The 144,179-nt window shown below is 35.3% G+C and overlaps 7 protein-coding genes, 2 non-coding genes and 4 pseudogenes across 11 annotated transcripts; 11 read left to right on the top strand and 2 right to left on the bottom strand.

Moving 5' to 3' along the window:
* The first annotated feature begins 12,658 nt into the window (after positions 1–12,658).
* Positions 12,659–20,827, top strand: LOC110642583 (ferric reduction oxidase 8, mitochondrial-like; annotated as a pseudogene).
* Positions 20,828–22,268: 1,441 nt separating this feature from the next.
* LOC110642590 (L-type lectin-domain containing receptor kinase S.1) lies at positions 22,269–24,635 on the bottom strand. Its single transcript, XM_021794690.2, has one exon. It carries the CDS (start codon positions 24,378–24,380, stop codon positions 22,413–22,415), a length of 1,968 nt encoding a protein of 655 aa, XP_021650382.2. The 5' UTR covers positions 24,381–24,635; the 3' UTR covers positions 22,269–22,412.
* A 19,519-nt stretch (positions 24,636–44,154) lies between these two features.
* On the top strand, positions 44,155–45,299 carry LOC110659683 (uncharacterized). The gene is made up of 2 exons (XM_058139483.1): positions 44,155–44,464; positions 44,569–45,299. The coding sequence occupies exons 1-2, from the start codon at positions 44,308–44,310 to the stop codon at positions 45,030–45,032; spliced, it is 621 nt and encodes a 206-aa protein (XP_057995466.1). The 5' UTR covers positions 44,155–44,307; the 3' UTR covers positions 45,033–45,299.
* An 11,306-nt stretch (positions 45,300–56,605) lies between these two features.
* LOC131175382 (uncharacterized) lies at positions 56,606–57,549 on the top strand. Its single transcript, XM_058139485.1, has 2 exons — positions 56,606–56,898; positions 57,004–57,549. Exons 1-2 carry the CDS (start codon positions 56,742–56,744, stop codon positions 57,453–57,455), a joined length of 609 nt encoding a protein of 202 aa, XP_057995468.1. The 5' UTR covers positions 56,606–56,741; the 3' UTR covers positions 57,456–57,549.
* A 15,848-nt stretch (positions 57,550–73,397) lies between these two features.
* Positions 73,398–74,413, top strand: LOC110659684 (protein PAL OF QUIRKY-like). The gene is made up of 2 exons (XM_058139484.1): positions 73,398–73,700; positions 73,806–74,413. The coding sequence occupies exons 1-2, from the start codon at positions 73,544–73,546 to the stop codon at positions 74,255–74,257; spliced, it is 609 nt and encodes a 202-aa protein (XP_057995467.1). The 5' UTR covers positions 73,398–73,543; the 3' UTR covers positions 74,258–74,413.
* A 518-nt stretch (positions 74,414–74,931) lies between these two features.
* Positions 74,932–80,144, bottom strand: LOC110659685 (uncharacterized). The gene is made up of 2 exons (XM_021817686.2): positions 79,914–80,144; positions 74,932–75,496 (listed from the first exon to the last, which is right to left on the bottom strand). Exons 1-2 carry the CDS (start codon positions 80,055–80,057, stop codon positions 75,341–75,343), a joined length of 300 nt encoding a protein of 99 aa, XP_021673378.2. The 5' UTR covers positions 80,058–80,144; the 3' UTR covers positions 74,932–75,340.
* LOC110659669 (ABC transporter I family member 20-like) lies at positions 77,738–78,382 on the top strand (annotated as a pseudogene).
* A 952-nt stretch (positions 80,145–81,096) lies between the features above and the next one.
* LOC110659680 (plant intracellular Ras-group-related LRR protein 9) lies at positions 81,097–84,528 on the top strand. Its single transcript, XM_058139482.1, has 3 exons — positions 81,097–82,059; positions 83,444–83,610; positions 83,685–84,528. Exons 1-3 carry the CDS (start codon positions 81,313–81,315, stop codon positions 84,325–84,327), a joined length of 1,557 nt encoding a protein of 518 aa, XP_057995465.1. The 5' UTR covers positions 81,097–81,312; the 3' UTR covers positions 84,328–84,528.
* A 756-nt stretch (positions 84,529–85,284) lies between these two features.
* LOC110659670 (protein DETOXIFICATION 16-like) lies at positions 85,285–87,786 on the top strand (annotated as a pseudogene).
* Positions 87,787–115,999: 28,213 nt separating this feature from the next.
* Positions 116,000–116,106, top strand: LOC131175715 (small nucleolar RNA R71). The gene has a single exon (XR_009145904.1). It is a non-coding gene; the product is annotated as a small nucleolar RNA R71 (small nucleolar RNA).
* Positions 116,107–131,632: 15,526 nt separating this feature from the next.
* LOC131175735 (small nucleolar RNA R71) lies at positions 131,633–131,739 on the top strand. The gene has a single exon (XR_009145924.1). It is a non-coding gene; the product is annotated as a small nucleolar RNA R71 (small nucleolar RNA).
* Positions 131,740–137,579: 5,840 nt separating this feature from the next.
* Positions 137,580–140,471, top strand: LOC110646368 (protein DETOXIFICATION 16). Of its 3 annotated transcripts, none has more exons than XR_002493134.2 (8): positions 137,580–137,956; positions 138,380–138,924; positions 139,028–139,114; positions 139,279–139,335; positions 139,435–139,673; positions 139,768–139,886; positions 139,958–140,057; positions 140,147–140,471. XR_002493134.2 is itself a non-coding variant. In XM_021799793.2 (8 exons), exons 1-8 carry the CDS (start codon positions 137,681–137,683, stop codon positions 140,213–140,215), a joined length of 1,479 nt encoding a protein of 492 aa, XP_021655485.2. In that variant the 5' UTR covers positions 137,580–137,680; the 3' UTR covers positions 140,216–140,471. The 3 variants fall into 3 exon arrangements, 2 of the variants coding, with proteins under 2 accessions (XP_021655485.2, XP_057996044.1); XM_021799793.2 differs by having other exon boundaries at positions 139,971–140,057; XM_058140061.1 differs by having other exon boundaries at positions 139,958–140,471.
* A 2,717-nt stretch (positions 140,472–143,188) lies between these two features.
* The window catches only part of LOC110646385 (protein DETOXIFICATION 16-like), a 2,955-nt pseudogene continuing 1,964 nt past the window's right edge, over positions 143,189–144,179 (top strand).

Here is a 144,179-nt window from a genome sequence, read left to right as displayed (position 1 = left end):
TACTCTTTCTATAATCTTCATCAATTGTTGGTCTCGTCTTTGGGAAACTCTAACTCTGTCCCTCAAGTCGGCCTCACCGAAAAGTGAGCCAACAATACCCCTCATCTGAAAGATCTAGGATTAAACCTTGATCCATCAACTCATGTACCTCTGAATCAATGGTCTCTTCTCTCTTGAAATGTGCCAAGCGCGAGAAGATTTTTACGCTCAAGGCATCTGCCACAACATTGGCCTTTCCAGGGTGGTACTGGATGGTGCAATCATAGTCTTTCAGAAGCTCCATCCATTTCCTCTGTCTCAAGTTTAAATCCCTCTGTTGGAAGATGTACTTCAAGCTCTTGTGGTAGGTGTATATATTGCAAACTTCACCATAAAGATAGTGTCTCCAGATCCTTAGAGCAAAGATTACAGCAGCAAATTCCAAATAAAGCGTGGGTAAGTTATGCTCATGCCTCTACACCTTCCTTGAAGCATAAGCCACTACCTTTCCATTCTGCATCAATACACACCCTAGGCCAACTCTGGAGGCGTCACAATACACGGTGTATCCTTCACCACTCACAGGTAGTGTCAACACAGGGGCAGTGGTTAGACACTCCTTAAGCTTCTGGAAACTCACCTCACAGTCATCTGTCCAAATGAATGGAACATTCTTCCTAGTCAACTTAGTTAGGGGAGCCGCTATCCTGGAGAAATCTTGCACAAAACACCTATAGTAGCCAGCTAAACCCAGAAAACTTCGCACCTCAGTGACTGTTGTAGGCCTAAGCCAATCAGTTACAGCTTCAATTTTCTTGGGATCCACTTGAATACCTTCTCTTGAAACCACGTGTCCCAAGAATGAGATGCTTTCTAGCCAAAATTCACATTTCGAAAATTTGGCATATAGCTGGTGCTCCCTCAAAGTCTGCAACACCATCCTCAAGTGCCACACGTGTTCTTCCTCGGATGCGAGTATACCAAAATGTCATCTATGAATACGATGACAAAGCGGTCCAAAATGGCTTGAACACCTGTTCATCAAGTCCATGAAAGGTCTTTGGTGTATTAGTGAGTCCAAAAGACATCACCAAGAACTCATAATGACCATATCTTGTCCTGAAAGCCGTTTTGGACACGTCCTCATTCCTGATTCTCAACTGATGGTAGCCTGATCGCAGGTCTATTTTGGAAAAGAATCTAGCCCCTTGGAGCTGATCAAACAGATCATCGATCCGAGGAAGTGGATACTTGTTCTTCACAGTCACCTTGTTCAGCTGTCTATAGTCAATGCACAACCTCAATGACCCATCCTTCTTTCTAACAAATAGAACAGGAGCGCCCCAGGGTGAAGTGCTCGGACGTATGAAACCCTTGTCCAAAAGCTCCTGTAGTTGCTCCTTCAGCTCTTTCAATTCTGCTGGTGCCATCCTGTAAGGTGGCATGGATATGGGGTTTGTACCCGGCACAACATCAATACAAAACTCTATTTCCCTTCCTGGTGGCAACCCTGGAAGCTCCTCTGGGAAGACATCCATAAATTCTCTAACAACAGGAACATTTTCCATGCTGACACCTTCTACAGATGTATCTCTCACCAATGCCAAATACCCTTGGCATCCACGCCTCAACATTTTTCTAGCACTAATTGCTGACACCAAATTATATGGAGCCACGCTCCTGTCACCATCAAAGCTAAACTCTTCCACACCAGGTATGTGGAAATACACCTTTTTGTTCCTGCAGTCTAAAGTGGCATAGTGAGTTGACAACCAATCCATCCCCAGGATTACATCAAAGTCCATTACTGGTAGAGGAACCAAGTCTGCTGGGAGGATCTTTCCATCTACTACCACTGGGCTACCCGGAAAAACCATATCTACATCTATGTTGTCACTAAGTGGGGTAGTTACCGACAAAGGGCATTCTAAAGTTGTAGGGTTTCTACCCAACCTCATGGCAAATACAGGGGAGACAAATGAGTGCGTAGCACCCGGATCTATCAAAACACGAGCCTCATAGGAACAGACCAGAAGAATACACCACAAGCGCATTTGAAGCTCGAGCATCTTGGTGGGTCGAGTAAAAACCAGAGCTTGACCCTACCTGAGTGGCGGAACCACGATCGACTTCTACCTCTGATCCGCCTCCAAATCCATGTCCCCCTTGTCCTCGGCCTGTTGTACTTGGTATTGCTGCCATGTTGGAAGTACCCGGATACAACTGGCGAGGAACATTTGCAACAGAACCCTGTGACCCCATCTGTGGCTCGCTGAACACGGGGCATTCCCTAGCAAAGTGACCTGGTTGGCCACACCTGAAGCATACTCCTGAACCCATCAAACAGGGTCCTGAATGTCCTCTTCCACACTGTGCACAAGGTGCCAAAGAGGATCCTGAACCAGAGCCAGAACTGTTGTACCCTGAACTGTTACCACTGCTGAATCCGTACCCTGATATGAACCCTCGGGATTTGTGTCTAAAACCACTCCTCTTATTCCTGCTTCTTCCTCTGTAAGTAGTTTGGCCACCACTATTCGTAGTACCCATGTGGGGAACACCTGAAGAACCCTCTGCTCTGTTTTTCTTTGCTCTTTCGCTGTCATCCACAGCATAGCTAATCTCAATCTGTCTGGCTCGATCAACCACCACATCAAAAGACTGATCAGACATCATGGCCAGGTTTGCATACCCCCTGTCAAGCCCCTTTAGGAATCTCTTCACCTTCATAGTTTCTGTAGCTACTGCTGTAGGGGCATATCTGCTCAATTCGAGTGCAGAGCATATTCATCTACAGACCTGCCATTCTGTCTTAAGGCCTCAAAGGCCCACTGTTTCTGATCTCTGAAGCTTTCTGGCACAAACCGATTGATGAACAGTTTCACAAACTGAGCCCATGTCAAACCCTCCATCCGGGGTAACACGTAGTCATTCATCCATTGTCTAGGCATAGGCCCCATGACATGCTGCATACACTCTATCAGTCTTCTATCAGTCAACTATAATTACATTCTGCACACTGCGAGAATCCAAAACCGATATGCATCGTCGACACATCATAAGTACCGTGCACCAACTTCTTGAAATTGATTATCTGTTTGTAAGGTTCTCCTCTTGGTGCGGTGGACTGCTGCTGCTGTGGAGGGTGGACCATATATTGTGCCATCATATCGATGGTTCTCTGCAACCCAGCGAGAGTAGCTGCCATGGGGTCCATGGGACCCTGTGCCATAAAGGATTGATCCTGTACTGGGGGTGGCTGCTCCTCTACTTGAGCAGCTCTAGGCCTCCTACCCCGCCTCCTCGGGGCAGGCGCCTCATCTGTCTTGACACCTCGTCGGGCACATGCAGTTACAGTGCGATGGCGGCTCTCTTGCTTCTATGCATTTTCCTGAAATTCAGCAGCATTAGCCCACAAAATTCAAAACTGTACATTACATAGTTCTATAGACTCATATTTACACACAATATATGAAGCAGAAACTAGAAGCAAAGGCGACAATGCAAGACGAATGTGAACCCTATTTTTCCGCATGTGACTCCTAGTAGACTCTTCCCAACACTTTAGATGAACATTCTCTAAGAATCTGGAGCCTAAGCTCTGATACCACATTTGTCACGACCCAACCTATGGGCCGGACCGGCACTAGGACCTGGGCCAGCCTAAAGCCCCCGAGGCCCGTAGTAAGCCTTAACTATTCATTTACCCAACTCTAAGGCCCATTTGGGCCCAATTTCAAGAAACCAACCGGACAGAGTCCGGCCATAAAATGGACCTACCAACGGGGAGTTTTTGACTCACCCGACCTGTAAACACAATAACAATCCATTGGGGAGCTCAGCTCACCCTCCACATACTCATATCATCATAATGATAAATGGGAGCTCAGCTCCCTCATCCAGTCCATCAAACATGCATATAATAATTTTACAGGTCCACAATAATAATTTAGTTTACAGACCCAAATCAAATAAACATTTCTAACACATGCGGAAATTCTAGGAGTAAATAAAATTACACAAATATTGATAAACAACCTGCGAGGAAAGGAAGCAGGTTAACCTCAAAAATATCCTCCTGTGGCCTGGAAAAATATTGAACAGGAGTGAGCGTTCGACTCAGAGAGTAAAATATCAATTTTAACCATAATCTCTATAACTATCTAAAACTAATGCACCCTGTAGAGTGAAATGCAACATCAACAACATTTTCACATCATAACATCAAAAAGGTAAATTTGGAGCACTCACGCACCCTGTAACATCAATCATAATATATGGGAGCTGATCCCCTATACAGCTCTCTTAAATCCAACCTGGTGCCAGCGAAGAACTCAGCTCGGATTTCCACTTAATAACCAAATCGGAGTTCCAGCGAAGAACTCAAGCCGTGTCTACCCCGAAGGACCGGGTCCCAGCGAAGATCTCAAGCCGTGTCTACCCGTCCTATCCATAGTCCACACCACATCACACGCACGCCAACGTACCACACTGCTCCAAATTACCACAACAACATCCATGGCACGCTAACAGTTATGAATGCAACATAAATCGTGCCTAGAGTTTAACTACATAAATATATGCATATAAGTGATGCATGGGCATGCTTGAACATATAATAATATCGAAATTACAATTAAAATTAATATTTTACTCACAGACTTGACGATGGTCACTGAGGCGGCTGGGCGGAGGAAGAAGGCTGTCCCGGCTCACCTGACAATTTTATTACAATCATTTAATAAATTTGACTCAATACAAACAAAGAAAAAGACCAATACGTCCTAAGTCGTGCCAAAAATCTGGCAGAGTCTCCCCTATACCTAGGACCTACCCAACCTGCAAAAGGACTCAAAACACACTTCTATATTCACAATCCATATGTCCACAACTCAATCACATCACACAGCCCCTCCTGGGCCCACCAAATCAATCATCCATCACAACATGTAAAATTTCAATTTAGTCCCTATAATTGATCATTTTTGCAAAAACTGCCCAAATAAGCTCTAAAAATTCTAAAACTTTGCCCCGCGGTCCTTAGCAATATTACTAAGCTATTGCAAAAAGAATCATAGTTTTCTAAACTACCACGAATATTTTATGGATTTTTAATCCTATTTAAGCACTAGAAAATTACGAAAAAGCAAGGTTCGGGTTTACCTTTGCCAATTTCGACTTCTGGAACGCGCTCGGGACGTCTGACAATGGGGGGCTAGCCAAAACCTCGGTCCAATTCGGAGACTTTTCCGGTAACGGGTCTGTCTCGCCGGAATTTAGCAGACCCGGTCAACTGTCGAATTTCCGCGAATCGAGGATACCTACACGAAGCCCAGAACACGAGAGTTAGTACATAAATTTTTCAGAATTTTCTAAGCTCATTAAATGCTCGGAAAAAACACTGCGAAGTTTCGTGGGACCCACCGAAAAACGGTGTTGGAAAAATTTGAAATTTATGTCGCCGAAAAGCTCTCGACGAGTGGAGCGTGCTGGTACTCTCGATTTTCTCGTGGGATTCACGGTTTTCGAGAAATTTAGCCCAAAGTCGAAATGGGCTAAAAACTTCCCGAGTAAAAATTGGACAAACCGCTCGATGGATTTCGGCGTTCTTGGTGTCTATGGAAAGCTCTCACCGAGTAGATGATTTTAGACACAAGACCCGGTCCAATTGGTGGCCGGATCGGCCGGATTTTGGCCAGGGAAGCCGAAACGCGGCGCGTGCGAGGGAGGGAATTCGCGCGCGATTTTCGGCCGTTTGGGGCGGCGACCGGCTGGCTGGGGAGGCTGGGTGGCGGCGCCGGTCGGCTAGGGTGGCAGGGGGTGGTGGCTGGCCGGCGGCAGGGGCAGGAGGAGAGAGAAAAGAGAGAGAGAAGGGGAGGAGGTTGACGCGCGCGGGGAAGGAAAGAAGAAGAAGGAAAAGGCCAGTCCGATTCGACCGGTCCGATCCGGTCCGGTTCGATTCGGCCGGTCGGATTCAAGATACAAAATTTTAAACTTTTACTCTGCCTCGGGACCGAAAACGAGGTCCAAAAATTTCGAAAAAAATTCCAGAAAACTCAGAAAAATACGTAGACTCCAAATATATTTTTAGTTTTGCCACGTGGCCTTTAAATTAATTTTTAAAAATCATCAAAGTTTATATTTTCGGAAAATCGAACCCGATTTTTAAAATCCGAAAAATCTGAAAAAAATTTCTAAAATTTAAATAAAATTAAAATACCAAAAATGCTCATAAATTTAAAATTTTGGGGTGTTACATCTTGTGACATTAAAATTCTCCGAACAGACAATGCCATGGAATATCGGGATTCTTCTTTACTTCAGTTTCTTAGTCAACAAGGCATCGTTGTTCAATGTTCTTGTCCTCACACCTTTCAACAGAATGGGCGAGCCGAAAGCAAGCATCGCCATATTCTTGATTCTGTACGTACTCTTCTTCTTTCTGCCTCATGTCCAGAAAAATTTTGGGGAGAAGCAGCTTTTCATGCTGTTTATATTATTAATCGTCTTCCTACCTTGGTTCTTCATAATTTATCTCCTTTTGAAAAGTTGTTTGGACAACCTCCTGACTATTCCATCCTTAAACCTTTTGGATGTGTTTCTTTTGTTCTTTTACAACCTCATGAACATACCAAATTAGAACCCCGTGCTCGTCTATGTTGTTTTCTTGGTTATGGCATTGAACACAAAGGGTATCGTTGTTGGGATCCTGTTTCTAATAAGTTACGCATCTCTCGTCATGTTTCCTTTTGGGAAAATACTATGTTCTCTTCTCTTTCCAAATTTCATCACTCTGTCAATACTGACTCTCTATTTTTCAGACTCCTCCAAAGAAATTTGTTTCCAAGTCTGATCCGGATGATTATGATGTGCTCAATATTAGCCCAACTACACTGCCTGTTGAATCGGCACGATTGTTGATCCGATTACTGCGCTGCATCTCCTCCTAGCACTACTCTTCGTCGTTCTACCCGTGTAAGAGAAACTCCTCATTATCTTTATGATTTTCACTATTACTCTACTATTGCAACCCTTCATGAGCCTCGTTCTTATCGTGAGGCAAATCGACCCTCTTTGGCGACAAGCTATGGTAGCGAACTTGGGCTTTAGAAAACTCATACTTGGGATTTAGTTGATCTTCCACCAAACAAGACCCCTATTGGTTGCAAATGGATTTACAAAATCAAGACCCGTTCTGATGGAACTATTGAACGCTACAAAGCTCGCTTAGTAGCCAAAGGGTACACTCAAGAGTATGGTATCGACTATGAAGAAACTTTTGCTCCAGTGGCCCGATTAACATCTATTCGCAGTCTCTTAGCTATTCTGCGGTTCGTACATGAAAACTTTTCCAGATGGATGTCAAAAATGCTTTTCTTCATGGTGATTTAACAGAAGAGGTTTATATGCATCCTCCTCCTGGTTATCATTCTCCTCATAAGGTTTGCAAACTTCGACGAGCCTTATATGGATTAAAACAAGCTCCCAAGGCCTGGTTTGCCAAATTTAGTTCCACTCTTGCTCGACTTGGTTTCTCTCTAGTCCACATGATTACGCATTATTCACTCATGCCGAAGCAGTGGTATTGTTCTTCTGCTGCTTTATGTTGATGATATGATAATAACAGGAGATGATTCATCTGGTATTTTAGAGTTACAACATTATCTCAATCAACATTTTGAAATGAAAGACCTGGGTTCTCTCAGCTATTTTTTGGGTCTTGAAGTTTCTCAAAATTCTGATGGCTATTATCTATCTCAAGCCAAGTATGCATCCGACTTACTTTCTCGGCGGGCATCACGATAGCAAAAGCGAGATCAACCCCATTGGAGCTCAATTGCAAACTTACACCTCTTGATGGCACTCCTCTTGATGATCCTACTTTATATCGACAGCTTGTCGAGAGTCTTGTTTATCTCACAGTTACTCGACCTGATATTTCATATGTTGTTCATCTGGTCAGCCAGTTTATGTCTGCTCCTCGCTCAACTCATTTCTCTGCAGTACTTCGAATCCTTCGTTATATCAAAGGCACTCTTTTTCATGGTTTGCACTTTTCTGCTACCTCCTCCCTAGTATTATCTGGCTACTCTGATGCTGATTGGGCTGGTGATCTGACAGATCGTCGCTCTACAACTGGTTATTGTTTCTTCTTGGGTAATTCTCTTATCTCTTGGCGTAGCAAAAGGCAAACTGTTGTTGCACGTTCTAGCACAGAATCTGAATATCGTGCTCTTGCTGATGCTACATCTGAATTACTTTGGTTACGGTGGTTATTAACTGATTTGGGTGTCACTCATTCTTCTGCCACAATGCTTCATTGCGATAATAGAAGTGCCATACAAATTTCTCATAATGATGTATTTCATGAGCGTACTAAATACATCGAAATTGATTGTCATTTTGTACGTCATCATGTTGCTCATGGCACCATATGTTTTATTCTTGTCTCCTCTGTCAGCCAAACCGCTGATATATTCACCAAAACGCATCCTCCCGCTCGCTTTCAGGATCTCTTAAGCAAACTCAAGTTGGCACCTGTGCTACCACCTTGAGTTTGAGGGGGGTGTTAGCATAATTACAACAATTAGCATGATTATAGGAGATTTGTGTAGCATAATTACAGCAATTAGCATGATTATAGGAGATTTGTGTAGCATAATTATAGCAATTATTATTCTTGTCCAAATTAGTTCATATTTTCATGTATAAATAGATGTAATATCTCTGTAAATGAGACACAGACAAATACACAATCCTTTTCTTCATTACTTGTATTCTTTCTTCTAACATAGCCGAACAGGATATAAACCTTTCAAGAGCTGTTACATTGCTATTCTCGCATAAAGGTGATCATTTTGGTGATTGCCAAGGTTAGGATTCTTGCAGCGTCTAGGCCTGCCAAGAGATTTATGGCAGCTTGTGCCTAGGATTTTCTTAAGGTGAAAGGACTTGGTTATAGTGTTAGAGTTATTCATTCAACGTGGAGTTATTCCTTATAGTTGGGATAAGAAATTTGTTGTGCGTTGTAGAAGTATGAAAACTGCAAAGAAATAAAGCAAACACACAAAATACTAATATTTACGTGGCTCACCCTCTCAACATAAGGCTACATCCAAAGGTATTCCATTTTCCACTATCAACAATAATAAATCATTATTACAAGCTCAAAGCTATATCACCCATAAACTCAATTACACCCAAGAGAACCCATACTACATAGTTGCTCATAGTAAATATATTAGTTAGTTTCTCTCAATCTTCTTTAGACATAACTCAATGTATTTACTATTACAACACTACACCACAAAGGATGCCTTCAATTATATGGGCAAGAGCCCTCTCACCAATGGATAGGAATCATTTTCTCTTGAATTTTATGTCCTTACTTTACCTTAGGCCAAAGCCTCTCTCCATTGCAATGAGTAAGTGCCCCTCATCAATGGAAAGTGCCAAATCCTTAGCAATTGGCAAAGCCGCTCTCTACAATGGGTGATAGCCTCACTCAATAAGCTGAAAGCCAAATAATATTTTTCATAATTCTTCTATTTATAGTATTAATTTTCTCAATCCTAATCTAGTTAGGAGTTTCATTCAATTTAGAAAAAAACACTAAAATAAGAGTTTTATTTTATATAGGAAATATTCTTCTATCCTATTGAGGAATATTTCTCCCACTCAAATTAGAAAAATGTCTCTCCAAATCCCATTAGGATTTTGAGTCATAATTCTAATAATTTGTATCAAATTATTAGAGTCCAAGTCCAATTGGAATTAGAAAGTATAATTAATTTAGAAAGTTTAGTAGAATTTAAATTATGAAGTTTAATAATTAGAGTTCTAAAAGGATTGGGTTTTAATGGCCTATATATATGAATAGTTGATTGGCCATTATATGAAATGAGTTTTGTTTGAGTGATTTTAAGGATGAGAAAAATAATTAGTGGTTGTAATTATTTTTTTTTATAGTGGATTTGTTTGGTGAAGTAGGCTTACACCGAACAATGTTAAATTTTGTATTCTTTATTTAGTGTGATTTTCACAACAAGTGGTATCAGAGCTGTGGTTCGAGATGTCAAAGATGGTAAGCACAAAATTTGAGGTGGAGCCATTCGTTGGGAAAAATAATTTCAGTTTATAGCAAAGCACCGTGAAGGATGTCCTTGTACAATAAGGATTAATTAAAGCATTGAACGAGAAGTAATCGGTGATCATAAAAGGTGATAATTGGGAGGAGCTTCAACAAAAGGGTGTGAGTACTATTAGATTGACGTTAGCCCTAGATGTGAAGTACAATATCTTGGAGGAGACTTTGCCAGTTGTTTTTTGGAAGAAATTAGAGAGCCTGTGTATGTCAACATCACTCACAAATCATTTGTATTTAAAGAATGAGTTGTACCAACTCAGAATGGATGAATGTACTAATGTGAGGGATTACCTTAATATTTTTAATAAATTGATTACCCTATTATCTAGTGTTGGTGTGAAGGTTGATGAAGAAGATAAAGCCCTCTTGCTTTTAACCTCTATCCCACACTTTTATAAAAGCTTGGTGGCAACTCTAACAGTTAGAAAGAAAACTTTAAAGGTGGAGGAGGTTACGCAGTTATCTTGGATGATGAGAAGTTTAAGAAGACATATGGTAGCAATGAAGATGGAGCTTTTGCTGCTGGTTCTAGTCAGTGGTAGAAGCAATCCACATGGAAACAATTGGAGAAGAAATAGTAGATCGAGCTCGAGACCACGAGTAGACCATAAAAATAGAGAATGTTACTACTTTTATGAGAATAGTCACATTCAATACTATTGTATGAAGATAAAGGAAGATCTTACAGAGTTTAAATAATTCAAGAAGAGTCGCAAAAAAGAAAAAGGAGGAACTATTATAATTGCAATGGATGATAGTGTTGATATTGAATGTTTGAATGTGGATGATGATAAGGAGAAAGCAAAAGATCCATTACAAGATGAGTGGTTAATGAATTTTTCTTACCCATTCCATATTTGCTCAAAAAAGGAGTAGTTTAATGTGATTGAAGAGAAGAAAGGAGAAAAAGTAAAGTTAGCCAATGGGAACAAGATAAAAGTTGAAAGTGTTGAAGAGTGAAGATCAAACTGCATGGTGATTGTGTAAAAGTGTTTGATGAAGTGAGGTATGTTCCAAAATTTGAAAGGAATTTAATTTTCTTAGATAAGTTGGTTTCTTTGGATTATGGGTATTCAATTTATGATGGAGTCATGAGAGTTAGACGAGGTGCTCTTGTGATATACAAATTGAAATGAAGCATACTGATTGGAAGAATGCAAGTGGAAGCAAGAGGCAACATCAACAATCAAGAATGCAAGGAAGTACCCAAGAGAAAAATTGACTTTTGCATAACTTGTGAAGACTAATTCCATTTGATTTGGAGGTGGAGATTATTAGAGTCCAAGTCCAATTAAAATTAGGAAGTATAATTAATTTATAAAGTTTAGTAGAATTTAAATTATGAAGTTTAATAATTAGAGTCCTAAAAGGACTAGGTTTTAGTGGCTTATATAAATAAACAGTTGATTGGCCATTATATGGAATGCATTATAGAGAGCTCACAAAGTAAAGAGATGTGTTGAATTCTGTAAGTTTTGTTTGAGTGATTTTGAGAGTGAGAAAAATAATTAGTAATTGTAATTATTTTTCCTTGATAGTGGATTTGTTTAATGGAGTAGGTTTACGCCGAACCACATTAAATTTTGTATTCTTTATTTTGTGTGAGTGTGATTTTCACAATAAAATTATTATTAATTGTGGCAAGATCTTGGTATACACCTTCTGAGGCGACTGAATAAACGATCGTCGGGATCCCATCATTGAGGTTTTGGGATGGACCTTTGGCATTCTAATTTTCATGAACGGTTTCTACAGGTAATGTTGTATTTTTTACCATTGCACGTTTGATCTGCACTCACCACAACAATTAATGACTGGGGCTTCTGGAGAGAGTAGAAGTCTGCCACTTGCAAACAAAGAAAGAGTTTAGAGAGGATCCCCAGTGCTAGCTATGGGTCCATTCCCATAAGTTAATAAGAGAGCAACAGGAATCATATGCCATCACATACCTGTTAGACACGCAGAAGGCCACTTTCCAATAGATTTCTACTTATATGATAATCTATTAATCCTAATTCTATTAGGATTTAAAGGCTTTAATACAACTTCCTCGATGATAAAACTTTTTTTCGATAGCTGAGCCCTTTTCATATCCTGCTCTTAGCAAGTGACATCTTTTTCTGCAAAATGTCGTAAGTATGAAATGAGAGTGTCCTGTCACCATTCTTCTATTGTGTAATGGAAAATATTATTGAAATGCCAAAAATTTTTCAATCATGTGGTACACATGCATATCTATTTCAGGTCACACTGGAGAAAATTCACGTAGGAACTTGATGACTATGGGGAAGTGGTTGAATGATGGGCGCTTCTGAAAGCTGGTGTGATATGTACAATCTTCTTGTGGCCTAATCGGCGTGGCTATGTAAGTTACTGGCATTCCTACAAGCCAATGGTGGGGTTATCTGCAATATTTTTGCAGCTGAATGGGGTCATTCGTTCTTCTGGATTCTTTATGTGCGTGATACCTTTTATACCAAGTGAAAAATTAAGCAATGAAAAATCCTCTTGAAACAATCTTTGGAGGCGAACATGGCAAAATATATTCTTCTTGCCATTCTCAAAGTATGATGATCTTAATATTCACCTGTTGGGTTTCTCTTTGGCTTGTAAAGCCCACTAATCTATGGACAAGAAAATGGAAAGGAGCTGAAGATAGCGCTAGATCTACTCTATTTGGTTATTATGGTTGGTGCTCATAAACATCATCTAGATGTGTTATACTTGCTACTAAATCACCTATTTCATATTTGTAAATACAAGGACTTTTTCCTTTAGTAGCTGCGAACTTAAGATCAAAGGCTGTTCCAAAAGCAAGGAAGTGAGAGAACCAGGTTCGATAGGACTTGGAAGAGCAGATAGGTTCTTTGTGAAAGAAAAAGACTAGGCCCCATGTCTAAGAGCTTTCTCCACGAAGGCAAGTTGGAACTGATTCAAAGCAAAGTTTCGAGGGGCTGAATCCCCTATAAAGTAATAGAATTAAGCATTTAAATGCTCATTCTCACTAAAAAAAATAATGGATTCTCGATTGTGACTGTGAGCACTGCTATAAATGCTAAACCTATATTGAATGCATTGCAGGTCTTGACTTTCCTGTGTACACATTTCTTGTAATTGCTCTGGCTATAATTGAACTTGTTTACTTGAATTTGCTGTCGAAGGGAGCCACTATGAACGTAATATATTTGGGCACTTACATCATCGTTACTGCTAACTATACTAAATTATCACTAGCGATTCTTGTAGATGATAGAAAACTAATGAGTACAACTACTGGCTTCTCAAATCCTGTGATATTAACAGCTTTGTGGGTATTATGTCTAGCATGGAGATCCTGGTTGTGTTCTTCTTCATACCAGCATCTTTAATGATTACTAAATTATCACTAGCGATTCTTGTAGATGATAGAAAACTAATGAGTACAACTACTGGCTTCTCAAATCCTGTGATACTAAACAGCTTTGTGGGTATTATGTCTAGCATGGAGATCCTGGTTGTGTTCTTCTTCATACCCCCATCTTTAATGATTTCAAAAAGTTTATGCCAATCAAATCTCTGAAATTGAATGAGTTATGATGATTCTAAATAAGATCTGGTGGATTTACAAAATAAAGAATATTAACCTTCCTGGCGTTGACCTATATTTTAGATGGCAACTCAAGTATCTGAGACTGGCAACCCAGTTTAAGTTTGCAAGCAGAAGCCTGCCTGGCTTTGCTTCTTCCTCCTATTTGAAGGGTAAAATTACTCCAACTTTCCTACCTTCTTTCCCTTTTCTTTGTCCCATATATATATATATATATATATATATATATATATATATATAAACCACCATGCAGCCACCATGTTCAACTGCGTGAATACGCTCAATATGCAAAATGACATCGTTTTGTCCTTTAGCTTCATGTTTTGATCATTTCCCATGCATCATTCATGCATGCGTTGAGATACTCTTTCATAGTTGTAGCATGCTTTTGTACCCTCCCCTTGACTTCTTCCAGCACTTCTTTTATTCCCACAAAATATTCCCTTTTCAAGTCATCACAATTGACTTTCAAGCTTTTGTCCCTGTTTAAGCATCTTCTTGCACACTAACTAGTCATGCTCCTTGCATCTTTGGCTGCTATACTTCTGTACCATTTAAAGCATCTCCTTTAACCCTGTGTCACTTGCATGCTGTGATAGTGTGTTCTCCTGTTGGCATTTTCATTTATTGTTGGTGCTTCCATCTTCTGAACTTTTCACTTTCAAACCTTTCATTTCTAAAGTCCAAACTATTGATATCCACTTCTACTTTGAAAGTTTATACTCTTGCATTTCAAACTATTGGTAGTAAAGAGCAAAAGAAATTTTTTTTTCCTTTGTTGGTTTGTGAAATTTAAAAAGATGCCATAGGTACACCATTATTTGACTTCTTTCTTTCAAATTTTCTTTTTAATTTTTTATATATTTCCTGTTCCCATTCTATAATTTTTTTACAATCTCTTTCATTCTTTTTAGTTTTTTTTTTATCATAAAATGCTTCTTTTTATTGCAGTATTCTGGGAAAAAAAACTCGAGTATTAGGTATGAACTTTTCTAGTGAATATTGTACATCCTATTATTTTGTAATATTTATTTGTATTGTTGTGATGGTGTTTCGTTCGATCAATGTAACATCACCCATTCATTATCTTCCCTTTCCATTTTGTGCTGTGTATGTTTTTTGTGATGGATTCTTAAAGGGAGCTGGATTTGTGGATATTGATATGCGTTTAGCCCCCTGTGGAGGTGGGGCGTGAGGCGAAATATCATCCATTAGAATTATATAAAATGCACCAGGTAATGCCCAGGAAAGATGGTGGAGTCACAATGGTCTCACTTAAGTACCACCTCCTTAGACAGCATTTTCTAGACATGCACTTCATACAATCCTAATAGAATCAAACCACTGGTAAGTACCGTCTTCCCATAACACTACCACGGTACTAAGGATTTATGCCACAAAGGCATAGATAGACAGGAGTCGCCACCCGGGTAATAACCGGGACATATTCAGTGTTTCTTCCGAGGGTCATGGATGGCAACTTACTCCTTGCAGAGTTTCCACAACCGTCGTTACCATAGCCCAATGTCTAGGTTCGGGATAGTGGGTACGTAAGGGGAAGGTGTTAGGCACCCCTTACGCCTGGTCTAACCTCGTTAATTCGAGTGCCAGTCCTCTACTAATGTTTCTAGAAGTCTTGTTTATTATTCCTTTATTAAACTTTATCCTAAAAATGCAATTCTAATCCTACACACGCAAGTAATTCACAAAAGGATTGTTGTTTACACACAATTTTCATGCACAAGTAATTCCTATCTATGGGGTTGCTAATTATTTAAATGATATTTACCAGATGACTAAAATTAATTTATTATTGAGAATTTAATTCACAAACAAATTCAATTTCAAATAACCATACGTTTCTATTTAACATAATTAATTAATTTTCACCAAGTTACCCTAAGGATAATTAAACTAAGTTAATTATGTACATGTGTAATTTATTCTAATATCACATAAGGCCCAAACAATCACAACCTAATAAAGATTTCTAACATGCAAATTTATTTTACAATTACCAAGTATTAAATTAAATTTATTTACATGCCAATGTTAGTTTAATTTACAAACAAGATTAATTTTAATTTACAAAATATTTATTTAAATTAATTACATGCAAAAGTCAGTTAAATTAAAAATAAAGTTAATTTTAATTTACCAAATAAAAGTTCTATTATTACTACAATTTCATGCCAATGGTTATTCGAGAAGTTTAGAGCTACTTACCTGTTGGTAAATGCAGTTGCCATTGGGGCAAGCTACCCTTAAAAAAGGGTCTTCTCTTCTAGTATGGCAATGATATCCCAAGCTTACTCCCGTTTAGCTCCATATAAGCTCCACGCAAATGCCCTCTTTGGTACTTACCTTAGGGCTACTTACCAATTTTGTTTGTAATAAAAAATAAAGGAACTAAAGAAAATAAAAGAAATAAAGAAAATATTAATAACAATTTACATTGGATTCTAACTCTAGTCTCCTAAAGGGTTAAGATTCCTAATTAGTTACAACTACCTAATGGTCTAAGTCTTCTAACATGATCCAAACACTTTATAACACTTCTTGAATTAAAAGAATACATAAAATAGATCAAATATCAATTAAAACCTAAGAAAATACAAGAACATGCATAAATATACAATTTTCAAATTCTGGCAGATTAACAGTAGCAAGAAATTCGATTTTTAAAAATAGTTAAACATGCCTAAAAATCATAAAAAAAATTACAGAAGATAGCCTACATATCATACAATAACATAAAATTTATAAATCAAACAAAACCCTAGCCGAATGATCTACATAAATCGTAACTCTTCTAAGTGACAGAATCGTACTACTTTTTTGTAAAATTCATAACTCATTAACCACAAAAGATATGAATGCAAAACCAATTGGAAAAGATTCATAAGATTCTGAAGTTAATTTTAGACACTAGATTTGCACAAAAATATTAAGGAACAAGGGAGATATGGGCTCCACAAGTCGGATATCCTGCAAATCAGATTTTACAGGAACCCTAACTTCAAACAGCCATAACTTACAAAATATTAAAGCTTTTTTAGTGATTCTTGAGCCTAAAATTAATGGAATTTCGTGTAGAATATGAATATAATTTTTACAAATTTTTTTACAGATTCAGAAAATAAAGAAAAATAATAAAAATACGAGAGACAGAAACTAAACATGTGCAGAGTTGTGTATCCCCTCAAATTAAACATGATTACATGATCAATATGAACGTATAAAATAAATTGAAGACAAAGAGCATAGAATTAAAATATTGTGTGGCATAGATCTTGAATCTTGAAAAGAAAACAACAAAAACTGACCTTCCAGAAATCTTGTATGAAAATCTTCTTGAAGAAAAGAAAAAATAAGGAAAAACTCAAAGAGTCTTGAATATCTCCAAATTTCCTGTAGCTCTGAATTTTCTCTTCCTCTTTCCTTTCATCCTCCTCTCTTCTCTTCTCTAGTAGGGTATTTATAGGGTTTTGGGAGAGAGGTGTGATAGGGTTTTGAGTCTTAGGATGATAAAGTTTAGATGATTTAAACAACTACAATTGCAGAGTTCGAATAAGACTGGGATATGGGTGAGGTGTTTCAACCAATAGGAAGACAGGAAAAAATGGAAGGCACCAATAGGGAGTGAGGAAGAGAGTGGGGTCAAGGAGGAGAGAGATATTTTGTTATTTTAATTTTTAGAAAATAATTAAATGGGTCCCATTTAAAATTCCTAACTAGGCTTTCTTAGGCCCATAGAGCCCAATTAAACTTAATTAGATCCATTTAAGAACTACCCATATTAAATTTAAACAAAATAAAATTTTATTTAAATTTAATTAAATTAATTTCCCCAAAATTTTATTATTATTTTTATTTTTTTCAAGATCATGCCACGGAATTAATAATTCAGCTCCATGCCTCCAATTACATCTTACAGTCATATATAATTTTTCATCATCGGGTTTCCCACGGCCTCAATGCACATACTCATCACAAAATAAGGGTCTACACCCCCAGATAGAAAAAAGGGAAGAGAGAGAACATTCATCCTTCAGAGAGAGAGAGAGAGAGAGAGAGGCAGATAGAGAGAGAGTGAGATAGAGAAGGAGTTCTTTAAACATTTAAACAGCTAAAAAATGAAGGATAATTACACCATGGATATTTGACAAGTTAGCTAATAAAAAATATCTTCCTTTGAACATTAGAAACATATAAATATTTATTTAATATTAGGGAGAGAGAGAGAGAGAGAGAGAGCTAGATATATAGAGAGAGAGTGAGATAGAGAAGGAGCTCTTTAAACATTTAAATAGCTAAAAAATGAAGGATAATTATACCGTGGATATTTAATAAGTTAGCTAACAAAAAATATCTACCTTTGAACATTAGAAACATATAAATACTTATTAATATTGGGGGGAGAGAGAGAGCATGAGGTAGAGATAAAGGTAGAGAGAGAGTTTTTTAAACAGTTTAAACAACTAAAAAATGAATGACTAATTGCATCGTGAATATTTGATAAATCAGCTAATAAAAAATACATTTCTTTGAACATTAAAAATGTATAAATATTTATTTAATGTTATTTTTATGCAAAAAAATTTATAGCTTAAGTTGCTTGAACAATTCATTAAAAAGTCTTATAAATCCCTTCAAATTTTAGATATGTCTTGAATAAGTGAGAATAATTTTTTCAGGTGTTTTATTGCTATTTGCTATTTCTTAAAAAATTACATAAAGTTTTAAACTTCCATCCAAAAGAAGAGCCACATTTGAATCTTTGAAAAATATTAATGAGCTACATGGATTGATTAAATGAATTAATAACTTACCTAATAAATTTTATTGAGTTACCCCATTGCAAAGTATTATAAATCTTTTTTTAAAAAAATCTCTATGTTTCTAGATATTTGGTTTTTAAGCTATTTTTAAATCAATTAATAATTAAACTAATAAATTTTATAAATTTAATCCATTACTAAGCATTATAAATTGTTTTGAAAAAAATCACTTTCTTTCAAGATAATTGGTTTTTAAAATACTTTTTATATTATTTATTTGTGTTTTTATGTTATTTTGTAATGTCTTTTTTTTTTTTAGAAAATTATTATTATTTGTTTTGTATTGCTTTTTTCACCGTAATTTTTGGTATTGATGAGCTGAATGGAGTGATTAAATGAATTAATAATTTGCCTAATAAATTTTATTCATTTACCCCATCGCAAAATATTATAAAATCTTTTTAAAAAAATCTCTACCTTTCCAAATATTTGATTTTAAGCTACTTTTTAATCAATTATAATTAACCTAATAAATTTTATTAATTTAATTCATTGCCAAGTATTATAAATCCTTTTAAAAAAACATCTTTTTCTTTTAAGATAATCGGTTTTTAAAATACTTTTTATATTATTTATTTATATTTTTATGTTATTTTGCAATATCTTTTTTTAGAAAATTATTATTATTATTTGTTTTGTATTGTTTTTTTACCATAACTTTTTTTAGTTTTTGTAGTAATAAATGGTATTTTAAATGTTTTATTGCTATTTAATCTTTTATTATATAATCTATTAAAGAATAACAGTGAGAATGATTTTTCTAGGTGTTTTATTGCTATTTACTACTTCTTATACAATTACATACGGTTTTAAACTTCCATCTAAAAGAAATATTTTTAATATGCAATTTAATAAATAAGCAACATAATATTTATATATATTACTTTGTTATTCAAATATATTTAAAATTAATAAATTTAGATATCATATCCGTGGCTAAAAAATAAATTGCTTTTTAACAAGCAATAAATATAATTTAAATTTTTATTTACACAAAATATTTAATCTCTATTACTTTAAATATAACAAAAAAAAATCTATAAACTACATAATAAAATATTTTCTTCGATTATTAATATTTTTTAAAATATTTATAGGAAAGATTTAAATCCTAATTGCCTCAAACAGACTATAAAAGAGTATAAATGTTATTCTAAAAAATACAACCATTAAGATAATAATTTAACATATACAAATTAAAATTAATATCATTATTAGTATATTATTAAAAAATATATTATTTAATTTTTTATTTTTTAAATTCGTATAAAAAAAAAAACTGCGGGTATATCACTAGTGTTGATGAAACGATGTCCGTTATAATAAAATGCAAGGGAGGCTGGACGAGTTCATCATATGGTATGGCATGATAAAAGCAGAATTAGATTCAAATGCACATGAGCTGCATACCTACAGCAATTGAAGACCCTTATGGGCCTGCCTCACTGGACTTCCTAAGGTTAATTTGCAAGAAGTGGACTGAAGGATACAATTTCAGATTATCAGCACAACTAAAAATCTTTTGCAGATATGACAGCCTAGTCCCGATAGCAGGCTGAATTGGGATAGCCCCACTTCTGAGCATCTTAAAGGAAATTGCTTCTGTCCAAAGCAGCAGCAAATACAGATTCCCCACACAAGTGCAGCTTATTTATGTAGTGAAGAAGTCCCAAGACAGCCGCCTGTTAAGCTCAATTTCTTCCATGCTTGTGAACCACTCATCATCTAAACAACTGAATCTAAAGCTGAAAGTCTTTGTGACCCAAGAAGAGAGGTCTAATGCAAAACTAAAAGAATCATTGAATGATGCATCCCTAGTACAAACAGTTAACTTCTGCACAAAATGCTCTACGCAGTAGAGGGACTCCAAAGTCCAGTTTGGATGGCTGCTATAAATGCATTAACATCCATTTTGTTTTTCTAATCTGTTTAGACCACATCTTTGTTTCCTCGGGTACGAATGGTGATACTGCCTACGAAAAGATAGTTGTTCGTCCTGAAAAGGTCCCTAAAGAGAAGACTTCATTAGTCGTTGATCTACTTCTCGTAAATCGTTCGTTTTTTTTTTTCATTTGAAGGAAGTTATCTTCCTTCATCATAGCTATAACATGCAGCACATTTTTGGATGGAAAAGGCTCAAGAGAGAGATTCCTCCTGTCTCCCAAAAACAAGGCAAAGTAACGGAACCGAGTTGAGTGGAAATAAGAAGTGCTGTGGAACAAGAAATCCATTTTTGGAGGAAGGCCCAACTTCCAATGTACTTATGATCTTTAATTATGGCCTATTTTCTAACATGCTGTCCGTATAGATATATATATATTCTCCAGGTTTCCAAATGGGTTCTGGGTTCCTGCTTCCAAAATGTTCCCATTTTGTTATAGGATTATACTGAAATTAGAATGTAGAAGATGCATGCTTGTAGCTTGTGCAATTTACCAAAAGCAGGAGCTAGTATGCTTTTTTCCTTCCGGCATTGCACTCCCTAATTAATCCTAACGTGCGGAAGGAAGCAAGTTTGAACGGTTCTGAGGTAAATTTGCTACTGTGGTGGTGTCATCTGATCGAGGCAACTTGATATGGAGTCCAATTGGAAGGAGAGGAGACTTGCTTTGAAATGAAATGGAAGGTCTAGGGGTGTGCAGTTTTCGGTTTAAACCGAAAAATCGAACCGAATCGATTAATTCGGTTCAATCGATTCGATTTTAAAATTTAATCGATTTGGTTCGGTTTATAATTTTGATAATTTCGATTAATCGGTTCGGTTCGGTTATTTTCATAAAAAAAATCAAAAAAACCGAACCGAACCGAAATTATTAATATATATAGGAAATCAAAAAAATTGAATCAAATTGAATCGAATCGAATTGAATCGAACCGAAATCAAAGAAAACCGAACCGAACCTAAAGATTTTTGTGTTTTGATTTCTAATTTTTTTTGTTTTTATGTTTTTATTATTTAGATTTAATGTTAAAAATATAAAATTTTATAAATTTCGGTTTAATCGGTTTAAAACCGAACCGAACCGAAATTTATCAATTCGATTCGATTCAGTTTTCTCTTATCAATCGGTTCGGTTTAATTTTTAAAATTTTCGATTTTCGATTTTATCGGTTCGAAACCGAACCGATCGTATGCACACCCCTAGGAAGGTCCTTTCATAATAACTCCTAAATTTAAGTGCTATTTGGTGCATGTTGTAATTTTCAGTCCAGACATGGGCAAAGTTTGCGTGTCATGTCTGAAATCAACCTAACAAAGCCATGTTCCGTCCTTGTCAAAGCGGGCACCTCGTTTATTCTCCGGTGAAAATTTACCCAACCAAAACTGGCGGACCAAGCACAAATAAATTCCAAAGACTTATGAGACACGTAATAAAATAGAAAATCCATAAATGACGGATAAGGATTATCTCGCCACATGTAACACTAAATCAGATTATTGGTAGGGGAAACCATCCAGGAATATGAATCCAGACGAGAGGGATTACATGTTCAGGTAACAACTAATTCATTTGTCCACTTTTGCAAAACGTCATTAATATACTTGGCCTGTTTATTATTAGATTTAATTTGGAGTTAGAAAGAGCTTGTATTAGTAGCTGCCATTCTAGATTTGACATGAAAATTATCATTACACGCAAGAGAGTAGTATTACACATCTAATCTAGGTGTTTCGTTGCTCTTTGGCCCACTCTGAATTATGCTTCAAATTCAATTATACGAATGGCTCTCAGCTGGTCATCAATTAAAATTCAATATTTTCATTCGAATATTATACACGTAATTGGAAAATTAAAATGGGGTGAGTGCCAAAATATACGAAATTATTAAAAAAAAAAAATCAGTGGCATACCGTCAGTCAATGCTGGCTCGGAGCCACTTCCCGACCACCGTCATCATTATTGTCTCCTGTAGCACCCCGAGCCAAGTCACTCAACAATTCCGCCGGCGCAGCCGCCACATCCTCCCCCACCAAAACGGCCACCACCTCTTTCATGCTAGGTCTCCTCTGGGGATCCGGGTGGCAACATGCCAACCCAATCTTCAATACCATCTCCATCTCCTCCACCCCGTACTCCCCCTGTATCCTCTCATCCGCCGCCTCCACCACCTTCCCTTCGACATACAATTCCCTCACACAATCAATAAGCACCCTATCCTCCTCTTCATCCCGCCCCATCTCTATCGGTCTCCTACCGCTGGCCACCTCTAGTATTACTACTCCAAAACTATATACATCACTTGCCGCCGTTGGTACAGCAATCGTTGCCAGTTCAGGCGCCAAGTATCCCAATGTTCCCACTACTCGCGTCGTGTTAGGTACTTCATTGTGACTGTACAGCTTTGCAAGACCAAAGTCTCCAAGCCGGCCCCGCATCTCCGAGTCCAACAATATGTTGCTCGATTTAATATCCCTGTGTATCACCACTTGGTCCCAGCCATGGTGAAGATAGTTTAGCCCTTCGGCTACATCGGCGAGGACTTGGCGGCGTTGTTTCCAGTTCAAAAGCTTCTTCGGCTTGTTGAATATGTAACGATCGAGACTGCCATTGGGCATGTAATCATAGACAAGCATGAGCTCATTGGATTTTCTGCACCAGCCTCTCATTTGCACTAGGTTCTTGTGTTGGAGCCTACCCATGCTCGAGATTTCTGCCATGAACTCTCTCAGGCCTTGTTTGGAGTCGTGGTTCACACATTTGACTGCAATTTCCGTGCTGTTTGATAGGGTTCCCTTGTATACTTTACCAAATCCTCCAGAACCCAGGAGCTCATCTTGGGAGAATCCGTTTGTGGCTTGGCTTAGCTCTTCATATGAATATCGATGAGGCCAGTATTCACGCTCCCAATCTTCGATCTCATCCTCTTCTTGATCTTTCAACTTCTTGTTTAGCCAGAACCTGTAAAGCCCAAAAGAAAGAATAACTACAAAAGCAGAACAACCAATCGTAATCCCAGCGATAGCCCCAGCTGACAAAGAATTGGACGACGATGGTGGCAAAAAAACTGGCAGATTTGTGGTGTTAATATCTCTGGCTAGCCCTGTGTCATTGAAACTCCAAGCCAAAATCCTTTGTGGCTCAACCCAAGTCGTCTTGGAAGCTGAGAATCCCACATACATCTCAGCAGAAACATAATTAGCAATAACAGGATTTTTATAATTGAGAGTAGGCGCAGATGGACGAGAGACACCAATAGGCGCAACTGTCACATTTATCTCAAAATTGGGACCATCAAAGTCAATCCAGGCGTGAACATTCTGCCCATTGTTCATAATTACCGGCACAAGACCTCCAGAGGAATTATAATATCCAGCAGGTGCTGTCTTGGTAGATTCAATATTATTCAAATCAATCCCAATATGATTCCCATCAGGGTCATTGAATTCCGGATTCTGCCCCGTATCGAATTCGATAGCCAGAAGTGGAGCCTGAGAAGATACAGTCGCATTAGAGAAAAGCCCAAAATACTGACTAGCGAGAGCATTAGGAGGGTCGGTCCAGTTTGAGAGAACAAAGGTAAGGCCAAAGCCTGGACTTGAGGCGATCTCTGGCAGTACAGAGAAAACGAATGAAGTGGAAAAGGAAGACAGAATAGTGGAGTTCTGGGTTTGTTTCATTTGAATCCTTGTTGGGTAAAAGGCACGTCCCAAGGAATACTGGTTGGTATCGTTGGTGAGCAGGATGACCGAAGAGTCCACCCGGGCATCACCTCTGAAAATAACGCCGGGGGCCGTAGCATTGAAGGAATTGAAGAGAAAGTCGACGGAAAAACAGGGATAGACCAAATAGAGGAGGAGGAGGAGGAACTGAGGCGGCGGCCGCATCTCATATAGATGCCGGTGAACGCAAGAAAGGTAAGAGGAATCGTGTGTTGGGATAATGAGAGTAAATAGAGGGGTCAATACAGATTATATTAAATCGTACAACGATATCAGTCATCGTTCGTACTGTTGGAACCGCCGGTCTTCAGCCACCGTTTCGGAAAAGGAAAGGAAGAAATTTGTGATGATAAGGTAGGTGGATTTTGACGTGGCACGTGTTGCATCATCTATTATTAACGTGCTATCTGTGTTGACAAGTCCACTGCATTAGCTTTTTTTTTTCTTGTATTTTTTTTTGTATGTACCTTTTTTTCAATGATTCTGCATTTCTATTCCTACTTTTACTCGAAAAATTAGCCAAATTTATTTATTTAATATTTGATTTAATTTTTTATTCGTTAATTCGATTTGATTATAAAAAAATTAATTTTTAATTTAATTTTAATTAATTTAATAAAAATTAAAATAATCAAACCTATTAAATTTATATATATATATATATATATATATATATATATATATGTAATGCTATTGTGAATCTCTAAAGGTTAATTTAATTGTCAAGTAAGCCTGTAAGATAAGAGAAGTGATGAGGTTAATGATTTATTAGTCAGTCACTTTGACACCCAAATTAGATATTATTGAACGAAGTGAATAGTTGAATAATGAGAGTTTAAGTAATAATTTTAATAGAGTAAACATACATAATTAATAATTATTTCTCATATTTATAAATTATAGACTAAATAGTTATTGTAACTATCTGCAATAATATCAGATATTATATTGATTCTTAGTCTAGGTTGCCCGAGCACAACTACGCTCGATCTGAGTTATCCAAATAATATTTTATTTGGTCAAACTCCTTAATCAAATGATGATACTTTGATTATTATGTTAAATTTTTTATCCAAACATTAATTATTTGACTCAATTTTGGACAGATATAATCAATATGCTATGTCATTTTATCTTCATATATTCCAACTTTCTTATTTAGCCTCAAATGCTCAGGCAGACCTCAATCTCTTTTTTCCACCATATCTCCCCCTAAATCCTCCTTTCTCTACCATAGCCCTTTCCACAGTCTCTCTCTCCCTAGTCTGCTTCTTCTTCTTCTTCTAAGTGTCTCTAGCTGTAACATCCTCTCTGTACGTGTTCTGTACGTTATGTTGCTCTGGTGACCTAATGTCAGTCCGAGTAAGTCAGGATGTCTGGAACTACACTTCGGTGATAGTGAACAGACATATAATGATGAAATGAATAAAAAGAAAATACAAGAAAAATAAAAAAAAATGAAAGAGAGAAAATGAAACTAAGTTAAATGAGCCTAAGATCTAAAGAATAGGTGATCGTGACCGGGAAGGCCGCTGTTGACCCAAGATCATGGGAACCCTCGGAATTAAATTTTGGGACGTAAGTAAAGGTTTATTGAAATATAATTGACACTAAAATTATCAAAGAAAAATTAATAAATTAGTATAAAGAAAAAAGAAAAATCGAGAAACAGACAAAAATCGGTGTTACCGAAAAATCGGGAATACAACCCGAAGAGGGGCATTTTGGTCATTTGACATCAAGAGTTGCCTTTTGACCTCAATGTCCATTAAGAATAAATGATATTATACTTTGAAAATGTCATGAAAAATTAAAATGAGATACATTATACGAATAGTATAAGAAATGGGGTATAAATTGAATAATTAAAATCTTAACATATAAAATAATTTAATTAAAAGTGAGTGGAGCACTAAGGGGTATTTTAAACACCTAAAGGACATGTGTATGTCCACAAAACAATTTAGTTTCTGCATTATATTCTCCAGCCGAAATGAACCTCCATGGAACCACCATTGCCGCCCCACATGCAAGCTCTATTGGTGCATGATCAAGCCATCATTTCCACTTGAATTCTTCATTAAAACTTGCCTACTCATCTTGGGAAAGATATTGGGAACAAGAAAAATAAGATTTGGTGAAGTTTAAAGGAAGCTCCAAAAGTGTAAGTGTCCAAATCTTCTCCCTAGCTTTAGTAAACCTTGTGTTTAGGTTGAGGTGAGTAATTTGGTGAAGAGAAATGAAGAAAATATTGAGAAATGAACTTGTCCATTTTCAGCAGCCATGAAGGTTTGTTGTATTTGAGTTTTGCTTACCTCTAATAAATGGGATTTAAGGTTGATTAACTCAAATAGAAGTTGTAGTAGGTTAATGTCCAAGTATGTGCATGTTAGTGATTGAATTAAGGGTTTAAAAATTGGACTTTGATGCTTTGGCAAACTGGCATATTTGGCAGCCTATAATATCATGAATTTGTGTGTGTGAATATGAAGTTTATTAATAAAATATGATGGTGTTGAATTGTGAGCAGTTTGTATAATTGCCATGGAAGTGTATGTGTAATATAAGTGTTGATGTACATTGAATTTGGGTGGATGTAAATGTTGAATTTTAATGGGGTATTGTGTGCATTGAGCACTTGAATGTTCTGCATAAAAATGCTTATTGGAACTGTGTACAACATATATAAAAGTACCATGATTAAATGTTAAAGTATTGGGAGGAGGAGGATTGTCAAAATTAGAAATGTGATATTTAAATGCAGGTTGCGTATGTTGGCAGCACCTAAATTAGGTCATAAGTGCAAAACTGTGAAACCAATTGGTATGAGGTCAATGGGGGGGTGAAACTAGACACCAAATAGGCCAACTTTCATGTAGAAATGTTGCCAAAATTCTGCCTAGAAACTGACCTTAAAAATGACCAAATCCGGAATGGCAACCTTGCAAACCCAGATTTTTGACTATATGAACAGTTATCATTATGATGATCATAACTCACTCAAAACAGGTCCAATTGACCTAAAATTTTTAGCATGGATAGCTTAGACATAGAGCTACAATTCTTATAAAGACACCAAAACCCAGAAATATCCAAAACCAAGTCAAATAGCTTGCAGAAATTCTGGTACCAAAACTGCCAGAACTACATGTGACCTAAAATGGACCAAATTTTGCACTAAAGGTGCAATCTGTCCAGTTTTAGTTAATTGACCATATCTTGGTCTATACAACTCAGAATGACCTGAAATTTTGCCCAGAGTGTAATAAGATATAGAGCTACAATTTTTCTTCTTTGACCAGAAGCTAAAAACCAAGAGAAATAGGACTTTAAGCTAGACAAATCTAGCACACAAAAATTGAGAATTTGACATTTACATACAATGATGCTTGAAGTAATTTGGCAATGAATGCCAACTTGTAAAAATGGTAAATTGCACTATATTGGCAGCATATTGAATTACAATTTGTGACATGTTGATGCTAGAATCAACTTATCCATAATACCTAAAAAGATCAACATATGCATTGACTTGTGAATTACATAATAGCTAGTAAACTCTAAAAATTGAAGAATTAAACAATTAATTTAGTTTGCCTAGTTGACTAGTTTGGATAGGTTGGCATGCCAATAGGATTCTGACAGCTGTTCTGTAAATGGCTTTACGCCATACTGTATTTTTATGGCATATTATGCCGCACTGTGACTTTAATAGCCTACGGCTATACATATTGTGTTATTATACTTGGCTTGTCGCCAGATTGACTATATGGCTTTTTAGCCACACTGTTTGCACACCGGGAGACACTTTGTGAATGATGGTTTGACGGCCCGAGGTACTAGGTACCCAGTGCCAGTATCTCTGTTTATCCAGTATGGTCAGTGTATAGGCTACACCGGCAATTAATTTAAGTATTATTAAATTCAAATAGCTAAATCTAGTCTTCTGACATACAGCACCACCAAAATTAGCAAAAATGAAAGGTTAGCAAATAAAAGTAGAATCAACAACTGCAAAGAATATCGATATCATAAATTCATAAACAATTGATTTATTTTATTTTAGTGTATATTACTTTATATTTGGCACCACTAAGCAAAATTGCTTAGCGCGTTGCTTTTGTAATGCATAGGTATTAGAGATACAACTGGGGAGCCCAGTAGACCTACGACCAGGTGAGACATCAGATTTGCACAGAAGTCCAAAGTCATCTGCACTGCATTGCATACATGGTAGGACTTAGGATATCTTGTATTTTGTACTTCTGTTGTATTTTTGAAATTTGGCCCTGTATTTTGTAATATTATGAAAGCTCTAAAGTTTATAATATTTTGTACATATTAAATAACATGGAGATTTTCTGGATATATTTAAATTATTATGGACTGTATTATGGAACTGTTTAATGACTGTGAAAGTCTATTGACTTTGCTGAGAAATCGAGACTGTGAAATAGTTGAGATTTTGATATTATCATATTGAACTGTTTTTAACAGGTTTAGAAGGATAGTTTGTTCGAAATACAGATGGCACCTTGCCAAATTTTGATTACTATTTTTGAAACACTGATTTTATTAAAGTATGAAAATAGTATCAGTATGATATGAATATTGCATAAAAGACTTATTAAAATCAAATTGAGTTCAGAAAATGAGATAGTCACAAACTAGGTGCTCCGGCACACCGTGTAGTACGCCTTGCTCTGCTACACTGTAGACGGGTGAGGGGTATTACATTTAGTGGTATCAGAGCACAGTTTAGGCGTTTTTGGACCTAGATAGATTGCATTTCATGCATTGCATTGTAAGTGTTAAGATGACTCTAATGCAGATCTTTTGATTTGTTATTTTGATCAGAATATGGATTCCACATCGCAGAGAGCGGTAGATGAAAAGGTGGAGAGTCATGCTCCATCTATGACTGAACCAGGAGACAGGAGGGAACCTGCTCCACCAGTACCAGATGCACCAGCCACATTTCAGCAAATGGCTGAGTTCTTTAGACAGATGGCAGGAGTTATGCCACCACCACCACCTCCATATCAAAAATCTCATATGGAGAGACTCAGGAAGTTTGGAGCAGTGGATTTTCTAGGCAAAAGGGAAGATGATTCTGTCACAGCTGAAAACTGGTTGGACAAAACTGGAAGAGTCTTGAAATAACTTCATTGCACTCCAGAGCAGAATTTGGAAGCTGTTGTATCACTACTACAAGATGATGAATACCAATGGTGGGATACAGTAACTACTGAGGTGCCACCAGAATAAATAACTTGGGATTTTTTTCTCATTGAGTTTAGAAAGAAGTATGTGGGCAGTGTATACCTGGAAGAGAAGAGAAGGGAGTTTATTACCCTACGCCAGAGACAGCTGACAGTGGCTGAATATGAAAGAGAATTTGTTAGACTGAGCCGCTATGGGTGGGAAATAGTCCCTAATGAGGCAGAGAGATGGAAGAGATTTGAGGAAGGACTCAATGATAACATTAAAGTAATTATTACAGCCTTGGGGATTACAGAGTTTGCTAAGTTAGTGGAAGCTGCACTGAAGGTCAAAAAAATTAGAATAAATGAGTAGAGCAGAAGGGACAGATAATAGAAAAGAGGTCAGGGTCAGACCAGTATATCTTCTGCCCCTAGTAAGAAGTTCAGAGGTTCGCTTACTCAGAGTTTCAGTAGAGCACCAAGTCAGGGTCAGTCACAGAGGCCCAAATCTTAGTTTGCACCGAGGAGAGGCCAGTCCATACCTTCAGTGGCTAGCTCTCTAGGGACAGGATTCAGGGGACCAGCCCCAACAGTATCTGTTGCTTGCCCACAATTAATGCCAAAAATGGCATAAGGGTGAATGTTGGAGGATGATAGGTGCTTATTTACGGTGTGGGTCTACAGACCACCTAGTTTGAGATTGTCCTCGCAGAACTGCTACATCTACTCTGGTATCAACTGATAGGCCTGCCCCTCCAGCTCCAAGGGGTAGAAAGCCAGGTAAAGGCGGCGAGACTTCCATGAAACTCATGTCAGTGCGTGGGGAGAGCAGAAGGTAGAAAGCCAGCCAGAGCCTATGCTATAAGGGCATAGGAGGAACAGGATGCTCCAGATGTTATCAAGGGTACGTTCCTCCTCTATAATACTTTTGTGTATACATTAGTGGATCCTGAATCTACTAATTCATATATTTATATCAAGCTGCCCGTAGAAAAGGGAATACCAGTAGAGGAAAGTGACCAAAACATCCTGGTCACAAATCCGCTAGGCCACATTATGGTAGTAAACAAGGTGTATAAGCGCTGTCCATTGAAGATTCAAGGAAAAGAGTTCTCAGCAGACTTAATCGAACTGCCATTTCATGAGTTTGATATGATTTTGGGAATGGACTGGTTATCCCATCATCAGGCAATAGTAGATTGTAAATTGAAGGGAATCTCTCTGAAAACTGCTAAGAACGAAGAAATAATAGTTGTGGGTGAAAGAACAAATTTCTTGTCCAATGTCATCTCAGCTACAGTTGCAAGGAGATGGTTAAGAAAAGGGTGTGAAGCCTATCTGGCACACGTGGTTGACACTAGGTAGGGTAAACTTAACTTGTCTGACATACCCACAATAAGGGATTTCTCTGAGATATTTTCTGAGGAATTGCCTAGTTTGCCACCAGAAAGGGAAGTTGAATTTGCCATTGAGATTATGCCGGGTACAACTCTGATTTCAATTGCTTCGTATAAGATGGCACCTGCTAAATTAAAAGAGTTAAAAATCCAGCTGCAAAAATTACTAGACAAGGGGTTCATACATCCCAGTGTGTCACCGTGGGGAGCTCCAATACTGTTTGTAAAGAAAAAAGATGGGACACTGAGGTTATGTGTTAACTACCGACAGTTAAATAGAGTAACAGTGAAGAACAAGTATCCGTTGCCTAGAATTGACGATCTATTTGATCAGTTGAAGGGAGCCAGTGTGTTTTCTAAGATTAATCTCAGATCAGGGTATCATCAACTAAGGGTTAGGGATGCATATATGCCTAAGACTGCATTCAGAACCCGGTATGGGTATTATGAATTCCTGGTGATACCATTTGGGTTAACAAACGCTCTAGCAGCATTCATGGACCTTATGAACCGTATCTTCCATCCATACTTTAGATCAGTTTATAGTGGTCTTCATTGATGACATCCTGGTGTATTCCAAGGATAAAGCAGAACATGATGAGCATTTGAGAATTGTTCTGCAGACTCTAAAAGAGAAGAAACTGTATGCTAAATTATCTAAGTGTGAGTTCTGGTTGAATGAGATTACATTCTTTGGACATATAGTATCAGTTGAAGAGATTAGAATGGATCCCAAGAAGATTAAAGCAGTGATGGAATGGAAGCCTCCTAGAAATACAACTGAGATCAGAAGTTTCTTGGGGTTAGCTGGATATTATAGAAGATTTGTAAAGGGATTTTCCCTGATAGCTGCTCCAATGATCAAATTACTACACAAGAATATGAAATTTGACTAGAATGACAAGTGTCAAGCCAGTTTTGAGAGGTTGAAGGCTATGTTGACAGAGGCACCAGTGTTAACACAGCCAGTGTCAAAAAAAAAAGACTTTATAGTCTACAGTGATGCCTCACATAATGGGTTAGGGTGTATACTCATATAAGAAGGGAAAGTGGTCGCATATACTTTCAGGCAGTTAAGGCCACATGAAAAGAATTACCTTACTCATGATTTGGAGTTAGCAGTAATTATCTTAGAATTGAAGATATGGAGGCATTACTTGCATGGAGAAAAATGCTACATATACACAGACCATAAGAGTCTGAAGTATCTGCCAACCCATAAGAAACTTAATTTGAGACAGAGGCAATGGATTGAATTCCTGAAAGATTATGATTGTGTGATTGACTACCACCTTGGGAAGGCAAACGTAGTCGCTGATGCCTTAAGCAGAAAATCTATTGTAGCATTAAGATCTCTGAATGCCCAACTCTCCTTAACTCATGACGGAGTTATTTTGGCTGAGTTGCAAGTGAAGCCGAATCTGTTACAACAGATACAGGATGGGTAGAAGACAGATGAGAAATTAATGGCTGTTATGGGCAAAATCACTGAGGGAAAGGAAACTGAATATGAAGTGAAAGGAAATGGGTGCCTGTACTATAAAGAAAGAGTATGTGTACCAGATGATAAAGAGTTGAAAACCAGTATTCTGAAAGAAGCACATAACAGTGTATATGCTATGCACCCAAGAAGCACAAAAATGTACCATGACCTGAAACTTCGATACTGGTGGCCGGGTATGAAGAAGGACATAACTGACTATGTAACTAGATGCCTGATATGTCAGCAAGTCAAAGCAGAATATCAAGTTCCATCAGGTTTGTTACAGCCTATAAACATACCTGAATGGAAATGGGACCGAATCGCTATGGACTTTGTGAGTGGTCTACCTCTCACTCAGAAGAAGCATGATGCAGTATGGGTGATTGTGGATAGGTTGACCAAATCAGCACATTTTCTGCCAGTTAGAACTGACTACTCACTGGAAAAGCTAGCAGAATTGTGCATTAGTGAGATAGTTAGACTACATGGAATTTTACTTTCCATTATATCTGATAGAGACCCGAGGTTTACATCTAGATTTTGAAAGAAATTACAAGAATCCTTGGGCAGACAACTCCATTTTAGTACGGCTTTTCATCCTCAGACGGATGAACAGTCAGAAAGAATAATCCAGGTAAAATTTGAAACTCATTGAGTTATTGTAAATAATAAATTAAACTGATAATGATAATAATAACCGAACATATGTGATAGGTCCTCGAGGATATGCTGAGGAGTTGTGTTATATATCCTCTGAGGAGTTGTGTTATTGAGTTTGAGAGAAGTTGAGACAAATACCTTCCACTGGCAGAATTTGTATACAATAATAACTATCAAGCTAGCATACAAATGGCACCCTATAAAGCACTGTATGGGAGAAAATGCAGAACACCTATATGTTGGACTGAATTGGGTGAAGATAAGCTAGTGGGGCCAGACTTAGTAAAACAGACAAAGAAAAAGGTGAAACTGATAAAGGCCAATCTGAAAGTTGCCTCAGACCGACAGAAATCTTATGCTGATTTAAAAAGAAAGGACATTGAGTATGAAGTTGGCGAGAAGGTATTTCTCAAAGTATCACTGTGGAAGAAAGTGTTGAGATTCGGGAAAAAGAGAAAATTAAGCCCTAGGTTTATTGGCCCATATGAGGTTATTGAACGTGTGGGACCAGTAGCCTACAGATTAGCCTTACCACCTGAGCTGGAGAAGATACATAATGTGTTCCATGTCTCGATGCTCAGAAGATACAGATCAGATCCTTCACATGTCATCTCAGCAGAAGAAATTATGGTACAACCTGATCTGATATATGAAGAAGAACCAATTAAAATCTTGGAAAGAGAGGTAAAAGAACTCAGAAATAAAACAATTCCACTAGTGAAAATCCTATGGAGGCACCACAACACAGAAGAGGCAACATGGGAGAGCGAGGAGACAATGAGACAACAGTTCCCTCAGCTCTTCACATCAGGTAAATTTTGAGGACGAAATTTTTATTTAGAGGGGAAGAGTTGTAACATCCTCCCTGTACGTGTTCTGTACGTTCTGTTGCTCCGGTGACCTAATGTCAGTCCGGGTAAGTCAGGATGTCTGGAACTACACTTTGGTGATAGTGAACAGACATATAATGATGAAATAAATAAAAAAAATACAAGAAAAATCAAAGAAAAATGAAAGAGAGAAAATGAAACTAAGTTAAACGAGCCGGCACCGCGGCGATGGGTGACCGCATCGGGAAGGCCGTTGCCGACCCCAGGACTGTGGGGAACCCTCGGAATTAAATTTTGAGACGTAAGTAAAGGCTTATTGAAATATAATTGACACTATAATTATCAAAGAAAAATTAATAAATTAGTCCAAAGAAAAACGAAAAATCGAGAAACAGACAAAAATCGGTGTTATCGAAAAATCGGGAATACAACCCGAAGAGGGGCATTTGGTTATTTGACATTAAGAGTTGCCTTTTGACCTCAATTTCCATTAAAAATAAATGATATTATGCTTTGGAAATGTCATGAAAAATTGAAATGAGATACATTATACGAATAGTGCAAGAAATGGGGTATAAATTGAACAATTAAAATCTTAACATATAAAATAACTTAATTAAAAGTGAGTGGAGCACTAAGGGGTATTTTAAACACCTAAAGGACATGTGTATGTCCACAAAACAATTCAGTTTTTGCATCATCTTCTCCAGCCAAAATGAACCTCCATGGAACCACCATTACCGCCCCACATGCAAGCTCCATTGGTGCATGATCGAGCCATCATTTCCACTTAGATCCTTCATTAAAACTTACCTACTCACCTTGGGGAAGATATTGGCAATAAGAAAAACAAGATATGGTGAAGTTTAAAGGAAGCTCCAAAAGTGTAAGTGTCCAAATCTTCTCCCTAGCTTTAGTAAACCTTGTGTTTAGGTTGAGGTGAGTAATTTGATGAAGAGAAATAAAGAAAATATTGAGAAATGAACTTGTCCATTTTTGGCAGCCATGAAGGTTTGTTGTATTTGAGTTTTGCTTACCTCTAATGGATGGGATTTAAGGTTGATTAACTCAAATGGAAGTTGTAGTAGGTTAATGTCTAAGTATGTGCATGTTAGTGCTTGAATTAAGGGTTTGAAAATGGGACTTTGATGCTTTGGCAAACTATCATGTTTGGCAGCTTATAGTATCATGAATTTGTGTGTGTGAATATGAAGTTTATTAATGAAATATGATGGTATTGAATTGTGGGCAGTTTGTATAATTGCCATGGAAGTGTATGTGTAATATAAGTGTTGATGTACATTGAATTTGGGTGGATGTAAATGTTGAATTTTAATGGTGTATTGTGTATATTGAGTACTTGAGTGTTCTGCCCAAAAATGCTTGCTGGAATTGTGTACAATATATATAGAAGTGCCATGATTAAATGTTGAAGTATTGGGAGGAGGAGGATTGTCAAAATTGGAAATGTGATGTTCAAATGCAGGTTGTGTATGTTGGCAGCACCTAAATTAGGTCATAAATGCAAAACTATGAATCCAATTGGTATGAGACTAATGGGGGGTGAAACTAGACACCAAATAGGCCAACTTTCATGTAGAAATGTTGTCAAAATTCTGCCTAAAAACTGACCTTAAAAATGACCAAATCCGGAATTGCAACCTTGCAAACTCAGATTTTTGACCATATGAATAGTAATTATTAGGATGATCATAACTCACTCAAAAGAGGTCTAATTGACCTGAAATTTTTACCATGGATAGCTTAGACATAGAGCTACAATTCTTATGAAGAGACCAAAGCTCAGAAATGGCCAGAACCAAGTCAAATAGCTTGCACAAGTTTGGGTACCAAAACTGCCAGAACTAAATGTGACCTAAAATGGATCAAATTTTGCACTAAAGGTGCAATCTGTCCAACTTTAGTAAATTGACCATATCATGGTCTATATAACTCAGAATGACCTGAAATTTTACCTAGAGTGCAATAAGATATAGAGCTACAATTTTTCTTCTTTGATCAGAAGCTAAAAACCAAGAGAAATAGGACTTTAAGTTAGACCAATCTAGCACACAAAAATTGAAATTTTGACATTTACATATAATAATGCTTGAAGTAATTTAGCAATGAATGCCAACTTGTAAAAATGGTAAATTACACTATATTGGCAGCATATTGAATTATAATTTGTGACATGTTGATGCTAGAATCAACTTATCCATAGTACCTAAAAAGGTCAACATATGCATTGACTTGTGAATTACATAATAGCTAGTAAACTCTAAAAATTGAAGAATTAAACAATTAATTTATAATGTTCCCCAGTTTTCCTAGTTGACTAGTTTGGATAGGTTGGCATGCCAATAGGATTCTGACAGCTGTTCTGTAAATGGCTTTACGTCATACTGTATTTTTACGGCATATTATGCCGCACTATGACTTTAATAGCCTACGGCTATACATATTGTGTTATTATACTTGGCTTATCGCCAGATTGACTATATGGCTTTTTAGCCACACTGTTTGTACACTGGGAGACACTTTGTGACCAATGGTGTGATGGCCTGAGGTACTAGATACCCAGTACCAGTATCTCCGTTTATCCAGTCTAGTTAGTGTACAAGCTACACGGGCATTTAATTTAAGCATTATTAAATTCAAATAGCTAAATCAAGTCTTCTGACATGCAGCACCACCAAAATTAGCAAAAATAAAAGGTTAGCAAATAAAAGTAGAATTAACAACTGCAAAGAATATCGATGTCATAAATTTATAAACAATTGATTTATTTTATTTTAGTATATATTGCTTTATATTTGGCATCACTAAACAAAATTGTTTAGCACGTTGCTTTTGTAATGCGTAAGTATTGGAGACACAGCTGGGGAGCCCAGTAGACTTACGACCGGGTGAGACATCAGATCTGCACAGGAGTCCAGAGTCATCTGCACTGCATTGCATACATGGTAGGACTTAGGATATCTTATATTTTGTACTTCTGTTGTATTTTTAAAATTTAGCCTTGTATTTTGTAATATTATGAAAGCTCTAAAATTTATAATATTTTGTACATATTAAATAACATGGAGATTTTTTGGATATATTTAAATTATTATGGACTGTATTATGGAACTGTTTAATGACTGTGAAAGTCTATTGACTTTACTAAGAAATCAAGACTGTGAAATAGTTGAGATTTTGCTATTATCACATTGACCTGTTTTTAACAGGTTTAGAAGGACAATTTATTCGAAATACAGACGGCACCTTACCAAATTTTGATTATCATTTTTGAAACACTGATTTTATTAAAGTATGAAAATAGTATCAGTATGATATGAATATTACATAAAAGACTTATTAAAATTAAATTGAGTTCAGGAAACGAGTTGATTACAGACTAGGTGCTCCAACACGCTGTGTAGCACGCCTTGCTCGACTATACTGTAAACGGGTGAGGGGTGTTACACTAGCTTTGAATACCTCTAACACTGTAGCCACTGCATTGTCAAGTCATCGATTCTTGCACATGATTTCAAGTGCCAAAAATAATACTACCACGGTAAAATGATCCCGCTCCTTTTCTTATTCTTCTTTCTTTTCTTTCACCGCAAAACAGTCTTTGTTGTGCATGGACTAATCTCAAGATCTCTTTTCTTTAGTGAAATTTGGAGATTTAGAGTTAAGAATTTAATTACTAGATGTTTATTTTATTGAATTATCAATTGAAATTTATTAATTATTGTGATTGAAAGGAACTGAGAAAATGAAGATTTATTATTGATATATATATATATTTTTTAATTTTCTATTAAATTTCTAAATTTATTATAAATTTTATATCGTTGATTGATGATGTTTTTATAAACCTCGATTGGTTGTTCATTTGAATTTTTTTTTATTTGTAATTATTGGGTAGTTTGTCTTCGCTGAAAATTTTGATAATGAATTTTGTTTTTGCATGTATTATTGTACGTGTTCGTATTTACTGTGGTAAATGAACTGTAGAGTAATAAAAAACCAATATATTTACTGAATTGAAGTGAACGGAAAAAAATCAGTTTGGTAGTTAATTTACACAATCTTAAATTATGTTTATACATTATAAAATAGTTAATTTCATTTGTTTTCTTAGTATATTTTTTACTTTCTTTTTTTACATTTATATATTATTAATTTTTACAGAGATATAGTTATTATAATTTGGTTTTTATATAAAAATAAATTTAGTAACTTTTGGATTAAGTTTTTATATAAAATTTATAGAGATTTAATTAAAATATTTACATAATTATATTGATCTGTTTATAGTAGCGGCACATATTTGTTGTCTTACTCATATTTAATTAATAAATTTATGAGTAATTTATATATTTTTTAAAAATTAAATAATACTTTATTTATAAAATTACAAACCATTTTGACGATTAATTATATAATCTATGCACAGTTTATAACTTGAATAGTTATTAATTTTTTTTTTAAACATGTCTTTCACGTTATTATACTCATTATAAAAATTCATAAATTAATTTTTTTATATATGATATAACAATATCATAGTGTTATAAATATTATATTTAATTATTTAAATTAAAATATTAATTTTAATGTCATCTCAATTAATTAAAAAAATAAAATTATTTATCAATTAAAAATTTTTTTTATTTGATCATATTTTTTATAAAATTTAAGTCCTCTACTATTAAGATATAATATTAACTCAGTTATAAACTTAAATGTAATATAATAAAAAAAATAAAATAATACATTTTAAAAATATAAATAGGTGAAATCATTTAAAAAATTAAAATAAATATAAATTAATTAACTCAATTTAATTTATTTAAATTTTATTTTTTTAAAATGATTTGTATATATTTTATTTTAATTTTTTATAATTTAAAATAATGTTAACTTGTATAGTAAAATTACATATTTAAATTAACGTGAAATAAAATTATTTATAAAACTAGAAAATAAAATAATTTTAAAATAATTTTTTGTTAGTTTAGTGTATTATCACTATAAAATTTTTATTTTTATTATATTAATATCTTGAAATTTAATTTTAATTAATATTCATAATTTTTTAAACATAATATATTTTTTTATTAAAATAAAAAATCTTAAATGAAAATTAACTTAAAAAATAATATGCTACTAATAAAATATTTATAAATATATATAATAAATAACTGACTCTGAATATAAATTTAAAAAATTAGATATTAATAAAGTATTTTATTCAATATTATAATATTATCAAATTATAATATTTTATTTATTAATTTCTTATTTTAATCAATTACTTCTTATAAAATTTTATGTTTAATTAAAATTAAATATTAATAAGATTAATAATTTTAAATTTATATAAATTTAAATTAATTTAAATAATAAAAATATAATTATAATGAATTTTAAAAATAAAAAATAATTAAAAAAAATAAATATTACTCCTTCTTACATATATTTATATATAATATAAATTTGATCAGAGTATTATCATTTTACAAATTATAAATATAAAAAAAAAAAAAGATTAACTAGATTTGATCAAACAGTATGAAATCCGCACACAAAAACAGTTTCCTAAGAATTTTAAGAAGTTGACTAAAACCAGATCGATGGACTTTTGCAAGGTCAATCTTTGTGAAATCCGTCGTCATAGTGGAAAAAGTAAAAATTCCTCCCGCCCCATTTCCCACTGAGGCTACGGCTGTTTTCTGGCCCTTTGAAATGGACTCTGTACTACATTTCCATGTCTCTCGTCCCCTGCCAAGTTCCAAACTCAGCGGAAGGGATTGCCGAATCTAGAAAATGGGCTGGGCTGCACCCAGCAAATAGAAGAGACACAGACCCATTAGTAAACTTAAGGCCCAACAAAACCAACGTGCTCTCCACTAAACTATTTTGAATGTAAAAAGAAAATCTGGTATTATATAAGACAAACACGGGATCCAATCAACATCAAGAGAAAACTAGAGGGAAGATTTTTTTTTTTTTTTCCATGGTCCATATCAATCTACATCCAAAACCAAAACAAGATGATCCAAATCTCATCCATTTGAGATTTTCCTCTATTCTGGATTAGAATCATACACAGGATATTATATTGTTTTCGTATAGAATACCACAGCCAGCCATGTCATCTCCATTATCTGCTTCTTCACCATTAATGAACAATCTGGGGTTGGCTGGGCTGTCCTCCCTGCCAATGGCAAGTGGAGCGGATCTTAGTGGGGTGATGTTAAGGGATATACACAGAAAAATTCTTGCCTATAATAATTGTATGGCTTCATTTCATACATTAATTTAATAGTTTTAAATTGAACTTATTTCTCATTAATATTAAAATCTTAACCTAATCTCATATTTTTTTTCCTTATGAATGAGATAACTGAGGAAATGATTAAACACAGAGTCTTCTTTATTTAGATTCTTTAATTAAGCCGGGTGTTCTAAAAAACGCTAGTCATCAGTACTAAAAAGAGCAGAATTTGGAATTTTAGTAAATAATTGAGAAAACTGGAAAAATGACTAAATCTTTCAATTTTAATTTGGTCAGTCCTAAGAACGGTGACTGATAGGGTATTCACAAAATCACCAAACTCAAATTTGAATTTAAACTCAATTAATATTGTTAAAATTCGAATTCATTTTAAATTTGATTAAAATTTATTTTCAACTATCTGAATCTGTCTCAAATCTGATTATTATTACTTGAAAAAAATTTAAATTTATTTAATTTATATATTTTAATTAATATTTCACATAAAAATTATTTTGATGAATAATTTATATTTTAAAATTTTAATAATTTTATAAAATATTTAAATTCTATTTTATATAAAATAAAATATATAAAAATTTATAAATATTATTATAAAAAATATATATTTTATATTTAATTAAGTGTTTATATAAATGAGTTCAGGTAACGAATTTTACATATTAGGTATCAATTATTCAAACTCACACTGATATTATTTTCAAATTTGAATACATCTCAAATTTAATTATATAATACCTAAACTCATATTATAAGAATTCGATCAAATCGGATACTAATAAAAACTCAGACACTGATAAAAATTCAACCCGTTGCTGTCCCTCATCAATCATTTAAAAAGAAGAAATACGTTGGCATAACTAATGCAGTTTCCTAGAATTGAGCATCTTTCCTTGTTTGATACTTCAATTACAAAAATATAACCAAATATGCAATTAAATCAGCGTTAGAGCATCCCATTATTTGATGAAGATGAGATCACTCTCTTATAATAACTCCTAATGTCTATCTATTTTCACTTTATCGTTTAATCCCTAGATTGCAATACCGCATCTTTTAATTCAAAATATATATTTTTTAGAAGTTTATCTTTTGAAAAATAATGACTTCAATTTATTTAGTTGATATTTATTAAATTTAAAAAAAATTATAAAATTATATTAATAAAAAATGAATTTAAAAATCACATAAATACTTTAATTTATTTTAAATATAAGAATAACATTAAAAAGTAAGAGCAAGGTTAAAAGTAGAAAGTAAAATAATTTTTTTTTATTAAGAATTCTACTTAATTAGATTATGCTCAATAACTTAATTCTCATATGATTATGGAATTAAGATGCTTAACTTTTTAGATGATTGATATATATGATGAACTAAATAAATTATATTTTAATATTTTTTAAAAAATAAAAATAAAAATTTAGTTTAAAAAAATATAAATATATAATAAATTATGGAGAAAAAATATAAAAGAAACGCAAAAATAATTGAACATAAGCGGAAGCAAAAGAGATACGCCAACCCGTAATATCCCCCTGAATGGCTGCGTAGCCGCGTCTCATTTGCCAAACACTCCCAATTTCTCAAGAGAATCATCCGTACAATTAATATTCTAAATGTGAATGAAGAATAATATGGTGACTTTCTTATACAAATGAAAAACATTGTTAGTGTAAATGCAATAATTTTCATATGAAAATAATTTTTTTTATAAGGGAATATACTTAATCAAATATTTTATCCTCCAACTTCCATTGCGTGTGGATTCCGTATTTGCATCACTCTGCCACTTTACTCCGCCTCTATTTGGGATTTTTTCTACAAGGAACTAAAAAATAAAAAAATAAAAAAGAAGTAATTTAGAAAGTATTTATCAAAATGGGTATTTTAATTGATGTGGGGAAAAAAAGTTGGTTGTGAGTATGATTAGTGTTTAGAAAATAAAAAATAAAAAAATAATTATTTAGAATTATGTTTAGCTATTAGACGCTATTCTAATAAGCGTTTAATTACTTTTTGATTTTTAAAAAATAAATTAATTATTTTAAAATTTTTTAAAAAAAAATTTTACTTTCAAAATTATTAATGTATTTTATAAAATAATCTTAAATATTTATAAATAAGCTCTCATTTTTTTAATTAATAAATATATAAAGATTAATTTATAAAATTAAAAAAATTAATATTTATTGTGTATAAAATATTTAAAAATTGTACATAAAATTAATAACTATATAATATAAAAAATTTTAAAAATACAAATATTATTTACATGTAAAAGAACATTAATATAAAAGAACATTAATATTTATTTAGTAAATTAATAAAATTAGTACAGTGAATGAATTATATTAAATATTTTATAAATATTTAAAAATTGGTATCATTTAGTATTTATTAATTTAATAAAATACTAAATTATGATAAATATTATTAATATGAATTAATAAAAAAGATATGAGTAAATAATTATTGAAATAAATTAATTCAAAATAAATAAAATAATAAAACTTATATATATTCTTTATCATGTTTTGGCAATATCACAATCTCGCAAGTAGTTTGAATTATATCACAATTAAAATTTGCATTAAATCTTGGGACGAGGGGCAGCTCAATGAAGTCTTACAATTACAAAAGATTGAATTATCTTATAAATTTTAATATATCTAGATTTTATGATATTTGTATTTTAAGAAAAAAAAATGGAAGATTCTTGGTTGAATTTCAGATAGATTTTCATAATTTTTCATACTTTTTTCTCTAAAAAGTGACAACTTAGAAAAAAAAAATCAATAATATATAAATATTTTATTAAAAATACATTTAATTACTAAGAATATAAAAAGATCAAATAAATAGAATAAATTAAAAAAATATAATTAAGTGCCATAACTCAGTTGTCTTCTTTATGTTGCAGAATGTAAAATACTGTCTTACCTGCTATGCTAGTGATGTTCTGTATGATATTGCGAGTATGATCAAATTATTTTCTATTTTTTTTCTATTTTTCTAATTTTTTATATTTTTATTTAAATTTTTTGATAAATACTTTCTTATGTTAATTGTGTCACTTTTATTTATTTATTAAAAAAATTAAATCTTAATATATATCAAGATAATTAATACAAATATTTATTTTGTTTTATTTTATTTTTATTATCCCATTATCATTTTTCCTATCCAATTGTCATTTTTCCTTCTCCCATATAATTCGTTGGTTAATAATTATTAAAAGATATTTATTATAAACTAATTATCAAAATTTTATGTTATTAAATATTGAAACTATATTTAAAATATTTATACATTACTTTCATTATTTTATTTATTTTATTTTTAATTTCATATTTCACAGATATTAATTTAATATTTATAAATTATTTTATTTATTTTTAATTAATTTATTTCAATAATTATTTATTCATATCTTTTTTATTAATTTATATTTATAATAATTTAATATTTTGTTAAATTAATAAATAATAAATAATACCAATTTTCAGATATTTATAAAATATTTAATATAATTCATTCATTATACTAATTTTATTAATTTGTTAAAGAAATATTAATACTCTTTTACATGTAAATAATATTTGTATTTTTAAATTTTTTATATTATATAGTTATTAATTTTTTTACAATTTTTAATTTTTTTAATTACAAAAATATAAAGACTTATTTATAAATAATTATAATATTTAAGATTATTTTATAAAATACATGAATGATTTTGTAATTAAATTTTTTTAAGCACTTCAAAGTAATTAATTTATATTTTTGATAACAAAAAGTAATTGGACACTTTTTAGAGTAACATTTAATAATTAGACGCAATTTTTAATAGTTTTTATTACGTTTTAGAAATTATTTTTTTTATTATTATTTTATTTGCTGAACGCTAATCATATAAGGGCTTAGCTCTCTCTATCCTCCACATCAGTCAAAACACTTCCTTTTGATAAATATTTTTCAAGTTACTCCTTTTGATTTTTTTTTTTCTTCGGTTGCCCCCTTTTGGAAAAAATCCCCCTCCATTTCCCTATTTAAACCCCGCAACTTTACGTCTCTTGTGGCTTGAAACGCAAGCTATCCTCTCCTCTTCAGTTTCAGCAACCATTCCTTTCCTCGCCAGAATTTTCTCTTCGGTATATCTTATTTTCCAATTGAACCCCAGACTTCCTTTCCCTTTACAGAAGTACACTCCGAAGAGAAACATGGTGAGCGATAGTGAATCGAAGAGAAGCGCAGAAACTATCAAGTTTCTTTGTAGCTATGGTGGTAAGATTCTTCTACGACCCATTGATGGAAAGCTTCGTTACGTTGGTGGTCTTACTAGAATTCTAGCCGTCGATCGTTCTATATGCTTTACAGGTTTGTTCATCTGTTATTGATTCATTTAATTTCTTTGAATATTAGAGGAATTTTCGATTTCTTTTTTTTTTTTTTAAGAAACTGACCGTGTTTGATTGTTACAGAGCTGATGGTTAAGCTTGGAGAATTTTGTGGATATTCTGTGGAATTGAAGTGTCAGTTGCCGAATGGAAATTTGGAGATGCTAATTTCTATCAAATCCGATGAGGAATTGGTGCTTCTCATTGAAGAATATGATCGATGCTGTCCTGGTTCGAAGATTAGAGCCGTTCTCTCCACTCCAAAGTCACTCAAAACCGTCTCTCCTCCTCCATCAGCTCCTGCAAGTGTCGATTTCTATCCTGTCAAAAATGCCTTCCATTTTCGAAGATCTGGAAGTTGTTCACCGGCGATTGGATATCCCATCGGCGTTTACAAGTACTGCGACAGAGTCCGTTATAATCCATTTCATGGAGAAGAAAAACTAGAATTCTGCTGTGGAGACCCTCGGTGTAATGGGCAAGGAAATCCGAGATTTCGGCGTTTTGACCCTTACCGGAACAAGAATTGGCTGGGGTTAGCAAATTAGCATATAGAAAACTAATTTTTTGAAATGAATTAGTTTATACAAATTGAGGACATAGATAACGATATGGAAAAGAAAATTACAGAGTGAGAAGGGTGAAGTTTTGATATGTGATTGGATTATTAATTTCAGAAATTATTTTTTGATTTTGTTGCCCTGTGCTGTGAGTTGGTTTCTTGTTCCGGCCAATATTTTCGCCGTTAGACCTCCGATTATGGCCGTTAAGTTTAAATCGCATTCATCTGTGATCGTCGCAGATGCTTTCAGTTAGATACAACACGGTTCCTTGAATTCTTTCGAAACTATAGACACAAAATAGTTTTCAATTGGTTTTGGTGTGGACATATATACCTTGTCTTAGGCGAGACGAAAGGTCTTGAGTTGCTTCTTCTTGTTTTCTCTCTCTTTTCTTAACGTGGTCAAAATTTGCATAGTTGATCTGTGTCTAATGTTCTAATGTATTTGTTTGATGATTTGCAGGCTAAAATTGAATCTACTGTAGCTGTGGATCGGACGAGAGAAGCATTTTCTAACAAATGCACATCCATTGAACTTCCTTGAAATTTAGACTCTATGATTGGGAATAATATGATAAATTATTATCACTAAAAAAAATTGCACATATTCATAGAATTTTTAAAAGAAAAAGTAATAAATTTCACATAAAAGGTGATTAGTGTTTTAAAAACATTGAATAATCTCTCGAATAATATTGTTATTGTTTTGATTTAAAACTGCAAAATTGGAGGATTCACACGAATGACATAATATAAAATTGAAAGCCATAATTTAAAAAAAAAAAAGAACTCTTAAGAATTTATTTAGAATAAATTATTTATTAAAAAAAATTTAATTAAATTTTCATATAATTATAGTTTTTTAAATGAAATTATTTTAAAAAAATTAAAAAGAGTTGAATTTTTTTATTCTAAATATGAGAGTTGACTAAAAAATCAATTGAATTATTCTTATAAAATTCTCAATTTTAAATATAGATAAATAATTTAAAATTTAATAAATTTCATCAACTTTTAGTTTTTATTATTCTATTAATCGCTTTTTGGTAAAAAAGTTGATAAATTATTGAAATAAAAATCTTGGAGGTTTTTCTACAATATAGGCACATTGATTTTTTTTTTATTAAAAATAAAAAAAATAATGAAATTTTATATAATTAAAAGTTATGAAACTATAAACTTATGAAAAATATTTTAAAAATTTAACTATAAAAAAATAAAATATAATTAAATTTAAAATTCAAATAAAAAAATATAATCAAGTTCAAATGTTAAGGGCTAATTTGTAATAAATATTTAAAGTTTTATAATTAAAAAATAAAATGTAGAGTCGGCAATAATTCTTAAATATCATAAACTTTTGAAAAATTATTAGGTATACTCAATGTTTATGGTCTCTTACTCACAAAATATACGGGACCCACCATCTTAAATCAATTGTAAAATATTATTTTTTAGTAATATAGTGTATTCAAAAAGTAAATTCATGTATAAGTTAACTCCACGATAAGTCAAATGAAGGTAAAATCTAATTGTATTCCTTGACAAGCCTACTTTCACCTTTATGAGGTCCATTCATTTCTTCCTTTTTAACACCGCGCAAATAAAATGCTAATAGGCTTTTGACTAAATAAATCTAAATGTTTACCTTGATTTTTAATTATATATAAAATTTTTATTTTAGATAATTTAATCATAACTCTCAAAATTAAATTTTTTTTTTTTAAATTTAATAATCAATTTGAAGATTTTGACTTTTTACACTTGAATTGTTATATAGCATGCCATGCCACATTTTTATTTTTTATTTATTTGATTCATCACTCTCCTCCCCCCTCTTTCTCTCACCTTTCCCTCTTCCTCTCGCCTCTCTCTCTCCATCATGCTCTCTCTATCATCTTTATCCCTCGTTCTCTCACTCTCTTACCTCTCTCTTTCCATCGCTCTCTCTTTATCTCTCTATCCCTCATTCTCTTCCTCTCTCTCTCTCTCTCTCTCTCTCTCTCTCTCTCTCTCCCCCCCATTCTCTCTATCTCTCATTCTTTCTCTTTCTCGCCCTCTCTCACTCTCTTTCTCTCTCTATCATGAGTAATCTTGTTCAGTTTGTGTGGAATCCTTACTCTTTCATTTAGAGAGAGAGAGAGAACGAGGGAGAGAAATGAATCAAATAAAAAAAGTTAAAAAATGTGACATGGCATGTTATATGGCAATTCAGAAAAAGCCAAAATCTCCAAATTAGTTTTTGAATTTTTTATAAAAAATTTTCAATTTTAAAAGTTATTATTAAATAATCTAAAATTAAAAATTTTGAATCTAATTAGCAATCAACATAAAGATTTGAATTTACAGTACCAGTTTGACATTTTAAACTTTCCAAACGAAGTACAACGAATAGGCAACAACTATAACACCTTTAATTTTTAAATAATTATTTTATATGTAAATATTATTATTTTATTATATTAAATATTATGAAAATTTATTTGAAATTTATCTGAATTTTAAAAATCGGATTTGATTTTCTTAAGACAATAAATTTCATTGATTTTTGAAAATTAATTTAAAAACTACGTGACAAAGCTAAAAATATATTTGGACTCCACGAATTTTTTTGAGTTTTCTATAATTTTTTTGAAATTTTTGAGCCTTATTTTTGGTCTCAGAGCAGAATAAAAATTTAATTTTTGGTATCCTGAATCAAACCATTTGAATCAAACCGAACCGGATCGGACCAATCGAATTAGACCAGCCTTTTTTTTTCTCCCCTCCTCTTTCTCCCGCGCGCAAACCTCCTCCCCTTTCCCTTTCGATTTCTCTCTCCTCTCCCTTCCCCACCGCCGGCCACCACCTCCCCACCCTCCCCCACTCACCGCGACCAACCTGAGCCCTCACTAGCCGCCGGCCGCAGCCTAGAACGTTGAAAAAATGCCCTATAAGTCTCTTACATGGTTGCACGATTGTTTAGCTTTCCGGCCAAAATTTGGCCGATCTAGTCACCAATTGAACCGGGTCTTATTCCAAACCTTATCTACACCTTGAAAGCTTTCCATAGACACCAAGATCACAAATTTCATCAAGCGGATTGTTCGATTTTAGCCCGGGAAGTTTTAGCCCATTTTGAATTTTGGGCTAAATTTATCCCAAACTGGAAACCTTAGAAAACATCAAAGAGTACCGCCGTGCTCCACACGACGAGAGCTTCATAACAATATAAATTTTAAAATTTTTTGATACCAAAAATTTAATGGGTCCCACGGACTTCGCAGTATTTTTTTAAGCTTCAAATGAGCTTATTTAATTTTATAATAATTTTATTCTAACTCTTGGTATTGTGAGTTTCGCATAGATACCTTCATTTCATAGAAATTCGACCGTCGCCCAGATCTGTAATTTCGAGCCAGATAGACAGGCTGCTAGAACCGTTTTAGAATCGGATTGAAATTGCGATCCTCCATGCCTCGGATGCATTCCAAGCGTCATAATTGATTTAGGTAAACCCGAACCTTGTGTTTCTTTATGTACCTGGTGTCGGTTTTAGAATAAAAATTCATAAAATATTTGTGGGCAGCTAGAAAATTATAATTCCTTTTACATTAGCTTTATAATATTGCTAAGGACCGCAAGGCAAAAGTTTTAGAAATTTTAGAGCTCGTTTGAATTATTGTTAAATAATGTTAGTTTCAGGGACAAAAATATAATTTTCTAAGTTTATGAGTATTGACTGTTTTGAAGGGCCCAGGAGGGGCCATATGATATTGATGAGATGTGGATATGGGAGATGTGTTTTAGAAGTGTTATTTGGATCATTTTGTAGGTTAGGTAGGTTGTAGGTATAGGGAAAACTTTACCGGATTTTCAGCAAAATTTAGGATGTCCTTTGATTCTTCAAAATTTTATTTTAAATAATTATTGATTAGTTTGTAATGTAATTGTTTAGGTAAGCGAGGTCAGCCTTCTTCCTCCGCCCAGCCACTGCAGTGATTTGTGAAGTACAGTGAGTAGATATTGATTTTACTTATAATTTCAGCATTATTATGTATTCAATGCATATTCATATATCACTTATAGATATATATATATATATACATAGTTATTAGCTAGGCATGCCTGGTATTGCATTTGTATTTGATGATGTTGTTGTGATTGTTGCTTTATGGTGATCTAGAGCTCTGTGTGTGTGAGTTGTGTATATGGATATGGATAGGACGGGTAGACGCGACTGGAGCTTGACTCACTTGGACTTGATCCTTATTATGAAAAAGTCGGGATAGGCACGACTTTGAGTTGATCTCGCTGGCTCTCGCATTTGGATATTAGGAGACAGTCTGACTTTGAGTTAATCTCATTGGCGGATGTTGAAACTAAGAGAGCTGTATAGGAGATCAGCTCCCATATGTATATATATGTGTGAGTATGGATTGACATACGGGTGTGTGAGTGCTCCAGATTACCTTTGATGTGATTATGGCTAGACCTGTTTGAAGGTGTTGCATTCATTCTTATGGATGCATTAGACTTAGATAGTTATAGAAATTATTTGTAAAAATCAATATCTTATTCAATGAGTCGAACGCTCACTCCAGTTCACCTATTTTTTTCCAAGCTACAGGGGGACTCTTACTTGTGTTTAACTTGCTTCCCACCTCGCAGGTCTCTGAGTTGCTCTATCTATGTTTTGTGTTATAAATTTTGAAAGTTCTAGAACTTTGCATGTGTTTGAAGAAGATATTTTATTTAACTTGGAAATGTAATAGATTATTATTTAAAATCTGTAACTTAGTAATTTTGTATATGTGGATTTATGGATTGAATAGGTTATATGAATGAGGGAGCTGAGCTCCCATTAATTATATTGAGTTGTTGATGATTGTAAGGGTGAGCTGGGCTTCCCAAATGATTTTACTTTGTGATCACTGTGGGAGTGAGGCGTGAGGCAAAATATCATCCACTAGAATTATATAAAATGCACCAAGTAATACCCAGAAAAGATAGTGAAGTCACAATAGTCTCACTTAAGTACCACCTCCTTAGATAGCATTTCTTAGACATGCACTTTGTAACACCCCAAGATTTTAAATTTTATTATTTTATGAGCATTTTTGGTATTTTAATTTTATTTAAATTTTAGGAAATTTTTTGAGATTTTTCGGATTTTAAAAATCGGGTTCGATTTTCCGAAAATATAAACTTTGATGATTTTTAAAAATTAATTTAAAGACCACGTGGCAAAACAAAAAATATATTTGGAGTCTACGTATTTTTCTGAGTTTTCTTAAATTTTTTCGGAATTTTTGGACCTCGTTTTCGGTCCCGAGGCAGAGTAAAAATTCAAAGTTTTGTATCTTGAATCGGACCGGCTGAATCGAACCGGATCGGATCGGACCGATCGAATCGGGCCGGCCTTTTCCTTTTTCTTCTTTCCTTCCCCGCGCGCGTCGACCTCTCTTCCTTCTCTCTCTCTTTTCTCTCTCCTCCTGTCCCTGCCGCCGGCCAGCCACCTCCCCCTGCCACCCCAGCCGACCGGCGCCGCCTCCCAGCCTCCCCAACCAGCCGGCCGCCGCCCCAAATGGCAGGAAAACGCGCACGAACTCCCTCCCTCGCGCGCGCAGTGTTTCGACTTCCCCAGCCAAAATCCGGCTGATCCAGCCACCAATCGGATCGGGTCTTGTGTCTAAAATCATCTACTCGTCGAGAGCTTTCCATAGACACCAAGAACACCGAAATCCATCAAGCGGTTTGTCCGATTTTTGCCCGGAAAGTTTTTAGCCCATTTCGACTTTTGGGCTAGATTTCTCGCAAACCGTGAATCCCACGAGAAAACCGAGAGTACCAGAGCGCTCCACTCGACGAGAGCTTCGAGGCGACATAAATTTTGAATTTTTTCGACACCGTTTTTCGGTGGATCTCACGAAATTTCGCAGTGTCTTTTCGAGCATTAAATGAGCTTAGAAAATTTTGAAAAATTTATGTACTAACCCCCATGTTGTGGGCTTCGTGTAGGTATCCTCAATTCGCGGAAATTCGACAGTTGACCGGGTCTGCAAATTTCGGGCCGCATGCACTGCATCGAAAAGTCTTCGAATTGGACCAAGGTTTTGGCTACCCCCCCATTGTCAGACGTCCCGAGCGCGTCCCCGAAGTCAGAATCGGCAAAGGTAAACCCGAACCTTGTTTTTACGTAATTTTCTAGTGCTTAAATAGGATTAAAATTCCATAAAATATTCGTGGTAGCTTAGAAAATTATGATTCTTTTTGCAATCGCTTAGTAATATTGTTAAGGACCGCGGGGCAAAGTTTTAAAATTTTTAGAGCTGATTTGGGCAGTTTTTGCAAAAATGGTCAATTATAAGGACTAAATTGAAATTTTACATATTGTGATGGATGATTGATTTGATGGGCCCAGGAGGGGCTGTGTGATGGGATTGAGTTGTGGACATATGGATTGTGAATATAGAAGTGTGTTTTGAGCCCTTTGCGAGTTGGGTAGGTCCTAGGTATAGGGAGACTCACGATTTTCGGCACGACTTAGGACGTATTTGGTCTTTTCTTTGTTTGTATTGAGTCAAATTTATTAAATGATTGTAATAAAATTGTCAGGTGAGCCGGGACAGTCTTCTTCCTCCGCCCAGCCGCCTCAGTGACCGTTGTCAAGTCTGTGAGTAAAATATTAATTTTAATTATAATTTCACTATTATTATATGTTCAAGCATGCCCATGCATCACTTATATGCATATATCTATGTAGATAAACTTTAGGCACGATTTATGTTGCATTCATAACTGTGAAAGTGCCATGTATGTTGTTGTGGTAATTTGGAGCAGTGTGCGTGCGTTGGCGTGCGTGTGATATGGTGTGGACTATGGATAGGACGGGTAGACACGGCTTGAGATCTTCGCTGGGACCCGGTCCTTCGGGGTAGACACGGCTTGAGTTCTTCGCTGGGACCCCGATTTGGTTATTAAGTGGAAGTCCGAGCTGAGTTCTTCGCTGGCACAGTTGGAATTAAGAGAGCTGTATAGGGGATCAGCTCCCATATACAATGATTGATATTATTGGGTGTGTGAGTGCTCCAAATTACCTTTTTGATGTTATGATGTGAAAATATGGTTCATGTTGCATTTCACTCTACAGGTTGCATTAGTTTTAGATAGTTATAGAGATTATGGTTAAAATTGATATTTTACTCTCTGCGTCGAACGCTCACTCCTGTTCAATATTTTTCCAGGCCACAGGAGGATATTTTTGAGGTTAACCTGCTTTTCTCCCTCGCAGGTCATTTATTTATGTTTGTGTAATTCTGTAAACTCCTAGAATTTCCGCATGTGTTAGAAATGTTTATTTGATTTGGGTCTGTAAACTAAATTATTATTGTGGACCTGTAAAATTATTATATGCATGTTTGATGGACTGGATGAGGGAGCTGAGCTCCCATTTATCATTATGATGATATGAGTATGTGGAGGGTGAGCTGAGCTCCCCAATGGATTGTTTATTATTTTTACAGGTCGGGTGAGTCAAAAACTCTCCGTTGGTAGGTCCATTTTATGGCCGGACTCTGTCCGGTTGGTTTCTTGAAATTGGGCCCAAATGGGCCTTAGAGTTGGGTAAATGAATAGTTATGGCTTACTACGGGCCTCGGGGGCTTTAGGCTGGCCCAGGTCCTAGTGCCGGTCTGGCCCATAGGTTGGGTCGTGACACACTTCATACAATCCTAATAGAATCAAACCACTGGTAAGTACCATCTTCCCATAATACTACCACGGTACTAAGAATTTATGCTACAAAAGCATAGATAGATAGGAGTCGCCACCCAGGTAATAACCGAGACATATTCAGTGTTTCTTCTGAGGGTCATGGATGGCAACTTACTCCTTGCAGAGTTTTCATAACTGTCATTACCAAAGCCCAATGTCTAGGTTCAGGATAATGGGTACGTAAGGGGTGCCTAACAACTTCCCCTTACGCCTAGTCTAACTTCTTTAATTCGAGTGTCAGTCCTCTACTAATGTTTCTAGAAGTATTGTTTATTATTCCTTTATTAAACTTTATCATAAAAATGCAATTCTAATCTTACACAAGCAAGTAATTTATAAAAGGATTGTTGTTTATAAACAATTTTTGTGCACAAGTAATTCCTATCTATGGGGTTGCTAATTATTTAAATGATATTTACCAGATGACTAAAATTAATTTATTATTGAAAATTTTATTTACAAACAAATTCAATTTCAAATAAACCTAAGTTTCTATTTAACCTAATTAATTAAATTTTCACCAAGTTATCCTAAGGATAATTAAACTAAATTAATTATGTACATGTGTAATTTATTTTAATATCACATAAGGCCCAAACAATCACAACCTAATAAAGATTTCTAATATGCAAATTTATTTTACAATTACCAAGTATTAAATTAAATTTATTTTACATGCCAAGGTTAGTTTAATTTACAAACAAGATTAATTTTGATTTACAAAGTATTTATTTAAATTAATTACATGCAAAAGTGAGTTAAATTAAAAACAAAGTTAATTTTAATTTACCAAATAAAAATTTTATTATTACTACAATTTCATACCAATGGTTATTTTAGGAATTTAGGATTACTTACTTGTTAATAATTGCAGTTACCATTGAGGCAAGTTATCATTGAAAAAGGGTATTCTTTTCTAGTATGGCAATAATATCCCTGGCTTGGTACCATTTAGCTCCGTGTAAGCTCTACGCAAATGCCCTCTTTGGTACTTACCTTAGGGCTACTTACTAATTTTGTTTGTAATAAAAATAAAGAAACTAAAAAATAAAAAAAAAACTAAAGAAAATAAGAAAATACTAATAACAATTCATATTGAATTATAACTCTAGTCTTCTAAGGGGTTAAAATTCCTAATTAGCTACAACTACCTAAGGGTCCAGGTCTTCCAATATGATTCAAACACTTCATAATACTTCTAAAATTAAGAAAACTCAGAAAAATAAATCAAATATCAATTAGAACTGAAGAACACACAAGAACATACATAAATATACAATTCTCAGATTCTGGTAGATTGACAGTAGTAAGAAATTTGATTTTTGAAAAATAGTTAGACACCCCTAAAAATCATGAAAAAATTATAGAAGACAGCCAAAACATCATACAACATTATAAAATTCATAGATTAGGCAAAGCTTTAACCAAATAATCTACACAAATCGTAAATTTTCCTAATGACAAAATTACACTACTTTTTTTATAAAATTCATAACTCACCAACCATAACATATATATATGCGAAACTAATTGGAAAATATTCACAAGATTCCAAATTAATTTTAGACGCCAGATTTACACAAAAATATTAAGAAATAAGGGAGGTATAGGCTCCACAAGTCGGGTATCCTGCAAATCGAATTTTACAGGAACTCTAATTTCAAACAGCCATAACTTATAAAATATTAAAACTTTTTTAGTGATTCTTGAGCCAAAAATTAATAGAATTTCGTGTAAAATATGAATATAATTTTTTAAATTTTTTTTACAGATTTAGCAAATAATAAAAAATAATAAAAATATGAGAGACATAAAAATGAACATGTGCAGAGTTGTGTATCCCCTCAAATTAAATATGATTAAATGATTTATATGAACATACAAAATAAATTAAAAACAAGGAACATAGAATTAAACATTACATGTCATAGATCTTGAAAAGAAAATAAAAGAACTAACCTTCAAGAAATATAGCAAGAAAGAAAGAAGAACTAAAATAATTTTGACTATTTTTCTCTTTAAATTTTTTTTTTCTTCTTTTTTTTTCTTTTTGTTTTTTTTTGTCTTCTCCTCCCCCTCTTTTTTTTTTTTTTTTCCTTTCTCTAGTAGGGTATTTATAGGGTTTTGGGAGAGAGGTGTGATAGGGTTTGGAGTCCTAGCGTGATAAAGTTCAGATAAGTTAAATAACTAGAATTGCATAATTTTGATAAGACTAAGATATGGATAAGATGTTTCAACTAATAGGAACAGAGGGGAAGGGGAAAGTACCAATAGGGAGTGAGGAAGATGTGTGGTAGGGTTTGAAGTTCTAGTGTGATAAGGTTCAAATAACTTAAACAACTGGGATTGAGGAATTTGGGTGAGACTATGATATGGGTGAGGTGTTTAAATCAAGAGGAAGAGAGGGAAAGGGGGTGGTATCAATAGGGAGTGAGAAAGAGAGTGAGGTCAAAAGGGGAGAGAGAGTTTGTATGGAAGAGGGATAGAGAAAAAAATATTTTCTTATTTTAATTTTCAAAAAATAAGTTAAATGAGTTATATTTAAAATTCCTAACTAAGCTTTCTTAGGTCCACAGGGCCTAATTAAACTTAATTAGATACATTTAAAAACTACCCATATTAAAATTGAAAAAAAAAACAAAATTTTATTTAAATTTAATTAAATTTATTTTCAAAAAAAAACATATTATTATTATTTTTTTCAAGATCATGCTACGGAATTAATAATTCAGTTCCATACTTCCAATTACATCTTACAGTTATACAATTTTGCATCATTGGATTTCCTACAACTTCAATGTACATATTCATCATAAAATAAGGGTCTACAATCATAGGTCAAGTGAGCAAAAAACTTTTCGTTGAGTAGTTTAGTTTATGGCCAAGTTCTGTCAGGTTGATTTCTTAAAAATAGACTTAAATATGAGTTTTAAGTTTAAGCTAGAGAATAATTAGACTTATTATGGATTTTGAGGGTCTTATGCCAATCCAAGTCTTTAAAATAAAAAAATATCATAATTGTACTTAAAAAAATAAAATATAAACATAATACAAATATGAAATAAAAAATTTCATATTATTACAATTTTGTAAAAAAATATTTAAAATAAATTATTTTTAACAAAATATAATAGTAATTATTTTAAATTAAATGATTTAACTGTATTAATAAAATAATTAATTTAATTATTCAATAAAAATACACTTCACCTGTTAGTAATCTATTACGAATTGGTAACTATTTCACTCTACGATTTTTTCTATAAGCTCAAATCTATTTCAACTGTTCTTTGTCGTAATATCCCAATTTCCCAACAGGGATTATTCGTTCAACTAATGTGCTAAATGTAAGTGAAGAATAATATATATATATATATATATATATATATATATATATATATATATATATATATATATATATATATATATATGAGATTGTTTTTTTTATTTAACAATAAAGTTTAATTTCATACAAAATATAAAGAGTAAGTTTAACCTTAATCCGTTTTCTCTATTCACATACATTTTTAGATTTTCCACTAATTATAAAAAAATAAATTTATATTTACACAAATGAAAAACCATTATTACTGTAAATGCAATAATTTATTATATAAAAATAATTATTATACAACGGAATATGCTTAATCAAATAATTTGTCCTCCAGATCCTTTCCGTTTCCAAGAAGGTTTTCAACTCCCATTGGGTGTGGGTCCCGAATTTGGCGTCACTCTACCGCCTTACTCCTACCCCACCTCTATTCCCCTATTTATACCCCGCAATTTCACATTCCCTTCGGTTTGGAACAGAAGCCATCCTCTCCTCTTCAGTTTCAATAACCCTTCCATCCCTCGCCAGAATTTTCTCTGCGGTGTTTTCTTTTCCAACCGAACCCTAAGCTTCCTTTCCCTTTTGCAAAAGTACACTCTGAAGAGAAACATGGTGAGCGATGGTGAATCAAAGAAAAGCGCGGATACTATCAAGTTCCTTTGTAGCTATGGTGGTAAGATTCTTCCACGACCCGTTGATGGAAAGCTTCGTTACGTTTGTGGTCTTACGAGAATTCTAGCCGTCGATCGTTCTATATCCTTTACAGGTTTGTTCATCTGTTATAGATTCACTTAATTTCTTTGAATATTAGGGGAATTTTCGATTTCTTCTTTTTTTTTTAAAAGAACCTGACCGTGTTTGATTGTTGCAGAGCTGATGGTTAAACTTGGAGAATTTTGTGGATATTCTGTGGAATTGAAGTGTCAGTTGCCGAATGGAAATTTGGAGATGCTAATTTCTATCAAATCCAATGAGGAATTGGCGCTTCTCATTGAGGAATATGATCGATGCTGTCCTGGTTCGAATATTAGAGCCGTTCTCTCCTCTCCAAAGTCACTGAAAACCGTCTCTCCTCCTCCATCAGCTCCTGCAAGTGTCGACTTCTATCCAGTCAAATCGCCTTTTAATGCCTTTGATTATCGAAGATCTGGATATCCCTTCGGCGTTTATAAGGACTCCGTCAGAGTCCGTTATAATCCATTTCATGGACAAGGAAAACCAGAATTCTGCTGCGGAGACCCTCGGTGTAACGGACAAGGGAACCCTAGATTTTGGCGTTGTGACCCTCACCGGAACAAGAATTGGCTGGGGTTAGCAAATTAGCATATAGAAAATTAATTTTTTGAAATGAATTAGTTTATACAATACAAATTAAGGACATAGATAATGATAGGGAAAAGAAAATACAGAGTGAGAAGGGGTGAAGTTTTGATATGTGATTGGATTGTTAATTTCAGAAATTATTTTTTGATTCTGTTACACCCTGTCCGGCCAATATTTTTGCCGTTCGACTCCTATTCCGAAATCACGACATTCATCTGTGATCGTCACAGATATTTTCGGTTACATCATGATTTTGTTTTCAGGTGCGATATTTTCAGTTAGATACAACATAGTTAAATTCTTTTATGATTTTGTTTTCAGTTGGTTTTAGTGTGGACACATATACCTTGTCTTAGGCGAGACGAAACGGCGTAAGTTGCTTCTTTTTATTTTCTCTCTTTTCTCAATGTGGTCAAATTTGCATAGTTGATCTGTGTCTAATGTTCTAACGTGTTTGTTTGATGATTTGCAGGCTAAAATGGGAATCTATTTTAGATGTGGACCAGAGGAGAATCATCTTCTAAGAAATGCACATCTATTGAACTTCCTTGAATTTGGACCTTACGATTTCTTTATCTTTATGAGGCCCATTAATTTCTCCCTTTGACAGTACCATAAATCTCTCCTAAAATACCATAAATATAGAAAGAAACTGGAAATAAAAGTACTTCTCTTAAGTTGCAACACTATCAAGGAAATTTGTTTAAATGGCTCAGTATAAAAAAAATAATAAATCAGAGATAACAAGACAAAATATGAGTACAAATAGTTGAATCAATTTAAGAAACTATGTATTTCACATTACAAGGCATGAAAAGTGAATAAAAAAATAGCTGTGCAGAAAGATGCTAGTCATAGTAGGAATTTTCATATAATTTTCATTTGAACAATTTTTGCCTGCATATGATTTCTTTGTCTTTCATGTGGATGTGACTTCTATATTAAGAATTGTTCTATCAATGCACTAATGATTTTGCCTTATATATTTGGTGTAATATGATTCTAACTATCTCTTTTTTATGTCATGTGAACTAACGTATCTCTTAGTGACTTTAGTTCTCATACATCTGTTTTAACAATCTCTGCTTCTTACAGACATAACTTATATTCCTTATCTTATAGTATCTATGAATTTTTGATGATTTTTAAATAATTTGTAAATGATGTAACAGGGTTGAGCTGTACTCCCCTAATTTTAGTTTTTTTTATAATTATTGGATTAAGTTGGCTTGAAATAAAATTATAATAGTTAATTTAAATTATTTTATATGCATATTGGGCCTCAATTGTGGGCTGGTAATAGGTTGGAAAACAATAAGGCTTACTATAGGCTTCAGGGGCTTTATGCTAGCTCAGATCCTAGTGCCGGTTTGGCTCATAGGTTGGGTCGTGACAATATAAAATAATTATATTATTTGTAGTGTCAGATTTTGCTATGATAATGCTACATGGCTTGCTTAAAATTTGTACATAATGCAATTTGATTTACTTTACACTTAATTTACACTCGAAACTATCAAGTCCTGTTTAATACCACCAGAGCTGGTAAGATATTGCAATTTAATTTGCTTTGCACTTAATGTTTGTGTGTATATATATATATATATACTTATAACATAAGATTTGTCACGACCCAACCTATGGGCCGGACCGGCACTAGGACCTGGGCCAGCTTAAAGCCCCCGAGGCCCGTAGTAAGCCTAACTATTCCTCAAATCCATAACCAGACCCACAATTTAGGCCCAATATGCAAATAAAATAATTTAAATTAAGCTGTTATAATTATATTTCGGGCCAACTTAGCCCAGAAATTATCAGAAATAAAAATTTGGGGAGCCCAGCTCAACCCTGTTACCTCATTCATAACCATTTAAAACTCATAAAATTTTTTTCTTTTCATTTATTAATACGCAAACTTGAATTCATACAGTCCCTGACAGACTTAATGCTACTACTAGCACATGCGGAGTCCTAAATTACAAATTTAGAGAATAATAATACAATTAAATAATCGACGTTAAACCTGCGAGAAAGAAAACAGGTCGCTCTGTAAAATAACTCCTCCTGTGGCCTGGAAAAATATTGAACAGGAGTGAGCGTTCGACTCAGAGAGTAAAATATCAATTTTAACCATAATCTCTATAACTATCTAAATCTAATGCACCCTGTAGAGTGAAATGCAACATCCACATCATTTTCACATCATAACATCAAAAAGGTAATTTGGAGCACTCACGCACCCTGTAGCATCAATCATAATATATGGGAGCTGATCCCTATCTGACTCTCTTAAATCCAACTGGTGCCAAAAAGAACTCAGCTCGGACTTCCACTTAAATACCAAATCGGGGTCCCAGCGAAGAACTCAAGCCGTGTCTACCCCGAAGGACCGGGTCCCAGCGAAGAACTCAAGCCGTGTCTACCCGTCCTATCCATAGTCCACACCACATCACACGCACGCCAACGCACGCACACTGCTCCAAATTACCACAACAACATACATGGCACTTTAACATTTATCAATGCATCAAAAATCGTGCCTAGAGTTTAACTACATAAATATATGCATATAAGTGATGCATGGGCATCTTTGAACATATAATAATATCGAAATTATAATTAAAATTAATATTCTACTCACAAGATAATGTCGACTATTGTGGTCTTTGGATGCAGGAAAATAGTTGATCTCGATCACCTAATAATTAAATTATAAATTTATTAGTACTAACTCAAAATAAAACTCTAAAGAGGCAATAGACAGCCTAATTCATGCCGGAAATCCGGCAGAGTTTCCCCTATACCTGGGACCTACCCAACCTGCAAAGAGGCTCAAATAACACTTCTAAATTCTCAATTTCCACAATCACATCTCATTAATATCACATGGCCCCTCCTGGGCCCTCCAAATCAGACTATACTCAAAATTTTAAAAATTACGTTTTAGTCCATATAATTGACATTTTTCAAAAATCCACTCAAACAAGCTCTAAAAATTCTAAAATTTTGCCCCGCGATCCTTAATAATATTATAAGGCTATTGCAAAATGAATTGTAATTTTCTAATCACCCATGAATATTTTATTCAAGAATTTTACTCGATTCCATAAGTTTCCAACAGCTAACATATTCCTAATTCAACCCAATTAAATATTCACATATTTAAACCTCCATCCTCAAGCTTCAACCAATTATATAAAATTTAATTATCTTAATTTCAATTAATCTTATATGCCCACATGCTAAAAATATAACTAAAATCCATCCTTATTTCTCAAAAATATTCTACGATCACCCAAAAATTCAACTAACACCATAGAATATCTCCAAATAATTTTACTTTCATCATATATTTTTCTTAGAATTTTTCTCCAATTTTTCCTGTTTAAGAAACACTGTATTTATGCTCCACGCATGCAGAAATAATAAAAATTGTCTTACCCGAAGTTTATCTGTGTCTCAAAAATTCCAAAAATTTATGAGGAAGCCTCTGGAAGTTGAACCATCTCCATAGCTCACCGGAGCCACCGCCGGCACCACCGCGCACGGTGGCCGGCCGCCGGTCACCGGCGACATTTGCCGGATCCGATCATACCACCATGTTCCTCTCCTCTTCCTCAGTCCATATGTGGTCTCGGATCGTCGATCCAACGGTCGGATCGTCGTAGATCTGACGAAAAAGCTTGAAAAACCCGAAACTTCTCTCCTCCATATCTCACTCATCCGACCTCCAGGTGCTGCAAAAGTGGTAGCAACAGAAAGCGCTCGGAACAAGCTTTCCAACGCCACCGAATCGCCTCGATCGGACGTCGGACGGCCGAATCGCTATGAAAGCCGCCGCTTGTCTTGCGCGTTTTCTCTCTCCTCTCCCTCTCTTGCCGCCGTTTCTGGTGGTCTTGGTGGTCGCCGGCCGGTGGAGAGCTGCTTGGGACGTCGCCGGCCGGTCACCGGAGAAAGGAAGAAGAAGAAGAAGAAAGGGAAGGAGAGGGAAAGAAGAGAAATGGGAGGGGGTCCTCCTCCCGTTTTTCTTTTGAATTTTTTTTTTTTTTTTTTTTTTTTTTATATAAAAATGGCTGCTGTGACAGTGGGAAAACCCACTGTCACACGCCAATTCCCATCAATCAAATTTTTTTTTTTTTTTTTTTTTAAGGGTTGTTACAAAGATAATCCAATTTGCTTAAAAGAAATTTAGATACAAACAACTGAATTTCTTTAAAGTTCATTTCATTGCTTACACCGATTAGGCATAAATGACTTGACCTTTATTATGCTAAATCAACTCATGAAATTTTATATTTTTTTAATAAAATAAAGATACCACTGCTACAACCCCATTCACATCAACACCAACATATGCTAATGACATTGCTTGTGATGCTGTAATATCCATGAGAGACAGGAAGTCAAATTTGCATCAAGAGCTTAGTTTCATGTAAAAATGGATAGTAAAATTGTAACAACCTGATTTTTTCTTAAATTATATTTTCTTAAATTCAAAATATTATTTTGAATTATTTTGAATTACATATTTCAATTGGATGTTATTTTAATAAAATTACCATTATTTAGAAATTTATATTTATGTCATGGATTTAATTATAAACATTTTCAAGAATTTATTTAAACATGTTATAATTATTATTATTATTATTATTATTATTATTATTATTATTATTATTATTATTATTATTATTATATTTTCTTTGTGGTTTAATTTTCATATATAGTATTTTGGGATTTACTTGAAAAACATATAAAAGATCAAGGACTTATTTGAAATTTTTTCTAGGAATGAATCTAGACAATATGTATGTCTAGATTCATTCCCAGCAATTAAAAAAAAGGTCTCAGCAGTAAAAAAAAACCTTCCCCCCCCCCCCCCCCCATCGTTCTCTCTCCTCTCTTCACCCATTTTCTTTCCTCCCTACCATTTTTTCCAAAGAACCACCCCACTACCGCTTCGAGGAGTTCCCCATCTTTGGGTGACATTGGCGGCCAGGTTTCTTTGGCTATAAGCGATAGCGGCACATGTAACACCCCTATTGGTATAGCCTGGTATATTTCACTGTTCCGGTGACCGGTGTCGGTCCGGACAATTAATGGGATTAGGGCCACACTTAAGACAATTTGAGAAACCATAAACACAAATAATTAGTAATGTTTAATTAGTTAACTATAAATAAGAAAAACAGAACATAAGAGGTTAAACGAGCCGAGAGTCACAACGATGAGTGACCTCCTGAACGCAGCTGAAGTCATTTTAAACTCAAATTTGAACCGTAAAAAGTGACGCTGCGGTCCTTAGGACCCTTATGGACACAGTGGAAAAGAGAAAATCACGAAAAAGAAGTCAAATAATTAGGTCAGGGAGCCGAAAGAACTATGGAATTATTTGCAAACCGGGATGAACCTGCGAGGGGCGATTTGTTCAATTGACCCAGAGTGACTCGACCTAATCACAAATAAAATCGGAGAAAAGAAAATTTCGGAATCGAGAATTAAATTAAAGAACTAATAGAAAAATAATAAATAGAAAAAAAAAAGAGAAAGAAGATGGAAAAGTCAAAGTTGATGACATCATGAATGATGTCATAAACAAATTAATTAAGTGAATTATTTAATTGGACTTTTTGTGGCTGACGCCCTAAGTCGCAAGACTATGGCAAGTCTACGGGTTACTCCTTTGTCTTTGGTACATGAGTTAAGATCATTGCATGCCAGCTTAGAGATTAGTGATGATGGGCAGACAGTAGTTGCATGGCATGTACAGCCAGTGTTGATTGATCAGATAAGAATGGCTGCTCAGAATGATCAGAAGTATCAGAAGTTGATGGAAGAAGTCCGACAGGGCAAGAAACCAGAATTCTCAATCAGAGATGATGGTCTATTGCTACACTGAGGCGTAATATGTGTTCCTAATGATGTTGATTTGAGGCAGATCATTTTGAAGGAAGCACATGAGTCTCCTTTTGCCATGCACCCTGGTGGCACAAAAATGTATAGAGGGCTAAAGGAGCATTACTGGTGGATGGGTATGAAGAGAAACGTGGCAGAGTTTGTATCCAAATGCCTAACTTGTCAGCAAGTAAAGGCAGAGCATCAAGTACCCACTGGGTTGTTACATCCACTACCAGTACCAGAATGGAAATGGGAAAGAATAACGATGGATTTTGTGATGGGACTTCCGAGGACACAGAAGAGTCATGATGCAGTTTGGGTCATTGTTGACAGACTGACTAAATTTGCTCATTTTCTGCCAGTCCGGATGGACTACAGTTTGGACAGATTGGCCAGGTTGTACATTGATGAGATTGTGAGATTGCATGGAGTGCCAGTATCTATCGTGTCAGACAGAGATCCTAGGTTCACTTCTAGATTCTGGGGTAGTCTTCAGAGAGCCCTAGGAACTATATTGAACTTCAAGATCGCATTCCACCCACGCATGCATGGCCAGTCTGAGAGGGTAATTCAGATATTGGAGGACATGCTACGGGCTTGTGTGATTGAGTTTGAGGGTAGTTGGGATACACACTTGCCTTTGATTGAGTTTGCTTATAACAACAGCTACCAATCAAGCATTGGGATGCCTCCATATGAAGCTTTGTATGGCAGGAAATGTAGAACCCCGTTGTGTTGGGATGACGTGGGTGAAAGAAAAATGATTGGACCCGAAATTGTTCAACAGACTGAAGAGAAAATCAGGGTGATCCGAGATCGACTTAAGACTGCATCAGACCGTCAGAAGTCCTACATTGATCTGAAAAGAAGGGATATTGAGTATGCAGTGGGTGAGAAAGTTTTCCTCAAGGTTTCTCCTTGGAAGAGGATTATGAGATTCGGCCGAAAGGGGAAACTAAGTCCTCGTTTTATCGGGCCATATGAGGTTCTGGAAAGAGTGGGTCCTTTGGCATATCGGTTGGCACTACCTCCAGAGTTGGAGAAGATACATAATGTCTTCCATGTGTCTATGTTGAGGAGGTATCGATCAGACCCATCTCATGTACTACCAGTAGAAGAAATTGAAGTGAATCCAGACCTCACATATGAAGAAGAACCCATAAAGATTCTGGCTTATGAGGTGAAGCAGCTACGGAATAAGCAGATACCGTTGGTAAAAGTGTTGTGGAACCATCATTCGGGCCAAGAAGCTACTTGGGAATGAGAGGAGGACATGAGGAGACAACATCCACAGCTGTTCAGAGATTGATACCAGGTAAATTTCGAGACAAAATTTATTTAAGGGGGAGAGAATTGTAACACCCCTATTGGTATAGCTCAGTATATTTCATCGTCTGACCGATGTCGGTCCGGACAATTAAGGGGATTAGAACCACACTTAAGACAACTTGAGAAGCCATAAACACAAATAATTAGTAATGTTTAATTAGTTAACTATAAATAAGAAAACAAAACATAAGAAGTTAAACGAGCCGAGAGTCACAGCGATGAGTGACCTCCTGAACGATCGCTAAGTCATTTTAAACTCAAATTTCAACCGTAAAGTGACGCTGCGGTCCTTAGGACCCTTATGGACACAAAGTGGAAAAGAGAAAATCACGAAAAAGAACCGTTAAGTCGGTCAAATAATTAGGTCGTGGAGCCGAAGAAATATGGAATTATTTGCAAACCGATGAACCAGGGGCGATTTGGTCAATTGACCCCGAGTCGACTCGACCTAATCACAAATAAAATCGGAGAAAAGAAAATTTCGGAATCGAGAATTAAATTAAAGAACTAATAGAAAAATAATAAATAGAAAAAAAAAGAGAAAGAAGATGGAAAAGTCAAAGTTGATGACATCATGAATGATGTCATAAACAAATTAATTAAGTGAATTATTTAATTGGAATTTTTGTGGTCTTCCATACACTAAAATAAATAAAGAAAAGAAATGAAAAAAAAAAATCAATTTTGGTCTTCTTTCTTCCCTTTTGCCGTCCCATTCCTCTCTTCCCACTCCTTCACCATATTTCACCATTGTTAAGGGAATAAAAGCTTGAATTTCCCTATCTTAACCTATAAATTCACAAAGTCTCCACACAAAAATTTCTCCTTACATGTTGAGAGAGCATTAGAGAGTAAAAAAAAGAAGAAAGACTTGAAGAAAGGGGAGCCTAAAAATCCTCCAAGCAAGGTTAGTATATTAAACTCCTTACTTTCCATTTTAAATGCATAATTAGTGGTTGAAAGTGATTTTAGAACTTGATTAAATGAAATAAAAACATGGGAGAAGGACCAAACTGAAATTTGGGCAGCTTGAGAGGAGTATGATTTACATGAATTTGACGCATTAGAATAAGTTTAAAAGCTTTGATTAGTGAATGGTTAAGGTTAAGTGCACTAGTTGTGATTTAATGCATGAGATGGAAGAGCTAGGGTTTGAATGTTAGGGTTTTGAGGCAAAAATTTGGAGAAGTGCATAAATGGAGTGTTGGACCTATTGTGAAGTGAAATAATGGTCAATTATGACCAAATAAGTTGTGTGGGAATGGTAGAAAATTAAGCCAAATTCGTAGGTCAATGAAAATTAAACCTACTTTGAAGGACCAAAACTCAAATTTTACAAGCCTAATGGATATGCCACCAATTGGAGATGAAAATAGACATAAAAGAGCACAATTTTCATTAAGGAACCATGGCAAAAAACTGACCAAAACTTGGTGAAACATTTGACCAAAGTGAATTGATAGCAGTCGCCTCTCAAGATTAATTGACCAAATGAACAGTAACTGTTCATTTGGTCATAACTCGAGCTAGGTAGATCAAATTGATCTGAAATTTTAACCGTAATTAGATAAGATATAGATCTAAAACTTTCATGGTGGACACCAATCCAAATTATGTCATTAACCTAATCAAATCATTGAGCAAAGTGAAATTTACTGTACTGAGATTTCCAGAATTTCCATTTGAGCAGCAATGTTTGAATGGCTATAACTCCCTCTAGAAAACTCGGATTTAGGCGATTCTTGAACCGATGGAAACCTAAGACATAGTAGAACATTTCATATGAAGAAAGTTAGACCAAATTATGAACTTAACTTAATCAAATTACTGACCAAAGTTGGACCAAAATCTGCCAGAACCCAAAAATGCAGTATAAACAGTGCATGTGAACAGTAAACTTATTTTGTCCATAACTTGATCTACAAAACTCCAATTGAGGTGATCCAAAAATGAGAATACACTTAAGACAATAAGGAACATTTTCTATGAAGGAAGTTTTATCAAATTCCAACAGTAGACCGACCAATGAAACAGTGCAACTTCGGAGAACCAAAACCGAAAATTGGCAATTTTGCCAAAATGACCTAAGCTTTAAACAAATGACCAAAACCAACAAGTTTGGTGACCAAAATGTGGTATGTGGGTGAAGTTGGAGTTCCCATACCTATTAAGCCTTAGAAAGTCAATAATTTGACTTGAATAGTGCAGTGAATAATAACCCAAAACACAAAAATTTCGAGAACATCGAATTTAACACGTTAGAGCTAGGTAAATGTGAAGTTAAATTTATTTTGGATTTATTTTAAGTTTTAGTACTGAAACATTGGAAAATTTCGTGTTTCAGTGGAAAAGAATACCGGGACAGAACCCGAAGAGTCGAGTCAAGGCCAACAGGCGACTCGTTTGAGGTTTGTGCACAACATATACTTTTATAATCATCTTTTGCATATCGTTTTGATTAATATGAAATATCGGATTATGGAATTCTTATGATGTTTGATCTAAATTGTTGAAAGTTATTATGTATATTTGAAAAGACAATGTTTAGCAAATTGTTAAGATAAGTTTTGAAACCACAGTGTCGTGACCACATATTTGAACACCTCACTAGCACGACTAGTGGGGGTAATTAGTTTTGAATTTTGATTCCATCTCTGGAGAAGTGTTGAGGTGTGCCAGTAGAAGAGGATGTGAATGGATATCCATATATTTGAGCTAGCTAGCCTTGTGATATGATTTCTCTTTAGCCTCTGGCTATTAAGATTCTATTTGTTTCGAATGGCATGATCTAACTGTGGGTTTTATGAAATGTGTTTTGATACTTTGAAATGAACTTGGTTTGCATTAAAATCTCATAATTCATGTTTTGTGTTTAATGCTCATGTTTAGTCAAATTTTTGAATAAACGTGATTTTATTTTTGCATAAAGATTATTTTAGTATGTTGTGTACCACTGAGTCCTAGTACTCATGATAGCTTTATTATTGCCGCAGATCTGAGAGACTAGAGGAGCAGCAGACTGAGCTGCTAAGGTGTGAGAAGCTACCAGCCTAAAGTTTTCGGGTATAATTTATACCCTAACTGTAAATACTTCTTTTGATGTATATATTGCACATAAATGTATGGACATGTAAAAATAGGTCTTGAGCAGCTTGTACACAAATTTGTATGAAGTTTGTAATAAAGTTTAGTTTGTGTTTCTTTTGATATAAATTTGTAAGGTTGTGTATAAATTATTTTGTTTTTAATGAAATATGAATGATATTGATTGACAGTATTTTGAGAATTATTGAACTTGTGAATTTTGAGAAATTGATTGAGTTTGATTGTGAAACCGAAGTAGGGGTTGAGAAAAACTTTTAGAAGTGCTTTTTACAGGTATTTGAAGAACGGTTTTCTCAAAATACAGAGGAAACTCTGTCAAAATTTCTATAGAATTTACGAAAAACTAAAATGGACCAAAAATATTAACTAGTTTTAATTTTAACTAAATGTTTTAAATGCCTATTAGAAAATGCTCACCACTTATCAAAAATAAGAAAATTGTTTTAAAATCCCTTGTAGGGTACTTAATGAGTTATCGGTAGGTGAAGTTCGGTAGTTCATTAGGTATTCTACGGGATCATGTTATGCCTTACAGAGGGGTAAGGTGTGACAGCACAAATGGAGCAATTTCCTCTTAAAATGTGCGCGCAGGTAGCTCAACTTCCAGGTGCGATTCCGGCTTCATCCGACATCCGATCAAGGCTATTCAGGTGGCGTTGGAAAGCTTATTCCGAGAGCTTTCTTTTGATACCAATTTTGCAGCATTTGGTGGTCAGATGAGTGAGATATGGAGGAGAGAAAATTTGGATTTTTCGAGCTTTTCGATCAGATTTAGGACGATCCGACGTTGAATCGATGATCCGAGACCACCATTGGACTCAGGGTAACGAAATCTTTGAGATGGGACTGACTCTGCTCTAATCGGAGACTGTTTGAAAAAGGCGATTATTGGACGGTCCAGATCACTTAGTGAGACTTTTGGACTTTTTCAATTTTCAAAAATTAAAAATAATTTTATGATAATTGTTAATAATTTTTGGGCTTAATTTAGGTATAATCGGATCAATGATAGCTTATCGACACTCGGGATCGCGTTTTCGGCCAGATCTAGCTGCCTAGCAGCCCATCTCGGAACGTGGTAAATATTATAGTTGATCATAATGTTTTCAAATGCCCCAATCACATTCAGGCATCATATTGGCATAGGTAAACCTGAACCCTAATTTTCCTTAATTACCTAGTATCGAGTTTAGAATAAAAATTCATAAAATATTCATGAATGATAAGAAAATTATAATTCTTATTGCAATAATCTTATAACCTTGTTAAGGACCGCGGTACAAAATTTTAGAATTTTTAGAGCTAGTTCGAATGATATTTGCAGAATATTAGTTCTAGAGGCTATAACTGAATCTTTTGATTTTATTAGATTGGCTGATTTGGATGGACCAGAAGGGGTCGTGTGATATTGATGAGATATAGAGATGGGATGTGTGATTTAGTAGTATTATTTGAACTACTTTGCAGGTTGGGTAGGTCCTAAGTACAGGGAAAACTCTGCCGAAATTTCAGTAAGATCTTAGGAATTATTTTGATTTTATGGTTTAAATCAATTATTTAATTTTGTCAGTCTTTTGATAGAGGTTAGTGTGTATGTTTAGGTGGTCGGTATCGACCGTCTTCTCCTTCCAGCCGGACCACTTGCAGTCCAGTCAACTAATCTGTGAGTAGATATTAATTTTATTTACAATTTTAATATTATTATATATTCAAGGCATGCTCATGCATCATATATAAATATATGTATGTAGCTAAATATTAGGCACTCCTTGTGTTGCATTTTAAATTGATGAAATTATTGTGGGTGTCGTCTTAGGGTAATTTGGAGTTGTGTGCATGTGTAGGCGTGCGTGTGGTGTTGTTTAATGGATATGGGTAGGACGGACAAATCAACTTTGGCTAGTCTCGTTTGGGGCTCGGTCCTTTTGTGAAAGTCGAGGTGAGTACGACTTTAAGTTGATCTCTCTAACCCCTGCATTTGGATTATTAAGCAAAAGTTTGGCTCGAGTTGATCTCGCTGATCCCCACATTTGAATTATTAGGCGAAAGTTTGGCTCGAGTTGATCTCGCTGGCAGGCATTGGATTAAGAGAACTGTATAGGAAATCAGCTCCCATATATATAGATATCTGATGTGAAATATGAGTGTATGAGTGCTCTAAATTATTCTTTGTGCTAGTGTTGTTAATTGAATTTAGCTGAATATGATTATCTGTATTGCATTTCAACTTTAGGGATACATTAGTGCTAGATAGTTATAAAATTATATTTAAAATCAATATCTTACTCTATGAGTTAAATGGTCACTTCTGTTCACCATTTATTTCTAGGCTCTAGGAGAAGTTTTTTTTTCAGAATAACTTGTTTCCTTCTTCGCAAATTTATTAACAGTTATTTATTTGTATTATTTTTCAAAATTGTAATATAGAATTCTGCATGTGTTAGTAGTAGTAATAATCTTGTCAGGTACTATGTAAATTTAAGTTTTGATGTTTTAATAAATGCAAAATTTTTATGATATTTAAAATATTTACAAATAATGGTATCAGGGTTGAGCTGGGCTCCCTTAACTTTAGTTTTTAATGGTTATCTGGCTGGGTTGATTTGAATAAAAATATAATATTTTATTTTATTTTATTTATAAGATAGGCCTCAATTTTTTGTCCTGGTTATGAATTTGGGAATAATAAGATTTACTACGAGTCTTGAGGGCTTTATGTCAGCCCAGGTTCTAGTGCCTATCTGGCCCATGGAATCGAGTCATGACAAAAATAATTGTCAAATAATAATCAATAATACCAAGGCTAGTTCTTTTCCTTTTTCAAAAAAAAAAAAAAAAACCAAGGCTAAGAGGTTGTATATCTCGCTCTTATGTTGCGTTGTGCAATGCAAAATGAAATTGTTATTTTCTTCACAACTCTTTCAATGATTTTCATATAATTTCCATCCATGGATAGGTTTAATTTCATGGCAAATAAACCAATGAAAATAGAATAAAATATTTACTCTTGAAATAATAACCAATACATACAAAGTTTAATAAAATTATAATCTAAACCCATTGATTTTTTTCTCCATAACAAAATTATCAATAATCCCAATTTTTTGTTTCCTTTGAATTTAACTCAAAATCAATCAGATCCACATAATATTATACATAACTCATAAAAAAAAAATGCCTATTAAACCGAACCATTGGATTTAGATATTAGCATCCTGACTAAAATTCCAACAAGGAAATTGATCTGAGTATTCTTATTTATCCCTTCGATTTCTTGTTTGTCGATTTATTCAATGTCAAGCATACGAGAGCTACCTTCACCAAACTTTTTATTGTAACAATATTGATTGTAAACATCAATAGCTTCTTCGTAACTATTGAAAGAATTGTAAACATTTCCACCCACACTTAAAACAGCCGATGCATAATCCTGTCATTAAGAAAATACTCCATGAGTTCTACCTTCAAAGACAACGTAATATTTTCCTTTTTTTTTTCTCACTTATGAAAATTGGATCACCTTCTATTGTTGTAGAACTTGAAGGGCGTATGAGATGATAAATGAAAAATCGATTTGAAAATAACAAAAAAACAAAAGGACACCGTAGATGATATAGAGTCTCCTACTTGAGAGAAACTAGAGATAGGTTATTACTGGTTAGAGCAATGATGGGTTGTGATAGGTTAAAAGGATGGCGGGTTGTGATAGGTTAAAGGGATGGCGGGTTGTAATAGGTTGAAAGAATAGTGAGTTGTAATAGGTTGAAAGGATGGTAGATGGTGGATGGTGTCTGATTGATTGAATAATTGGTGAAAAATGGTAGGTTAAAAAATTGACAATATTTGATTGGATGCTCAATAATGAAAAGAGACAGAATTTATAAATTTTCAAATTCGAATTTGAAAATTTCATGGAGGGCTATATAAACATTTCACATTGAAAAAGTACCTAGAATTTACTAAAATACCCTCATATGTACGTTTTGTACATTTCATGTGTACACAACCTTTTTTCCGATAAATATTTGAATTCACAATACTAGTTTGACGTCTTAAACTTTCCAAACAAAGTACAACGAATAGGCAACAACTATCTTCAGCCAGTTTCTTACTCAAATTCTTCGCCTTCAAATTCCTCTACATTATTATCATCAACATCATTATTAAAGTCTTCTTTATCATTATAAACTGTAGTTTTCCCAATTACTTATCATTTAATTCTTAAACCACCTCATTTAATTCAAAACGATAAATTTTTTGAAAAATTCACTTTCTAAAAATTACATTTACAAAGAAAGTTGCTTCCTATAAAGTATGACTTGAATTTATTTAGTTAGTACATTCAATTTCTAAAATATAAAAATATATTAAAGAACAGTGATAATAAAATTGATAAAAATATTTTTATTCTAAATATAAGTATAATATTAAAAGATAAGAGCAAGGGCGAAGTAGAAAGATTAAGAAGTCTACTTACTTGGATTACGCTCAATAACTTAATTTTCAACTTCTTGGACAGTTGATAAATGTGACAAACTAAAAAAGCTATATTGTAACCTTTTTTTAGAAACTTAAAATTCCTAAATTAAGCTGCTCCAAACGAAAACATCTCATAAATTACACTAAACTGAACAAAATTGTGATGAAAGAAAATACATATCTACTATATAAATAAAAATAATGTTCATAACATTAGATGCGTTCAATATTCCCATTTATTTTATGTTAATTAGTTATAGGAAATTTTGAGATGGAATACAAACCAAACAAAATAAAAAAATATCATAATTGCACTTTAAAAAAAATAAAATATAAACATAATACAAATATGAAAATACAAAATTTCATATTATTGCGACTTTATTTAAGAAAAATTAAAATAAATTACTTTTAATAAAATATAATAATAATTATTTTGAGTTGAATAATTTAATCATATTAACAGTGAGAAGCATGTTTTAGGTAATAATAATCTATCACCGTTTAACTCTATAATTTTTTTATAAACTCAATTTGAAAACTATTAAGTCATGATATCTTCACGAAGAAATAATTTATACTCTAATTATTGTATTCATATTTAAATAATAAAACATAACATATAATAACTTTTTAATAAAAAAAATCATGCAATGAAAAATAGTAAATCTACGTAAATGAAGTAATATAAAATCTTCACAGAAAAAAAGGCAACAAATTAAAGGAGACCGCAACTCAAATCTATTTCAACTCTTCTTTGTCATACTAATATACTAAATGTAAATGAAGAATAATATATATGAGAGTGTTTTTTTTTTATTTAACAATAAAGTTTAATTTCATACAAAATATAAAGAGTAAATTTAACCTTAATCCGTTTTCTATATTCACATATATTTTTAGATCTTCCACTAATTATAAAAAAATAAATTTATATTTACACAAATGAAAAACCATTATTACTGTAAATGCAATAATTTATCATATAAAAATAATTATATTTTGTCCTCCATATCCTTTCCGTTTCCTAGAAGGTTTTTAATTCCCATTGGGTGTGGGTCCCGGATTTCGCGTCACTTTACCACGTAACTCCTACTCCACCCCTATTCCCCTATTTATACCCCGCCATTTTACGTTCCCTTCGGTTTGAAGCACAAGCCATCCTCTCCTCTTCAGTTTCAATAACCCTTCCATCCGCTCGCCAGAATTTCCTCTTCTTTTCCAAGCGAACCCTAAGCTTCCTTTCCCTTTTGCAAAAGTACACTCCGAAGAGAAACATGGTGAGCGATGGTGAATCAAAGAAATGCGCAGATACTATCAAGTTCCTTTGTAGCTATGGTGGTAAGATTCTTCCACGACCCGTTGATGGAAAGCTTCGTTACGTTGGTGGTCTTACCAGAATTCTAGCCGTTGATCGTTCTATATCCTTTACAGGTTTGTTCGTCTGCTATTGATTCATTTAATTTCTTTGAATATTAGGGGAATTTTCGTTTTCTTTTTTTTTTTTCAAAAGAAACTGACCGTGTTTGATTGTTACAGAGCTGATGGTTAAGCTTGGAGAATTTTGTGGGTATTCTGTGGAATTGAAGTGTCAGTTGCCGAATGGAAATTTGGAGATGCTAATTTCTATCAAATCCAATGAGGAATTGGCGCTTCTTATTGAAGAATATGATCGATGCTGTCCTGGTTCGAAGATTAGAGCCGTTCTCTACCCTCCAAAGTCACTGAAAACCGTCTCTCCTCCTCCATCGGCTCCTGCAAGTGTCGACTTCTATCCAGTCAAATCGCCCTTTAATGCCTTAGATTATCGAAGATCTGGATATCCCATCGGCGTTTGTAAGGACTCCGGCGGAGTCCGTTATAATCCATTTCATGGGCAACGAAAACCAGAATTCTGCTGTGGAGACCCTCGGTGTAACGGACAAGGGAACCCTAGATTTCGGCGTTGTGACCCTTACCGGAACAAGAATTGGCTGGGGTTAGCAAATTAGCATATAGAAAATTAATTTTTTGAAATGAATTAGTTTATACAATACAAATTAAGGACATAGATAATGATAGGGAAAAGAAAATACAGAGTGAGAAGGGTGAAGTTTTGATATGTGAATGGATTGTTAATTTGAGAAATTATTTTTTGATTCTGTTAACCCCAGTCCGGCCAATATTTTTGCCGTTAGCCTCCTATTATGAAATCGCGACGTTCATCTGTGACCGTCACAGATATTTGCAGTTACATCATTATTTTGTTTTCAGGTGTGATATTTTCAGTTAGATACGACATGGTTGAATTCTTTTATGATTATGTTTTCAGTTGGTTTTAGTGTGGACAGATATACCTTGTCTTAGGCGAGACGAAACGGCGTAAGTTGCTTCTTTTTATTTTCTCTCTTTTCTCAATGTGGTCAAATTTGCATAGTTGATCTGTGTCTAATGGTCTAATGTATTTGTTTGATGATTTGCAGGCTAAAATCGGAATCTACTTGAACTGTGGACCAGAGGAGAAGCATCTTCTAAGAAATGCACATCCATTGAACTTCCTTGAATTTGGACCCTATGATTTCTTTATCTTTATGAGGCCCATTAATTTCTCCCTTTAACAATGTGGATGTGGTGTCTTCAGTTCATGCCAGCTGAAGAGAATGGCAAACTTGTCAGGAAAGATCAATGATCACTTTAACTATGCCATAAATAAGTGAAAAAGGGACAGCTAATTTACAAGTCAACAGAATCCATATTGATTGTGCCTTACGGTAATGAACAAGAAAATAACTGGTAAAAGAGATTGCTGCCATGATAACCAATACTGGATGTAAATACTGGATGTAATGGAGTTTATGGTGTACCCACAAAGACACATTCTCTACGAGACACCTTAGAACATTGGTTTTCAGGGGTCAAAGGCTGATTGATGTAAAAACTAACAACCCAGTCTAAAAACTAACAAACCAGTCTAAGTATAGTCGTTTACATAAACTTTAATGCCATAGCTTGTCCCCCATTTTGTGAGGTGGGTTCACAAGACCAGTTTGACATTTTAAACTTTCCAAAGTATAAGGAATAGGCAGCAACTATCTTCAGCCAGTTTCTTGCTCAAATTCTTCACCTTCAGATTCCTCAGCATTATCAGCATCATCATCGTCAGCATCATTATCAAAGTCTTCTTTATCATTTTCAACAGTAGTTTTCCCGATTACTGGGAGGTTGCTGTTAGTCTTTCTGATTTCATTGCACTGCAAACATTGTACAGTAAGTCATCAAAAGGGAAAAAGGTGGAAAAATAATCAGGGCACAAATGCAGACTGAAATTCCTAATATCATACACATGAGAAAATACATGTGCATGGGTGCACATGAGAACGCACACTCAGACATGTCCATAATACAATCGATTAGGAAGACAAAATTTGAAGCTACCCTATGTCAAATAATAAAAATCAGATTCTCATTTATACAAATACAAATAAATTATAGCTTCAAAAATTATTCATGAATGTGTGTGAGAGAGAGTTGCTCATCTTAGGACATGGTCTTCGTAGTTTCATGGAGAAATTAAAGGACCTAACAAAGACACAAACAACTTTAATTGGGAATAAATAACCATGCAATCTCTGCTAAATCCCAGATCAATTTTTTCCTTATCTGATAGACCACGATGGTCCAAATATCTGACTGGAAGACAAAAGAACCAAAATCTGTCTTCATTTGTTATTTTTTAGACTACCAAAACATCAACATGAAGGCCACAATAGCAGTGCTTTCTCAATTATGAAACTGCTTGAACAATAAGGCTTCCAATGGCACCCTAAAACTTCCACATACAACCAAGATTCTCCAGTTAAACAATTGCATCACAGCTCAGAACATCTACATCCTTGCTAGTACAAACCTTAAAACACAAGCTCCTTTTCCAGTTTCCATTATGGACAAGAATTAAAATTAAATACCAAACTACATGCTAAAGAATGAGTTGAATACATCACCATCCACTCTTTCTAGCTTGTTCCATTTCTCAAAGTATAAAAATCATACTTGCTGTTTTTCCTGACGAATAACTAGATGAAACTATGAGGAGGGGGCTTGCATATGGAAGTTGTTGCATAAGAACTGCTAAAAATAAAAAGAAAATATCAAGGAACAGAAGAGGGGAGCTTATGTATCTGGAAAATCTTGATAAAAATAAGCAGAAAAGAAGGCAGAAATAGAAGCCATGAAAAAAAAAAAGCATCCTGAAATCTGCATAATAATACATTCCCATGATAACCAAGGCAGCAATTAAAATTTTGAACCTTTCTTAGGACTTCATAAGTATATGTCATCAGAAAGTAATCTAGAAACGCTAACCCTCTGTTTGAATTGAGGGAAACGGATAGAAAAGAAAAGAAAATACAAGAAATTAGATTTCTCTTAGGAAAACAAATAGAGAAGAGAAATGAGGAGAGAAGAGAAATGAGAAGAAAAGAGGAGAAAGGAGGGGAAATTCAGTTTCTCAAATCCTTGTAACTAAGTAATGCAAAATAGGGAAGATTAGAATTTTATTTAGGAATTTTAATTATTATAGAGTTAGGAAATTTAAAAAGGTTTTATTATTTAGAAATTTTATTATTATGAGGTCTATTATTTCCTAATTTATTTTATTTAGTATTCCTAATTAGAATTGATCTGGGTTTCTATTCCTAAATTGATTAGCTCTATAAATAGAGCTAATTTTATATTATTCAGTAGCTTTAGACTATGATTATTATTGAGATTAAATAAAATTATTAAGAATTAGTTCTCTTTTAAAGAATTAGTCCTTCATCTGTTCTTTATTCTTTATTTGTTCTACATCACTAAGCCAAAGCATTTGCCTCCAAATTGGTGGAAAATGAAGAGAAATAAAGTGATTTATATTAAAATTACATAATTGTCCTTCTACAAATATAATAGCAAAATTATTTGTTGGGAATAATTACACTATGCCAAATTCTAAAATTATGCTAAATAATCAGGTGCTTTTGTGCTAATGCTAGCTTAGCTACTTAATTGTTAATAGAGCAGAGATTTCACTAAATAAAACTGCAAATTTTCCCTTAACATTGACACAAAGCTTTGGAAACTATACATATCCAATAAGATTAATACATATAAAGCTTTTTAACAAAAATTAAAATCTTTTCCATTATAATGTCCTCTCACAAAGCCAAAATCAATTGTTATATACTTATATTTGAGTCATTTGGGGAAATTACAAAAAGTACCTTATGGTTTCACTTATTTTTGATTTCAGGGTTTATAGCTTACTTTGTGACAAAGCGGTACCCTGAGGTTTCACTCCGTTAACAAACCATGACTTTCCGTCTTTCTCCGATAAAATCTTCTGACATGGCATAAAATTTTGCATTAAAAATGATTTTTATTATAAATATGGTCCCACTTTTTCTACGTGTTCTCCTTCCTCCTCATTCTCTTCTTCTTCTTCTTTCTAACCACGTTTAACATCTAGTGATCAGTGCCTTCTCATTGGATCTAATGGTTCTGGGAAAACAACAATACTGAATATATTAGAAGGGAAGCACATGGTAGCATCAAATGGTTCAAATGTTAGGAAGGTTTGCATTTCACAACGCTGCTTTAATATCGTTTGGAGATCTTTATTATCTTGGAAGACAGTAGAGGCAGCATGTTGCTTTTGCTAGGTTTGAGTTTCTCATACAAATGGATGTTTCTGCAAAGAAAATGATATTTGGTGTAGCATGAATTGATCATCAGAGAAAAGCTAAACTGATCAAGTATTAAATATTTTTAAATATTGATCTGTTGTGGAGAACACACAAAGTTTCTGATGGTAAAAAAAGATGAGTGCAAATTTGCATGGGTCTCGTTAAGCCATTTAAGGTTCTTCTTAATGAGATAACAGTTGACCTTGATATGCTGGCGTTGAACTTCTGAAGTTCCTAAGAAAGGTAAGTGAAGAAAGAGGTGTCACAATAATTTACGCAACACATTTATTGGATGGTTTAGAGGAGTGGCTAACACATATTGTGTATGTGGCTCATGGGAAGTTACAGTTAGCAATGCCAATGGCAAAAGTCAAGGAGATTAGTAATTTATCACTTTTGTTTTTGATAAATGATTAAAGATCTCTCCTTGGAATATAAAAATGAATTAGTTTTGATACAAAACAGAAGCCTTGAAAGGATTCAATTCAATTTTCTTTCCTATACATAGATGCGCATGGCCATTACAACTTCACAGACACATCAAAAAGCCCTCACCCAACCCAGTTGGATATATAGCTCTCCTGAGTGACCCAGCAAACATGATCAACTTTGAAAGTGCATTGCTAATAGAGCAAGAGCTTCAAATAGAAAAGGTCTTTCATGAAAATTTCAGTGGTAATATTAAATAGTTGATCATTATACATTAGAAATCAACTAATTCCAAAATAATCAACCTATAATTTTCATTAAAAAAAAAACTAAAATGAATTTGTACGATTCTTATATCTAGTCGATAGATCAGCATCATAAGATCTCTTATTTATCACTTATGAAGGTAGTAGAGAGTTGGCTGAGGAAAGAAAGAGATGAGGAGAAGGAGAGAAGAAAAGAAAGAAAAGCAAGTGGTGTTAGAATTTGAAAAACAAATGGAGGGACGCAAGTTACTGGTGATCCAACTCGTGCTGTTGTTCATGCTATGAATAATGGTTAGGCTGCTAGCAGACTGAACTCGACCATTGCAGGTGATGAGAACTTCTTAAGCTCAAATAGAATTTGTGTTTTTTTTTTCTTTTTCTAATTTTTATTCATTTATAAATTAATTAAATTTGTTAAATATTACTTTTTTTTATCCACATCAGCATGAATATTACTTTTTTTAATACATTTCAGCATATAATTAGTGAAGATAGATGGAAAATCGTGGTTTGCTAAGGGAGCTAAACCTCAAAGTACTACTTTGTCAAAAAGTGAACCACATACGCCGGAGTAAAAATGAGCGAACCAGATGGTAATTTTTTGTAATTTCTCCTAACATAAAAAAAATAGGGGTATAATAGTAATTTTTCCTCCTTTTAAGGGAGAAATTGTATTTCCCTCATATAATAATAATTTATCCTAATTTATCCGAACAACATAAAGGAATTTTCTTTTCTCTTTCGTTTCCCCTGCCTAATTTCTCTTTCATTTCCCTTGCACAATTAAGGATTCCAAAAAACAAAGTGTAAGTCTAGACGCTATCCTCAACCTAAGGGGTTTGAAAGGACTTGACGGTTCAAATGCTTCACTCAGAAATGTGTACCAGTGTCCCAAGGCATGTTGGGGAAAAAAAAATCCTGTGCAATCAACAAACTCGAGACAAAGAATATGCATTTTATACACAAACATGGAAGACCAAGTCTGTACATTAAATTAAACCCATTCTCAAATACACTCTTAAGTTAGATTAACGTATACCAAACAATTGGATTGCAGCCCTAATCTCAATGTTTATGTATAGCAAAGAGTCCTCCAATTATTACGCAAACATTAACAAAAGATACACAAAATTTGAAAATTTTGATAAAATGCAAATAATTGGGCAGATCAATAACAAGAAGAATGAAATCAAGGAGTCTGGGTTTATTTTTTAGATGAGGGTATTAATTAAAAGTGAGGCGATAATTAATACCTTCTCTTCGAAATCGGATTCCTCCATGGCAAGGAGGAGCTCTTCGCTGTGAGGTTGAGGCCATTGTGACGGTAGCAGACATGAAGTCGGAATCGTCCTCGTTGACCATGGGTACTGCGTCATATACGCCGGGAACTGTAACATTCTGATTTTTCTTTTCTCGTTCTCACTCTCACTTTGCCCAATGGCCTACACTGTACATCGCACTTTCAAGTTTCAGCAGGAACAGGGGCTAAATAGTAAATATATGTATATGTGTCTGTGTTTGAATAAAACGACATCGTATTATCATTTGCAGATCTGACTTTTCCGTTAGTACATATGTTTATGATGATTAGAATAATAAAATGTAATTAAAAATTTCGTTAATGACATATTCCTGTGAGTTTTGTGTCATAGTTCTGCGAAGGGTAGAGATCTTGATGCAAGGCATGGGGAGATCTTGACGCAAGGCATGGGGCAAAGGCTTAAGATGAAGAGGGCAGGTTGTGTCGTCCAATGTAGCCAGCAGGTACGATCATCCTCGACTTTAAATGATACTTTTCTATCATAAACTGAGGTGATCTTCAACAGAACAATTATGGCCTTGTGGGGAACAAGAACACTGACCCCTGAGCAGAAAGCACAAATTGCAGCAGAGCAGCAGCAGGATCAAGAAGGAACTAGGAAGTCCCATCATCTTACGGACTCTGGATCTCTTAAGGATGTTGAAGAGGCAAAGATGTCCAATGTTTATTCTGCTCAACTGCCTATTACTGTAAGCATTTAAATCTTTATCGGTCTCGTTCCACAAGGTGAAGGGAGAAGAATTGCAATCAAACAGTTCATTTCTTAGCAAAATTAACTCTTTTTAATCCATCTTTCATTTATAATCCTCTAAAGCAATTACTCTTTGTCCTGGCCTCCCATCTTTATATGTGTTCTGAGGCAAACAAACTTGTGCATGCTGATGCTGTTCCTCCTCTCCCCATTCAAGCAAAGCGTCCCCGTTGGGGGAGAGAAAAGAAGCAACGCAGTACAGACAGGAAAGCCAAGGAATCTACACTAGGGAAAAATAAAAGGGAACAAAATGTCCAAAAAAAATGTGAATAAAAAAATATATATTTTTTTAAAACTCACCGTAGCTCCTCTCCTAATAAAATTCTTATTTATTTATTTATAAGATAAAATTAAGAAATTATGTAAATTTGACCAAATCAGCCGCAACTGTAAATCCCGTAACGGAATCAATACTGATTACTGGCATCGTTTTCGTCGTACATCTCAACGATCTTCCCCATCACTATACAGAGCAGAGCTTAAACTAAGCAAATTAAAAAAAAAAAAAACACTAATCTACTCCAACATTCATCTATTCATTCAACACCACCTCTTCCTTTTTGCAAATTTCCATCTAAATATGGATCCCAACCCCAAGTCCTTCCCGATCCTCTCCTATGTTATGGCCCGACTTCCCTCCCTCTCACCCCAATCCCCCTCCACCACCTTCGACGTCGAGCAGCCCCTGCCACGCGCTGCCTCCGATCCCTCTTCCAGCCAAACGCCCATTGTCTCCCAATTACCCCACTTAACTGACCCCAAGGTCCTAGCTTCCATGACCAGCGCCATCGCCGATGTGGCCCAGACCCGATCAATCCTTCAAACCCTCGGCCCTCGCCCTGACCACGAGACCATCGACACTGCCAGACTTAAACTTTCTGAAATCGAATCGAGCCTCTCCACACAGCTCGAAGAAATTGTCCTCTCTCCACAGCCCGCCGAAGTCGACAGGCTTGAATGGCGCGCGCACCTGGCGGACAAGGAACAGCATTGTCGACAAGCCTCGGAGAAAGAGAAGAACTTGTACAAGACGATATTGCAATTGGAGGAGATGCACGAGTCTTACGAGAAGCTATTGAAGGCGGCGGAGCAGCGGTTGGTGAAGATTTATGAGAAGGCGGAGATGGGAGAGGAGGAGAAGGATGAGAAAAATAAGGGGGAAGTGTACGAGCAGTTGAACGAAGAGATTGTGGGAATACTCCAAGAGGCGTCTGGAAAGGGTCTGGAGAGGGTGGATTTGTCGAACAGGAGATTGTTGTACTTGCCTGAGGCGTTTGGAAGGATTCATGGGTTGAGAGTGCTTAATCTCTCTAATAATCAGCTTGAGGTTAGCTTCTTCCCCTTTTATCCGTTATTTATAAATTTTAGTCGCTGGCTTGGTGCATGTAGAATTGATGCACCATTTTCTGTTTTTGACGTTTTAGGAAGTAGATAAACAGATTCAAATTATAAATGTATTAGCCACTCGTTTTTGTTATTGCATTCTAGGCTTTTAACTTGGCATTGTTGGCTTTGGTTATCTATGTGATATAACAACTATGATGTGAATTTGAAATCAATATTGTGGATTCTTTAGGCATATGAGTTAAAGGTTCTTGTGAAATGTAGTGTATAAAATGTTTAATTTGTTTATCTAATCTGAATTTGGACGCTGCAATACAATTCTTTGGGTGTTGTAGATGGCTGTGATGAGATTTTGGAAACAATTATCTTTTGGCCTGTGCTTCTCAATGCTTGTGTTTTTACGTAATCTTTTTACACTGAGAATACACTAATTCTGAGCCTGTTCTTCTGCCTTTATTTGGCTGTAAATATATGTTAAAAATGGATTATATTTGACTAGTTTTAGCTTGCATGCGTGTGCATTTGTATGTGGAAAAATCTGACAGGATCTTGGCTACATCAATTGAGAGTCTTTGTGTTCTTAGGGTTTTGTGAAGAGAGCATAGTTGGCTGATGTAAAAAGTTCAGGTATATTGATGCTGTGCTATCAGTTATGCATATTTCATGATAAAACAAAATCTAACATTACTATTTAGATATATTTTTAACAAGCAATTTATTCCTCCTTGTGTGGATAATTCTAACTTGCAATTATATTATCTGCGTTGTGGGTGTTTAATGAGGCCCCAGTTCCTATCGCCAGACTGCATAACTCATAAGTTCTGAAATCAAGTTTGTTGGGTTTTGTGGTAAGTGCTAACTTTTTAAAGTAACCAACGTGTTGGTATCCAAAATGCATTAGTCAGGAGTAATCAGTAAGGTAGTTCAGCTGAATGAGGTAGTCATGTATTAGACTTCAGTGGACTTTGATAGGGTCCATACAAATCCATAGATCAATCAGGGTACAAATTTTTTAGATGAAGGGAGAAGGTGACCTAGGTGTCCAGTTGGTGAAAGCAGAGCTCCAACTTCCATGGGTCTTTGGTGCAGCACATTTTTTTGCTATGACACATGCAAAATTTTCAAGTATTAGGGTGTGCAAGATGTATTCGTTAATTGATACCATCAATATCCTCTCTGTCTTGAGTTATTTACAAAAATTTTGCGCGATTTTGTTTGCCTGGTTTTTTTTACTGTACTTACTTCCATGTTGATATGTTTACCCACAATATCTCAAATATCTATTGATCTACTTGCTATATGACCTTTTTATGTATTGGCTTGTATATATTCTCCTTATATTTGGGTAACCTTTGTGAGGGGAACAGGTCATTCCTGATTCAATAGCTGGGTTGGAAAATCTCGAGGAGCTCAATCTTGCTTCAAATCTTTTGGAAGCATTGCCAGATTCTATTGGATTGCTACATAACTTGAAAATTCTAGATGTCTCCAGTAATAAGCTAGATTCTTTACCTGACTCCATTTCTCATTGCAGGTAAGTATAATTCATTACAGATTCCTTCTCTGACCGGATATTTATTTTATTTGCTATACCATTTTCAATGGAAGGTCATTGCTGGAGTTGGATGTGAGCTTCAACCGTCTTACATACTTGCCAACTAATATAGGATATGAGTTTGTGAATCTTAAGAGGCTGTCAATCCAGTTGAACAAGATCCGTTCTCTTCCCACTTCTGTTGTTGAAATGAGATCTATGCAGCATCTGGATGCTCACTTTAATGAGCTTCAGGGCCTTCCACTTTCAATTGGGAGATTGACAAATCTCGAGATCTTCAATTTGAGTAATAATTTCAGTGACCTGACGGAACTTCCTGAGACGTTGGGTGAACTGACAAACCTCAAGGAACTTGATCTCAGCAATAACCAGATTCAAGCTTTGCCTGATTCATTTGGCCGGCTGGATAATTTGACCAAATTGAACTTGGACCAAAATCCGCTTGTGATCCCACCATCAGAAGTAGTGAAGGAAGGGATCGAAGCTGTCAAGATGTTTATGGCTAAGAGGTGGCTTGACATACTGGTGGAGGAAGAAAGGAAAAGCATGATTGAAGAACAAGAACAAGCAAAGACTGGGTGGTTGACACGGAGCACATCCTGGTTGAAGAAGTACGTTGAAGATGTGTCTGAAAATGTTTCAGAATATTTAAGTCCAAGATCTCCAAAGGACGCTTATCTAAATCAGCAGCTATAACTTCATGGACCTATGATATTTTGGTCGTTCCATTGCTTTCATGGCATTGTGCACATGATAAAAGACTGCTGATATAGTTTCTTCTGCTTCTATTGCAATTATTTTCCTTTGTTTTATGCTGCATTAATGCCAACTAGAAAAAGATGAAAATCTAACAAATTTTGTGTTATGCTGCATTAGTGGAAGTCATTAGGTGCAGAACTCTGCTGTCTTTCCATTCTTTCTTTTGTTGTATGAGAACCCACGTAATGCTCCCACAGTTATGAATTTTAATATTTAAAATTTTTTAATTATACCAAAATATAACTTCAATAAATTACATTTATTTTTGGAGTAAAGGAATTTAAAAGGTGGGGATTCCAACTGAGTCAATCAGGTAAGTAATACATCTTTATCTAGTAGACACACACACACATATATATATATATATATATATAAAACGAATACTACATAAATATAAATATAACGAACACAATTCATAATTTAAAACTTTAAAAAAAGAGAATTTATTCTTTTTCTTTTCATTAATTTATGATGTAGTAGTAGAAAAAATGAAATTTCTCTATCTTTAAATTAATAAAAAGAAATTTAATTACTTTTCACATAAATAGAAATAACATTATTTAAGTGTGTTTTAATCTAGGAGCTTATTAACTTTAGGGCCGGCTTTGTGCTGTAGTTTTAACTTTTAAATTAAGTCTTCAGGTAAAAATTTCATCTTCAATAAAGCTTAATTAATTAATAATTATTTTTGGTGGGTTAATTTGACTATGGATGGGAATCACAATTCACATGGCCGAATTTCCGACTTTAAGAAACGAATTGCGTTACATATTTTGCTAAGGAATTAAATCTCACTTTCACCACAAAAAAAAGTATAGCAAAATCATTCCATATACGACACAAATCATTCCTACTTTAAAAGGCTTCCTCCTCAATTACATGCACATCCTGAGATTTCAACAAGCAAGAGGAGATCATAACAACTCAGATGGATCAACAACACTTCAACTGTTCTCCTGAATCCCCCTTAATTCCTAACTCTGAAAATGCTACTCATCCTGCCAAGAAATGCTATGACAAAGCTCAGATAATCAATGGACTGAAGAAGCAATTAAGCTTGGCAGGACCTCTAGTACTTGTCAGTTTCTTGCAATACAGTCTACAGATGATCTCGGTCATGTTTGTAGGACGTCTCGGAGAGCTCTCTCTTTCAAGTTCTTCAATGGCTACTTCATTCGCTGGAGTTACTGGCTTTGGTTTCAAGGTACATTAGGCTTTTCAAGCATGCATATATATATATATATATATATATATATATATATCGGTCTTAAATTCCTTGGAGCTATATATATTAAGTAAACGTTAGGCGAGTCCCTCTGTATATGTAACTGTTAGGCAGACACAGTTTATTGATTGTTTTCTTAAAAAAGCAATCAGAATTCATATTGTTCATCCTTACATTTAGAAATTGGTTATCTTTCTCTAATTTTCTATCGGACATCTCCGAATTTTGTGATCGGTGATGATAGCTGGGAATGGGAAGTGCACTAGAGACATTCTGTGGCCAAGCCTACGGAGCACAACAGTACCATATGCTCGGTGTGCACATGCAAAGAGCTATGCAAGTTCTTGTGCTGACAAGCATCCCTATATCAATGATTTGGGCCTTCACAGGCCAGATTTTCATAAGCCTCAAGCAAGACCCACAAATTTCAATCCACTCCGGAATCTATGCACGGTGGTTGGTCCCTGCCATTGTTCCATATGGTCTTCTTCAATGTCAGCTTAGATTCCTGCAGACCCAGAACATTGTTTGGCCATTGGTGTTAAGTACTGGCATCACAAGTTTGGTCCATCTTCTCATTTGCTGGACATTCATCTTTGGATTCGGCTTTGGCAATGAAGGGGCTGCCCTCTCTATTGCAATCTCTTACTGGACCAATGTGCACATTTTAGCTATCTATATCAAATTTTCTCCAACATGTCAAAATACTTGGACAGGTTTCTCCAGGGCAGGAACCAAAAATCTGCTTAATTTTCTTAAATTAGGAATACCTTCAGCTCTAATGGTTTGGTGAGTTCAACTCTTCTTAAAATTCCAGAACTTCCATTTTTCTTTGTTTCTGTCATTATATTCCTTACAATATAATTTGTTTAATTCTGTGATATGTATCAGCTTGGAATTCTGGTCGTATGAGTTTTTAGTTATTATGCCAGGTCTGCTTCCAAATCCGAAACTAGAATTGTCAATGATGAGCATCAGGTTTGAACACTTTATTGGTACGTAATTTTCTATTCACTTATGCATCGTTGATAACAAAAGAAAGTCTAAAATTAAAATATTTTGAAGGGATTTCTTTTGCCATATTTTATAAGAACAGATTGAATTCCATTTCCAATTCTCTAATATAGTCACAATTCTGCAGCTTGAATACGAGTTCTTTGGTATTCAGAATCCCCTTTGGCCTTGGTAGTGCTGTGAGGTAAGTACACTAGGACATGTTAGTCTTTGCCTGATTAGCAGCAATTTGTTGATATATTATGATTTCCTTTTCCTGTTTCTTTCTTTTTCTTGCTTAAAGCACGAGTTTCAAATGAGTTAGGCGCTGGGAGACCTCATGCTGCACATTTGGCAGTACAGATTGTAATTTTCTTGGCACTTACAGAGAGTTTATCACTAAGCTTACTTCTAGTTGCAGTTAGGGATGTTTGGGGTTTCTTGTACACTAATGAAAAGGAAGTTGTAAGATATTTGGCGTCTGTAGCGCCAGTGCTTGCATTATCCAACTTCATGGATGGGATACAGACTGTGCTCTCAGGTTCAACACTGGAAAAACTATTTGGACATTTCATGTCTGGATGAATACTTCAAATATAGATCTTTTAAAACTTGACGTCTTTGCCAAAACGTAGGTACTGCTAGAGGTTGTGGTCGCAAAAGATTGGTGCATGTGTAAACTTAGGAGCTTATTACCTTGTAGGCCTACCTTATGCTATAGTTCTGCCTTTTTTCTTCCACTTGGGAGGAAAGGTAAGATTATTACTTCCTTGAGAAATTAATTAAGAGTATTGCTAGCTCTTCTTGGACTAATTTCTTTGTAGCTAATTGTTGCAGGGACTTTGGATGGGAATCATATGTGGTAGTTCTATGCAAGCTGTTTTGCTTTTAGCCATTACTATGCACACTAATTGGGAGCAGGAAGTAGATAAATATATGCCTTTCCTTTTAAGGCCATCTATAAGTTAACCACATGAATGGATTTTTGTTCTAATTTTCTGTATTTCTCTCAGGCTAAGAAGGCCAAGGTTATGGTATGTGCTTCCAGAATCCCAACAGATGAGCCTACGGAAGTAGTTTAATTAGTAACTGTCGCTGCTCGGAGTGTTGGCTCTATGCAGGTGTGGACATGATCAGTGCAAAGTGACCAAGCTCAAGTTATAAAACATAATATGAAACAATCTAAGCACTTGAGAAATTCAGTTCATGTTCCTGTCTGAAGATTCAACACCTACAAGCTAGGAATTTCCAAATGATATTTCCCTTCTAATTTTTGAGAAAAATACATTAAGAACTATATATTTTAGGACCTTAATTTTCTATTAAATTATTTTTATTTTTTATTGGGACCTATCAGATTATTTTGGTGATGAATTGTGAGCTCGGACACACAAATTGCAACAATGTTCCACTCTCTTTCAAAAGTATTAATTAGGCGTTTTGAATCGACAAACAAGCACCTATATGAATAAATATGTACTGAAAATAAAAATAAGCATATATATGAATGGACAATAACATTACCATTAATAATGTAATTGTAGATGAATGTCGCAAGGCATTTTGTGGTCGCCCGAACGAAGCACTTCATTGAAGTGAAAAAAGTGAGTAGTCGTCACCTTAATTTTGAGAGAAATTAAAGGAAACCATTTGTGAAAACAGATTAAAAAGAAACCACTTCGAAAACAGAGATTCTAGGTTCGGGGTCCGTATACGGACGGGGAAGGTGTTAGGCACCCCGCCTTGTCCCTCAATGAGAACAAACAGATTTAATGTTATGCTCTTTCATAAATTAAAAGGGTAATTAAGGGTTAGGATAGTGATGATGTTAATCCTTTGTGCAAAATAAAGGAATACTTAATATTTCACTTATTTTGAGTTTCCCAAGAACAAGAGTTTGTGAGATGGCCCTTTAGTGAGTAGGTGTTCGAGTAAAGTTGTCTTGTGTATTAGAGTTGTGTTGTTTAATTCGGATTTTTGTTAAGAGAGCTCGGGTGAGGAGCTTCTCCCTATCTCTAGATATGTTTTATTAAGGGTTTTAAGCAGGAGATTTTGGATAAGAACTCTCCTCTGATCTCCTCATATTTTATTAAGGTTTTGACTGAAAAACGGGTAAGAACTCTCCCCCGATCTCTTAGAGTGTTCGGTTTAAAATTTGATGAAAGATCTCGGATAAGAACTCTCCTCCGATCTCCGTGTTTTTATTTGAATGAGGATTAGGTAAGAACTCTCTCCCGACCTCTTAAAGTGTTTGGTTCAAAATTTTAAATGGAGGATCTCGGATAAGAACTCTCCTTCGATCTTTGTGTTTTTTATTTGAATGAGGATCGGGTAAGAACTCTCCCCCGACCTCTGTGCTTGGTTCAAAATTTTTAAAGGAGGATCTCGGATAAGAACTCTCCTCTGATCTCCGAGTTTTAATTTGAATGAGGATCGGGTGAGAACTCTCCCCCGACCTCTGTGTTTTAATTTGAATGAGGATCGGGTAAGAACTCTCCCTCGACCTCTTTGTTTTAATTTGGATGATGATCGGGTAAGAACTCTCCCCCGACCTCTTTAAGTGCTCGTGATATAAGACCGAACTTTTCACCGATCTCGTATATGACTACCTTGTCCGAACTCTTTGGCTGGCTATATCCGATCTCTTTCGGTTACTAGTTTGGGGTCTAATCTTATCTCAATTCCCGCTCTATTATGCTATTTCCTAGACTCGCTTAGTAGCCCGACCTCATAACTTTTCCTCTGATTCCCTATTCATTATTTGATTATTTTTATTTATTCAAAAGAAACATTCACGTTAGGATACTGCTATCAACATTTTATTAAATTACCTACAAGTTACCCACAACCGGAACACCTATATTCGAAGGAAATAAAAACTAAGAACAAATAAATGACGTGAACTGTTGAATAGGAAAAGTAAACTCAAGAGAATAACTATCGGCCTGAAGGATCTACGGGGGATCTTTAGTATAACTGAACTTAATGAAAAGTTCGAGAATAAAAGCAAAGAAAGTAAAACACGAACGTTCGACAAAGTGACAGTCTAGACACTTACCTGTGTGAGGTCAAGGCTATCAAACTGACTCCGGAGATCACAAATATTGTGGAATTGAAAGCTGGTGGTACAGGGACCAATACTTACTTCGAGATTGCGAGAACCAGGTTAAAATGCAGTCTAGCCGAAGCGACGGAAACCGGGTCAGAATGAGATCAAGCTGAGAGAATAATATGTTGATGTTGGGGTGATGAAGACGAGACTGAACGGAAATGGTATAGCAGAGTGATGAACAGACTGAAAATGAAGTATTTCAGGGTTCGAAAACTTTATCAATGGAGATACTCAAGAAAACTAGTTTCTGAAGTTTCTCAATTTTATGCAAGCTCAGAATGGCAAAGTAGCAAGACTGAATTAGATTTCAGAGCCTTTCCACTATAATCACCACCACCTTTTTTTTGCCCGTCCCCTCTACAGTATTGCATGCAGGTATTTATAGGGAACAGGTGCTACTAATGAAGGGTTAGGATCTCCCCTTGGGGAGACGGGAGGTTTGGATTTAAAAGGACATAATCCAATGTCTGAAAATTAAAGAGAATCAAAACGAACGGCTGGGATCCTATTCAGAATATCTCTCATTTCTCTTCTTAATCCAACGGCTCAGGGTCTTGCCTGTCAGGACAGATCCAAAGGCTTGGAATAAAAGGCATCGGACCGGTCGTCTGCCTTTTGATCCAAGGGCTCCGGGTTCGTCCTTACAAGTATGATCAATGGTGGAGATTGAGATGTACAGAACTGCCATAACTGTTTTGGCGCCTATCAGCAATGTGGGCGATTCTGCGAATGGGGCATGCGGTGAAGATTTGATCATGCCTGCAACGCTTTAACTACCTCGGCTCTGATTATGTAGAGAGTTATTGGAAGTCATCTCATCCTCTTCGTGCTTCCCGATCTCTATTCCTTCCGATCTCTCTATTATGACCCTCTTCTTTTCCGATCTGTCTCATATCAGGCCCCTCATCGCTTCCCGATCTCTCCCATTCCAGAACCTTCCTCTTTATCCGATCAGCCTTAGTCAAAGCAATTAATTCTTTGGTTACCGATGCATCCGCTTCGGTTTCTGTATGCAATAAATGCTTAGGCCCTATATATATGTACCAGCGAGAGAACTCCTCTACACTTCATTTCTCCTCCTTCCATTTCTCCATTTCTCCTGTTCTAGCTTCTCCGGTGACAATTCTGATTATGGTAACTGCTTTTGATCTTTTTCTGACTGTTTTCTTTGCTCATCGACTGAAAATTTACGATTTCGGCGATCGGAGAAACATGAGAATAATATCTGATGACAGTGAAGGAACCGGACGAATTTACCGATCAGGATCGAAAATGACAATCATGCCGATCTTGAATCAGTCCACCAGTATAATTGGTGTGCCGATCTCAGGTTAGAGTACTGCTAATTTCAATCTTAATATCGGTGACCGCCTCTTGAAGTTCATTTGGCTCCTCACCACATCGGGCATCTCGACTGCAGCTCGGTTCTGGTCGATGACATTGGCGATGACTCCACTCACCATCATGAGAGTCATAGTCACCCTATCTGAGCTGCACATCTATCTAATGCCTGTGGCTGGCTTTCTGATCAAACACATCTTTTGATTTAGCCACAAGACTAGGCTTTGACATAGGTTCTTACTAGGTAGGATGTAGTGTCGATATTTAGAGATCGCCCAAATGATGTAATCTGACCTTTAAAGGTTCTCTTAATGATGTAATCCAATCTTTTGAGATCGCTCAAATGATGTAATCTGACCTTTTGGAATTGAAATGAAATTTTATTTGAAGGTTATTATTTAATTATTGCATTGGTTATTTTTCCGATCTTTGATGTGCATATCCTATCTGATCTCTAACTAAATCGTTATTAGCCGATCTGCGGCTCTAAAAATTTACACAACCTGATAACCCTAGCTAGCCGATCTCATTTTATTCGATTTTATTATTGTGTTTCTGGAACTTTCCCGCGACGTGTCAAGAAAGCGGGTCGATTCCGCTAACAGAAGCACCGCTTGGGACTTCGTGAGCATTAAATGCTCAGACGGGTATAAATAGGGGGGAGGGTCAATCAGTTGCCCCCTTATGTCACTTTCAGCACTTTGCTAGCAATTTCAAAATTCTCTCGTTTCTTCAAGTATTTCCTGCACCGATCACATTCCGGTAAGGGTTTTGATCCTTTTCTTAGTTAAACTTCTTTGGTTTCTTTGAAAATGAGAGGCGCTGAGGGTCAAAGAGCTGCTAGTCCGCCTTCTGTTCACGTTTCATGGACCTCGAAAGAGGGCAACGTAATTAGATCGGGTGGTCAAACCAGCACAACCCTCGTTCCAGTAACTGGCCCGGTTGCCAGACCGAGGTGAGGGGCATCTTTAAGGAGAGACAACTTGCCAATTGATGAGTTGCCTTCAGTCTTGAGAGAAACCGATCTCCAATTTATAAGCCAGGAGTACAATCTGCGGATCGACTCTTTTGAACCGATCAAATGCCATGGCGATCACTTGGCCGACCACTTCTTTGATGAGGGCGATCTCATTATGGTGTATGAAGAGCAACTGAAGGCCGGGCTCCGTTCTTCCTTGGATGAATTTTACAAGGCCGTCTGAAGTTCCACCTTATATGTGTAGCCCAAGTACTCATGGAGGATTCTGGTGGCTTTTAGGGGCTTATGTCGAGCCAAGAAGCTCGAGCCTACAGCGAAGGTTTTCGCTGAGTTACATAGACTTTCCCGCCAGAAGGATGATGAGTACCGGTTCTTCCAAGCCAAGCCACACTGCGGGCTTTTTACTGACCTCCCCTCTTCGCTGAAGAACTGGAGGAACCGATTCTTTATATTGAGGAACAAGAACCTAAATGGCTTCGAAGGTTTCCCACACAGTTGGTAATACCTGGTCCCCTTGGCTCCAAAAGAGGTCGTTTTGAATAAAGACGAGGACGCCATGGTAAAGGAATTAAAGGAGCAGGCAGCCACCCAAAAGTATTCTTGCCCATATGCTGTAATGGCCGAACTAAGGTGGTGGCTTACGAGGGTGATCGCCAATGAAGATTATGAACTGCAGCTCTCTAACCTCGGGCCCGGGATCGCTATAGCCTAAACCTTTAGCCTCCTGATTCAGGTGATCTCACTAACTTATTTTTCCATGCAGGAATGGCTGCAGGCAAAAGCATAAAGGAAAGCTACAAGCAGAAAAGAGAGGTCTCCCGGAAGGTGCGAGAAATGAAGATCGCCGCGACATCCTAGACGCCAAGGCGAGATTCGGGAGAAGTATTGGGCTCTTCATCCCGGACTTCAGAATAACCGATCCCCGAGGTGGAGATCGCTCCTTCCCCTCCTCGATAGGAAAACCCGCCACCTCTGCCTGTTTCCTCAAGTGCCGAGGGAGGACCTTCTCAACCTGCTGTAAGGACCCTTTCCCATGGTGCCCAGGTCCTTATTCACTCTCTAGAGAAGAACCGATCAGTTCGGGGAAATTCGGGCTTGGCCAAAGTTCTGGGTGCCACCATATGCCTTCAGGATGATCGGAACAGGCTGACCCCGGACAGTATTTATGATCTCTTGGCCCAGACGATGAGTCTGAGATTAGAGAGCCTGGTGAATCAGCATATAATAAGGGAAAAGCCTCATCTTTTAAGGCAGGAAATTCTGAAGGCGGTCTAGGATGCAGATTCCGCCCGAGCCCAACTTTCGTCTGCCCAGGACTATATTGCTAAAATCGAAGGTCGGATGCAATCTTAGGAGGATAAGTTGGCTAAACAGGCTCGTGAACTTGGAGAAGCTCAGGTGCTCTGAACTGCGGACGTCGCTCGCCTTTCCGACGAACTCAAAGCGAAAGAAGAAGAGGCTGTGACGAGGGAAGCTGGTGCTTACATGAATGCACACAGCGATCTTCTGGCCGAGCTCGAGAGGCGTTATCCTAGGGAAGACTTCTCCTGGATGGTGGATCTTGCTCCTAGAGACGAAGAGGGGAGCGAGGAGGAAATCGAGAAAGAGAGAGAGAATGAGTGAAATGACGATGTACCTGGAGAACAGGCTGGGGGTGACCCTCCAGCCGAATGACTTGTAATTTTTATTTTAAGATGAAATGAAATCCCTTTTGTTCAATTTCTTGATGAGATCGGAAAGTATCCAAATTGAATGAGTGCTTGATTGTTTGAACATATTAGAACATCAAACTTAAAAGCGATTATTAATCTAAGTATAAAAGCTCGGAAAAATATTGTAAGCATGAGATCGGCTTAAACCGAGACCAAACACTGGGTAGAACTTTAAATCATCAATAATGTTCATACAAACTTGTTAAAGAACATGAATATAAGTCCTAAAGCATGCCAAAGTAGTATTACCATATTAACTATATTGCCCTAACATATGAATTAGACTAAGTAATTTTTATTAATGGTTTATTTACACAACAACATATTACAAATAAGGTATTTACATTGAGCTAAATTACTAACATGCATATTTTAATTAATCTCACTTACCCTACATGCAAATCAACTAAGTTAATTATGGAGATGGGGCTGAATTTTACAAAGGAGAAGCCCAAATAATACATAATCTCCAAATTTAAAACCTAGGGTTTCTATCATGCATAATTAAATTTTAAAATTATCAAATTGTCCCAAGTGCAAAATTAATTTGCTAAAGCCATTTTCATGCAAACTGATGACATAAACAATTAAAAAAAAACTAATTAAAGAAAGAGGGAGGATAATATATTAGAATTAAAATCCAATAAATAAAGAAAAGTCCCTTAAAAATAAAATAAATGAAATAAATCATATTCTATTACAAGGCCTAGGAACTATTGTTGTCATGCAAGAGGCCTTGCAATTCATTTTGAATTGAACTAAATCCATCAAAGGGTTCAATTTGCTTTTCTTACATAACTATTCGGTTTTAGGTCTCTCTTTTTACTTATTTATTTTACATTTCATGTATTTACTTAAAATAATATAGAAAATAAATAATTAAATAAATATAAAAAAAATTAATTAAATAAAAATGAAAATAATTAAATACAAAGTAAAGTTAAAATTTGGAATTTTGGCCAAATGAAACATCCAGTCTATCTCCACTTTTCAAATCTAATCTAATTCTAGTGGATGCAAAAAAACATTATAAACACCAAATAGCAAGGAAAAAACATGAATAATAGATAAAAATTTCAAAAGAAACCTGATTCAACTAAAACATGCACATTCACAAAATAAATAAATAGAACATGCACAAATCTAGAATTTTCTAAATATAGGCAGGAATCATAAAAAAAAATAAGGAAATCATTAAAATTCCAAAAAATGTATGGCATGATCCTACCATTATGTTCTAGTATGTAAAAAAGAAAAAAAAGAAATTCTGATTGATATGGACTATGCATAAAATAGACAAATTCACCCTACTGTATGTGATTTGATTTTGACCCTCAAATTCGTAAAGATATGGAAAAATATTAAAATATAACAAAAAATTATGAAAATTTATCATAAGATAGATGCATATTAAAATAAAATATGGTAAAAGGAAAATTATTATTCTATGTAAGACACATATTAGATTTTTTTTCGATTTTTTTTTCTACTTTACATACATATTAAAAATATTAAATAATTTTAAAATTTTGAATAAAAATTAATATTTTATTATTGAAAAATAGAAACATTATTATTTTAATTTTTTGCCAAAAGATTAGACTTATTTAATCTCAAATTAAAAGCTGTTAATCAATTTAAATAAAAAATTTAAATTTTTTTTATTTGAACATCCCAACAAATATAAGAAACAATTTGAACTTTAGTACAACTAAAAATTGTATCTTAGATTCTCTTTGTTTTATGAAATATTTTTCCTGAAATTTATTTTTTAAGAAAATATTCTCATAAAAATATTTTTTTTATGTTTTTATTATAATGTTAAATCAATAGTATATATGTAACACCCCTAATTTTCAAATATTATTTTATATGTAAATATTTTATTCTAATCCTGGTTTTATGGGTTTTGCGTAGGTACTTTTGTTTCGTGGAAATTCGATAGTCGCCAGGATCTGTAATTTCAGGTCGAGTAAATAAGTTGCTGAAACCATTTCCGAATCGGGTAAAGATTATAGGCTACCCCACCATTTTCAGCGTCCGGGACATGTTTTTAGTATCAGAATTAACGTTGGTAAGCCCGAACCCTAAGTTTCCTTAATTATTTAGTTTCCGGTTTAGATTGAAAATCCATAAAATATTCATGGGTAGTTAAAAAATTATAATTCCTTTTTTATTAGCTTAGTAAGGACCACAGGACAAAATTTTGGAATTTTTAGAGCTCATTTGAGTAGTTTTTGCAAAAAGGGGTTAATTGTAGGGACTAAATTGTAATTTTCTAAAATTATGATTGTTGACTATTTGGATGGGCCTAGGAGGAGCCATGTGATGTGATTGAGATATAGTTGTGTGACTTGTGGATATAGAAGTGTATTTTTGAGCCCTCTTATAGGTTGGGTAGGTCCTAAGTATAGGAGAAACTCTATAATATTTTCAGCACAACTTAGAGTGTCTTTAATTCTTTTTAAGCTTATATTGAGTCAATTATATTAAATAATTATAATGTAATTGTTAGGTGAGCCGTGACAGTTTTCCTCCTCCACCCAGCCACTACAGTGACCTCGATTTACGTTTGTGAGTAAAATATTGATTTTAATTATAATTTCAATATTATTATATGTTCAAGCATGCTCATGCATCACTTATAAATATATATTTATGTAGTTAATTATTAGGCACATTTTATATTGCATCTTTATTTGATGAAATGCTATGAATGTTATTTTATGGTAATTTGGAGCAGTGTGCGTGTGTTGACGTGCGTGTGGTGTGTGATATTGAATATGGACAGGACGGGTAGACGCAGCTGGAGCTTAAATCGCTGGGACCCGATCCTTTTATGAATAAGTCAGGGTAGGCACTACTCAAGATGATCTCACTGGCCCCCGCATTTGGTCTATTAAGAGAAAGTCCGGCTTGAGATGTACTCGCTGGCAAAGGTTAAATTAAGAGAGCTGTATAGGGGATTGACTCCTATATATATACTGTTTGAATATTATATGGGTGTGTGAGTGCTCCAAATTAACTTTTTGTTGCTTATGATATGATTTGTATGAAAACTATGAAGGTATTGCATTCTACTCTTTAGGATGCATTAGCTTTAAATAGCTATAGAAATTGTACTTAAAATCGGTATTTTACTCTCTGAGTCGAACGCTCACCTCTGTTCACCTATTTTTTCAGGACACAGGAGGTCCTTTATTGAGTTTAGCCTGCTCTCTTCTTCACAGGTCTACTATCGGCATTTAATTATAAATTTTTATTCTTTTATTCTGTTCTAGAACCTCCGCATGTATTATTATTAGTGATGTATTCATTTGGATCTGTTATGTACGTATTAGCTGGAATTGTAAGCATGATATATATGTATGCATGGATGATCATTGGGTTAAATGAGGGAGCTGAGTTCCCATTTGAATTAGTATTGTTATGAGCATGTGGAGGGTGAGCTTAGCTCCCCAAATTGTTATATATATTGTGCTTACAAGTTGGGTGAGTCAAAAACTCATCGTTGGATGGTCTATGTTATGGTCGAATTTTGTTCGGTTAATTTCTTGAAATTGGGCTCAATATGGGCCTTAGGATTGGGTCAAGGAATAGTTAGGCTTACTACGGGCCTCGGGGGCTTTAGGCTGGCCTAGGTCCTAGTGCCGGTCCGGCCCATAGGTTGGGTAATGACAAATGTGGTATCAGAGCTTAGGTTCCAGATTCATGGGAAAGAGTATACTTGGGAGTGTCAAAGGAATCTTGTTAGGATGTTACATGCAGAGTATAGGATCCTATTTCATCTTATTCTGTAAATGCTTATTTCTGGCTTTTGCGTTATCACTTGAGTAGTGTAAGAGTGCTTCAATTTAGTGTTTCAGTTTTCATAGAGTATATGATGATATGTACTAGAGTTAGCAGACATATTAAGGATTGCTATGGGGATACATATTCTAAAGAAATGTTATATTTCCATCATAGTGGGGCTAAATGGTGTGCTTATCGAGTTCAGGGCCCGAGGACGTAAAGATGAGTTTTGCCAATATAGCTGCCTTAAGTGGGAGTGAGGGTACCACTGCTGGCAGTCATCGGTGGATATCTTAGTCATAGTAAGTTCATGCTATCAGTGGATTCAAGAGAGATAAGAGATCAAGAGATCTAGTATGTTGGGACGTGCTGTAGTAACTATACAATGTTCTCGATATTTGTGCTGTAAGTTGTAGATTACAGTACTGATATGGAATTATTGTGTAGAGCTGCGTGCATTCCCATGGTGCTCCATAAGGAGGGTATTTGCTGATGGCCTCTGTTTTTGTACAGTTATGCCAGAGTAGAGTTCTATATCTGCAGAGGAGTTGGGAACTCTTAGTTAGGGGTTTAGAGTTAGAATATTGAAAGGTCACAGTTGGGTGGTAACTACAGTCAGTGACTTAGTTACCTTAGCATGAGCTAGAGTTACATTAGGAGTTATCATCAGACCAGAGGTTTCAGATTAGTTGCAAAGTAAAAGTGACACCTATAGAGTGAGACCATCTGGTTTTTTGTGTGAGATTTTGGACAATTTTTACAGTATGATGGACATTTTGCCTAGAGTGTAGAGAGAATAGTATCTCCCTTGCGTGGCAACAAGGTCCAGAATACGACTTTGCTCCTAAAAGGAGACAAGATGCTATGAATGGTGTTTATAGCCTGTGAAGTGACATTTTAAAAAGTTTGCAGTATGATAAGAAAGCAGATGGCCTGGCATGGTTTTGGCAAGGTGGCAGATACAATACCCGTTTTACAGTTAGTTGGGATATAAGATAGAAAGTTACTATTAGTGATGGTGACCTATGAAATTAATATCCCAAATGGGACTGTAGAGTGAGGTAGAGAGTTGTTAGCTCAAGTGTTTTGGAGAGGGTACAAGTTCCATTGTCGGAATCATAAGTGATAAGATCAAGATGTACATAAGCCTTTGAATTGAATGACAGGCTTAGACACCCAGTACTTTAAGTTTTGGCTAATTAAATGGATATGGGAAATTATAACTGTTATAGATCCCCTCCTTGAGGTAGTAACGGGTAGTATGTAGTCCAAAGGGGTAGGACTAGAGATCAAGCAAGGAATGTATGACTGCTATTCCCTAAGTTTGTCCTTAGCTTCTTATTGCTCAAGACAAAAGTATACTTAAAATAAAGGAAAAGAAAAGGACAGAAGTTAGCATCGATAAATCATAAAATATGTATACATATAAAAGGGGTGTAGAAGGAGAAAATTAAATAGTTGGTTCAAATGCAGCAGAAGAGGTAACCTAAATGCCAGTAGAAGTATTAGCTAAAATGATTAGAAGATCAAATCTGAGTAACATCGAGGTGTAGATGACATGATAGAAATAGTGGAAAAGGTATAAGTTTCTGATAGGACAGTTAGATCAAGAAAGAGAGTATAACTAATGAATAAAATAGTCAAAGTTTGAATTCGAGTAATATAAAAGGAGTTGGTTAAAGAACGAACTAAAAAGCCCAGATTAGGATAAGAATGGGAAGAATAGAGCCAAGATATAGAGGAGGCAAATGTGGTTCTAGGGAAGGTAAACGAGATAAACAGAAAGATAAGGATAGAGGGTTTAGAAATGGACGACATTATGGATAATGTTTATTAAGGTGTAGAACTTAGAAGTGCCAAACTCAGAGTAGGTCGTAGTTGGTGCAGTGTTAGGGGCCTAAACCTGGAACTTAGAGTTATAGGCTCTGGATTAGACCTTATCTATTTTCTATCCCCAAGTTAGAATAAGGAGGCAATGACATAAGAACCCTTTTGGTTGTTGACAATATGAGAGAAGTTAGGTGAGGTGTGCAATCAAAGTTGGTAGTAACTATAGAGTGTGTTGTGGTAACTTGAATTGTCTTATAAAACAAAGAAGCAAAGTCAGTAGGAGTAAGCTAAATAAAAGCCAACATAAGGGATTTAAATATGCAAGATGAGGGAAAGGAATGAGGGATAATGTTACGGAGGCTTGATGTTAAAATTCAGAATGGTGAGGCCGAGAGTTTATAATTAGAGTTGGATAGATATTTTCAGTGTGATCGATAGGATGAAAAAAAATGATATTATGATAATATGTAGCAGAACACTAGTAAAGGTCAGAATAGGACAAGGTAGGTATAGATGTAATTATAAGTTATTAAGAAGCACATGGATTAGAGGAGTGATTATTAGTAAGATTGGAGTATATCTGAAAGAATCTATCTATCAGCGCTTTATCTTCCAGAACATTACTAGGTATAATGTGCATTAGACAAATAATAATAAGTATAGAGGACAAATGGAGAATAAAAGAGATTATAAATTTCAAGATGATATGTTGGATGGGGCAATAGTATAACATGGATAGGTATAACTGATATCTTATGATAAAACACAACATCTACAAACAAATAATGAAACTAAAAAGGAAGACTAAAGGGTATGAGCTAAACCTTGTTTATCAAATAATGGTATACCATAAATGGTGGGAGAAGACTTCTCCTTCTTTTCAAATTAGCTTGCATTTCGATTCTAGGAGATTATGTTAAGAAGAGAGGTCGTGTTAAAGTGACCCAATTAATTGAAAATTTGGTGAGCGTTAGTACGTATCCAATCTTCTGAGGCGAAAATGATGGTAAGTACATACCTAATGTCAAGGATGAAAAGACAATTAGGGTAGTGGCCAGAGTTAAATCAAGTTAGTTATCAAGGTTTGTAACTTTTCTAAATTATGAGCTGGAGGAACTGCTATTTGTGGGTAAGTTATAGTGGCTGAAATCGTTACTAATGGGTAGATTTAAGGCTGAAGTCTTGAGAGTTATGGGCAGTATGTGTAGTTGTATTAAGGAGAATGAACACGTGAAGTATCTTCACCGAAATTATAGCCTAGCACACATTTCCCACAACTATGTTAGTTTAGCTGTAACTCATAGTTTCAAGGGCTCTTATCTAACCATGATAAACAATTTCCTACAAAGGGCAGTAGAGAATGATAATATTCTAATGGTTAAGTTGGAAAAGGAGACACAAAAAGAATTTTCTAGGGTCAATTACAAGTGTTACATAATGTGAAAGATATGCTGGTAGGAGCCAATCGTAAATTTAGAATTCTAGAAGTAATGGAACTGGTAATCAAGATAGGACTAAGAAATAAAAGAAAGGTTAAAATTAATGATGGGATGGACATCCTTGAATTAAAAAGTATAAGAATGAGAGAGGACAAAGGTTAAAGAATAAGTACAGTAGGTTGGAAAGATATCAACAATAGCAGAAACTGGAAAAGGAAGTGAATAAGATCTAAATGATAGGAGAAAAGCTTAGTAGAATTGATTACAATAATGAGCATAAGAAGGAACAAGTATGCTAAGGACACACTAAGAGATGTTTAAAACAAGTTATGGTGAGATGATAGACTAAACGAATAATGGAGCCTCGATTTAAGTACCAATGTGTCTAAAAACACGTCAGATTGTAAGAAGTTTCAAGTAGAAGTCAAGGATCTCTTTGGTGACACAAAGTAAGTTAGAAGTTTGAGGTAAAAATATTATAAGTATGGGAGGATCTAGCTAAAGCTTCAATGGCCAACAGAATTAGCAATAATCTTGGGTAAGGTGCTGTTTGCCGGTTTTTCAACCACTGCAAGTGCATGGATCGCTAACAAGTAATAGAATAGTGAGTGAAGTATCGTCCCATGAGGAATTTAGTTAGCAAGTACTAAACTACACAACAATTTTGACTGTTTAGGCTACTGAATATGTATGAAGAGTGAATTAAATCTAATTTGGATGCTGGAAATAAACTTTTAGTGAAACTATCTATTTAAACAATTCCAGAATTAAGATTTCACACTGTTATCTCATTATGGATTTCAATCTTATCTATTCATTAGATTAATGATCATCACTTTGATGGAAATTAATCCTAAAATATCCTAGATCCTCTCTTAAGGCACCTAAAGTGTGTTTCAATTAAAGCTAAACCCTACTTTTGTTTGTGATTAGTCCTAATAAAAAACCTTTAAGATCTTTGATTAATTACAGAACTCCACAAAGGTCTTCAGCCTATTTCTAGGTTAGATTTCCTAGGTTCAAGATCCCGATTTTCTAATATTAATCTTCACCTTTCAGTCCTTCAATTAATATCTGTAATCAATACTAAGTGGGTACCAACACATAGCATGTATTAAGATCACAAGAAATTAAATCAAAGGACAGAACTCAAATCCAATAAATAGAATTCAATATTCATCCATAATAATAATTACAAATATTACTCTCCTAATTCTAGAATAAGAGGATTACTCACTCATGATGAGTTTGACAAATATAATAAAAATAAAGTGAAAGAACATGAACAGTCTGCTTAAAGAAATAGAACAAAAGTACCGATGAAGGTTTTTTGCAGCCTTAGACTTGTGGAACTTCGGCTAAAGGCTCCCCTCTTACGCTGATGCTCTCTTCTTCAAAACAGCTGCTAAGAATAATGTATGTCTGTAAATGAAAACTCTTCTAAAACTCTAAAAAAAAGCTTTTCTTTTTTTTTTGTCATCTTCTGCTTCTCTTTATAATAGGTGGCCTAAGGTTAGGTTTTTAAAGTCGTAAAAGCATTAGGAGACTGTTTGGAGTGTGTAAATTAGAATTGGAATTTGGATTAGCAAACTGGCTGCTGCATGATACATGGCCCGTGTGTCACTACACGGCTCAGGGCCTTGTAACTCACTGGAGCTAAATGGTCACATCTTGTATTGGCACAGGAGATTACACGGGCATTACTAGTTACACGGGTCTAATTACACGACTCGTGTTCTTCTGTTCTTCTGAGAATTCTTCAAGCCTGACCTAACAGAGAGTTACATGGGTCTCCATAATTTACATGGGTAGTGGTACACGACCCGTGTACCTTTTTTCTTCCTTGGCTCTCTGGCTTTCTCCTGGCAGTAGGTTACACGGGTCTGTGGCTTTGCTTACATGACCCGTTTAATGTGTATCAATAGCACTTCTCAATCCTTTGGCCTTTCCAAGCTTCCTTTTGCACTCCTATGCTTGGAACTTCACCCAAACACCTGAAATGATGCAAAACATATGGAATTTAGAGCTTGGCAATGGAATTTACAAAAGTTGATGAAATTAATGATTATGCATGAGATTAATAGTCTAAATGCTATGAAATATTATACAAATGTACTTAAAAACATCTGTATAATATAAGTGTATCAAATACCCCCAAACTCAAGCTTTTGCTTGTCCTCAAGCAAACAAAAAAAATTTTAGTACACTTTTTAGGGGAAAACTTAGAAACTTAACCATAGACTTAATATGCATATAATTGAACTCCTTCAACCTTCATACCAATTCCCTTCCTTCAAGGCATAAGGGCTTTAATAGCTGCCTGCTTAAACCTTCACATCTTTCATGGAGTTTCAACTAATTATTCCTTTATGCAAGGTTATTAATAAGTCACAAATAACCTGTTTTATTAGGATAGACCTGAGAAACACTTACTCCCCTCGAAATTGCCTCTATTATGGATAATTGTGATGAAGTACTCAAATTTTAACTTCATATGGTTGTAATGGGGGTAAAGGGATAATGACTTGGTTGCCAATAGAGGGTTTTAAGGGATGCAAATATGAGAATAGTTTTCATACACAAAGTTTTAAATATATCAAGTTTTATTCTGCTGTTTTTATGTGAGGAAGAAGAGTTCTTTGTAGTGCTAAGCATACTTATTTTCGGACTCCTTTGTCCTCTCCCCAAAACTCATTGCTTTTGTTGAGTTGGAAAGGCAAAATTTTTCTTGATTTTACTTGCATACTTGCACTTTTCTTGGTTTTTACATCTTCTCCCCATGTTTTCTTTTCCCTTTGATATGCCTATTTTTTATATACTAGGCTTTCCTCAAAAGAGTGAGATGAGTGTTTAGGCTAGGGGCTAAGTAAATATTTGTCAGTAGACAAAGAAAATTATACAGGTAAAACACAGGCTCAAGTTGGCTACAAAGGATATATATTTTAATTCGGGATGGCTAAGGCTTAGTAGGTCTATATCAAATAATGCCTCAATCATCTCTTTTTCAAAAATATGCTAGGATTTCACCTCGATAGGTCCAAGAGAGATGTTCTAGAGCTGGTAAGGCATCTTTGGGTTCGTTTGCATTTCAAAAATTTTCTCCCAACTTTGCAAGTTCAATGTGATAAATTAATAACTATGAAGGAGTTTAACTCGTCTAGTTCCACTAAGGTGGTTAAGTTTTTTTCACAGAAAACAGATTAAAGCCTTTTTGCCTATCCAGATACATTCATACCTCAATCCCATGGAGTCCAATTATTAGCTCATTAATATTTGTGGTTATAATTCTAAGTTAAAAAACCAGTTCAAAAATTCAAAATTTGCAAAATTTTCTAGATTTTTGATACACAAGTATAATATGGATATAATTAAGTAATGTAATGAAGTGCAATGATATGCAGTGCATGAAATGCATCTATACCCCCAAACTTAAATTTGACATTATCCTCAATGGCAACACAATATGAAAAATTAAAGCATAGCACACCGAATTATCAAAAAGCATATTATGTATTAAAAATTGAAGGTCTGGACAAAAAACAAGTAATAGAGACCTATGATCACTAAGTAGGACTAGGGCATATAAATTTTTACATGAAGGGATCTATCCTATAGTCCTAGCTCTAAAAATCCTCTGATGGGGACGATGGTCCCTCTCCATCGATTTTCTCCATGATCATGTCAAGCTTGTTGTGGGCCTCTTGGAGACTATCCTCGAGTGCTTGCATCCTGTAATTTATTGTGGTCTCCATTTGCTGAAGGTATACAAGGACAAGGTCTATCGGTGGTGGAGTGTAAGGAGGCACTCGGGTTGGGGACTCGTGGTCGAGTGGCTCTTAGGCTTCCCTCTGTGGCTGTGATGGTTCACTAGGCTCTGCTCGTGCTTCGTCTTTTTTGGGGATGAAATTCCCTTTGACATCGATTAGGAAGTAGGTATTCCTAACCTTCTTACATATCCCCATGGATATACAGATGGTCTGGTCGATTCTGGTAATACCAGCAATGGAGTGCAACCTGTGATGCCCCAGAACGATGCCGAAGTGGAGTGTGAGGGTTGTGATGAGTCCGCCAAGCACTATGTGGCCTGTTGGCTGATGAGAGATGCAGCAAAAGTGGTTGCACAGGAAGAAACCTGTACTACAACGTTGCCCGGTGACCATGCACCAAAGGAAGAAGAGCTCATTGGCGTTGACCATGCCGAGGCTATCACCGTGGCCCGTGATGGTGTGGATAGTGAGTCGATGCATGTACCTTAAAGCAGTGCTGGTGATGCCAGAGGATTTAGATTTGCTGGAGTTGTAAATGTCGGTGTTTGATGCTATGGAACGCCATAAGTCAACGCTGTTGTAGACCATTCGGTTACGTGGGATCTCCTGGAATCTGGTGCTGTTAAAGCCAAACACCACGTTAAACTTGTCCATGGTCATTGCCCGGTCAACACCAAGAAGCTGAAACTCTATTCTTCCCCTGTCCTCTCGATCTGTGGGCCATAGGGTGGCCTTGAAACTCCCTAGGAATTCCAGGGTGGTGTCATGGTAGGCTGAGAACTATAGTTGGGCAAATCTAGTCCACCCAATGCTATCTAGTCGTCCATCAATTTCTTCTCGCAGGCCCAGTTGCTCCAATAACTCAAAATCCATGTACTTGGTGGAGATAATCCTCCTGCTATTCAGCTGCGCACACAAGTCTCGGTGGTCATTGTCTCGAAACGGCCAGACAATGGAGAATCGGGTTGGGCTAGTTATTGGGGTCGTGGTGGTAGTTGTAGTGTGGCTTGTGGCTGAGGTGGAGGTAGGGATTGCTGGGTTTGCCTTGTTCTCGGGTGCTGGGGCGATGGCTGAGGAGGTGAGGGTGAGGAATTGCCTCCCTGCTTTGAGGAGTAGCTCGTTCATTGTGCAGGTCTCTTAGCAGGAGCCATTGGTGACTTTGGGAGAAGGAGAAGCTAGGGTTTTATGAGAGGGAAGAGGAAATTTAAGAGGTTTTTAAAGGGAAGGAGGCTTAGAGAGGAAGAGGTTTTGAGTGGGAGGGAGTTTAAGGGGTGTAGGAGAATTTAAAGGGTCGTTGTGACCCTTCATTTCACCCCCCAAGAATCGCATATGTGACATGATACACGGGGCATGTATCACTACACGGGTCCCGACCTGGAGACCCATGTAATCTTCTGTCCAGAATTTCCCCTCTATTGTCAAGTTACATTGCCTGTGTAAATCTGTTTAGGGACTCTTGTAACTTCCTGCCTGAAAGTTACTTTGCTGGCTAAGTTACACGACCCGTGTAAAATTATTTGGGACCCGTGTAACTTCCTGTTTCCCTCAGACTTAAAATTTCTCTCTCATTTGATGAAGCACACCCCATGTAACATTACACGGGGTCAACCCGTGTATGTTTCTGGGGCTTGTGCAGGAGTTTTCCTAGCTTCCAGAAGGTTACATGATGCGTACAAAACTCATACACGACCCGTGTAATTTTTATGGCTCTCTAATTCTCTCTGTGTTAAAATTTTATGCTACCACTATGAATGAAATAAATGTAAAAATTAACAACAGAGCTACTTCTCCAGTTTTATACAATCTCCTCTTGCGTGGTTTTGAATTGACGTCTCCTTTTCTCCTTTGCTTTCGGTTCCTTGCTTCTGCAGAATTGCGATTTAGGGTTCCTACGAAATAAAACACGAACAAATAAAACAAAAAGAAAATAAGAGCGAAAATAAAAAAATATTTAGAAATTTTGAGTTGCCTCCCAAAGAGTGCTTGTTTATAGTCTTTGACTTGACTTTGCTCTTTTAGTTCATGGTCAGTCTAGAGGGTTATCGAAGGAGCAGTTTGCCCCCTTCTCTATGGGTTCTCCTTGAAGGTATGGTTTCAACCTTTGCTCGTTCACTTAATGTGCCTGAGGTTTCACTCTAAATTTCTACAGCTCCATACAGGAAGACTTGCATAACCTTAAATGAACCGGACCATCTTGATCTCAGCTTCTCTGAAAAAAGTTTCAACCTTGAGTTGAAGAGCTGGACAAGGTTTTCTTCTTTTATTTCTTTTCTTGCTATGCGTCTATCATGCCATCTTTTGGTCTTGTCCTTGAATATTTTGGCATTCTCATACGCATCTTGCCTGATTTCATCCAACTCATTGAGTTGTAGGAGCCTTTTTCACCAACAGCTTTGAGGTCAAAGTTCAGGGTCTGAATTGCCCAATAGGCTTTGTGTTCAAGTTCAACAGGGAGGTGGCATGATTTCCCATAAACCAGTCGAAAGGGTGTTATTCCAATTAGAGTTTTATATGCATTGCAGTCATCCATATATTTTACAAATAACACTAAATATTATAACTATTTATAAATAAGCCCTTATATTTTTGTCATTAAAAAATTTAAAAATTATATGTAAAATTAATAACTATATAATATAAAAAATTTAAAAATACAAATATTATTTATATGTAAAAGAACATTAATATTTCTTTAGCAAATTAATAAAATTAATATAGTGAATGGATTATATTAAATATTTTATAAATATTTGAATAATGGGATTATTTAATATTTATTAATTTAATAAAATATTAAATTATGATAAATATTATTCATATGAATTAATAAAAAAAACATGAATAAATAATTGTTGAAAAAAATTAATTCAAAATAAATTTCTAGGATACATATGAACTCCCTGTTCGAGATTTCTACTTGAACACTGGTTTAAGGATGATAAGGCGTGGCCACCTTGTGAGTCACTCCATACTTCTTCAATAGTGTTTAAAATTGTTGATTGTAGAAGTGACTTCCTCCATCGCTGATTATTGCCCGTGGTGTGCCAAATCTTGCAAAGATGTTCTTTTTAAGGAATTTTGTGACTACTCTGGCATCATTTGTGGGTATGGCTATTGTTTCTAGCCATTTTGATACATAATCAACACCAACCAGGATATACTTATTTCCGAAGGAAGTTGGGAATGGACCCATGAAGTCTATCCCCTACACATCAAATAGCTCTACTTCAAGTATACTGTGCAGTGACATTTCATTCCTTCTTGAGATATTACCTATTCTTTGGCATTGATCACAAGCTAGCACGAAGTATCTCACATCCTTAAACAAATTAGGCCAGTAGAATCCGGCTTGCAAAATCTTGGTTACTGTTTTCGTAGTGCCAAAGTGTCCTCCATATGGTCATGAATGGTAAAGCTAAAGAATGCTCTCTATATCTTCCTCCAGTATGCATCGTCTTATCAACCCATCATTACATCTCTTGCACAGCAGAGGTTCTTCCCATATTTAGTTTCACACATCATGCAAAAATTTCTTCCTTTGTTGGTAAGACATGTTGGGTGGCAATACCATGCATACAAGAAAATTCACAAAATCAGCATACCATGGGACTTGAGAGAAGGCTAATAGGTGTTCATCTGGGAATGAGTCGTCTATTAGAAACTCGTTAGCATCTTCTAAGTCCTCTTGTCTTAGCCTTGAAAGGTGGTTAACTACCACATTCTTAGTCCTCTTTTTGTCCTTGATTTTCATGTCAAATTTTTGTAGGAGTAAGATTCATCGAATCAACCTTGGCTTTGCTTCCTTCTTGTTCAAAAGGTACCTGATAGCAGCATGGTCTGTGTATACAATGACTTTTGATCCAAGAAGATAAGATCTGAATTTGTCAATTACAAACACTACTACTAGGAATTCCTTTTCTGTGGTAGCATATTTGATTTGTGCATCATTAAGTGTTCTGTTGGCGTAATAAATGGCATGGAGCTTCTTGTGTTTTCTTTGTTCGAGTACTGCTCCAACAGCATAATCACTTGCATCGCACATGACTTCAAATGGTAGCTCCCAATCAGGTGGTTGCATAATAGGCGCTAAGATTAAGGCTTCTTTAATCCTGTTGAAAGAAGCAAGGCAATTTTTATCAAAATCAAAGGAAACATCTTCACTTAATAAATTAGTCAACGGCTTAGCTATTTTGGAAAAGTCTTTAATGAATCTTCTATAGAAGCCTGCATGTCCTAAAAAGCTTCGCACTCCTTTGACTGATGTTGGTGGTGGCATCTTTTCGATGATTTTAATTTTTGCTCTGTCAACTTCAATTCCTCTTTTTGATATCAAGTGCCCAATAACTATACCTTCCCTTACCATAAAGTGACATTTTTTCCCAATTTAGGACCAGGTTTGATTCTTCATATCTTTGCAACACTTTGGTTAAGTTAGCTAGGAAATCATCAAAAGTAGTTCCATAGACAGAAAAATCATCCATAAAAACTTCCATGATATTTTCAATATAATCGAAAAAAATGGCCATTATGCATCTTTGAAAAGTAGCAGGGGCATTATAAAGACCAAAAGGCATTCTTCTATATGCAAAAGTTCCATAACGGTATGTGAATGTGGTCTTTTCTTAGTCTTCTGTGTGAATAGGAATTTAGAAAAAACCTGAATACTCATCTAGATAACAAAAGTAGGAATGTTTTACTAGCCTTTCTAGCATATGGTCTATGATAGAGAGAAGAAAATGGTTTTTTCTAGTGGTACTATTCAATTTCCTCTAATCTATGCACATGCGCCAACCAGTGACTACCCTAGTAGGGATCAGCTCACTATTTGCATTTTGAACGACAGTTGTTTCACCCTTTTTAGGCACTATATGCACTGGACTAACCCATTTCCTATCAGAAATTGGGTATATAATACCTGCATCTAATAGTTTTAGAATTTCTTTCTTAACTACTTCTTTCATATTTGGGTTAAGTCTTCTTTAGTGTTCAATAGTGGGCTTACTGTTCTCCTCCATATGTATCCTATGCATTGAAGGATTAATCCCTTTCAGGTCTTCTATTTTATACCCTATAGCCTTGCTATGGTTCCTAAGCACCTTTAACAATTTTTCCTCTTCTGTTTCAGATAGGCTAGCATTGATAATAACAGGATATTTAAAGCTTGAGTCCAAAAATGTGTACCTTTATAACGGTCGGGCTCCAACTACTAGAGGAATTGTCCACTTTGGCCATAAGCCTCACTGTTTTATCCCATTGGTGGAATGGAAAACTTGCCAGGAGGTCACCCATCCTAGGATTTCTCTCAAACGAGCATGCTTAACCCTAGAGTTCTTCCAACTCTCCAAGCCATTCCACCAAATGGCTCCTCTAATGATTAGTTTCCCCATTTATATATTATTACTTTTTGAACCCAAGACCATCTTTGTGCTTTGTCGATGTGAGATTTTCCTAAGGGACCTTTTGTTTTAGTGGTATCAGAGCCTTCGTTTTCATAAAAGTTTTGAAATTATATATTTGAAAATTTTTTATAAGTACAACTGCTCAATTATCATTAATTGATACATATAGTGCATTACATCATAAATATGGACTAATAGAGGGAAATATCCTTGTGTTGGTTGTCCAGGGAGTAGAATCTGTTGTGATTCAGTATGGAAGAGGGGGATCACACCGTAGAGCAATCAGTAGCAGCTGAGGTACATGGGGAGGCCCCAACTCCTCAGAATGCCAGTGGGTCGGCTGCACCCGTCTCGCCCATGTAGTTTCCTGCTCAGTTCGCTCAGCAGATGGCTGCACTATTTCAACAAATGGCTGGCAATATACCAGTCTAAGCTCCTATGCAAGCACCTCCAGTGCAACCACCACCCCCAGCTAGACAGTATGACAAGCTAATGAAGTATGGGGCAACAGAGTTCAAGGGTATAGTGGACCCATTGGAAGCCGAGCAATGGTTAGAACGGATGGAGAGGGTATTCAAGAAACTGTACTGCACCGATGAATTAAAGTTTGAATACTCGATCTCTCTATTACATGGAGATGCATATGAGTGGTGGAAGACCATTCCCCAGAATTTGGCTGAGCCCCTATGTTGACATGGGATGACTTCCACAGAGAATTTAGACAGAAGTATGTTCCCGACACATACGTAGATATGAAGCTACAGGAGTTTCTCAGTTTGAAGCAAGGAAACAGAGTCTGTAGCCTAGTATGAGAGGGATTTTTCCTGCCTCAGCCACTATGCTGAAAGCCTACTCACTACCAGCAGAGATAGATGCAAACGGTTTGAGGCCGGGTTGAGGCCTAGTTTGAGATTGCAAGTGGTTGGGTAAGCTAGAAAGGATAGAACTGGAAGGGGAATCTGAGAAGGTAACCACTGAAAAAGAGAAGAGCAGTAAGCCTACAGGTCAGAGTCCAAGTAGGAATCCGGGTAAGAGGAAGAGCTTTGGGGGACCAAGTAATAGAGGATCTAGTAGGGAAAGATTCTCAGGGCGAAGGCCACCTAGATCTGGACAGCAGACATCTAGGGGTTCCTTTCCTGCCTGTACCTATGAGACCTGTGGCAGGACTCATGTAGGAGTATGTTATAAGGCCATAGGAGCCTGTTATAATTGTGGTGGAAGTAGGCATTTTGCTAGAGATTGCACTAGTGCCCGCAAGTCTGGGCCGCCTACCACCACAGAGGGATCTGTTCAAGGTTCTGCTTCCAGAGGACAATAAATAGTTAGTAGAGGCTGAGGCATGGGAAGAGGTAACACTTCTAGCAGCCAGGGCACAGTGAACCAACCAAATCAGAGTGATACACTAGCCAGGGTGTATAGCATGCGCCAGAGGGAGGAAGCTGAGACATCAGATATTATAGCTGGTACTTTTTCCATCTTTGGTAGAGATATATATGTGCTGTTTGACCCTGGTTCTACACATTCTTATGCTAGTGCCAGTATTGCGTGTTCTATTGCTATTCCTTGTGTGAAATTGGATTATGATGTGCTAGTGATTAGTCCTTTAGGACAAGAGGTTAGGGTGAACAAATTATATGAAGATTATCCTTTAGTGATCCAAGTACATATATTCTTGTCAGACTTAATTGAAATGCCCTTCCGAGATTATGATATCATCTTGGGCATGGATTGGTTAGCCAGGCATCAAGCCATGATTGACTGTAGACTGAAGACAATCATTTTTTATCTTCCCGATTATGCAGATGTAGTAATACAGGGGGAGAGGTAGTTATTGCCATCCAATATCATTTCAGTTGCACTTACTAAAAAGATAATTAGAATTCTTTTCAGCTCTCTATTTGAGATCTCCACTTGACCACTAGTTTGTGGATGGTAGGGTGTTGCAACCTTATGCTTCACTCCATATTTTTGTAATAATCTTTCAAATTGATGGTTGCAAAAATGAGAACCTCCATCACTTATAATGGCACGTGGAGTTCCAAATCTTGTGAAAATGAACTTTTTAAGGAATTTAATCACAACTCTAACATCATTAGTTGGAGATGGTATAGCTTCAACCCATTTACTCACATAATCTACTCCAACTAAAATGTATTTGTGTCCAAAGGATGGTGGAAAAGGTCCCATGAAATCAATGCCCCACACATCAAATAGTTCAACTTCCAATATATTTTGGAGGGGCATTTCATCTCTCTTCGAGATATTACCCATCCTTTGACACCTATCACATGCATTTACAAACTTCCTCACATCCTTAAACATGTGTGGCCAGAAGAACCCTGCTTGAAGAACTTTTTCTGCAGTCTTTGTCACACTCATATGACCCCCATAAAGTGAAGAATGGCAATCTTTAATAACATTCCCTATCTCCTCATCAGCTAAACATCTTCTAATCAGCCCATCTCCACATCTCTTGAACAAAAATGGCTCTTCCCAATCATAATCCTTTACATCAAAAAGAAATTTCTTCTTTTGCTGCCATGTTAGGTCAGGTGGGAGGATTCCGCACACTAGATAGTTCACAAAATCTGCATACCAAGGAATTTTTGCATTCATGATTACTAACAGTTGTTCATCAGGGAAATAATCATCTATTGGGGGTTCTTTTCCCAAATTTTCTCCTTGTTCTTGCCTCAATCTAGATAGATGATCTGCTACCACATTTTCTACTCCTTTCTTGTCTTTAATTTCCAAGTCAAACTCTTGAAGGAGTAGCACCCACCTTATCAATCTAGGTTTAGCCTCTTTTTTCTGAAGGAGATACTTGATAGCTGCATGATCCGTGTACACTATTACCTTTGACCCCACAAGATAGGACCTGAATTTGTCTACTGCAAATACCACTGCCAAAAACTCTTTCTCTGTAGTAGAGTAATTTATTTGAGCATCATCTAATGTCCTACTTGCATAGTATATCGCATACACCTTCTTATCTCTCCTTTGTCCCAAAACAGCCCCAATGGCATAATCACTAGCATCGCACATTAACTCAAAAGGTTGTGACCAATCGGGTGGCTGCATAATAGGAGCAGATATCAAAGCTTCCTTTATCCTGCAAAAAGCATTCATACAATTAGTATCAAAATGGAATTCCACATCTTTACTCAATAAATTGGTCAGAGGTTTAGAAATTTTAGAGAAATCCTTGATGAATCTCCTGTAAAATCCAGCATGCCCCAAGAAACTCCTCACTCCTTTCACAGATGTTGGGGGTGGCATTTTCTCAATAATTTCTACCTTTGCTTTATCCACCTCAATACCCCTGTTTGACACAAGATGTCCCAAAACAATTCCTTCTTGTACCATAAAATGGCACTTTTCCCAATTCAAAACTAAATTGAACTCTTCACATCTCTGCAAAACCTTAGACAAGTTAGATAAGCATTCATCAAAAGATTTACCATATACAGAAAAATCATCCATGAACACTTCCATAATATCCTCAATCATGTCAGAAAATATGGACATCATACATCTTTGAAATGTAGCAGGGGCATTACATAGTCCAAATGGCATCCTTCGATATGCAAAGGTACCATAAGGACATGTGAATGTAGTTTTATCCTGATCATCTGGGTGAATAGGGATCTGAAAGAACCCTGAATAGCCATCCAAATAGCAAAAATAAGAATGATGAGCTAGTCTCTCAAGCATTTGATCTATAAATGGTAATGGAAAATGGTCCTTTCTGGTTGCATTATTCAATTTCCTATAGTCTATACACATTCTCCATCCGATTCTGATCCTTGTAGGTATTAGTTCATCATTTTCATTTTTCACTACTGTGATGCCCCCTTTCTTAGGTACAACATGAACTGGACTTACCCAATTACTGTCAGAAACAGGGTAAATGATACCTGCATCAAGCAATTTCAAGATCTCCTTTTTCACAACCTCTTTCACATTTGGATTCAATCTCCTTTGTGATTCTCGAGAGGCTTTATGATCATTTTCCAACAAAATTCTATGCCTGAGATTTGTTGGAAGAGGTTTCAACTCTACCTTAGGTGCTTCACTTTTCTCAAGCTTTGATGATGAAGTTGTTTCTTGCTTCAAGTTCCCAATCTTTTCAATATCAGCCATAGGCAAAGGTGGATTTCCTTCCAAAATTGTAGCATATTCTGCAGCTTCTTCTATCTCATCCCCTTTTCTGATGTTATGAACCAAACAAGCTTCTAAGGGATCTTTAGGATGTTGCTTTTTAAGCACTTCTCTAACCTCTTCATGTATCACATCAACTCTCAAGCATGAGTTTGAATCATCTTTCTTTTTCATTGCTTGAAACAAATTAAATTCAACTTTCTCTTCCCCAACTTCTAATGTAAGTCTCCCTTTTTTTACATCAATCACAGCTCCAGCAGTAGCAAGGAAAGGTCTACCAAGAATAATAGGAATGTGTACATCCTCCTCCATCTCTAATACCACAAAATCCACTGGTATGAAAAATTTTCCAACTTTCAGAGGAACATTCTCAACTACCCCAATTGGAAATTTAATAGACCTATCTGCTAACTGTAGTGATATGGTAGTAGGCTTCATTTCTTCAATCTTCACTTTCTCATAGATAGATAATGGCATCAAACTAACACTGGCTCCAAGATCACATAAAGCCTTATCTATACTGATATCCCCAATGTGACATGGTATGGAGAAACTTCAAGGATCTTTCAGTTTGGGTGGAAGCTTATTTTGCAAAATAGCACTGCTTTCTTCCGTGAGAGCTACAGTCTCAAATTCCTCCAATTTCTTCTTGTTAGATAAAATCTCCTTCAAAAATTTAGCATAAGAAGGCATTTGTGCTAAAGCATCAGTGAAAGGAATAGTCACATGCAAAGACTTCAATACCTCCAAGAACTTCCCAAATTGTTTATCTAATTTTGCTTTCAGGAACCTTTGTGGAAATGGTAAAGGTGGCATGTAGACTTTAGGTGCAACATATTTTGGTTCTTCTTCTTTGCTCTCCTTCTCCTTATTTTCTTTTTCTTCCACTGAATTTTCTTTCTCAGCTCCAATTCTAACTTCAGCTTCAGTTTGTTTATCACCTTCTCTGTTTTTCTCTTCTTCAATTTTCTCTTCAATCTTTTTATCTCCATTCTCCAATATTCTTCCACTCCTCAATGTAATAGCCTTGCAATGCTCCCTTGAATTTTCTGGCTGGCTAGGGAGCTTCCCAAATGCTTTGTTACTTGAAGAGCTAGCTTGTTGAGCTATTTGATTCTCTAACATCTTGTTGTGTGTTGCCATTTGATCCACTTTAGATGCTAATTGAGAAATCATTTCTTGTTGACTTTGGTGGCTCACAAGTAGAGTTTCAATCATAGATTCCAATCTAGCTGTCTTGTCTAGTTGTGCTTGTTGTGGTAGAGGTGGAGCATGTGCATTTTGAGGTTTAGAAATTCCAGGAGGAGGACCTCTATTCTGCTGAAAATTCTGATGTTGTTGATATCCAGAAGGTTGCTGAAAATTCTGATTTTGCCCTTGTCTACCTCCCCAAGAGAAATTGGGGTGGTTTCTCCATGCTGGATCATAAGTTGCAGAAAATGAGTTACCACCTGGTCTTTGATTGTAGTTCCCCACATAATCCACTTGCTCACTTGAAAAATCTTGATTAAGTGCAGAAAAATCTGCTGCACAATTGACATTTGCAGCTCCAACTTCTACTGAATTACTAGAACCTCCGGCTGAAGAATCTACTTTCATGCTTAGCTTGTCCATCTTCCTTGTCAAAGCATCAAACTTAGCATTTATCATATTCATAGCATCAAGCTCAAACATACCAGCTAGTTTCTTGATTTCATTCCTCTCACAACTCCATTGGTAGTTGTTATAAGCAATTTTATCAAGAGCAGAAAAAGCTTCTTCTTCAGATTTCTCCATAAGATCACCTCCAGAAGATGCATCAATTGTACTTCTAATGGACATCTCCTTTGTAAAAGTGTTGAACAAGCATCCACTTAGGAATCCCATGATGTGGACATCTCCTTTGCAAATCCTTGTACCTCTCCCATGCTTCATACAAGCTCTCATCATCTCTAGGTTTGAAAGAAGTTAGCTCATTTCTTAGCTTAGCTGTCTTGCTTGGTGGAAAATATTGAGCTAAAAATGCTTGAGAAAGTTCATCCCATGTTGTGATAGAACCCGGTGGCAAAGAATGTAACCACTCTCTAGCTCGGTCCTTCAGAGAAAAAGGAAAAAATCTGAGTCGAATTGCATCATCAGAAACTCCATTTATCTTCAACATATCACTAATCTCAAGAAAGTGTGCTAGATGCACATGTGGACTTTCACTTGGATTTCCTCCAAATTGTGATTGTTGCACCATCTGACAGAGTGCAGGCTTCAGTTCAAAATTATTAGCTTCTACACTTGGTCTTGTGATACTTGGCATGAAATCTCCAATGTTAGGATAGGCATGATCCTTCACAGAGCGGTTGTTATTGTTGTTGTTGGCCATTTTTTCTTGTAATTCCTCTTGCTCTTGTGCTCTTTCTTGTTGTTGTTGAGCTTTAATTTCAGCTTTTCTCCTCTTAGACTCTGCTCTTAAAGCTTTTGCTGTCTTTTCTATTTCTGGGTCAAAGAATAGATTGATTTCTTCACTTTTTGTCCTTCTCATAAAATAAAGCACCTGAAAAACAAAATAAACAAATTCTCAAAGAAAAATGGTAAAAAGAAAATAAAATAAAATGCCCAAATTAACCAAACAAACAATTGTTCAATATCAAACAAAAATCAAATCCCCGGCAACGGCGCCAAAAACTTGGTGTGACTTATCCGCAAGTATACGGGTCGTCTCAAGTAATAAAGTGATGAATCAAGTATCGTTCCCACGAGGATTTGCTGTTTGATTACTAAACTATGAATGAAGCGATTATTTGGGCTAATGATTAATGAATAAATGGTAAATGTAAATGAGCAAGGTAAATTGATTAATCTAATTGGAATGGGTAAAAAGGGCAAACAAATAAATTCTAATTCTAGTTCGTAATTAAAATAAATTAACAATGGGTAATTTAAATGAAAGTCTAATTATGGTAAAAGTGATTCCGGAGTTGGGGTTTATGCATAAATTAATTGGGATTTGTCTTGGGCATTCCAATTTTAGGGAAAAATAGAGTTTGAAGGAAATTGATTCTAAATTTCTTTGATATCTTTTTCAAGCAAACCAAAGTATGTTCTAAAATAACCAAACCTACTTTCGTATGTTATTTGATTACTTTAAAACCCATTAAGTTTTGTAACCAATAATTAATTCCTTTTAAAATCCTAGTTTATTTCTAAATCTAGGTGATTTTAAGTTCCAATCCTTGATTCTATCAATGACTTTCACCTTTCGGTCCTTCAATCAAAGATTAACACAATACCCAATGGGTACCAACATTAGGCAAGTAAATCAAGCACACAAGGAAGGAATCAAAACTCATATTTATGTAAAATAAGGAAATACCCAATCCTAATCCACAAATTAATCTAAAACATATTTCCCAACTCTGAAATCTAAAGAGTTTACTCACTCATGATGGTATTTACAAGAAATATTGATGGAAAAGTAAAGAAAAACATGATAAGAGGACTAAAATAGAAAAACCCAGGTAGAAGAACCAAAATCTCTAGTTTCTGGAGCTCCAAAACTGGTGCAGCAGCTCCTCCCCAAGAGAGAATGGCGTCTCCTCTCTCTCTCTATTAAAATTTCTTTCCTTTTTTTCTTTCCTCTCTTTCCTCTTGTGGCAAAAATAAGGAAATGATGAATTTATATGGTCCCTAAAAATTGCCCTAAAAGTAAATAAGAGCCAAGGAGTGGATAGGAAATGAGGTGTAAAATTATCCAAGTCAACAGCACTATTCACGTTCTGGGCAGTCTGCTTAGGGTTCGGCTTAACCCTAAGCAGCTTCTTAGTAAATTTCAGCCTCTGGTCGTACTGTCTGCTTAAGGTTAAGCAGACCTTCAGCAAATCTCGGCAGACTTAAAGTAAAATAGACTTTTCTGCTCATGCTTGACTTGTGCTGCACCTTAAGCACTGCCGCTTTACCCTAAGCAGGATCTTAAGCAAAAACTCAAGCAAATTTCGACTGACTTGCTCTTTCAATGCTTGATTTCTTCAACTTTCCTCTATGCTTGAAGAACTCCAAATTTCTTCAAATCACTTCCTAATTCACTCATTGATCTTCGATTTGCCACAAAATCCTATCAAAAACAACAAAATTACAAAAATCAAATATAAAGTATCTAAAGTTAACAAATAAGCTAAAATAAAGCTAAAAACATAAAATATACTAAAATATAAGGGCAAAATGGATGCAAAACTACCCTAAAATGCCTATATGAAATGAGTATAACAATAATTAGAAAAGGGCGTGAAGCATATTTGGCCCATGTGATAGACACCTAAGTGGGGAGTCCAGAATTAAGGGATATTCCTGCTGTATGTGATTTTTCGAATGTCTTTTTGAAAGAATTGCTCGGATTGCCTCCGAAGAGAGAGGTGCAGTTTGACATTGAGATCATACCTGGTGTGGAACCAATTTTCATCACTCCTTATAGGATGGCACCTGCTGAGTTAAAAGAGTTGAAAGTGCAATTACAGGAGTTGCTAGATAAGGGTTTCATCCGCCTTAGTGTGTCACATTGGGGAGCACCAGTATTTTTTATGAAAAAGAAGGATGGTAATCTCCGTCTATGCATAGACTACAGACAGTTGAATAAGGTGACCATAAAGAATAGATATCATCTGTCACGGATTGATGATCTATTTGATCAGCTGAAGGATACAACTGTATTCTCCAAAATTGACTTGAGATCGGGTTACTATCAGTTGAGGGTGCAGGAGCAGAGTATACCTAAAACTGCATTCAGGACTCGATATGGCCACTATGAATTCTTGGTAATGCCATTCGGGTTGACTAATGCTCCAGCTGCTTTTATGGGCCTGATGAACACTATCTTCAGGCCATATTTGGATCAGTTTGTAGTGGTGTTCATTGATAATATTTTGGTGTACTCAAAGAATGCAGAGGAACATGACAAGCATTTGAAGATAGTATTATAGACTTTGAGGGAGAAACAGTTGTATGTCAAACTGTCAAAATGTGAGATTTGGCTAAAGAAGATTACTTTCTTAGGCCATATTGTATCTTCAGAGGGTATCCAGGTGGATCCTAGCAAAGTAGAAGCCATTCTTAATTGGAAGCCACCAATAAATGTCACTAAAATTCAGAATTTCCTTGGTTTATCTGAGTATTATCTAAGGTTTGTGAAGGAATTCTCCATGCTCGCATCGCCACTGACTAAGCTACTTAGGAAGGATGTGAAATTCTAGGGGACTGATCGGTGCCAAAAGAGTTTTGATGAGTTGAATAGGTGTTTAACTAAAGCTTTAGTCTTAACTTTGCCTACCATGGGTAAAGAGTACACCATATATAGTGATGCTTCTCATAATGGATTGGGTTGTGTGTTGATGCAAGATAGAAATGTCATTGCCTACGCTTCTCGCCAGCTTAAACCACATGAGAGAAATTATCCTACACACGACTTGGAGCTGGCAGCTATTGTCTTTGCCTTGAAGATCTGGAGACATTACTTGTATGGGGAGAGATGTTATATATACATAGATCATAAAAGTTTAAAGCACTTGAGCACACAGAAGGAGTTAAATTTGAGGCAGAGGAGATAGTTAGAGCTGATAAAAGATTATGATTACTTGATAGACTATTAGCTTGGAAAAGCTAATGTTGTAGCTGATGCCTTAAGTCGCAAGACTATGGCTGGCTTAAGGGTTTCTCCGTTGTTCATGGTTCATGAGTTGAGGGCTTTGCATGTTAACCTGGAGATTGATTAAGATGGGCAGATGGTAGCTACTTAGCAAGTGAAGCCAATGCTGACAGAACAAATTAAGGCAGCTACACAGAATGATAATAAGTATGTGAAGTTGATAGAAGAGGCTCGGGATGGCAAGAAACTAGAGTTGTCAGTAAATGATAGGGACTTGTTACTATATCAAGGTAGAATGTGCATTCCTGATAATGTTGAACTGAGGCAAACCATTTTAAAGGAAGCACATGATTCACCTTTTGCAATGCCCCCTGGTGGAACCAAAATGTATAGAACCATGAAAGAGCACTATTGGTGGAGGGGAATGAAGAAGGACATTGCAAAATGTGTTGTTAGATGCCTAACTTATCAGCAAGTAAAGGCAGAACACCAAGTGCCAATAGGGTTACTACAGCCATTGTCAATCCTCGAGTGAAAATGGGATGGAAGAGAATCACTATGGATTTTTTGATAGGACTTCCTCGTACCCAAAAGAATCATAATGCAGTTTGGGTTATAGTTGATAGATTGACTAAGTCTGCACACTTTTTGCCAGTGAGGATGGATTACAACCTGGAAAGACTGGCTAAATTATACATTGATGAAGTGGTGAGGTTGCATGGAGTGCCAGTGTCTATTATGTTAGACAGAGATCCTAGGTTCACTTCTAGATTCTAGGGTAGTCTCCAAAAAGTCCTAGGAACTAGATTGAACTTCAGTATAGCATTCCATCCACAGACAGATGGCCAGTCTGAAAGGATCATTCAGATTTTAGAGGACATGCTTCGGGCTTGTGTGATTGAGTTTGAAGAAAGTTGGGATATACACTTGCCTTTGATTGAATTTGCCTACAACAACAGTTATCAGTCAAGCATTGAGATACCTTCATATGAAGCACTTTATGGCAGAAAGTGTAAAACTCCCTTGTGTTGGGATGAAGTAGGCGAGAGGAAGTTGATTGGCCCAGAATTAGTGCAGCAGACGGAAGAAAAGGTTAAGCTCATTAGAGACAGACTCAAAGTTGCATCAGATAGACAGAAGTCCTACATTGATCTAAATAGCAGAGATATTCAGTACATGTGGGTGACAAGGTGTTCTTGAAAGTTTTCCCATGGAAGAGGATCATGAGGTTTGGTAAAAAGGGAAAACTGAGTCCTCGCTTCATTGGACCATACGAGGTTTTGGAAAGAGTGGGTCTGTTCGCATATAGATTGGCATTGCCTCCGAAGTTGGAAAAGATTCACAATGTCTTCCATGTCTCCATGCTAAGGAGGTACAGATCAGACCCCTCTCACATTTTGCTAGTAAAGGAGATTGAGGTGAATCCAAACATGACATATGATGAAGAGCCTAGAAGGATCTTGGCATATGAGGTGAAGCAGCTGAGGAATAAGCAGATACCTCTAGTGAAAGTACTGTGAAACCATCATTTAGGCCAGGACGCTACATGGGAACGTGAGGAGGACATGAGGAAACAACATCCATAGCTATTCGGGGAATGAGACCAGGTAAATTTTGAAGACGAAATTTTATTTTTAAGGAGGGGAGAATTGTAACACCCCGAACCTCCGAGCTCTGAATAGTATCATTTTTTGTCTATGACTTGTACTATTCAAAGATACCTTGAGGACCAAAAATAAAATGAAAATTTATTGAGATAGACACAATAAAAATTCAAGTGACCTAAAAATATAAGGATTCACTGGGTATATTGAAAAAAAAAGAGATTATGACCCGATGAGGGGCATTTTGGTCAATTCACCTCAAGAGTTGACTTTTGACCCAAAATGTTAATTAAATTAAATGAAATTAATGAATTGAATTATGGAATAATTTTTTTTAGGAAAAGAATTCAAGTATAAAGTGAAAAGAAAATAAAAGAAATAAAAATCTAGAATTTTAAGTCCATTTTGACCCAATTAAAATTTTAGGACCAATGGACTTTGGACAACTCATTAAAAAAATTAAATAAATTAAAAATGGGGGTAAATATATAAAGGGAAAAACCCTCTCTTCCTCTTCCAATTAGTTGCCGCCACCCCTCTCTCTCTTCCCCTCTCTCTCTTCCCCTCTCTCTTTCTCTTTTCTTCTTCTTCCTTCTTCCTTCATTAACACCCCTCCCTAAATTTGATTCCTCACTTTTCTTCCATGATTTTTCACATTTAAATGGTAGTAAACACCAAAGTAAATATTGATTGAAAGAGTGAAACAAGAAGAAAAAGAATTGGGAAAAATTGGGAGTTGGAAAGAAATCATCAAGAGGTGAGTTCTTTAATTCTTAATTAGTTATACTAGCTTTCAATTAAGTTAACTTACGATGAAATTCATGAGAAATTGAAAGGAATCATGCATGAAACCTAAACTAGGGTTTTGGCCAATTTGGAAAAAAATTAGAGTTTGATGTATTTTAATATAATTGATGATGAAATCAAGCTTAGTTGAAGTAGTATGTATGATTAGAGTAAGGAGATTGCATGAAATTTGCATAAATTGAATTATGGAAGATTAGGGTTCATGGAAAAATTAGAGCTTTGGTGCTAGAGAATGAAATTGATGTGTGTAATGTTAAATTATGACTACTTAGCATGAATTGAATGTGGATTGATGTTAGTTGGTGGAAGGAATTAATGGAATGGCATAGATTAGGAGAAATTGTAAACTAGGATTTTGGAAAATTGGGGATTTTTGTGCTATGAGTGCTATGGATGTATTAATGCTAAATTATGGTCATTTGGGGTGAGTTAAATGTGAATTGATGTTAGTTAGTGGTAGTAATTGAAGGAAGTAACAATCCATAAGGCAGAAATTAAGCACACTGAGTCCAGTATGTTTGGCAGCTCATAAGTTGAGTTACACAACTCCAATTAGTGCGAAACTAATTAAAAATGAAACTTAAGACATAGGGCTAGAATTTTCATGAAGATACCCTACCAAGAAAATGACCATAAACTGCCCTAAATGAACCTTGAAACTAGAAGTGAAATTCTGGACCTAACAGAGTTGGACCATGTGAACAGTAAACTTTGAATTGTCCTAACTCACTCTAGAAAACTCTAATTTAGGTGATTCGTGAACCAATGGAAACCTAAAATATATTAGATATTTCATATGAAGAACTTAAGGCTAAATTATGAACTTAACCCAATCAAATTGCTAAGCAAAGTTGAGTCACCAAATCTGCCAAAATCTAGAAATCTTCAAATTGACCATACGAACAGTAAATTTTGGAAGGCCATAACTCTCTCTAAAAAACTCTGATTTAGGTGATTCTTAAACTGATGGAAACCTAAAACATAGTAGAATATTTCATATGAAGAACTTGAAGCCTAATTATGAACTTAACCGAACCAAATTGCTAGCCAAATTTAAGTCAATGAATCTGCTACAACATAAATAGTCAAGTGAACAGTAATTTTTGCATTGCCATAACTTTCTTTAAAAAACTCTGATTTAAGTGATTCTTAAATCGATGGAAACCTAAAACATAGTAGAATATTTCATATGAAAAATGTAAGGCCAAATTATAAACTTAACTCAATTAAATTAATGGACAAAGCTAAGTTACCAAATCTGCCAGAATCAGCTCCACATGAACAGTAATCACTATTTTGGTCATAACTTGAGCTACACAACTCCAAATTAGGTGATTCAAAAAGGAAAATAAATTTTAGATCTAGATGAATAATTTTTATGAAGAACACCCCACTAAATTATCATGGAAACTAGGTAGAAATCGGGTTTAAAGATTTGGACACCAATATGTCCAAAAGTCAAAACTCTTTGAAAAATTTGCCAACCTAACTTAAGGAGGCATTAGACATTTATGAAATGAGTTTTGGCAATAGTTGGGAGGAGTATTAAAATATTCTACTTGTGTGTTTTCAATAGAAAAAGAAGTCAGGACGGACAAGGAGAAGTAAATAACGACAAAGGAGAATTATTGAAGGTTTGTGCACAACTAACCATTTTCTTTGTTTTTAAATTTGTAAATTGCTTGGAATGAGTATATTTGAATGAGTTTACCTCGAATGAAATATAGTTTTTCTCTCGCATTTGAGAAATATGGGTGTTACCACCTCTATATGAATTTTATGATAAATTGAATGTGTTTATTAGTTTGCAAATGCGATTGTTGAGTGGGAAACTTTTGAAAATTGTTTTAAAACCACAGTTAGCATGACAGTTTCTTTCGGATCTCCCTAGTAGTAACGGCTACTTGGGATTTGATATTTGATTATGATTATGTCCCTCATTAATAACGGTTAGTGGGGTGGGACTAGATGAGTACTCATTAGCGAGCTAGCCCTTCCCTCATTAATAACGGTTAGTGAGGTTGAGATTCCTTTGTCGTGGTGTACAACACGACATTGATCATGAAATTTTATGTCATGGTCTAAACTGTGTGTTAATGTTGGCAATACTTATGTTTGTGAATTGTGAGGCTTATGGCCAAAGTGGACAATTCCGCTAGTGGTTGGAGCCCGACCGTTACAATTGGTATTAGAGTCGCTCGCGTGTCCTCTTGGGCGATGGTGGAGCAAACCTCAGTGAGGATGCTGAGTCCCGAAAGGGGGGGAGAAAGGTCCCTTAGGCAAATCTCACATCGACAAAGCACGGAGATGGTTTTGGGTTTAAAAAGTAATGATATAAAATGGGGAAACTAATCACTAGAGACGTCTTTTGGTGGAATGGCCTGGAGAGTTGGAATAACTCCAGGATTAAGCGTGCTCACTTGAGAGAAATCTTAGGATGGGGCACCTCCTAGGAAGTTGTCCATTCTATCTATGGGACAAAACTGTGAGGCTTATAGCCAAAGCGAACAATTCCTCTTGTGGTTGGAGCCCGACAATTACAACCTTAGTGTAGAGGGAAGAAGTTTCAGTTCTACCTATTTGGTATCTACCTGTGGCTTACCTTCAGGTTGTTCTTCCTTTAACTTTTCCACTTTGAAAGCTTTGGGCTATGGGGGGGGTGGATTAGTTGCTAAAGATCTTGCACAGGCTGTAATTTCTGTGTTCTCATTATCCGCTGTGTGGTTGTGCATAATGCATGCTTCAAGAAGATCTTTAGGATGTGCCTTATAAAATTCCTCCTCAACTTATTTGTCAACTATATCAACCTTAAGGCATTCATCAGGTTCGAGTCTGTGCTTTATTGTGTTAAACAGGTTGAATTCCACTTCCTCATCTCCTACTATAACCGTCAGGCTCCAACTACTAGAGGAATTGTCCGCTTTGGCCGTAAGCCTCACGGTTTTGTCCCATAGGTGAAATGGAGAACTTCCCAGGAGGTCACCCATCCTAGGATTTCTCTCAAGCGAGCACGCTTAACCCTGGAGTTCTTCTAACTCTCCAGGCCATTCTACCAAAAGGCACCTCTATTGATTAGTTTTCCCATTTTATATATCATTACCTTATCCTCCCATTCCGATGTGGGATGTGTTTCCTTGTCTTTTAAAGGAGCTTTACGCCACGTCTGGCCTAAGCTGGGCTCCTCACCTCCTTAAGCTTCGAGCGTCCTTGCTCTCACACCGTACTGAGGGAGTGTCAGCTCTAATACCAATTAGGGACTACAAATTATAGTACTGTCCACATGAATAATCATTGACAGACAATATATATCTAAGATGATTGTTCTACTGGCTTTATGCCTGCCCATTGGCTATAGTACCTATTATTATTACTGGCTTATGCCGCCCACTGGCCTAGTGCCTGACATGACCGTTGAATACTGGGGAGACATATGAATGTCTAACTAGTATACTCCCGTGTATCCAGTCTCTATAGTCTGTCATAGGTTACTTGAGCATAGACATGAATAATAAATCTCAAACTTAAATAAATACATGAGACGACCGAATATAATATACATTCATAGAAAATATTCTGATTAACTTAATTGCTTCCAAAGTTTTATAAACATGTAAAAGACTGAAATTTTATAATATTTTATATTTTATTATACTGTTATCCATAGAATATTTATTTTAATTATTTAGTTATTTTTCTTTTATTTTATGCACCACTAAGCGTTATGCTTAGCGCGTTGGTTTTTCCATCGCGTAGGTACAGGAGACCCTCAGCAGCAGTAGTAGAGCTTAGTCTGGACTTGATCAAATCTGCTACTGGGTAGATTGTCACCTCAGCAATCATTTTTGGTAGGGATCATGTATATGTTAGATGTTGCATTTTGATCATTGTGTAAATTATTTTAAGACATGTAATTAAATTTTCAGATTGTATATAAATTGTAAATATTGTACTTAATTTTATATGAATGAAATGTAGTATTTTATTTACTTGAAATGAGTATAAGCATTATGATGACATGACATGATTTATGGAAAATGATATGGATGTGTATTTTTAACAGGTAAAATAAGTAAACTCGCCATGCACTAGTAAAACAGAAGAGACTCTGTCTGAGTCTCCATCAAAATGAAATGAGATAAAAAAAAATTTCTATACATAAGAAAATATGATTAAATAGAAAGTAAAATAATATTGTACCCGATAAGACAGGATAGGGTGCTCCGGCACCGAATGTAGCACACCTTGCTCGGCTATACTGTAGATGAGTGAGGGGTGTTACACCTACCTTGAGAGTTAACCTCCCGTTTTTAACATCTATGATAGCTCCGGCTGTTGCCAAGAAAGGTCTTCCTAAGATGATGGGAATTTGGACATCCTCCTCCATTTCCAAGATAACAAAGTCAACTGGGATGAAGAACTTACCCACCTTGAGAGAGATGTTCTCTAGAATGCCCACAGGATATTTAACCGACCAGTCAGCTAATTACAGTGAGATTGTTGTGGGTTTCAATTCTCTGACTTCTAGCTTTTGACATTTTGATATAGGCATTAGACTCACACTTACCTCTAGATCACAGAGGGCCTTGTCTATTTTCATATTACCGATGAGACAAGGTATGGAGAAGCTTGTTGGATACTTCAGCTTTGGTAGCAGTTTGTTTTGCAGTGTGGCACTGCATTTCTCTGTGAGAGCAATAATCTCATAATCTTCTAGCTTTCTTTTCTTTGATAAAATTTCCTTAAGGAATTTGGCATAGAATGACATTTGAGAAAGTGCTTCAGTGAAGGGAATGTTGATGTAGAGTTTCTGTAATACTTCTAAAAACTTTCCAAACTGCTTCTCTAATTTGGCTTTTTGAAATCTCTAAAAAAAAGGTAGAGGAGGCTGATATGGCTTTGGTAGCTTCTTTTTCTTCTTTGCTTCCTCTTCTTGGTCCTTTTTGGCTTCTTCCTCTTCCTCCTCTGTTTGGCTTTCAGATTTATCAAAGGTTTTCTCGGTTGGATTTTCCTCTGATTGTTCTAGAACTCTTCCACTCCTCAATGTAACTGCCTTGCAATGCTCCTTTGAGTTCATCTCTAGTTGATTAGGTAGTTTACCGGTAGCCTTGCTTGAAGAACTTGCCTGCTAAGCAATTTGATTTTCGAGCATCTTGTTGTGGGTGGAAAGTTGATCCATTATGGAAGCTAGTTGTTTGATCGTTTCATTCTGCTATTGTTGGGCTGCTAGGAAGCCCTCCATCATGGATTCCATAGTTAACTTCTGTTTAGGCTGTTGAAGTTGAGGAGGTGGTGGTGGTTGTTGTGCAAAGTTTTATCCTCTGTTCTGAAATCCAAGGGGTACTGGTGGTCTGTACCCTTGCTTTTTGTTCATTGGCTAGTTTTGGGAATTTGACCATGAGAAATTTGAGTGGTTCCTCCATCTATGTCACACCTTACCCCTCCATAAGGCATAGCATGCTCCCGTAGAATACTTAATGAACTACCGAACTTCACCTACCGATAACTCATTAAGTACCCTACAAGGGATTTTAAAACAATTTTCTTACATTTTGGAAGTGGTGAGCATTTTGGTAAGAATTAAAAACCATTTATTCCAAGTTTAAATACTAGTAAAAATTTTTGTCCATTCAAATTTTGTCGCAAATTTTATAAAAATTTTGACAGAGTTCCCTCTGTATTTTGAGAAACCAGTTCTTCAAATACCTGTAAAAAGCACTTCCAAAACTATTTTACAACTCCCAACCTCCAATAATTCACAATTCAACTCAAGTCAATCCATTTCAAAACAGTTTCACAATCCAAGTCAAATTTGTCAACTCAGTATGTTCAATAATTCCATTCACAAAACATAAGGCAGAAAATCCATATGTACAAATATCAAATTTACAGAAGAAAATCTAAAATAATATTATTATAGTTTATTTACAACTGCTCAATTTACATTGATACTTATGACATTACAGTATTTACATCAAAATAACCATAAGGGTATAAAACAATACCCGTACAAAAGGATCAAAAGATCTTGTCAATCCATGACTCACTCTGCTTTCTCCTTACTTTTATCTGCGACAGTAAATTAAACTATCGCTGAGTATAAACATACTCAGTGGTGCACAATAAAGATTTAAAATGCGATACATAAATCATTTATTGATGAAACATAATTTGAATACTTCACAATCACATTTCGCAAATATCAAAGCTCATAACAACTCATTTTGTCAAATAATATATTAAACAACAGTTTAGTCAAACAATTGCATAAACACAGTGTTGCCAAAGTCGTACACAACTTAAGCCATGATACAAAATTTCCGATCAATGCCATGTTGTACACCACGACAAAGCAATCTCAACCCCATTAATCGAAACCAATGAGGGAGGTGGCTAGCTAGCTAATGAGTACTCATCCGATCTACAACCTCAACTGGCAAGCCAGAGAGGGAGGAAAATAAACGATCTCAACCCCATAAATGGAGGAGGAATGATAAGTAACTGTCATGCTAAGTGTGAATCAAAAATTCGTTTCAAACATTTCATTCAAATATTGCATATAAGAATCAAATCCATTTCCAAAGTTACAATTTGATCACAAGGTGGCAACACAAAAGTTCATAAATTCATAATGCGTAATAAATCAATTTTTCAAGGATAAAATGCTTAAATAGGGTTTATTGTGCACAAACCTCAAGCGAGTCGTCCCTTAGCCTCGACTCGTTTCCTCGGGTTCCTTCCCGATATTCTTTTCAACTGAAACACAAAATTTTACAATGTTTCAGTACTAGAACTTAACATAAATCCCAAAATAAATTTTAACTTCGCATTTACCTATTTCTAACGTGTTAAATTCGACGTTCTCGAAATTTTGTGTTTCGGGTTACTATTCACTGCACTATTTAAGTCAAATAATTGACTTTCTAAGGATTAATAGGTATGGAAACTCCAACTTCACCCACATACCACATTTTGTTCATTAAACTTGTTGGTTTTGGTCACTTTTTCAAAGCATAGGTCATTTTTGGCAAAATTGCCAATTTTCGGTGTTGTGATCCGAAGTTGCACTATTCCATTGGTCGATCTACTGTTGGAATTTGACAAAACTTCCTTCATAGAAAATGTTTCTTATTGTCTTAAGTGTATTCCCATTTTTGGATCACCTCAATCGGAGTTTTGTAGCTCAAGTTATGGCCAAAATAAGTTTACTGTTCACGTGCACTGTTCATACTGCACTTTTGGGTTCTGGCAGATTTTGGTTCAACTTTGGTCAGTAATTTGATTAAGTTAAGTTCATAATTTGGTCTAACTTTCTTCATATTAAATGTTCTACTATGTCTTAGGTTTCCATCGGTTCAAGAATCGCCTAAATCCGAGTTTCCTAGAGAGAGTTATAGCCATCCAAACATTGCTGCTCAATGAAATTTCTGCAGAGGTGCAGGTTTGGTACCCTAACTTTGCTCAATAATTTGAATGGGTTAATGGCATAATTTGGGGTGATGTTCTTCATGAAAGTTTTAGATCTATATGCCCTCTAACCCCTGGCCAAATTTTAGGTCAATTTGACCTGTCTAACTCGAGTTATGACTTACTGTTCATTTGGTCAGTTTTGGTGCAGGGCAGCCTGCTATCAATTCACTTTGGCCAATTGTTTCACCAAGTTTTGGTCAGTTTTTGGCCATGGTTCCTTAATGAAAATTGTGCTCTTTTATGTCTATTTACATCTCCAATTGGTGGCATATCAATTGGACTTGTAAAATTTGAGTTTTGGTCCTTCAAATTGGGTTTGGTCATGCTGCATTGACCTACGAATTTAGCTAAATTTTCCACCATTCCCATACAATTTATTTGGTCCTAATTGATCATTATTTCATTTCACAATAGGTCAAATATGCCATTTATGCATTTCTCCAATTTTTGGTTCATAAACCCTTGCATTGAAACCCTAAACTCACTAACTCTTGTATTTAACCATAACTAGTGCACTTAACCTTAACCATTCAACTAATCAAAGCTTTTAAACTCATTCTAATGCATCAATTTCATGTAAATCATACTCCTATCAAGCTGTCCAAATTTCAGTTTGGTCCCTTTCCCATGTTGGTTTCATTTAAATCAAGTTCTAAGCTCACTTAATTACCTAAACATGCATTTAAATGGAAAAATAAAGAGTTTGATATGCTAACCTCACTTAAAGCTTCAAAACCCTAACCTTTGCTCTTCTTTCTTCTTGAAATCTCCTTCTTAAGTAGTAATAACAAGCTTTAGTAGTATTTTTAGGGGAGTTATGAGAATTGAGTGGGAAAATTAAAGCTTGTATGCAAGCTTTAATGGTGGCTTTCCATGGAGGAAAATGAGAGGGGATGGGGACGGCACAAGGAAGAAGAAATGAGGCTTTTCTAATTTTTTTTTTCTTTTGTTTCCTTTTGTTTATTTTGCTTTGGAAGACCATAAATATCAATTTAATAAATATTTAACAAATTTGTTTATGACATCATTAGTGATGTCATCAACTTTGACTTTTCCATCATTTTTCTCTTTTTTTTTCTATTTATTTTTCTATTAGTTCTTTAATTTAATTTTCGATTTTGAAATTTTCTTTTCTCCGATTTTATTTGACAGTTAGGTCAGGAGTCAGCTCTCGGGGTCAATTGACCAAATTGCCCCTCGCCGGTTCATCCCGGTTTGCAAATAATCCCATATTTCTTCCGGCTCCCTGACCTAATTATTTGACTGGCTTAACAGTTCTTTTTCGTGATTTTCTCTTTTCCACTGTGTTCATAAGGGTCCTAAGGACCGCAGCGTCGCTTTTTACGGTTCGAAATTTGAGTTTAAAATGACTTCGCAGTCGTTCCCGAGGAGGTCACTCATCGCTGTGACTCTCGGCTCGTTAAACCTCTTATGTTCTGTTTTTCTTATTTATAGTCAACTAATTAAACATTACTAATTATTTGTGTTTATGGCTTCTCAAGTTGTCTTAAGTGTGGCCCTAATCCCATTAATTGTCCGGACCGACACCGGTCACCAGAATAGTAAAATATACTAGGCTATACAACGGGGGTGTTACAATCTAGGGTTGTAAGTATTTGACTATGGATTGTTGAGCTACCTCTGGTTGAAGTTCCCTCCGTTATTCATGTAGTTCATCTGTTCTGTGGAGGGTTCATTGAAGTCGTGACATTCTGAAGTCATGTATCCTCCACAGAGCGTTGGCTTGTATTCTATCAAGCCTCTTTGAAAGCTGGTCAAATTGAGCATTTATCATGCTTAGGGCATCTACTTCTAGGATCCCTACTGTTCTCTTTGTGTTCCCCCTTTTATTTGACCACTCATAGTTGTGATACGCGACCCTCTCCAGAAGTTCAAGTGCTTGTGTCACCATTTTCTCCATTAGATCACCTTCTGTAGCTGAATCTACTGTGCTCCTTGTAGAGGACAGTAGCCCATTGTAAAAATTCTGAACTAGGAGCCAATCCTCTATGCCATAGTGTGGACATTCCCTCTATAGGTCTTTATACCTCTCCCATGCATCATAGAGTGATTCACCTTCGTTTTGTCTAAAGGTGATGAGTTCAACCCTCAACTTTACAGTCTTCGCAGGTGGAAAATACCTTACCAGAAAGGATTGTGAGAGGTCTTCCCAAGTGGTGAATGCGCTAGCTAGTTGAGAAAGTAACCACTTTCTTGCTCTATCTCGAAGGGAGAATGGGAATGCTCTGAGTCTTATAGCTTGATCAGAGACCCCATTCATCTTGAATGTGTCACATAGGGCAAGAAAGCACTAGAGGTGTTAATGTAGATCTTCTATAGGTGAGCCTCCAAACTGGGTCTGTTGGATCATCTTGAGCCATGCCAGTTTTAATTCGAAGTTGTTGGCCTCTACTGTTGGTCTTGTAACATTGGGCTGGAATCCTTGGAAAAATGGAGCTCCATAGTCTCTCAAGAGTCTTGGCCTGTTGTTGTTATCTGCCATGACTAGAGTTTATAGATTACCTTGATCTTGTCCTTGGTGTCTCCTTTCTCTCCTGATAGCTCTCAGAGTTCTATCTATCTCGGGATCTAAGTCCAAAACTTCTTCTTCTGGCTTTGCTCTGGTCATGCACCAGATAAATACCTAAGAGAAAGTAAAAGAAATAAAACAAATTAAATAAAACTGAATAGTAAATATAAATACCTAAATCAGCTAAATTACCTATTGCTTAATATTACTAAGATTAAATTTGCCAGCAACAGTGCCAAAAACTTGTTTGCCAATTTTTCAACCACCGCAAGTGCACGGATCGCTAACAAGTAATAGAGTAGTGAGTGAAGTATCGCCCCACGAGAAATTTAGTTAGCAAGTACTAAATTACATAATAATTTTGACTGTTTAGGCTATCGAATATGTATGAAGAGTGAATTAGATCTAATTTGGATGCTGGAAATAAACTTTTAGTTAAACTATCTATTTAAGCAATTCCAGAATTAAGATTTCACACTATAATCTCATTATGGATTTTAATCTTGTCTATTCATTGGATCAAGGATCGTTACTTTGATAGAAATTAAACCTAAAATATCCTAGGTCCTCTCTCAAGGCACCTAAGGTGTGTTTCGATTAGAGCTAAACCCTACTTTCGTTAGTGATTAGTCATAATAAAAACCCTTTAAGATCTTTGATTAATTATAGAACTCCACAAAGGTCTTCAGCCTATTTCTAGATCAGATTTCCTAAGTTCAAGGTCTCGATTTTCTAATATTAATCTTCACCTTTCAGTCCTTCAATTAATATCTATAATCAATACTAAGTGGGTACCAACACATAGCATGCATTAAGATCACAAGAAATTGAATCAAAGGACAGAACTCAAATCCAATAAATAGAATTCAATATTCATCCATAATAATAATTACAAATGTTACTCTCCTAATTCCAGAATAAGAGGATTACTCACTCATGGTGACAAATAGAATAAAAATAAAGTGAAAGAACATGAACAATCTGCTTAAAGAAATAGAATAAAAGAATCGATGAGGGTTTTCTGCAACTTTGGACTTGTGGAACTTTGGTTAAAGGCTCCTCTCTTGCACTGGTGCTCTCTTCTTCAAAACGGCTGCCAAGAATAACGTATGTGTGTAAATGAAAACTCTTCTAAAACTCCAAAAAAAAGCTTCTTTTTTTTTTCTGTTGTCATCTTCTGCTTCTCTTTATAATAGGTGGCCTAGGGTTAGGTTTTTAAAGTTCTAAAAGCATTAGGAGACTGTTTGGAGTGTGTAAACTGGAGCTGAAATTCGGATAAGGAAACTGGTTACCGCATGATACACGGCCCATGTGTCACTACACGGCCCAGGGTCGTGTAACTTACTAGAGATGAATGGTCGCATCTTGTATTAGCACAAGATATTACACGAGGCATTGCTAGTTACACGAGTCTAATTACATGACCCGTGTTCTTCTGTTCTTCATAGAATTCTTCAAACCTGGCTTGGCAGAGACTTACACGGGTCTCCACAGTTTACACGGGTCGTGGTACACGGTCCGTGTACTTTGTTTCTTCCTTGGATCTCTGGCTTTCTCCTGGCAGTAGGTTACATGAGTCTATGGCTTTGCTTACATGACCCGTCTAATGTGTATCAGCAGCACTTCTTAATCCTTTGGCCTTTCTAAGCTTCCTTCGCACTCCTATGCCTTGGAACTTCACCCAAACACCAAAAATGATGCAGAAAACATGAAATTTAGAGCTTGGCAATAAAATTTACAAAAGCTGATGAAATTAATGATTATGCATGAGATTACTAGTCTAAATGCTATGAAATATTATATAAATATACTTAAAAATATCTATATAATACAAGTGTATCAGGTGCATGCAAAAGTAGTTATTTCAGAAGGGTGTTTCATGAGACGTTGTAAAATAGACAATATGAGTCACATCCTTACATCACAGAGATTGGTAATAAAGGGGAACAAAGGCTAGTGCTGTAGGATACCATATCAGAGTGTAGAAGAAGCATAGCTAGTGTAGGTACACTTGGCATTTCAATGGAACTCTACATGACTAGCTGGATAAGGTGGATAGGAGTTAGTCTAAGGACTTTAGTAATGACACAAAGGAGATTGGAAATTCGAAGTATCATGAGAGTGAAAAGATGCATAGGTATTGACCATTGAGGTCATAAACAAGTAGAAATTTCGAATGAGATGCCTATGACACGTGCTACAGGAAAGCATCTCATAGGATACTATAAGATAAGGAACATAAGTTACGTATTTGGGAAGTAGAGATTGTTGAAACAGAGGAATGGGGATTGAAGTCACTAAGAGATACGTTAGGACATAATGAAGGAGAGGTAAGCACCAAAGCTGATTGAAGTTATAAGATATCAAGTCAAGCGCAGTGGAGGTATAGTGAATACTGAAGATGTCAGAAAAAGATTGAGATATAGTGAGTACTGAAGATGTCAGAAAAAGATTGAGGAGTGGTTTGAGGTACGAGTTTCGCTATGAAATGACGATGATAGCTAGGACACTATAGCAGACAAAAGAGCTATGCAGATCCTAGGCGAAAGGATTTAGAGTTTGCAGTGGGCGATTATGTATTCCTGACGGTCTTTTTGATGAAGGAAGTTATGAGATTTGAGAAGAAGGGCAAGCTTGCATCCCGATACATAAAGCCTTTTGAGATTACTAATAGAGTCGGAGTAGTTGCCTACCGATTGGAGCTACCACCCAATCTCTCCCATGTTCATCCTGTATTTCACATTTCCATACTCAGAGAATACATCCCTGATCCTTCCCATGTATTGCAGCCAAATACCATAGAGCTAAGTAGGGACTTGACCTACGAGGAACAGCCAGTAGCCATAGTAGACTACGAATTGAGACAGTTAAGGTCAAAGCAGATTCCGATTGTTAAAGTACTATGGAGGAGCCAAACAGTAGAAGAGTGTACTTGGGAGTCATAGCGGGACGTGTGCAGCAAGTACCCTTATCTGTTCAATATGTAATATTGTTTCTTTAATCTGCCTTGTATAAAAATTCGAGGACGAATTTTTTATAAGGGAGGGAGAATGTAACACCCCTAATTTTTAAATATTATTTAATATGTAAATATTTTATTCTAACCCTGGTATTGTGGGCTTCGCGTAGGTACTTTCATTTTATGGAAATTCGACTGTCACCCGGATCTACAATTTCAGGCCGAGCAGATAAGCTGCTGGAACTATTTCAGAACCGAGTCAAGATTATAGGCTACCCCACCATTTCCAGACATCGCGGACACCATTTCAGTATCAGAATTGGCGTAGGTAAGCCCGAACCCTAAGTTTCCTTAATTATTTAATTTCAGATTTAGATTGAAAATTCATAAAATATTCGTGGGTAGTTAGAAAATTATAATTCTTTTTTATTAGCTTAGTAATATTGCTAAGGACCATAGGACAAAATTTTGTAATTTTTAGAGCTTATTTGGGTAGTTTTTGCAAAAAGGGGTTAGTTGTAGGGACTAAATTATAATTTTCTAAAATTATGACTGTTGACTATTTGGATGGGCCCAGAAGGGGCCATGTGATGTGATTGAGATATGGTTATATGACTTGTGGATATAAAAATGTATTTTTGAGCCCTCTTACAGGTTGGGTAGGTCCTAGGTATAGGGGGAACTCTGCCGGATTTTCGGCACAACTTAGGGTGTCTTTGATTCTTTTTAAGCTTGTATTGAGCCAATTATATTAAATAATTATAATGTAATTGTTAGGTGAGATGGGACAGTTTTCCTCCTCCGCACAGCCACCACAGTGACCTCGATTTACGTCTGTGAGTAAAATATTAATTTTAATTATAATTTCAATATTATTATATGTTCAGGCATGCCCATGCATCACTTATAAATATATATTTATGTAATTAAATATTAGGAACGTTTTATATTGCATCTTTATTTGATGAAATATTATAGATGTTGTTTTATGGTCATTTGGAGCAGTGTGCATGTATTGGTGTGCGTGGAGTGTGTGATATTGGATATGGACAGGACGGGTAGACGTGGTTGGAGCTTGACTCGCTGGGATCTGATCCTTTATGGATAAGTCGGGGTAGGCACAGCTCGAGATGATCTCGCTGGCCCCCACATTTGGTCTATTAAGAGAAAGTCTGGCTTGAGATATACTCGCTGGCAAAGGTTGGATTAAGAGAGTTCATTTGGATATGCTATGTATGTATTAGCTGAAATTATAAGCATGATATATGAGCATGCATGGATGATCATTGGGTTGAATGAGGGGGTTGAGCTCCCATTTGAATTAATATTGTTATGAGGATATAGAAGGTGAGCTGAGCTCCCAAAATTATTATATATATTGTGTTTATAGGTCGGATGAGTCAAAAACTCTTCGTTGGATAGTCCATGTTATGATCGAATTTTGTCCGATTAATTTTTTAAAATTGGGCTTAATATAGGCTTTAGAATTATGTCAAGTAATAATTAAGCTTACTACAAACTTCGAAGATTTTAGGCTGGCCCAGATTATAGTATCGATCCGATCTATTGATTAGATCGTGATAATATATTTATGTCTCACATTTTAATAAAATGGTTAAAATTTAAAAAATAATTTTTTTAAAAAAAAAATTGAGTGATTTTTCTTAAAAATTATATATCTAATAACAAATTCATTATATAGAAATCTCCTTTATGAAATATTATTATTCTATACACAGAGCATAAATCAACTAACTGTAGCACTGACGATTTGGACACGGGGCAGCAATGACCAATGAGAACGAAGGGCTCTTAAACGATGAAATTACGTATGGCTAGATTAATAAATTTTAACGTGTTAGATTTTTAACATGTTAGATTCGATTATCTGTCGTGGCAGGGCGCCACCTGTTGGTTTTTCGAGATTTTTTTTCGAGATTAACGAACAGCTAACAGTTGATTTTACAGGAGAAGAATTAAATCTTTCTTACTATACCAGGAAGAGGAAAGCAAAATCATTACACAGGACTAATTGTTGTACAAGTGCGTAAATTTAAATTACATAAATAAATTGTATAATAATAAAATATATATAAAAAAATAAAATTTAATGTAATTTTATTATAAAATATAAATAAAAAAAATTTATTATGATAAAACGGGAAATAGTATCCCTCAAAATTTTTAAATTTTAATTTTAAAATATTTTTTTGAATCTCACAATTTTATTATAAAATATGAAATATTATAATATTTATATTAGTATATACTGCAAAAGTACCGTACTCACATTTTCAAAAAGATCAATGGTTGATTTTAAGCTGGAGCCTATATTCCGATTGGGTGCGAAACTTTTTAATTGAGTCACAACTTAAATCTATAAAATATATATCTAAAATTTAAACCATAAAAAATAATAATTAAAATTTATAAAAAAAACATATTCAAAATTTAAACCACCAAAAATAACATAAATCAGTTGCCAACTTGGGTGCCTAATTTAATAGCCTTCTTCCTCGATTACGTGCACATCCTGAGATTTCAAGCAAGAGAGATCATAGCAACTGGATGGATCAAGTAGCCTTCAACAATTCTCCTGAATCCCCATTGATTTCTAACTCTGAAACTGCTACTCATCCTGCCAAAAAAAGCTATGACAAAACTGAGATAATCACTGAACTCAAGAAACAAATGAGCTTGGCAGGACCTCTAATTTTTGTCAGTTTCTTGCAATACAGTCTACAGATGATCTCGGTCATGTTTGTAGGCCGTCTCGGAGAGCTGTCTCTTTCAAGTGCTTCAATGGCTACTTCATTTGCGGGAGTTACTGGTTTTGGTTTCATGGTATATAAGGCTTTTCAAGAATATTTATTCTGCTTATTTTAGGTGCATTTATTGATCGCAATATATATATATATATATATATATATATATATATATATATATATATATATATATATAAGTAACATATCCATTAATAAAAAAGTGAATATTCATGAAAACATTGATTTAGAAGGTGGAGCTCTAAGTCTTTGTACAAAACAAATGATGAATCAAACGAAATAATCTTAAATTCCTAAGAGCTATATATATTAGTAAACGTTAAGAGAGTCACTCTGTATATATAGCTGTTAGGCAGGCACAGTTTACTGATTGCTTTCTAAAAAACAACCAGAATTCATTTTGTTTATCCTTAGATTTAAGAAATTGATCATCTTTCTCTAAATTTCCAATGGACACCTCTGAATTTTGTGGTCTGTGTGATAGCTGGGAATGGGAAGTGCACTAGAGACATTCTGTGGGCAAGCCTACGGAGCACAACAGTACCATATGCTGGGTGTGTACATGCAAAGAGCTATGCTAGTTCTTGTACTTACAAGCATCCCTATATCATTGATTTGGCACTTCACAGGCCAGATTTTCATAAGCCTCAAGCAAGACCCACAAATTTCAATCCACTCAGGAATCTATGCACGGTGGTTGATCCCTGCCATTGTTCCATATGGTCTTCTTCAGTGCCAGCTTAGATTCCTACAAACCCAGAACATTGTTTGGCCATTGGTGTTAAGTACTGGCATCACAAGTTTGGTCCATCTTCTCATTTGCTGGACATTCATCTTTAGATTCGGCTTTGGCAATGAAGGGGCTGCCCTGTCTATTGCAATCTCTTACTGGACCAATGTGCTTATTTTAGCTATCTATGTCCAATTTTCTCCAACATGCCAAAATACTTGGACAGGTTTCTCCAGGGCAGGAACCAAAAATCTGCTTAGTTTTCTTAAATTGGGAATACCTTCAGCTCTAATGGTTTGGTGAGTTCAATTTTTCTTAAAATTCTAGAACTTTCATTTTGATTTGTCTCTCTCATTATATTCTTCACAATATATTTTTGTCTATTTCTGTTTTATGTATCAGCTTGGAACTCTGGTCGTATGAGTTTTTAGTTATTATGTCAGGTCTACTTCCAAATCCGAAACTAGAATTGTCAATGATGAGCATCAGGTTTGAACACTTTATTGGCACGTAATTTTCTATTCACTTATGCATCGTTGACAATAAAAGAAAGTCTAAAAATTAAAATATTTTGAAGGGATTTCTTTTGCCATATATTATAAGAACATATTGAATTCCATTTCCAATTCTCTAACATAGTCACAATTCTGCAGCTTGAATACGAGTTCTGTGGTATTCAGAATCCCCTTTGGCCTCGGTAGTGCTGTGAGGTAAGTACACTAGGACATGTTAGTCTTTGCCTGATTAGCAGCAATTTGTTGATATATTATGATTTCCTTTTCCTGTTTCTTTCTTTTTCTTGCTTAAAGCACAAGAGTTTCAAATGAGTTAGGCTCTGGGAGACCTCATGCTGCACATTTGGCAGTACAGATTGTAATTTTCTTGGCACTTATAGAGAATTTATCACTAAGCTTACTTCTAGTTGCAGTTAGGGATGTTTGGGGTTTCTTGTACACTAATGAAAAGGAAGTTGTAAGATATTTGGCATCTGTAGCGCCATTGCTTGCATTATCCAACTTCATGGATGGGATACAGACTGTGCTCTCAGGTTCAACACTGGAAAAACAATTTGGACATTTCATGTCTGGATGAATACTTCAAAAATATATCTTTTAAAACATGACGTCTTTGCCAAAACGTAGGTACTGCTAGAGGTTGTGGGTGGCAAAAGATTGGTGCATGTGTAAACTTAGGAGCTTACTACGTTGTAGGCCTACCTTCTGCTATAGTTCTGACTTTTTTCTTCCACTTAGGAGGAAAGGTAAGATTATTACTTCATAGAGAAATTAATTAAGAGTATTGCTAGCTCTTCTTGGACTAATTTCTTTGTAGCTAATTGTTGCAGGGACTTTGGATGGGAATCATATGTGGTAGTTCTATACAAGCTGTTTTGCTTTTAGCCATTACTATGCACGCTAATTGGGAGCAGGAAGTACATAAATATATGTCTTTCCTTTTAAGGCCATCTATAAGTTAACCACATGAATGGATTTTTGTTCTAATTTTCTGTATTTCTCTCAGGCCAAGAAGGCCAAGGTTATGGTATGTGCTTCCAGAATCTCAACAGATGAGCCTACGGAAGTAGTTTAATTAGTAACTGTTGCTGCTCGGAGTGTTGGCTCTATGCAGATGTGGACATGATCAGTGCAAAGTGACCAAGCTCAAGTTCTAAAACATAATATGAAACAATCTAAGCACTTGAGAAATTCCGTTTCCTGTCTGAAGATTCAACATCTACCAGCCAGGAATTTCCAAATGATATTTCCCTTCCAATTTCTGAGAAAAATACATTAAGAACTATATATTTTAGGACCTTAATTTTCTATTAAATTATTTTTATTTTTCATTGGGAGCTATCAGATTATTTTGGTGATGAATTGTGAGCTCATACACGCAAATTGCAACAATATTCCACTCTCTTTAAAAAGTATTAATTTAGGCATTTTGAATCCACAAACAAGCACGTATATGAATAAGTATGTACTGAAAATAAAAATAAGCGTATATATGAATGGACAATAACATTAACATTAATAATGTAATTGCAGATGAACATACTTGGAAAAATTTATACAAATACATCAATATCTATTTAAATCCAAAATTCCAAATATTTAACATATTTATTACAAACATCCTTCACAATAGGTTTAGTGAAAGTATTTTTAATCATATCATGTGTTGATATGTACTTGATATTCACCTATTTTCTTGTAATTATATTGTGTGACCTTCAAATCTAGTTTTAGTATCATTTTTCCGTGACATTAATACGATACTTAGAATATTAACATCACTAGAATGAAAGGAAGGAATTGTTATATGAATAATAACTATGACAAATTCATTACAAGGAACGTAGGTGGCAACTTACCCTTTGTAGAAATCTATCATCCTTTTTAATCATAAGCCATTAAACCTAGGTTCAAGATAATGAGTATGAGAGAGGGAAAGGTTTTAGCAACCTCTCCGCCTAGATTTACTTAGAATAAAAGCAAGTCTCTACTAATTATTTCTCAAGCCTATCTTGTTATCCCATTTATTTAATTTATTAAATATACATTTACATAACTAAGTTTACATACACCCGTTGTTCATACAAACATGTTAAAGCATACAAATACAAGTCCTAAAGCATGCCAAATTTCTAGATTAAGTAGTATTACTACATTTACCATATTGCCTTGACATGTGAATTAGAATAAGTTAATCTTATACATGGTTTATTTACACAACAACATAGTACAAGTAAGGCATTTACATTGACCTAAATTACTAACATGCATATTTTAATTAATCTCAGTTACCCTACATGCAAATTAACTAAGTTTATTATGGAGATGGGGCTGAATTTTACAAAGGAGAAACCCAAATATACATAATCTCTAAATTTAAAACCTAGGGTTTTTATCATGCATAATTAAATTTTGAAATTATCAAATGGTCCTAAGCGCAAAATTAATTTACTAAAACCATTTTCATGCAAATTAAAGACACAAACAATTAAAGAAAAACCTAATTAAAGAAGAATAGAATTAAAATCTAATAAATAAAGAAAAGGCCCTTAAAAATAAAATAAATGAAATAAATCATATTTTATTACAAAAGCTTAGGGCTTACTGTCATCATGCAAAAGGCCTTGAAATCCATTTTAAATTACACTAAATCCATCAAAGGGTCCAATTTGCTTTTCTTACATAACTATTTGACTTTAGGCCTCTCTTTTTATACTTGTACTTATTTGTTTTACTTTTCATATATTTACTCAAAATAATATAATATAAAAGATAAATAATTAAATAAATATAAAAATAAATTAATTAAATAAAAAAGAAAATAATTAATTACAAAGTCAAAGTTAAAATTTGGAATTTTGGCCAAATGAAACATCCAATCTATCTCCACTTTTAAAATCTAATCTAATTCTAGTGGATGTAAGAAACATTATAAACACCAAATAGCAAAGAAAAAGCATGAATAATAGATAAAAAATTCAAAAGAAACCTAATTCAACTAAAACATGCACATTCACAAAATAAATAAAAAAATAAATAGAACATGCACAAATTTAGAATTTTCTAAATATAGGCAAGAATCATAAAAAAAAATAAAGAAATCATAAAAATTCCAAAAAATGTATGGCATGATCCTACCATTATGTTCTTGTATGTAAAAAAAAAAAAAAAAAAAAAAAAAAAAAAAAAAAAGAAATTCTGATTGATATGGACTATGCATAAAATAGACAAATTCACCCTACTGTATATGACTTGATTTTGACCATCAAATTTGTAAAATTATGGAAAAATATTAAAATATAATAAAAAATTATAAAAATTTATCAGAAGATAGATGCATATTAAAATAAAAATATTGTAAAATAAAATTTAAAATTTTTTAATCATACAAAAAATGTAACTTCAAATAATTAATATTTAAATAGTTATAATCTGTAAATATTTTTGTTATATTCATACACAATTTTTCTTTGATATTATTATAGCACTAAGCTATAAGAGAGACCGCCCATTTATTATATATATGATGACGTAATAATCTCACCCCTCAGATCAATCTAAGGGAATAGAATCATTAAACCAATATAATTAAAATATGTTTAAGAATATTTTATAAGGGAAAGGAGAATATGTTTAAGAAGTCATAATTAAAATTAAAACAAATGCATATTAATAAGAAATAAATTAGAAATATAAAATTAATAAAAAGGCAAAACCAAGAAAAAAGAAGAAGTGGCAATCAAAATTAATAAAAAGAAATTTAATTACTTTTCACATAAATAGAAATAACATTATTTAAGTGTGGTTTAGTCTTGGAGTTTATTAACTTTTGGGCTGGCCTTGTGCTGTGGTTTTAACTTTTAAATTAAGTCTTCAGGTAAAAAATTTATCTTCAATAAAGCTAATTAATTAATAATTACTTTTGATACTTTGATTAAAAAAATAATTACTTTTGGTGGTTTGATTTGACTATGGATGGGAATCACAATTCACATGGGCGAATTTCCTACCTTAAGAAAGGAATTGCATCATATATTTTGCCAAGGAATTAATTCTCACTTTCACCACATAAAAAGTAAAGCAAAATCATTCCACATACGACACAAATCATTCCTACTTTAAGAGGCTCCCTCCTCATGCACATCCTCAGATTTCAACAAGCAAGAGGAGATCATAACAACTCAGATGGATCAACAACACTTCAACTGTTCTCATGAATCCCCCTTGATTTCTAACTCCGAAAATGCTGCTCATCCTGCCAAGAAATGCTATGACAAAGCTGAGATAATCACTGAACTCAAGAAACAAATGAGCTTGGCAGGACCTCTAGTCTTTGTCAGTTTCTTACAATACAGTCGACAGATGATCTCGGTCATGTTTGTAGGCCGTCTCGGAGAGCTCTCTCTTTCAAGTGCTTCAATGGCTACTTCATTTGCGGCAGTTCCTGGTTTTGGTTTCATCGAATATAAGGCTTTTCAAGAATCTTTATTCTGCTTATTTTAGGTGCATTTATTGATAGCATTACATATATATATTATGATCATAAAAGTAACATATCCATTAATAACAAAGTGAATATTCAGGAAAGTCATTGATGGAGAAGGTGGAGCTTTACGCCTTTGTACAAAACAAAATGATAAATCAAACGAAATCATCTTAAATTCCTAAGAGCTATATATATTAGTAAACGTTAAGAGAGTTCCTCTGTTTATATAGCTGTTAGGCAGGCACAGTTTACTGATTGCTTTCTAAAAAACAATCAGAATTCATTTTGCTGATCCTTAGATTTAAGTAATTGATCATCTTTCTCAAATTTTCTAATGGACATCTCTGAATTTTGTGGTCTGTGTGATAGCTGGGAATGGGAAGCGCACTAGAGACATTCTGTGGGCAAGCCTACGAAGCGCAACAGTACCATATGCTGGGTGTGTACATGCAAAGAGCTATGCTAGTTCTTGTACTTACAAGCATCCCTATATCGTTGATTTGGCACTTCACAGGCCAGATTTTCATAAGCCTCAAGCAAGACCCACAAATTT

Source organism: Hevea brasiliensis, chromosome 17 (genome assembly GCF_030052815.1).
Source record: "Hevea brasiliensis isolate MT/VB/25A 57/8 chromosome 17, ASM3005281v1, whole genome shotgun sequence".
NCBI classification, from domain to species: Eukaryota; Viridiplantae; Streptophyta; class Magnoliopsida; order Malpighiales; family Euphorbiaceae; genus Hevea; species Hevea brasiliensis.
This window is presented reverse-complemented; position numbering and strand designations above follow the sequence as displayed.

What these genes read in the sequence shown, in the direction of transcription:
- LOC110642590 (XM_021794690.2), bottom strand. Translation starts at nt 24,380, where the DNA reads ATGCGGCCGCCGCCTCAGTTCCTCCTCCTCCTCCTCTATTTGGTCTAT.
- LOC110659680 (XM_058139482.1), top strand. Translation starts at nt 81,313, where the DNA reads ATGGATCCCAACCCCAAGTCCTTCCCGATCCTCTCCTATGTTATGGCC. An exon ending in TCTCTAATAATCAGCTTGAG is followed by an intron (nt 82,060 to 83,443) that starts GTTAGCTTCTTC and finishes TGAGGGGAACAG; the next exon opens with GTCATTCCTGATTCAATAGC. An exon ending in GACTCCATTTCTCATTGCAG is followed by an intron (nt 83,611 to 83,684) that starts GTAAGTATAATT and finishes TTTCAATGGAAG; the next exon opens with GTCATTGCTGGAGTTGGATG.
- LOC110659685 (XM_021817686.2), bottom strand. Translation starts at nt 80,057, where the DNA reads ATGTTACAGTTCCCGGCGTATATGACGCAGTACCCATGGTCAACGAGG. An exon ending in AATCCGATTTCGAAGAGAAG is followed by an intron (nt 75,497 to 79,913) that starts GTATTAATTATC and finishes CAATGTTTGCAG; the next exon opens with TGCAATGAAATCAGAAAGAC.
- LOC110659684 (XM_058139484.1), top strand. Translation starts at nt 73,544, where the DNA reads ATGGTGAGCGATGGTGAATCAAAGAAATGCGCAGATACTATCAAGTTC. An exon ending in TCGTTCTATATCCTTTACAG is followed by an intron (nt 73,701 to 73,805) that starts GTTTGTTCGTCT and finishes TGATTGTTACAG; the next exon opens with AGCTGATGGTTAAGCTTGGA.
- LOC131175382 (XM_058139485.1), top strand. Translation starts at nt 56,742, where the DNA reads ATGGTGAGCGATGGTGAATCAAAGAAAAGCGCGGATACTATCAAGTTC. An exon ending in TCGTTCTATATCCTTTACAG is followed by an intron (nt 56,899 to 57,003) that starts GTTTGTTCATCT and finishes TGATTGTTGCAG; the next exon opens with AGCTGATGGTTAAACTTGGA.
- LOC110646368 (XM_021799793.2), top strand. Translation starts at nt 137,681, where the DNA reads ATGGATCAAGTAGCCTTCAACAATTCTCCTGAATCCCCATTGATTTCT. An exon ending in GGCCTCGGTAGTGCTGTGAG is followed by an intron (nt 139,336 to 139,434) that starts GTAAGTACACTA and finishes TCTTGCTTAAAG; the next exon opens with CACAAGAGTTTCAAATGAGT. An exon ending in TCTTCCACTTAGGAGGAAAG is followed by an intron (nt 139,887 to 139,970) that starts GTAAGATTATTA and finishes TAATTGTTGCAG; the next exon opens with GGACTTTGGATGGGAATCAT.
- LOC110659683 (XM_058139483.1), top strand. Translation starts at nt 44,308, where the DNA reads ATGGTGAGCGATAGTGAATCGAAGAGAAGCGCAGAAACTATCAAGTTT. An exon ending in TCGTTCTATATGCTTTACAG is followed by an intron (nt 44,465 to 44,568) that starts GTTTGTTCATCT and finishes TGATTGTTACAG; the next exon opens with AGCTGATGGTTAAGCTTGGA.